The sequence below is a fragment of the Vulpes lagopus genome, chromosome 24 (assembly GCF_018345385.1).
Source record: "Vulpes lagopus strain Blue_001 chromosome 24, ASM1834538v1, whole genome shotgun sequence".
NCBI lineage: Eukaryota > Metazoa > Chordata > Mammalia > Carnivora > Canidae > Vulpes > Vulpes lagopus.
The window spans coordinates 39,057,994-39,202,172 of NC_054847.1; the positions used below are offsets into that span (position 1 = coordinate 39,057,994).

The 144,179-nt window shown below is 38.0% G+C and overlaps 1 long non-coding RNA gene across 2 annotated transcripts; it reads left to right on the top strand.

The window, feature by feature from the left end:
* Positions 1-10,208: 10,208 nt before the first annotated feature.
* On the top strand, positions 10,209-106,587 carry LOC121482014. 2 transcript variants are annotated; one of them, XR_005985486.1, is made up of 7 exons: positions 10,209-10,407; positions 19,273-19,358; positions 58,785-58,941; positions 60,828-60,937; positions 96,357-96,462; positions 98,782-98,923; positions 103,311-106,587. It is a non-coding gene; the product is annotated as an uncharacterized LOC121482014 (long non-coding RNA). The 2 variants fall into 2 exon arrangements; XR_005985487.1 differs by lacking the exon at positions 58,785-58,941.
* The last annotated feature ends 37,592 nt before the right edge of the window (positions 106,588-144,179 follow it).

Genomic DNA, 144,179 nt, shown 5'->3' on the forward strand with positions numbered 1-144,179 from the left:
TGAACCATTTTAAGGCTTCAGGTTTTTTTAGAGCAGGTCTAGTTTAGTCTATACTCTTGGACAAGTTTAAGCCCATTTTTAAGGTATGTTCCTTCTTGAGTCTCTACTAAAGTGTATATTCAGTGACATATTTCACCTCTAACCAATAGGAAGTAAAATTATTCCTGGCTCTATGTGAGCTCTGATAATTTTTTAATCTTACAACTCCCTGGTAATTGTTTTTCTACTCAGAAGTTTTCTCATTCAAATCTGTGGAGTTTTATCCTGTATGTACATAGCCAAAGACTTAAGAAGACCCTTATTCAAATTTCTGGAGCCCTTTTTCTGTGTAGAATTTTTTTCTCTGATATCCTATCCTACATATTTTAGCCACATCTGCCACCCTGAACTATAATCTCTATCACTTCTCAGCAATTCTTCCAATTGTGATCTTAAAATCTCTTAAAAAAATCCTCTTAAAAATCTTCAGTGGCTCCATCTTGGTAACAGAGTAATTAAACACTTTTTAGTATTGGTATTAACGCAACTTTATGCTCTTCTCTTTTGCTTTTATCTATCATTTTATCTACCATTATTCCCATTATTTCCTTTCCTTTTCCTTCTTGTCTAATCTTTTCTACCATATTTTCTTTCCTCTGCATATTAAAATTCTTCCTATTTTTGTGGTCAAGACAAAATTTATGTCTTTGGTAATGTTCTCAATTTCATTTCTTAAAGTATCTCTCCCGTCTCTGAAGTTGGAGAGGAAATTGTTCATACTTCTCATGGCACATAATTTTGTTTTTAATTATTGAAGTATAACTACATACAATAGTATATTAGTTTCAGGTGTACAATATTTGATTTGACAATTCTATACATTACTCAGTGTTCATGATAAGTATAATCACAATCTGTCACCATATGCTATTACAGTATTATTGATTATATTCCTATTTTCCCCATGCTATACTTCTTATCGCTGTGACTTATGTATTTTTTAACTGGAAGTTTGTGCTTTTCAATATTGGCTATGTATTTCATCCATCCCCCCCCCCACCTCCTCTCCATCAACCATATGTCCATTCTCTGTATTTGAAAGGCTGTTTTTTTTTTTGTTTGTTTGTTCATTTGTTTCGTTTCTTAGATTTCACGTATAAATGAAGTCATATAATATTTGTCTCTCTGTCTGACTTATTTTCACTTAGCATAATACCATCTAAGTCTTTCCACATTGTTGCAAATTGCAAGATCTCATCTTTTTTTTATGGATGGGTAACATTACATCATATAAACAATGACAAAAAACATATATTACATCTTTTTTATTCATCTATTGATGGACACTTGGGTTACTTCCATATGGATCCTGGCTATTTTTAAGAATGCTGCAATAAACATAGAAGTACATAAATCTTTTTAAAAATTCAATTGACCAACATATAGTAAATCATTTGTTTCAGATGTAGAGTTCAATAACTCATCAGTTGCATTTAGCATCCAGTGCTCATCACATCACATGCCCTCCTTAATGCCCATCACCCAATTACCCCCTTCCCCAACCCAATTCCTCTGCAGCAGCCCTCAGTTTGTTGCTTATAGTTAAGAGTCTTTTGTGGTTTGTCTCCCTCTCTGATGACTTCCCATTCAGTTTTCCCTCCCTTCCCCTATGATCCTCTGTGCTGTTTCTAATACTCCATATATGCATAACTTTTTTTTTTTTATATGCATAACTTTTTGAATCAGTATTTTTGTTTTCTTTGAGTAAATACCCTGTAGTGAAATTACTGTAGCATATGTTTGTTTCTATTTTTAATCTTTTGAAGAACTTCCATACTGTTTTCTACAGTGGTTGCACCAATTTACAATCCCACCAGCAGTGCACAAGAATTCCTTTTCTATACATCCTCACCAACATTTATGTCTTGTCTTTTTGAAAGTAGTCATTCTGACTGATGACAAGTGATATCTTATTATGCTTTTGATTTATATTTGTGATTAGTGATGATGAGCATTGTTTCACATGTCTGTTGTTCATTCAAATGTCTTCTTTGGAAACTATCCATTCAAATCATTTGCCTATTTTTAAACCAGCTTATTTGAGGTTTTCCTGGTGTTGAGTTGTGTAAGTTCTTTATGTATTTTGGATACCTACCCTTTAATGGATACATCATTTGCAAATATCTTCTCCCATTCACTAGATTTCCTTTTTTGCTTTGTTAATGGTTTCTTTTGCTGTACAAAAGTTTTTTATTTTGGTGAAGTACAGTAGTTTATTTTTGCTTTTATTTCCCTTCCTTGAGGAGACATATCCTTAAATATGTTGCTAAGGCTGAAGTCTGAGCCATTACTTCTTATGTTTTCTTTTAGGAGTTTTATGGCTTCAGGTCTCATGCTTAGGTCTTTAATCCATATTAAGTTTATTTTTGTGTATGTTGTAAGAATGTGGTCCAGTGGGATCCCTGGGTGGCGCAGCGGTTTGGCGCCTGCCTTTGGCCCAGGGCGCGATCCTGGAGACCCGGGATCGAATCCCACGTCGGGCTCCCGGTGCATGGAGCCTGCTTCTCCCGCTGCCTGTGTCTCTGCCTCTCTCTCTCTCTCTCTCTGTGTGACTATCATAAATAAATAATTAAAAAAAAAAAAGAATGTGGTCCAGTTTAATTCTTTTGCTCATAGCTCTCCTGTTTTTCTGACACAATTTATTGGAAAGATTGTCATTTCCCCAGTGTATATTCTTGCCTCCTTCGTCATAGATTAATTGACCACATAGGCAGAGGTTTATTTCTGGGTTCTTTATCCTGTTCCAATGATTTATGTGTCTATTTTTGTGTCAGTACCATACTGCTTTGATTACTATAGCTTTGTAGTATATCTAGAAATTTGGGATTATAATACATCCGGCTTTGTTCTTCGTTCTCAAGATTGCTTTGGCTATTTTATGTCTTTTGTGGTTCCATAAAAATTGTAGGATTATTTGTTCTAGTTCTGTAAAAAATGCTATTGGCATTTTATTAGGGGTTGCATTGAATCTGTAGGTTGCTGTGGGCAGTAGAGACATTTTAACAATATTAGTTCTTCCAATCCATTAGCATGGTATATTTTTCCATTTGTTTGTGTTCTCTTCAATTTCTTTCATCAATGTCTATGGTTCTGAGTATAGGTCTTTCACTTCTTGGTTAAATTTATTCCTAGGTATTTTATTCTTTTTAGTGACATTATAAATTATTAATTCCTCTTTCTATTACTTAGTTCTTAATGTATAGGAAGAACAAATTTCTATATATTAAATTTGCATTCTGAAACTCTGAATTCACTTATTAGTTCTAATAGATTTTTGGTGAAGTCTTCAGTGTTTTCTCTTTTCATGGTGCTTTTTACTCTGTGCACCTTTTTTATAATTCTTTTTGAACAAGTATTATAGACATCAAGTATTGATGATATATACTTTGATTTTTTCCTACATTTAATCTCCTATAACAAGTGATGGTGGTGAATTTTATTGATGTGGTACCTAATAAGGTGTTTTTGAAGAAATTATTGCCTCTACAAGCATCTTCACATTTAAAAATTATCTTTCTTCAGGTTTGCTGCCTTGACTCCAGAAGAAGAGGTGAATGTAAAAAAAAAAAAAAAAGAGGTAATGTTGATCACTTAACTGGGGGATAAGATTTAAAAGCAACTCTTCTGTATCATAGTCTGTATCAAATCATTATTACCCCTTGATATCACATATAATATCATTAATTTGATATTTTAAAGACAAATAATATTTTCTATTGATATTTAGTGTCTCTCTTTTTCTTACTTTTATTTATGCTCAAATTTTGTTTTTAGATGTTTGTATTTCTTTTTTACTAGATTGTGAATGCCACACAAATAAGTTTTTTTTTATCAGTTCTTTAATGGAGCTTTGTATACACAATTAGGGGTAATACACTGTAACTGTAAAAACTCTATTTTCTGAGACACATATGCACACACACTTGTTTGTTTTACTGAGCATGGGCCATCACATATTAATGACATCTTCAATCAATCAATATATGTCTTTAGATAGTGCTCAATAGGTGTGATTACATACAAAAATTGAATATGAAAATACTGCTATTTTTTTTTAAAGATGTTATTTATTTATTCATGAGAGACACACAGAGAGAGAGAGGCAGAGACACAGGCAGAGGGAGAGGCAGGATCCACACAGGGAGTCCGATGTGGGACTCGATCCCTGGACTCCAGGATCACGCCCTGGGCTGAAAGCAGGTACTAAACCACTGAGCCACCAAGGGACCCCCAATACTGCTATTTTATTGAATATTACTTGCTTAATGTTAGAATATAGTGTTAGAATATTAGCTCTAATATGTGTAGTCTGTAACTGGTAGTCAGAGATACTTTAGTTTCAGCGTCTCAAATTATGAGGATTCAATTATTTTCTCTAGAAAATACTTGTTTCTCTCAACCTTATTATCTAAACACTCTCTGCATACTTTGCTTAAAATTACCTTTTCTTCATTTTAATTATACAACTCCAAATCACTTTTCCTCATTGGTATTTGATAATTATAAGCAAAGAAGCAAATATAAGAGCAAGAAATACGTGAGCCATGCATTCATGCATTTTCCTGTCTTTTGTTGATAGCCCTGACTTCATTGAGATGAAGTGTATTTAATTTCAATTTACTGAATGACCATATTCATAATTTGAGTTCATTTCCATTTCGGGCTGATTTCTTTTAAATTTGATTCAATATACATAATTTTTCTTTAAGCATACATGTCTACATTCCTTTGAACTTGTTTTTATCTAGGGAAGGGGGGAAGGAAATTAACATTCATTTTGTATCTCCTTTTGACACAGCCTGTTTTTGGCACTTGACACGTATTATCTCATTCAATTCTCTCCACAATCCTGGGAAGCCGGAATTATTATTCTCATTTTAAAGATGAAAAACTGATGGCTAGAAACCAACATGGCCAAGATTGTTTAATTAGGAAATGACAGAACCAGAGTTAAAACAAAGGAATCCTTTTTTTTTTTTTTTAATGATATTACATTGCTTATTTTCAGGCAAAGATTTTGCAAAAAACTCACGGAGGCTAGAAAGTTTACAATTAAAAAAAATCATATTGGCTTATCTGTGGTGTGTGTGAAGTCCGTGTGTTAAAAATGTTTATCAGAACATGACCCTTGAGCAGGCTGCACATTAGAATTTTGTGATGTCTCCCTATTTGCTGAAGTGGGAGAGGAGACTTCAAAGAGAAACATTCCAAAACCACATTGTGAAATTGTTTCTTTCTATAAGGGCTCTCAATTTTTTTTTTATTTTTAAGACAGTGATAAATTGATCTTAAGAGCCTATCGAGATTAAACTAGGTGGAAACCATCTGTGCTTTTACCATCACCCACAAGTGTGTTAGGTTCTTGGTGACAATAATGGAGAACGTGATCACATTCATTTCCACTCCTAGCAATTTGGTTTCGTCTAATATGCCACAGGTTTCCCCAGGAGTCTTGCTTAATTGAGTTGTAACTTACTCCTTTTGGAATTATTAAAACTGTAAGCATCCCAATGAGAGACTGTAAATTGTGTATTACGATGATACTTATGGTTGTTGTTATCTTAGTGACAACGCTGTCACCAGTGTGAGGCACTATAGAGGAAGCACTGCAGTCAGCTCCAGAAAATGTAAATTATGATCTCAAACTAGCTATAGAGCTAGGCCAAGTCACTTCACCAGTCCCTTGTCTTGGCTTTTTCCTCCATAAAATAAAGGTGTTGAACAACAAAATCACCAGTGAAATTTCCTTTTTAAAACTATTTTCCCCATGAGGGAAAAAGTAATAAATGAATGTGGTAAAAATACGTGTGTGTGTGTGTGTGTGTGTGTGATGGAAAAGGAAATACAGTAAAAAACATTTATCTCATTCCAGTCTCCTAGCCCTTCTCCTTAGATGCAACTGTTAGGAACAGATTTTGTGCATGCTGAAACACTTTTCTATGCCTATACAACCAGGTGTGTAGGTATATGTGTGTGATATGCAACTTTTATTTTCTTTTTAGCTTAAACAGCAATATACTACTCACTATTCAGTTGAATTTTATAAAATGGTATAGATCTTGGATATTTTTAATACCACCATATTTAGATCTACCACATTATTTTTAATGGTTGCATAATATATCTTTGTATGGATATGCTATGGTTTATTTAATTAGTTTTCTGTTGATGGACATTTGTCACAATGACAATGCTTCTATATATGATATTGCAAGTATATACAGGCAAAAAAATATGTAGAATGCATTCCTAGAAATGAAATTATTGGACCAAATTAATTTGAAAAATAGTTTCAGGATAATGCAAAACTGGTTTTTTTAATACTGTAATAACCTCTTTGGGGAGAAAAATTATACAAATTTATAAAAATTCAAGCAATAAACAAGAATAAAAAGAGGAAAGCAGAAATCATTCTACTCACAATCACTTCAAAATCACCATTAAAAAGTGGGAACATTAGGGAAATGCTATAATGGACATCTATTAATGCTCATGTGAAAAGAAAGCTAGATAGATAAAATTTCATTAAAAAGGACCATAATATATATTAATTAAAATGTAGATTACATTCAACTTTTATTTGGATCTCATAGAATAAAAAGAAACTGAGGTAAAACTGAAGGCATCTCTAAATTTTGGATAAATGTTTTATCACCAGAAGAGATATTAGTTTCTAAAAGTTGCCTTTAAATTTAAAAAGGAAGATTCCAAAAATATTGAGAATGGAATCCACTCTTACAATATTATCCCAGTCTGCTTCCCCAGAGATACCTACCTCCAGAATTTAACTTAACATTTTTTAAAATTAAGGTCTATAAACTTTACAGTTTAGTCTACAGTCACCATTATCTCAGGGTTTTTAAAAATATTTTTATATTTAATGGATCCAGGACATTATATTTTTAAAATCCCATGGCTTTTTAAATTTGAGTTCTTGATTTTGCTTTATTTTTTGGTTACCTGGATTTAATTGACATCATTATTTTTTCAAGAAGGAGTCAGATTACTATTTTTCTAGGTACTTGAGAACATTATTCAGCTGTTTTTATAGAAAAGGGATCAATTTAGCCAAGTATAATGTTATTGGGCCCTTTTTCCTTCAGAATTTTCTAGACCCTATTGTCTTTTAAAATAAAGATTTGCAGTGGAAATTGTCTGATTCCTCCTTTATTTCCCACTTTGAACGTGAAATTTGCAGTGGAAATTGTCTGATTCCTCCTTTATTTCCCACTTTGCTTTTACTATATAGACACCTGAAGACTTATTTTTTCACTCTGAAACAAAAATTTAAGTTAGATATGTTTTGATATGATTTTTCTTCTGTGAGAATTTCTTGGAATATGGTGTCCCTTTCTGATCTGCACATTTACTTCTTCCTTCATTCAAGGACTTTTTAAAGTATTGCGTTCTAGAATACTTTTCTCTTTCATTTGTAAACATTTTCTAATTTGACATTAATCATTTTAAAAAAGATTTATGATTTATTTTAGAGATAGGGCAAACATGTACCAGTCAAGGGGCAGAGGGAGAGAGAATCTCCGGGGGACTCCACTGCGTGTGGAGCCTTACCCAGGGCTCGATCTCACAACCCTGAGATCATGACCTGAGCAAAATTCAAGAGTGTGGCACATAATCAACTGAGCCACTCAGGTGCCCTGACATTAATCATTTTATGTTCAGTAATTTTTCTTGGTCCTTCATATCTTTTCTTCTCTCTAATGTCCATTTCCCATGCAATTTGATTTTCAAGGTATGTGGATTATTCTCTTGCTGTTTTGATCATTTCTGTTAAATCTGCAATGTTATTTTTGATTCTCTATTTTCTCAACTCTATTAAGCTCCCTCTACTTTTTATTTTGTAGGTTTCATTATCTCCCCTCACCCCCCACCCAACTCTTAATGAATTAATTCATGTCGTTATTAAGTTCTCTTCTTCATTTCATTGTGTTTTATTCCACGTTGAGTTTTAAATGTCTTTATTAAATTTAAATGCCCCATTCACTCCACTCACTAGAAATGGTGCCTGTTTTTTTCCATTACTGAAATTTTGCACGGCCTGGGAGGAGCCTCTGCTATCATTAGTTTTGGTTCCTACCTTTTCTCCAGGCTGTTTATTCACCTGCTCAATATGCTTCTCTCTGAGTTAGGGGAATATTCATGAGATTAAAACAAAATTTTTCTCATCTTGCATTTTTCTCCACTTGTATTTCTGGGCAGTAAAAGCTATGGTGGCAAGTAATGAAGAGCAGCATCCATATCTTTTATTTATTTCATTGACCACAACATTTTAAAGATTACACTATGAAGTTGTTACTCCTTTCCTTGGCTATTCACTGCTGATACATATTTTTTTCAACCTTACTTTGAGAGTTTTTAATTGCACATTTGTTAGGTATTAATATTAATGAGATACGTTTTTAATTGCCTTTTACAGAGAAGCACTCTCCATTATAAATATTCTCCAAAATGGTAGCACCAATGTATGCTCCACCCAAAGAGACCTTGTAAACCCAAACTACTAAACTTGTTAATCTTTCCCAGTTAGGTAGGTAACAATGTTATTTTATTGTTTTAAGGTATAGCTCTTATGAACACGTTTGGGTGGAAACATTTTCTTATTGATTTGTAAGAGTTCTTTGTTATGTGAAATAGCTTTTGCAAGCATTTTCTCCAGTTTGTCATGCTTTCTTTTGGCTTTGATTATGATATTTTTTGATACTAATTTCTAATTTTCATGGAGCCAAATGTTTTATTTTCCTTATATTTCTGACTTTTGTGACTTGCTCAGAGACTTTCCTCAGTACCAGGTAAGATATATCTATATCTTATATCTATCTATATCTATCTATATATTTATTTATTTCCTGGAGCTGGAAAAATAGATTCTTGATCACCCACCACCACCCCCTGTAAACATACACACATGTTAGCCTCAGTCAATGAGTGAGGGACCTAACATGTGTTTTAAAAAGCTTTCCCTGGCTAAGACTCACTGGGCCTTGGTCATCTCCATCATGCCTTTCAAACATGACATGCTGTGACTATAAGTGACACTTCACAGATAGGAAAGTAACAAAAGTTCTGTGAGGGGGAAAAGGCACTAGAGGCATTAATTTTTTTTTTTTTAATTTTTTTTTTTTAAGTCACGTTTCCACATCAGGACTTCACAACATATAGAGGTTTATAAAGTACAATTTATTTCCACTATTTAGAGAAAAATGGTAAAACCTAATTCTATCCCTTGTTGGAGGACTTTGTTGAGATCAAAAATGGGATAGGATAGTCTTTTAACCAGAAAACTAAATATGTCCTCATGATATTAAAAAAAATATTTGGCGAAGAGCATGAAACAAGAATGGGTTATTGCTAGATTGGAAGCCAAGCAGATCAAAGGGACTAGAAAGGGAAGAAGGGGGGAAAATGAATATTTAGTAGAGCCTTATTGTCACTGTTATCTCAGAAACACATTTTATCAAAGAAAAAAAAAAAAACCTCGGCTAAATTATTACAGGCATGTGCCATCCCATCTTCTGAAGTGGTTCTATTAGAATATCCTATTGTTATCGAGGATGTTTCGTAGACAGGATATCTTTTCTGTTCAACATGATAAGGTGGAGAACATGTAGCCAAGTGAAATTATCCAAGTGGCAGGACATTCGCATATAAAATAATTTATGGTTCACCATAAATGTTGTGAAATCTGGGACTTGTACAATGCTGAGTTATGAATTCAGCCCTTGTTAATGTTTCCTTTGCAATATGTGGTGGGAAACAGCTATTAAAAATACTAGCGTCACTATTTATTCAGATTCCACATCACCAGAATAAATTGCCTGAGAGGAAACATCTTGTTCGTAATGATTTGGAATACAGAGCTTAAAGTTTCATGCGCTGAGTGTTTAGCTTTATAATAAGGAAGCATTCATAATATATGTGTGATATTTGTTAGTGCTAAAGATATAGCTAAATGTTTCATGAAAGAGCTATTGTGCACTTGATTTTACAATAAACAGTTAAAACTCCTGGAGTAGATTCGATGCAAGTGGAATGTTTGCTTAGATTTAGCAAAGAGAAATACTGTAAATAATTCATGGGGTGTAATCTGACTCCGTATTTTCCCTGGCCTATGAGGTCTATGGACCTACTATTTTTCCATGTAGCTCTGTTCTTTTCTACAGGTAGCCGCTTTTCAAAGATTGTTTGCAATTCAATTCTGGGGTCCACTGGAAAAGAAATTCAGAAGATAAATTTGTAGCAATGTATGTGATGGATCAGAGGAAATCTCGTGGCTTCTTCCCTACATAGTCTCAAAGGCCTTCAGAGAGACCACCTGCCACCTCCTTTGAGAAGGAATGATAAAGGAGAGAGGTAGGCTGAATTCAGTTGGTACCCATTCGTTCCCATCCTGTAGCGGCCAGGGTCGCTGCCTCTGCCTTCTCCCTCCAGCAAACCAAATGGAATTAGGGGAGAAGTTTAAAGCAAGCCCAAAGTAAGTGCAAGAATCTGGTGATTCAGGACCATTACGCAATGGGTGGGAGGAGATGGACATTAGGACCTTGAACTTTGAGGCCTTCCCTAGGTGTTGTGTAGGGCTCTTATTCTGGCAATTATGTTTAGGCTAAATCAGGTTCCACAGAATATCAGGGGCAGTTTGAAGGCGAAGTGGAGAAAAATGTTTAATGGAGAAGGTTCAAGCATCTTTCTCGGTGCTATGGAGGGCTTCCTTTGAAAACAATTTGTGGCTAATTTCCTTGCCCACTTTACCTTAAGTTGAAGAGGATCTAAATATGCATTTCCATTTTTAGTGATTATCAAACTATAGTGAAGCTCTTGGTTATTTCCTTTCTTTGATTTGCTATTGATATTTCTTTAGAATGCAGCGAAGCAAATATTATTTTTAAATTGGCTGGAGAGAACCCATTTGTGAAGTACAATTTGAGTCTGCGGATGTTTTACCTTTCAAGTTGGAGTTGTGCTGAAATAGGCTTCGGAGAGGTGATTACCAAGCCTTATTCTTCTTCCCTCCACCCCACTTCCCCCCCACCCCGATCCGCCACAAACCACTCGGAAGGAAAAAATAGTCCCCAAGGCTGCAAGAAGGAAACAGCCTCAACTGAAGGATAAATCTCCTTAAATCAGAGGAGACACAACTGTGTGTAGAAAGATATCTATATCAAGAGTACTAAAGCTTTAAAATAATGAGGGAGTGATGCATAAATCCTTTTTTTATCTGCCTTCATGTGTCTGAGGTGGAGAAAGGAGTTCTGAAATCATGTTTCCTCAATGAGCACCCTATAGATAGGATGCCGTTATCGAAAGCTCTGGGAGCCAGGAGATGTGAATTCTGGTCTTGGCTCCAGCACCAATTAGCTAGTGAAATTGGCCCCTTTCCCCTTCGATTTCCTTATGCATAAGCTGATGGAGCTGGTGAGAAGTGATTCTAAAATCCTTTCCAGCTTTAATCTCTGCTTGTTCAAGCTGAGTGTTTCCTGAGTTGTGACCTGAGACCTACCAGAAATGGGCCAGAGTTGAACTTCCAGGTTCCAGTGGAAGAAAATTTGCTCCTTGTAATGTGAACTAAGGAAATGTTCTCTTCGCCCAGATAGGAACTTGCTGAGAAGGAAGGAAGGATTCTGAGGATGGAAATCTAGCAGTGGGGGTGGGAGGGAGAGGAGGGGGTATGTGGTGGGGTGGGGCCCTTATCTAAAAACAAAGCCTGGAAGAGGAATAGTTATAAACCATGGGTCCTCCATTGTTAACTAATATGACATTTTTGATGCCAGCATGACTCCCTGGTAAGCCAAAGGACTTCGGGAAGCACAGGGACTCTTTGGGGTGTTTTGTTAGATGTGCCAGGGCCTGGGCTATTTCAGCTACTACCAAAGACTCTGTAAAGAAGTCAATATATGCATCATGATTTTTAAAAAAGATTTTATTTATTCATGAGAGACACAGAGAGAGAGAGAGAGAGAGGCAGAGACACAGGCAGAGGGAGAATCAGGCTCCCTGCAGGGAGCCCCATGTGGGACTCCATCCCGGGACCCCAGGATCACGCCCTGAGCCAAAGGCAGACACTCAACCGCTGAGCCACCGAGGCGCCCCTATGCATCATATTATTGTGTGATACTATAGCATGCATGCCACACCACAATGTATCATACCAGAAGGGTCCCGGAGACCACAGAGGGGTCCCTTGATGCTCACCCTGTGATATGCAATATGCCCTGGAGAAGTGGCCTTCAAATGTGGCGAGCTGTAGATCACTTCAACTTGGCTGAGCCTCCCTTGTACCCTTCTTTTTTCTTCTAAACGGTCGACGACAAATACATAGAACTCCCTCTCACACTCCTGGCTCCCTACTATCAGAGCAAAATCAGCTAAACCAACTGATCAAACAAAGACCAAATTTATTTAAGTGGGAAGAAAAGGATGTTTTAAATGAGAGAACAAAGAAAAAAATGCAACAGATACATCATTTTGCGCCAGGAACAAAAATACAGGCATGGATGTATTTCAAACACTAAGATTTTAAGAGTCCACCGTTATCTTGAGGACTCTTGGGAATAGACTGTAAGAATTTTTCCTTAAAGCAAGTTATTTGTCCAGACAAGGTCATCTGCAGCTTTTTTTTTTTTCTTTCTTCTTCTTTTTCCTTCTTCTTTCCTCCTAGTAGCCAGGAACTTGGTTTTTGAACCAGTTCAGAGGCTCACACACCTCTTTTTGAGTCACTACTTTCTAAGACAACACTCGAATTTTCCTTGGAGAATGTTCATTCAGCACTGACTAGGATGGAACGTATTTTGCTTCTAAGACCTGACAGTTTCATAGCCAAAGGTGGGTTCAGAGGCAGTTCATCAAAGTTCAGATCATGATAAGGAATCCGGCCTGAAATGGGAGACTGGACTTGCCATAAAGGGAGGTATTATTTTGGGGAAGGTTGGCATGTTTATGATTCTTGAGGCTATGTGAGCTCAGTTTTTCCCCTTAAACATCTGCCACAGGTGCTAGGGAAACACTGCTTGTATTTTTGTATGAACATGGTGTAAATAATGTCCACTTTCAATAAACCTTTAAAACCAAAACAGCTGCCATTTGGGGCTTAAAAACAACTTGTGACTTCCCGTAAGTCTGAGTGACCTTATCACTATTATCCATTTAAACACGTTACCCTTCCCCCACCCTCACCTTTGGTCTATAGCCTTGTAAAGTTCATAGCCCTTGACTCTGTTTTTCACAAATACATGGCAGTGGCTTTAAGAAATAAATAAACACTTGTCCTAGATTCTTAGAGGAGGTGCTAGAGTTGGAACATATACCATTACCCTGGTAAAAACAGCCTCCGTTTTAAGATTTAAAAAAAAAAAAAAAAAATCTTAAAAAAATCTTTTTAAAACTCTGGTACTCAGAGGGCCTCTTAAAAATGTGTGTGGCTGTCTTTCTTATCTGTGTTGTTTGTTATATATTGCAGGCCACAGCAGCTAGCACTTTATCTTCTAAATTCTTCTATGATTCCTGAAGATCTGACCTAGAGCAAGAAAGAAATCTATAAAGCCTATACATGTGATAAATATTAAGTTTGGGTTTTCAGGCATTATATATTTTCTTTCTCAGCCACACAGAATTTTCTTCTTTAAACTGCAGTAGTTTCAAAGTCTGAGAAGGGATTTTCCTTTCATGTAACAGCAGGCTCCTCTCACGTCCTGGGAGCAGATTGGTAGCATCCAAGAGACCATGGGATGATGCTACGCTCACTTTTAATACAATACGGTTTATCTCTTTAAAGATTTTATTTCTAAAGATAAGCCATGAAATGATGGGGCAAAAATAATCCAGAATACTTTTGCATGTTGTGTGATGTTTTTGTGTAGGAGGATTCTCAATAGCTGCTGGGTTACGCAGTTGTGAGAGAGCTTGCTTGCTTGGATCACTAGTTTGCCTGGTCAAGATCTGTGGCCCAGGTGATTGGGCTCAGTCGTTCTCAACTGGGACAGTTTTAGTCTCGGAAGGGCCTTTGGCAATGTAGTTTGGTTATTATAACTTGAGGAGAGGGCGTTACTGGCATCTAGTGGGTAGAGGCTGGGTTACTGCTAAATGTCCTACAATGCACACACAGGTCAGCTCTTCACAACACAGGATTTTCTCGTTAAAATGTCAGTAGTGCTGAGTTTGAGAAATTCTGGGGAGAAACATGACCGTGGAGTGAACACAGGATTGAGGGCCAAGAGTTCAAGAGGGCCTACGAGGTTAACTTGAAGCTTGTAATCTTCCAATGCCAGTTCCTGGCCTGTCATTATGCAGGAAAGAGAATCCTTCTTCAAGGCACCAGAGTAGAATTTTGGGGAGTGGGAGACTTGGCACCTAACCCCAGAGAGCAGCCCGGACCTCCATGGCATTTCTCCCACTCTGCCATCAAGCTCCAAGAGGCAGAACCTGACCTGTGAGAGATATTTCTATAATACGCTGGGCATTCCCATTGCCCAGCAGCCTTGTTCTTCTTTTTGCCCTTTGTTTCCTCCATCACTCTCCTCTTCTCCCCCTCCTCTCCTTCCTCTCCCCCTCCTCCTCCTTTTTCTTCTTCTTTTCTGTTACTTGTAAGAACATTTGTTTATAGTACAAGGAGATACAAGCTAATGGCAGCTATTTATAGAATATGGAAGGTGTCTAAAGTACTCTTTTCTCCCCCCTTTCCAATTACTTTGCTGATGTAACATTGCATCAGCTGTAGCTTCTGTAGAAACTGAAGATTTACAGGTGGGATCCACTCTTCCCCCCAAATAGTGGGGGAACTCAAAAAGCTTTTTTCATTTAACAAATATGTGGTGGGTACTTTTCGAGCCTAGATTGACCTTGTAATTTAAAAATTTTAAAGTTTTTTGAATTAAGTTTTCATTTTAATTACGGGATAGTTAATGTCGTACAGTGTTATATTACTTTCAGGTGTATAATGTAGTGATTCAACAATTTATACATTACTCAGTGCTCATCGTGATAAGCATATTCTCTCATTACAAGACTTGGTAGTTTTTAAATTGACTGCATCATATTCTGTTGAGTAAATGGACCATCATTTATTCAACCGTTCTCCTCTGTCAACATTTCTGTTGTTTCTAGTGTTTTGCTGTTACCAACAGTGCAGCAGTAAACATCTGTGTATATGTTGTTTCAAGTTTTAGTACTCTTATTTATTTATTAATAATACTCTTATTTCTGTTGGATTCCATATGATATGGCTAGGACTAAGATTATATGTTTTTTGGAAAGATTTATTTATTTATATTAGAGAGAGAGAGCATGAGCAGGGGGTGGGACAGAGAAAGAAAGAGAAAGAGAATCCTGAAGCAGACTCCCCACTGAGCATGAAGCCTGACCCAGGGTTCGATCCCAGGACCACCAGATCATGACCTGAGGTGAAATCAAGAGTCTGACACTTCACTGAGTGTGCCACCCATATTCCCCAGATTATACATTTTTAATTCTAGAGGGTACTACTATATTTCTTTAGAAGTTGTAATGATACAGCATCGATAGGATACAAGTGTCCATCTCCCCACAATTTGGCCAGTGGGTAGTTGTTAGTAATTTTTTTTAGTGCATCTAATATGCTAACATCATACACATGCTAATGTATCCCTAATATCATGAAATAGTCCACTATAGCTTCTTGTATTATATATGCGTATCTATATCTATATTTATATATATGTTCATGTATGTATATTACATACATATTATCCCTTTAATCTAGACTTCATTTTTATGTATGATGTGAATGATGTGTATGATGTGAAATAAACACCTAATTCTATTTTCTTCAAAGGAAAACCAATGACCACGAACTATTTATTGTACAGCCTATCAGGTTTGCATAGACTTGAGATACGATCTTCAACACACACATTGCCATAATACCAGTATTTGTTTCTGAACATTCAGTTGTGGTACGCTGATTATTCTCACCTCTCCTAATACCACACTGTTTGACTCTTGTAGCCACATAAGAAATTTTGATGTCTAGTAAGACAAGTTGCTTTTATTTTGTAAAATACACATCATGCAAAATTGACCATTTTGACTATTTTTAATTATAGTTCAGGGGCATTAGGTACATTCACATTATTGTGCAGCCTTCACCACCATCCATCTCCAGGACTTTCTGTCTCCCCCAGCTGAAACTCTGTACCCATTAAACGCTAATTCCCCATCCCTCCCTCCCTGCAGCCTTTAATAGCCATTCTACTCTCTGTCTCTATGAATTTGACAACCCTAGGAGACCTCATGGAAGTGGAATCATGCAACATTTGTCCTTCTGTGACTGGCTTATTTCACTGAGCATTATGTCTTCAAGGTTTGCACTGTCTTAGACAATTATCCATCTCATATACATGGTCTAGCAAATTTACATAAACACTACATAGCATTCTCTTAAGGTTTTAACATTTATTATACCTATAGCTGAGACATCTTCTCATTTCCAGAGTTACTTTGTTTTCATTTTTTTTCCTGATCATATTTGCCATACTTACTCTTTAATTAATAATCCTTTGCATTTATTGAACAAATAAACGATTTTTTTCTATTTTCTATCTCAATCTCTATATACATATCTGGTTTTTCATCCTTCCTCCATCCTTCCTCCCTCCCTTCTTCCTTTTCCCCACCCCTGTCCTGGTTCTTTCTTTCTTCCTTTCAGTGGGAGCCTTATTTGTTTTTTTTTTTTTTTTTTAAGATTTTATTTATTCATGAGAGACACAGAAAGAGAGAGAGAGGCAGAGACACAGGCAGAGGGAGAAGCAGACTCCATGCAGGGAGCCCGATGTGGGACTCGATCCTGGGTCTCCAGGATCACGCCCTGGGCCAAAGGCAGGCGCTAAACCGCTGAGCCACCAAGGGATCCCCCTGTTCTTTACTTAGTTTTTGAAATGTGTGCTTAGTTCACTTATTTTCAATTCTTTCTTGCTTTCTGTGAAATTCCAAGTGTGCCCCAATTTTGATGTGTAGTGTTCTGAGTATTGTTATTTTATAAGTAATTTGCAATATAAATTATGAATTTCTTTTTAATTCAAGACTAATTAGAAAAAGCTTTTAAATTTCCAGTGGATAGATTTTAATTTGGCCATTTTGGTTGTTAATGTTTTAGTTTTATTGCATCATAGCTGTGGAATATGGTTTGCGTGCTTTCTACGATTAAAAAAAATCTTTTGAGAATTTTTTTGTGGTCGAATATATCATCAGTGTTATAAGTGTTCCACGGGTATTTGAAAAGGATGTTTATTTTGCTTCTTTTTGCTTAACAAAGTTCTCCATATATTTATTAAATCAAGCATGTTAATTGTGCTATTAAATGTTCTTAGGTTCTGTTTTCTCCTACCAATTTTTGAGAGAGGAATATGGAAATTTACCATTATGATATTAAAAGTGTTTTCTGGATTTCAAACATTTTTTTAAAAAATGTGGTTTGATACTTGAATATTTGATGGAATGAGTTTGTATCCACTTTGTGTATTATACTGCATTTGTCTTATTTAATGCTTTTTACCTTAATTAACTCTAATGTTACCACTCTTGCTTTATATTATTAATGTTTGCCTACTATATCTTTGTCCATTCCTTTATATTTTATCTTTCAGGAATATTTTGTTCTAGGCATATCTCTTGGAAACAGAAATACCTGGATTTTTGCTTAAAGAAAAACCTATTTTGAAATTCTCTGTCTTTGAATTGGGAAATTTATCTGTTGCTGTTTACTAGGAAAATGGAAACATTTGGTCTAACTCTGACAACTCTGTTTGGTTTTCTATTTTTATGTAAATTGGTTTTTACCTTATCCTGGAGTGATTGAGTTTTATTTTCTGACAATATTTTGTTCACCCATTTGAAAGATATACATACTACTACTTCCATTTATCTATGGCCTAAGCTTATTTTTTAATAACACATTTGAATATGTAACCTATTATCAATTGCTAACATTAGTTAGTGTCTCTTGCTTCCTACTTAAACAAGTCAAGACCAAAACTTAACCTCTCTTCGTCTTTCCTCCTCTACTTCCTCCTCTGATGGAAATTTCATTTCAACCTTGTGTCTGACTTTTTAAAATATCTTGCCTCTATTTTATAAGGATTTATTTCTCAATAATTGAATTAAGCTTAAAAGCACCATTATGAATCATTATTTTGATCTAATTTTAAGTTGTGTGCTATCTTTAACTTCTCATTGTTTCTTCAGTCACTTGTCTTTCTCTTCTTTGCATCTGTTTTTAATTTTTCTGATACAAACTCTCGAATAAGTTTTTTTTTTTTTTAAGGGTGATACCTATTCTGAGTCCTTGAATATCTGTTATTGGCTTTGTTGAGTTATTCGCTTAGTAATTGACACCTTCAATTTTTTTCCTCTAAACTTTGAAGGTATTTTCCCACTATATTTAGGATTCCAATTTTGATTATTTTTCAAGAGAAGCAATGGAAGGCAGTTCAGTGACTTGTTCAGTTGGCTGACTACTCTGTTTTAGGCACATATTAAGCTACAGAAATTTGCAGAAGGTAACACTGATCTATAAATAAATGTCTGTGGGATGAGGAGGAATGAGTAACTGAGAGTGCTCAGGGTGGTCTCCTTTGTAGAGGAAACATTGAAACTAGACAGTGGAATTTAGTACAGAAATTTACTACAGAATCTATAATTTTGTCTACTCCAATTTCTGGTTCTTATATTACAATATTAGATAGGCTTCAATTAGGTAAATCTAGTCTAGCTTAGAATTGCATAGACTTGGGAGGCCTGGGTGGCTCAACGGTTGAGCGTCTGCTTTCAGCTCAGGGCGTGATTCCGGGGTCCTAGGTTCGAGTCCCACACCTGGCTGTCTGCGAGGAGCCTGCTTCTCCCTCTGCTTATGTCTCTGCCTCTCTGTGTGTCTCTCATGAATACATAAATAAAATTAAAAAAAAAAAAAAAGAATTGCATAGACTTAGAAATAAACATATCTTCCCCCAAATATCAATTAATCTTGTTCTACTGACATATATAGCACTCTACCCCTTTTCCGATTTCCTAGGCCAGAGTTTGGTGAACTAAGGTGTGCCATCAGCTTTTGTAAATAAAGTCTTATTGAAACAGCTATGCTCATTCATGTACGTGTTGTCTGTGGCTTCACGGATAGACAGCAGAGTTGAGTGGCTGCAACACAGACTGCATGGTTCACAAAGTCTAAAGTATTTACTTTCTGATGGTTTACAGAAAACATTGCTGACTCCTGCTCTAGGATGTTCATAAACACAGATGATGACCTGGGCTCGCACCAGCGTTCCTGCAAGCCAATGAAGGTAGGTTACAAGAGCGAATCTCGACATCCTCAGGGTGGCCGATGACTCTATTGATGCAAATTTGGCAACTCAGTTGGCCTCCGTTTTACACTGAAGATGCAGAAGCTTATCTCTCAATATGTGCTGTTAATAATAACTTGCCCTTTAAATTATTTCCTTTCTTCATTGTTGTTTTTCTCTCATGTTCTAGGAGTTGTGCAATTCAGCATTGCGATTTTCATTTCTTTGCGTGATGTGAGGGAAGCTGGCATATTTGCTAATGTGCTGTTGTGTGGGCTCGGGCTGTTGATTGCTTTTGGCCTAGGTGCTGTGCCGAGCTCCAAGGTTTGGCTTTGTGAACGCTGCCTGGCAAAACGGAAACATTTTGTGAAATTTCACAAATGTCACATGCACCCGCACACACACACATTTTAAATTGCAAAATTCTCCCCCTTGGCACACAATTTTACCCAGGTTTTTGTTGCTCATAATAAATCTTTAACTATCTCCAGTCCTATAGGAGCCCTTTAGTGGGTTGACTTGCTTTTGCTTTGATAAAATTTGCACTTAAAAGTCCTTGGTTTCCAGAGTGTTCGTATTGTTTCCCCTTTCTCAAAAATTTAATATGATCTTTTCTTCCAAAAGTAAAGCAGCTTTATTTCAAGCCCAACTGTTCTCTCAGACAAAGATCCCTGATTTAATTCCCAAGGAAAATCATTTTTCAGCATGGGACCCGGTAGAAACTGACCTCACAGCATCATTGTCCTGGACTCAGAATGAGACACGAGGAGTTGATTCAGAGAAAAACTGGGCAAATTACATTCTTTTTGTGCATAAATTAATGCATTTAAGAAACCATAGCAAGAGTGCCTAATCCCAATGAAAACACTTGTTGGCGTACTGAAGTGTTTTTCTGTTATGGGTAGCTAAGAACACTTTAAAAACAAGTCTGTCACACGGATGAGGGAACAGGTATTATTGTCACTGGGTCACAGATGACCTTACACTGTGGAGAGGTCAGCTTTTGCTCAAGGTCATTCCAGATGTCAGTAGGGGCCGGGCAGGCTGTAATTTTGTGGTTGGTGTATCTGTTCTAACTAAGCATTCTGCCAATTTTAAGATATGCCTCTGATTTAAGAAAATTCTTGCAGTTTGACTCCCCAGATTTGCATCTCTGTCTAGGCCTCAAGCTCTATAGTTTCCTGACATTCTAGTTACTGAGACATTACTTCTGACAACAGCCCCCGACCCTCATTCCTTTAGCTTCACCCCAGGGTCCTTGCACCTGGGAGCTGCCATCCCAGCAGCCTTGATGAGATGGTTTGGCTGCCCTCTGCAGTAACCATGTCCTTCTTGGTTTGGATGAACAGGGTAACAATAATCGGGCGGCCCTCTGGATCCGGAACATGCAAGTGTAACCAGGCCAGATCAAATAGCCACACTATTTGAAACACATCGTGTTTACTGGGGAGCAGACTGCAGTTGAGAAACTCTAAAGAGAAAATTAGTGTCTTTATTTTGTCAGTTACAGATCTGGTCCCAACTGTTTGGGGAAGAAAGGAACTAAATGTTCCATTCGATCATGTAAACAGTACCTTTAGATAATGCTCAGTGTTCTGGGATAATTGCTCAGGACCTCTTGTGGAAATGTTAGAGTTAAAAGTGTGTGCTCCTGGGTGAGGGTGTCTGTGTTTAAACCATGATTTTGCCACCGAGTAGCTTTGGGACCTTGGACAAATTACCTAACTACTCTGTGTTCCTGTTTCCTCATGTGTAACCTGGAAAAAGAAATCTGCCTTTGTGCAGTTCAATTCAATAGTGACTAGCCACATATGCACATTTAAATTTAAGGCAATTACAGTGAAATGAGGGTAACAATTCATTTCTTCAGGTGTACTAGCCATATCGCAAGGATTCACTAGTCCCATGTGGCTAGTGGCTACCATACTGGAGATCATAGAACAGTTCTCTCATGAAGTCTGTTCAACAGCATTGGTCTACACCACAGGGTTATAATGAGGAGTAAATGAGTTAATGCTGCTAAAGTGCTTAGAACAACACCTGGCATGTAGAAAGGGTTCAATATATTTATCATCATCATCATCATCATCATCATCATCATCATTGTTTCTGTACCTCTATTCCTTTTCAAGTCTTCTTCAAAATGGTGGTTGGGTCTACTGGGAAAGGGTAGGGTTACTACACTTCTTGGTTACTAGTTTTTGCATAGATGTCTTATTTCCTGTACAATCTTGCAAATTTCCATGTGACAAGATTTTTATTTTTAAAGAGAGATGCAATCATAGAATAGCTATGAGTAAGGGCTGTAGAGCCAACTGGCCTGTTTGGAATCCCAGTACTGCCATTTAGTAGGTGTGTTACCCTAGGCAAATTATTCCCTCCTTCTGTGTCACAGTTTCTACATAAGTAAAATGAGGATAAAATATAATAGAATCCCTTAAGGATTGTCACAGAGAATTAAATGAGTTAGCATAGATACTTAGAATGGGACCTGGCATTGAAAGTTCTCAAAAAATGTTACTTCTCACTTATATTATTATTTCTGCCTTGTTCTCATCTCCTCTTCAAAATGGTACTGGAGTCTACTCCGGAAGTATTCAGCTCACTCAGTTCGAGTTCTCTAGTTCTTCTGGTCTTTGGGGTGATGTCCCTTTGCCCCTTTGCTGGCTTTTGGGAGTGAGACTTGTGGTTGATTTGATCTGTGGTTCAGTGAGTCTATAGCCCTTCCTGGCTGATGTAGCCATTCCTTGTCTCTCACTGGTGCTATAGACCCATTGCATTTCTGTCATACCTTCCATTCGGTTACTGATTGGGTGGTCACTCCCAGCAAGATCTCTCTCCATCTCATGATGGCTGGTCCCTGGACATTCCACTGTTTTCCACCCTATCTGGGAGAGCTTCAGGAACTTCTGGGCTCCATCATGTTGGATTCACAGGTTGACTTCAAGGTGACTATAGTATGGGTAGGTCTGAAACCAGGTCTATCCTCCATACCTTCTTCAGTCTATCTAGCATATCATCTCCTCGCGCTGTGATTTTTTAAAAAAGATTTATTTATTCATTCATGAGACACACACACACACACACACACACACAATCACAGAGAGAGAGAGAGACAGAGAAGCAGACTCCACGCAGGGAGCCCAATGTGGGATTTGATCCCGGGACTCCAGGATCATGCCCTGGGCGAAAGACAGACTCTAAACCACTGAGCTACCCAGGGATTCCCCTGCCCTGTGATTTAAGATAGAAATTACCCCTATCCCACCTGGCAATTAGTTTCAGCCCATGTGGATCCTCTTAGAGGATGAGGTCATCTAAGGCAGGTCCCTGGAGAAATGAGATTTCTCATGAGACATTCTTTAAGATTTACATTCCAAAGTACCTTGAAGAGCTCATCATCTCCACCCTGGGCCTGGAGATTCCATGATAATGAGTCCACTACCCATCATTTAGTCATGACTTGAGGAAGGAACCTAGCTTTGGGCATGTGTATCCAGACATAGCAAATGACCTTATGCCTATGGATTCCAGCCTTAACTGGTAACCGGAATTCTGAATTAGTATGTTAGAAATTAGCATTTCAGGAAAGGAGGGCAAGAGATAAATGCATCGAACATTGTGGAAGTCGAGTTAGTAGGTTTGCCCACTGACTAGATGTGGGAGGCAAGATTCAAATCCAACTTCTGGGTATTGAACTTGGTGTTTCAGAAAACCATAAGTTGACAGGCTGTCCTCCCAGTTGGATCTGCCCCTAAAGCATGGAACCCAAATATTAGCTATGTAGCATACCTTGCTGACGACGTAAGTGCAATAGATTTGTTTTCATAGGTTTTGAGAAGGCAAGTCCAAGGGCAATCATACTTTAAAAGTGAGGCTGACATTTATAAGACTGTATATGATTTGTAAATATAACTCGGTTGAAAAATATAATATTCAGGCAGGTAATAATTTGGACATCTCATCTCTAGTATCAGTAATTGAGGTTTTCAAATAATTGAAATTAAAAAATGGATTCATTCCAGGAATGGCTTGACGATGTGGTTAAGGTCCTGCTTCATCAGTTTAGAGTCCAGCAGGTATCTCAGAACAGGCAAGTTGCCTTTCTCTTTCTTAAATGAGAATTTGCATGGTATTTATGATCTTGGGCACTGCCATGAAAGAGTAATATGTCCCCAGGTGCACATGAATATTATTTGATGATGATGAGCACTTGATGAATAACTTTCAGAGTGTTGTTTATAATTACTCTGGTAATAGTAATTATAGATCCAAAAGTAAAAAATCCTGACTATTAGATTTAAGAATAAAAGGTTAAATCTCATATAAAAGTGATCATTTTTAGTGGTTGTGGAGAAAATGTTGAAATGACTAAAGGAACATATGGGGAACTACCAGCAGACCAATTCATGTGTTGCAGCTATTTAACTGAATTACAAATGCAAAATGCATTCTTTTCCCAGTTTCATTCCATTTAAACCCAAATGGCTATGTGAAATGGTGTCATACACCTGGTGAAAAGCTTTGCTTTTTAAAAATCTTATCGCTTCACCAAAGCGCCTGGTGTTGAACCAACAACAACATTCTTTCTGTATTTTTAAAACAAGTTTAACCATTTTCCAGACTATCCATTTCTCTCTGCATGAAAAAAATGAAGCATCACAAGAAATTTAATTTAACCCCCTTTTCTCCCTAATGGTTTCATTGACATCGGTGATGGTGCTAGTTACTGTTAGGAAAGTAAATGAAGGGAGATTTTTTTTTCACCTTAAATCTAGGAAAGAATATTTTGTTGTGGTGGTTATAAGTGGAAGATTGTGTTATAAAACAGTAAGAAGCGCTCTTCCAAACTGCTATGAGAATGCGACGAACAATGGAGGAATAAAACCCACAAAGTAAAAACTTTGAATTGTGCTTGAGAGCGCAACCGAAGGAACACAGAAATAACATTTAGTTGAGGCAGAAAAAACTGAGCTCTCTTATAAAAACACATTAAAATAATATTTGATCTATTTGGGAACACAGGCTATATTTACTTGTGATGAATTATATAAATTGGACATTGCAAACTGTTGGCCCTTGAGCCACATCTGGCATGTAGGTGTTTTTATTTGGTCTATCTACTATTCAAAAAAAATTTCATTGACTACTGCCATTGAAAAATTGGGAGAATTCACATAAAAATATCCAGGCTTTTAGTTCTTTTTTTTTTTTTAAAGAAGAATCTAAGGCATTAGGCTGCAAGCCGTTAACTGGAGGGAACTGAGACCAACTGCCTCCTGGAGGTCTTCTCCCATTTACCCAGTTTGCACCACTCCCTATTGCCTCCCTATTGCTTGATCTGTTTCTCTAACTTTTGTTACCTGGGCAGTCTTGTTGGTCTTCTGAGCTTGCGTTGGTGCTAGGAATATATAAGTTCTCCCACCATAACGTGATTGTTCATTCCTGTAAAATGCCGGGCCATGGCTATGAGGTTAATACAAGCACAGGGGCTGGCTGACAGCCCACTGCAGTGAGTTTTAGGTGGTTTGAGCGTGTGATCCTGCATGTCCTGCTGTGCCTTCATGTATTTGGTGGCTGTTGCCCGCTCTGAACTCGAGTATCAGTGGGATTGACTCCTGCTTTCTGTGACCGGCCAGGACTTTCAAGACAGAGGCAACAAATCCAGAAATATTTTTGTCAGTTGGTGCCTGTTCATTGGCCTGATCTGGAGGATGAGGTCTGGAAAATGCTAGTCCCTCTTCCACTTCTTTTTTAGAAGCTTGCTCCTTGTTGAACATGAGGACTCAATGAAAGGTAGGGCCAGTCACCATTGGTTTGATTCCAAGTCATCATAGATTTGATTCCAAATTGCCTTAGTTAGAGGCTGCAGCATTCCAAGATTGTAAATACAAGAAGTCCTAGTCCATATAAACTATGATGGAATGGGTTAACAAACTGCCACACACGTTTAAGCATCAGCGAAGATGTTTTAGGATATAAAAACATTAATTTTCCCACATGACTTTTAAAGTAAGATAAGAATCTACCGAATAATGATTCTGGCCTTTAGGGTAATTATGATTTAGTTGAGGAGCTGGGACATATGTATTAATGAGCAGTAATACTACAAGGCAGCACGTATGTGCCAAATCAATGTGATAGACAGTAAGTGGTGTGGGAATTCCGAGGAATGAGTGAGTGTTGTGGGCCTCATAACTTAGGGAGAACTCACTAAAGAACTAGGTTGGCCTTGAGGTGTATTAAAAGACAATTCTAATGACAGGTTGGGGTCCAAATAATCATTTAGAATAATCATTCAAGGGGTTGGTTCTAGACCAAAAGAGTCCTTGAAAGGTAGAGAAACAATCAAGCTTTTTTCAATGAAGCTCAAAACTATTTAAACTTATTTAAACATTTGCTCTCCAAGCAAATGAAGTTCATGTTAAAAAAAAAAAAGAAAAGAAAGAAAAAGGAGAACCAAACCAGTCAATCATCCAGCCAGCATTTAATTACCCTTCCCCCCCCCCAAAAAAAAATTAAAAAAAAAAAAAACTTAACCTTCCAGCCAGTTCTCTGCTTGGAGAATGGGAGGTCTTCAGCACGGGAATGTAGGGGCCTCCCCGTCTTTTACAGACGCGGAAACTGGAGTCCTCAGAAGGTGTGTTGCCTGAGGTTCCGGAGTGCAGGCTGGGAAGCCCTGGAGTTGGTGCACAGCGGGGGTGGGGGTGGGGGGGAGACAATTTATCTCCGTGATGGATGGGAATTTGGCCTCTTGTAGCCTGTGAGCTGCACTTAGGCAACTTTGGAGCAGGGAGTGAACAGTCCTGATTGTGAGGCCCTCACCTGGGGCTATGTCTCCCCTCCGGGATCTGAGACAGCTTAGAAAGCCAGACTCAGGTGACTGAAGACATCAAAATTTATACAGATACAAAGCTACGCAGACCTCTTCTTGATTTTCTGTAAGTAGATTTTTCTCATTATGAGTTATCTTCAGCGATTCATATTTTAAGTTCTTTTTGATAGAATTAATCAATCCAATAATATCATTTGATGGCTCTATTCACAATTTACTTGTGGACCCCATGCAGCCCCCAGGTGGCCTTTTAAGCAAAAGCACTTAATTACTTCCTACCACCTAAGGGAATGTGAAATTACAAATACCGCTAGCTTACTAAAGCACATGTTTGGTTCATAATTTGTTCTTCTGCTCATTTCCATCATGCGATGGAATAATTTAGAGTAGAGAAACATGGACAGCGAGGGGACATTTTAACCACATCACTTGAGTGAACTTTTAAATAAGATTTATTAACTTTGGAAAATGATGAAATGCATCGTGGAGTTCAATTTAATGTGACTCCATTATTTATTTAAAGAATCACAAATTTCCAGAATGTAAGACAGTCCAATAGTAGATAAACATTACTGTGGCATTGCTCTCTATTTATATTATCTGTATCTCTAGCCAATAACATGCAGAACTAAGAGATGGCCAATTAATATTATGAATTAACTGGTATGTAATTGGAGAGTTTATTTGTGTACTTTAAAATTTTAAGTATGATTCTTTCAAGTACAGCTTATGACTAGTTTGTTATGGGAACCTGAGGGCATAAAAAGTTCAGATTTATTTTAAAAAAAAGTGATTTTTGAATGGAGGGAATTCCAAAAGCTGAGGAACTTTAAAAAAAATAAAGTCAGAAATACTGCATTTTCATGACCTTTTCCTTTATGAGTAACTCATAAAATTTGATTCAAACTTTCCAAAATAAATTTTTCTTTGGCTTGAGTCTAAAGCATAATAATTTTCAGTTCAAAAGGAGCTGTTGGTGGACATTTTTTTTTTTTTTTTGACAACATGAGAAAGGAAAGAAATTACAGCCCCAAATAGAGTAGTAGCTATTGGCTTAATTAGGGAGCAGGGACTGTGGTGCCATAATTACCGGAAATGATGCACCCACATCATCCATGTTTTTAGCTGGTAAACCTACTTTCTTTTCTGAGAAAAACAGGGATGTGTGATCTGAACTGAAAAACTGCCCCTGATGTCAGTCAGCGTGCCATACGTCTATCATGTGTCTATGCAAGGAAAGTAACATGGGTGAGGAAAATAAGATAGGTGTCTTAAATCATGAGATGAGGGTCCCAGCAGGAAAGCTGGAAAGGAATGGAGAGTCTGGGAAAGGTGGAGGAAGGTAGATGAAGGAGGATAAGAACTTGAGATCCATGGCCCCTTTGTTGACACTTCCCACAGCAATTCTTCAAAAGCGGTGCAGAACTCCTGAGCTTTCACAGATGGGTGAGAATATGGGGGGAAGACAGAAGAAGAGAGTTTTCTGGAAGCTCTGTGAGGAAGGGGTGGGGGGACAAAGATTAGGAAATGTCATAAGCATTCTGTTCATGTGTGTCACGTAGTGGGGTCTCCTCTCCCCAGCCCAATGGTCTGGGACTAACGTCAGTCTCAATCGTAACAACAGACAGTGGGGAGCTCTTCTGCAAAAGATCACCTGGCACAGAACAGGAGGCGCTGATGACTGGATGCCAGCCCAAGGAAACAGAAATACTGGAGAGCCGCACCAGGACCCACTGGGGCTCGTGGCTCCTGGCCGCCTCTCTGTGAACTGCCGTGGGAGCAGGAAGTGTGCTGGGAGATGAGAAGACTGGGCTGCACCAGACACCTGTCCTACCAGCAGGAGCTGGCCATAGGCGGTGGGGTCACCATTCTTGGTGCAGTCCAGGGCAGAGCAGGATCAGGACCTAATGTCCAGGTGGAGGTGGGGCTCGGGTTTCCTCCTGGGGGTGGAACACACACAGAAGACCCCTTGGAGGAAAGCCAAAACACCTCATTATCTCCTCAATTTTATATTATACCCTTTCCTCCAAACAGTGCCCTGACAATGAACAACTGGGAAGGTGGTTTGGTTCTTACTGACCACACAGTATGTGTTGTAACAGGCTTGTCACAGTCCATCACATGGCTGTCTTACTGTGCTTCGCTTCCATCAATTAACACACAGTCTACGGAATGCCTGCCCACTGTGGGCCGTCTGCGAGACGTTGATAGTGGACAAATAACACTTAGTCCTTGGCCTGGAGAAGGTCCCTGCCTAGGGTGAGCAACGAATAATTTTGATACAAAGTATTACCTAGAAGTGTAGAGACCTGCCTGAAGAGCCCTCGAGTCAGAGGAGAGGACCTTAGCCCAGCCAGGCCAGTAAAGAGGCAAGGAGGCAGTGACTCATGAGATTGGCAAGTGGGGAGAAGAGGGAGGCAGGTCCAGCTGTTGCTAACACCAAATCACTTACCTCTTCCTTTCACCAAGGCCAACATATTCGCCTCCTTCTTCCCATGCCCCTGATTTGACTCAGTCTTGGAGGTGGCCCCAGCAATGTCATTACTGCCTGTCCCAAATTCACTGGAGATGACCCACTCCCATCAGACTTGTTATCACTGAAGCCAGAAACCACAGATCTCTTACCCTCTCCTTCTCCTTCGCTCACACCAGCTGGTGAGCAATTCGTCACCCAGTCCTGACTCTACCTACAAGCGTCTTTGGAATTGCTTCACTCACTCTACCCGGTCTATGTTATCTCCACTGTTCCCCATGCTCTCTCTTCTTCCCTGACTTACCGTACTGACTGCTGACCCACTCTCACCCCTGTCAACCACTGCTGTGGAGGTCTTTCTAGATCAGAGATCTTATGTTATTGTACTGCTCAAAATCCATCAATGGTTTCCCCTTGCAAACCAAATAAAATCCTAACTCTTCAGCATGATCTTTTTTTTTAAATTTTTTTTATTATTATTTATTTATGATAGTCATACAGAGAGAGAGAGAGAGGCAGAGACATAGGCAGAGGGAGAAGCAGGCTCCATACACCAGGAACCCGATGTGGGATTCGATCCCGGGTCTCCAGGATCGCGCCCTGGGCCAAAGGCAGGCGCCAAACCGCTGCACCACCCAGGGATCCCATCTTCAGCATGATCTAAAAAAAAGTCCTTTATAAAGCAATTATACAGATACCATCAAAGTAGATGTATAGATGTCAAATAAGCTCATGAAAAAATGCTGAGTGTTATTAGTCACTGAGAAATGCAAATGAAAATGACAGGGAGATACTACTCTACAACTAGTTGAATGGCAAAAATTAAGAAGACTTTGGCAAGGATGTGGAGGAAATGGAGCCGTACATACACAGCTGGAGGGAATGTAAAATGGTACAACCACTTTGGCAAAAGTTTTGGTAGTTTCTTATAAAGTTGGACATACATTTGCTGTATAATGGGGCCATTCCATTTCTTGTATTGCCTAAAAGAAATAAAAGCAGGTGTCTAGAGAAATTCATACACAAATGTACATAGCAACTTTGTTCAGAATAATGAGAAACTGGAAACAATCCAAGTGATCATTGATAGTGAATGGGTAAACAAATTGTGTATTCATATGATGGAATACAGCCATAAAAAAGAGTAAACTAGGGATACATACAACAATATAGTTACACCGAAGGAAAGAAACCATCAAAAAAGATATAGGATTGAGTCTGTATAAAGTATGCAGTTGACCCTTGAACACCAAGGATTTGAACTGCATGGGTTTATACTTGGATCTTTTTCAGTAAATACAGTTACGGTAAATATATTTTCTCTTCCTCTTGATTTTCTTAACAACATTTTCCTTTCTCTAGCTTATTTTATTGTAAGAATACAGTATCTGATAGATAATGCATAAAACACGCAACAATATGTGTTAATGAACTTCACGTTGTCAGTAAGACTTCGGACCAACAGCAGGCTAGTAGTAAGGTTTTCAGAGAGTTAAGAGTTACATATGGATTTTCAACTGTGTGGGGTGTCGGTGCTCTTGACATCCTCATTGTTCAAGGGTCAACGAGGCAAAAGTTCTCGCATTGCACACCCTAAATATGCACAATCCACGGTATGTCAATGATACCTCAGGAAAGCTGTTCTTTAAAAAATAACCTTTACTGATCTTACATTTGCATTATGAGTTCTAGGTCCCACCACTTCCTTTTAGGCACCATGCTACGTGCACCTAGACACCCAAATTCTTGTGGTTATTTGAACACTGCAAACTTTCTTACACTCCCAAACCTTTGTAAGTGCTGCCTGAATGCCCTTCCTCCTTCCCTGCTTAGTGATTACAAGGCAGACACTGCTTTGCAGTAGCAACCATCTCCAGGCTGAGCTAGTTGTCCTTCCTTCTTACTCCCATAGCTTTATTATAGCACATTTAATATTGGCTTTTGGCTGTTTATTTTCTTATTTGTTTCATATTAGTTTAGGTTCTTTCTTGAGGTTAAGGGTTTTTGTCTTGATATCTTTTGGGGGGTATCTTTTTTTTTAAATAAACTTTTAAAATTTTGGAATAATTTTAGAATGACAGAAACATTGCAGACATAGTACAGAGAGTTCCCATATGCCCTTCACTCAGTCTCCCTTATTAAAGTTAAGGTTTCACATTACTTTGTTAAAATTGAGTAACCAACACTGGTATGTTACCATTAACCAAATACCAGATCATGTTCGATGCCACAAGTTTCTCCCTGCGAGCCCCTGTGTTCCCGGATCGGATGAACATATCACATTACATTTTCTCATCATGTCTCCTTGGTCTCAGATCTTTTCAACCCCAGAGTCTAGCCCCTAAAAATAAAATAATAATAATAAAAAAAAGATAGCAAAACTTACATTGCCTACTGTGTGTCAGCCATTGTTAATGCCCTTTTATGTATCATCTTATTTTGAACCCTCGTAATGATCCAGGAGTAATTGCTATTCTTATCACTGGTTTAGCAGATGGAGACATTGATGCTGAAAAAGCGGAAGACGTTAGCTAGCTTAGCTCTTACCACCATTCTGTAGGTAACTAAGAAATATTTGTGAGGTAAGTGGATTAATTCATAACCACCTTTCTCCATTGGTTGAATTGTTAGGACAGAGGAAAATGCAGAATTTGCACAGTATCAGATCCCCTTAAGTAAATAAGATGCATTAAATTATGGGAGGACATTATGGGAAAGGATAAAACTTGGCCCTGCCTTGACGGGAAGTGGAATCTCTGCTTGAGTCACTCACCATGCTACCCGCAACAGCCAGTCAGGCCAGTGGGGCATTTGCCCTGCCCACGAGGAACAAAGACCTGTGAAAAAGACAATGAGTTTACCAAACTATAAATGCAAAGTCCAAAGCACAGATATTTATGATAAGGAAATGATATGCAATGCTACACTATTTTACAGGGCTCATGGAAAACACCCAAATCTTTAAAGCCTGGAAGTCAGCTGGAATGTCACTGGGAAAATGAAAACAAACTCAACATGTGCCCAATGTGCTTTAAACAATAAAATAGTAAAGTACGGGGGAAAATTAAATTAAATTAAAAAATAAACAATAAAATAGGCAAGGCCACTTCAGTGATTTCTCTCTGGACACCCTTATGGATCATTTACAATAGAATGTTTTGCTGTCCCTCCCTCTGTGGCACTTCAATGTGTTCTCAATCCGAGGACGTCATTGTGAAAATCTTTTCGATTTGGGTGGGTGGTGATTCAAGTCAGTTCACTGCCCACTTTCCAGGGCATGCTCGGAAATCCTTTACCATCGTCCTGGTCCTTCTCTTTCTGGGGATTGAGGGTGAGGCACGCTACAAGTTGAGTTTAGATAAACACTTTTGTTTAATTAATAAAAGTGTTTGGGGCTTGAAGAAAGACCTAATAGTTCACAAAAAGTCATTTTTACGAAGTTTCCCCCAGAAGGTTCTCGTTGTAATAACAATCAAAACCTTTACCACGTTTTCAAAATCTGGAACATAGTTTAGCCAGGGAACTTGAGGGATTGTGCTACTGCTTGATTTTTGAGGCTACAACCACATGAGGGTAAAGTGGGAGCAATGATATAGCACAGGTTTGGGGTTCTCTGCTAAGAGCCCTCTTGTATTCTTGGAGAAGGTGCATCCCATTGCAATAGCTCTGGATTTCGCAGGACACCTAGTCATATAAAGCAAGGCAATTACCTCTGTTCCTTTCGTATTGTCAAGTTACTGTCTCTGGAGGATATGGAATTACCAGCCCCTTCCTGACTACCTCTCAGGAGGAGAGTGGTTGCCAGAGGCGATAAGACAAGGAAGTGGAATACAAACATCTCTCTTTCCAGTATTTAGAAAGTCAGACAGTAATCTGCTGTGTATAAACTAGAGATAAACCAATTTTCAGTTTTTTCCACTTTGATCTCTTTGCTTAGAGTCCATTTCATCCCTTGGATTCTTTACCTTAGATCAGGGATTGGTAAACTTCTGCAATGTTCAGAGAGTAAATATTTTAGGTTTTGCAGGGTGTTGCAGGGTGTAAGGTTTCTGACACAACTACCCATTTTTGCTGTTGGGTTTTCACTGTATTAACAATAAAAACAAGACAATGGCCAAAGACAATGTGTAAATGAATGAGCATGATTGTTTCCCAATAAAACTTTATTTACAAGAACAGGAGTCGATCCAGGGGTCATAGTTTGCCAGTGCCTGCATTAGATGACAGATTGTAAGAGCAAACAAGAATTGTAACGTTTTCTTTATAGCTTATTCCTTTTCTTTGCCATTGGTATTTTTATAGCTAGTATGTCCTGATGATGTTTATTGAAGGTATGCATTGTATTGGTAAAAATATTATAACTTGGAAAGGATGCAGCATTTGGATAGAATTTTATTTCTACAAAATAAGACTCAGTAGTGTCAGAGCTTAACCTTACACATCAAAGCTGATGCTTGTTTGAAAAAGCCCAGTGAAATTTAATGCAAAATTTCCTCCTTGGGTAATTTTAAATATATTTAGGAGCTTCCACATACATTATGTTTTACTTTGTCAATTTTCCCAGGGCTCAGCTAGCTAATGATAATATCCTTCCTCTATCCAGATGATGGTAATAATAATAGATTATTGTTTTAGCTATCCCTTTGATCCTTCTGTCCCATTCATGGTTATCTCTTTAGCATAATCTTTAAAACCACATTTTTTCCGGATCATCAGGTGTGGCCCAAACCTTTCCTGAAAATTCAAACGAAGGTTTATGAAAGTCCAAATACCAGTCTATCAGATAACCTAGATTAATAGTAACAAGAAAGAGAAATCTTTTTAAGATAGTCTCCATTTGGTGAACTCTGACAGTGAGTTAGGTTCTTATATCTCCGATGTGGAGCACTCTCCTGAGCTCATGTACCCACCCAACAGTGGATGCCTCCACTGGGGGGTCTAATAGATTACCCCCCCCCCCATAGTAGTTTTAATGCTAACACTCTGCAAGCTCATCTTTCAATCCAAATTTATCTGAATAAGTAGTTCTACCATCAAGTCAGATGTTCAAGCTCCAACCGTAGGAAGTACCCTTGGCTGGTTTTTTCTCCTCACTCCCCATATCAAAACCATTCCTAGGTCCTGCAGGCTGTATGGGCAGAGTGTGCTCCAAACCTGACTTTTCTTTCCATCTCTGCTGCTACTCCACCCATCCAAACCCAATAGCCCCTGACCTGGATTATTTTACCCCATTCCATCCTTGTCTTCCTGCTTCCTCTTAAAAGCTCACTTGAAATCCATCCCCTCAGATTGGGTTCCACCTACCTTAAAGACTTCAAAAATTCCTATCTGTCAATAAGTTCTCTCAATTTTCTTTCCAACTCATGGAGTAAAATCTGTCTACCTTTGTGCACTAGTAGCAATGCTTATAGACCATCGTCCATTTTGGCCCAAGCCAAAGGGTGGATTGGGGGAAGGGTAGGTATGTCACCAGGTGACTTTATCCAAATGTGAACTTCAGACAGTCTAATACTGCATCTGTCTCAAGACCTTTGCATTTGCTGGCCTTTACTTCATATATTTGAGTGTCTGCCTCTTTCTCAACATGCAAGTCTCTGGACAAATGTTTCCCCTTCCAAGAGGCCTTCCCCTGCCATCCTAGCCAAAGCCGTGTGCCTAACACATGTCATTCTCTGTTCATTACCCTATTTATCTTCTTGGTAAAACTTACCAGTTCCTATAATTACTCACTTATTTGAATATGTTATCATCTGTCTTATCCTGATACACAGAAACACTCCCGGGGCAGAGAACTTGTCTATCTTTTCATTGCCACAAGCCCAACACTTTCAAGTTCCTGGTACATAGAGGGTGCTCAAAATATACTTATTGACTACCACTGGACTCGGTACTTCTCATATATGATCTCCTTTAGGCCTCAGGACAATCCTTGAGGCAGCTGCTTTTATTGATATCTTCTAAGTGGGCAAACTGAAGTTAAGGCAATAAGTGACTCATGTGGACAAGGCTATTAAGTGGAAAAGGAGTCTGCTTCCACCTTCCACCATACCTCATGTACCACAAGTTTCATGCCTTTGCACACACTGCCCCATTGCCCTAGAATATTTTTCCTAGTCCTTTCCTACCATCTCCACATCTTCACTTATACCTGTTCTCCACGGAGTAGGTCAACTGGTTACTTTCCTTTGAGTCTTTCCTGATGCCTGCCAGGTAAAACTGTGCTCTCCCTCTGTTGTGTGAGCTTCTTATACCAGCCAGGTTTGACCTTGTATGAGGGTTATTTGGTGCCCATGTTGCCTCCTCTTCTAGATTGAACAGCTCTCAGCTATGGAGACTATCTCTGCTTATATTGCTCAGTAAATATAGACTGACATTCATTAATCCACCAAGTATTTATTGACGGACAATCTACCGTGTTCCCATTTTTGTAAGCACAAAAGGCTAGAGCATAAAACAAAAAATAACATTTCTGCCTTCCTGGACCTTATGTTCTTATAGTGAAGACAGACAATGAACAAGATGAATGATACGTACTACATGTACTGTAGACAGTTGGAAGTGCCAAGGAGAAAAAAACCCAGCAAGGTAAGAGGACATGCAGCTTATTGACATTTGAAGGGTGACAATTGAAGTCCAGGAGAGGATGGCCAGAGGATGCAGGCCTCATAGAACAGGTGACTTTTGAGTCCAGGGTTGCAGAAAGTGAGATATCCGGGAGTTACCTGAGGGTGAAGGATATAGGCAAGAAGAGCTGGAGAGTCCAGTTGACTAGAATAGAGCTAACGTGCACCACAGTTGTAGGAAGTGAGGTCAGGGAAGCATCGGGAACCATGCAGGGAAGATAAGTAAGGATTTAGGTTAGTCTCAGTGAGGTGGGAAGCTATTGAGGGGTGGGAAGCCATTGAATTGATTTGAACCCACAACTTAAATGTCACTTCTACTGAATCTAAAATAGTTTGCACTCAGCCCTAATGACAATCAGAATGCTCTTAAAAAACAACAACAACAAACTCTGTGTGCAATTGCACACAATCTGATATTTTTCTTGTTCATTTGTTTGACTGTTTTTGACCCCCTCTTAGGCAAGTAGGCTCTGGGAAGGCAAGATGCTGTATCTGTTTACTGCTATGTCCTTAGTACCTTGTAATGGCATTTGGCACAGAGCAGGTCCCCATATCTCTTTGGTGAATGAATGAAGTAAGTATAAATGGGCTCTAGCAGAGGTTGTAGCAAGCAGTGGGATCTGACTGAATTTGAAAGGGCTGGGGAGCAAAGACAAGTTGAATATACTTCAGTGTTAGCTCTTGTTGCATCCCAGGTCCTATGCTCTGGAATCATCCTTCTAGAATTAATGTTAAATGCATGCCTCTTTTATTTACAATAAGTTACTGACCATTAACTGAAACCATTCTTGATTCTTTGATGCTGCAGTGCTTCTGCAAGTTGATGAATTTATGCACATTCATGGCTCTATGGAGAGATGATTTAAGTCATGTAACTTCCCCTTTTTTTTTAAAAAAAGATTTTATTTATTCATGAGAGACACACAGAGAGAGGCAGAGACATAGACAGAAGGAAATCAGGCTCCCTGCAGGGGGCCTGATGTGGGACTCCATCCCAGGACCCCGGGATCACGACCTGAGCCAAAGGCAGAAACTCAGCTACTGAGCCATGGCTCCTAAGTCATGTAACTTCTTATTTCAGTCCTCCCTTCATTTCTTTCCTAGTAAAAGCAATCACAATTTTGTTTTCTTGCAATATTACATGAAAATACTGTTTTCACGATGGCAGAGTCACAGGCTAGATACTGTCCTCATGACCTTGCCTCATATATGGGGTGGGGGTGAAGTTAACAAGAGATTGAAAGGGAACAGAACAGGATATGAGCCCTAGGAACATGTTTCTTCAGACTTGAAATGCTATGGGAATTCAGGGAAGAGAGGTCAAATATTGGAGGAAGAAATCCACAGAGAATGAAGTTAGGAGATGGGGAATATTACTGTGGCCTGATTCTTGAAAAACCTTGGATTGTATCATGTATGTGGATAGTGGCTCACTGAGCCTTCTGTGTTTCTCTGAACGGCTTGCCTCTGTGCTGGGGAAGGGTAATTAGACTTTGGGTGTGCAGATATTTTAGCTTTTTTGCCACTTAAGTCCACTTTTAATATTCCTCTCGCATGTTGAAGGAATTTCATAGTAGCTTCCCAACTTTTGCTCTTGTTCACTAACAACATTTATCAATTACCCTTTACTTATCTCTTTATTTTTGTCACTTTTCAGCCCATGTGGTAGCAGTCTTGATGGGTCAGTGAAGAAGTATGCTGACATGCGGTGGTGGCCGCTGTCAACAGAAAAGAGCTTTTGGGTCTTCAGATGTCAGCTCTCCCAGTGAGTGAGCATAGTGGTCAACCCTGTAGCAGAGCTGATGGGAAAGGTGCAGCAGGGCCAGCAGGCACCTCCAGCAGGCCCCTGATGCTCTGTTTATGTAACAATCAAAAGGATAATGTTTTGCTAGCTGGACAGGGCAGGAACACTATCATGTTGGCAGAGAACCAAAAGATTAAAAGGTGAAGATACCCTCGCTGTGAAAAGAAACAGAAATGGCTCATCGGTTTGAAGATTTCTCTAGAAGATAGCTCATTGGGTCTCATCTTTACCCAAAAGTAGTTCTCCTTGACCATGTGAGCAACTACCAAGTGATGTGAAGAAGCAAAGGTGCATTAGAACAGGATTCCAGCCAGCCTTTGCCCCTAGCCCTATTCTTACTGCTCTTTGTATATTTTTTTTGTTTTAAAGAACCAGTAGGCCCGGGAAAAAATTAACTATCGTGTGGGTTGATGAAAATTAGCAATTTTAACAACTTAGATGGTGGTCTTAGTAATTGTAACATAAAGAGGACCATTTAGTACAGATGTCAGGGGCTACTGGGAAGGTGCTAGTGCCCGGATCTTTGGAATCAGGGAGCTCGAGTGGCACATTGGGCCAAAACCCCACCTTATTTTGCTGTTAATCATTTTCTGGCATTCTTCCACCAACGACTTTCTTTAGAAAATGAGAAGTGAATTGGACTCAGAAGCATAAATGACAGCCGATTGTCATTGCTTTTCACAGCCCATGTAACATTCTCAGAGTCTATATATTTTAAGTGTAGAGATTTATCATGATTGAGCCCAGACCCATTTTAGACATTCAGTTTGTTCACTTTTCTTTCTAATGCCCTGATTTCCTGTGGGTTCATTATTAAAATGTTTATTATGTCTAGTTATGTCCTCATATTCTAAATGCTGCAGTTATAATGATAAAATGAAATAATAGACATGGGCAGGAATTCGTGCCATCCCTCTTCTATGATACCTTCACTCTCTACCCCAGCAAATATTCATTGTAGGACATTTGGAAATTCAAAGCATCATAAAGAAGAAAAGAACCATTAGCCATTGCCCCTTTACCTAATAAAAAGCACTGGTGACATTTTGAGGGGTATATAATATAGTTTTATATTCTTTGGATGGTTTTTAGTTCACCTAGATAATAAGTTGTTTTCTATTCTAATTTATCTTAAGTTGTATATATATCTTATTTCCCCTGTTAGAATCAAGGTCTTTGAGAGAAAGATCAATTTCCTACAACTAACATTGTACTTTATTTAAGTTAATTTATAAAGTGGTTGAGTTTGCTAATTACTAATGAACATCCACTCACCCCTTCCTCCACAATAAAGAACATTGTCAGACAGCAAAGGAGCCCAGTTAAAAAAAAAAAAAAAAAAAAAAAAGGTAAGAAAAGAAAAAAAGAAAAAAGAAAGCACGTATTTCCCAGTCTTCCTTGCAGATAGGGAGGCAATTAAAAAGTTAAGCACAGGGGCTCCTGGGTGGCTCAGTTGGTTGGGTGACCGTCTTTTGATTTTGGCTCAGGTTGTGGGTTGTGGGATCAAGTCCTGCGTTGGACTCCACGCCGAGTGGGGAGTCTGCTTGAGATTCTCTCTTTTCCTCTTCCTCTGCCATTCCCTGCATGTGTGGGCTCTCTCTCTCAAATAAATAAATAAATCTTAAAAAAATAATTAAGTGCAAGTTGTTGGGGAGCTTCTGGGAAAGTTCTTTAAAAAGGGTTAACTCAGGTGGCAGGCATCTGTTTTTCGTTTCCTCTTTTTTTTTTTTTTTTTCTCATCGTGCCTGAGATTTGAATGTATTGGCTGGAACTCCAGCAGCTATTTTGGGACCATGAGAGAAAGGCCAAGAAAATTGGAAGGTCTTTGGCCCTGATATTCTGAACTATTTGCTGAACCAACAACAAAATTGTTGATCCAGACTTTTAGTTACATGACAAAAATATGTCCTTGTGTGTTCAAGCCACTGTATTATAACCTGTGGCCAGCAACGGAACTCCATTCCAAACTCACATCATCAATACCACTTTATTTTTAAAAAGGATTTGAGGAGATCATCAACTCCTCTTTATAGATCATTGTATTATCAAAAGCAACAAGCACTGTGTATCTTCCCAATGGTAGGTAGTCTATAAATGTGTGTTGAATGAGCTCTAAAGAGGTTAAATTCAACATCAGTGAAAGCATCATCTTCCTCCAGTGCTTTACGCGTATCTTTTTCTTGAATTCAAGTGATCACTTGTATTTTTTTCCATGTAGAAATTTTAATAGTTCAAATCTACAGAAGGCATTCACTGTGGGAAACGTCCAGCTAAGCTCTTTATTTCGGGATAGGCTTCCTTTTGTAGCTTTTGCTATCTTATTTCTTGCATTTTCATGTTCATTACGTGCCTACACCATAAAAATAATACTTCACAATTTTTCAGCGTGTTTAACTTATCAGGAGCTCATTGACTCCTTTGTTTTCATTTTACCCACACCCTGGCAAGGGATAGAAATAGTCTAAATGACTTAGGTTCTAAAAATAAGATTGAAATAAGAATGAAATCTCTTGCCTTCCATTACTAGCTCATCTCTTTTCTCAAGAGATGTCAAAGGTTTCATCTCCTGTGCCAGCTCTGCTTGGTTGGTATAACACAGTTTGGCTTTCTGGAGCGCTGTGTTAAGTAGGATTCTGAAGCCATATTAGGATTCCACGGGCAAAAGAACAGGAATTGGTTTAGCAATGCAGGTCATAGATGTTAGGAATGAACAGGGAGTTGTCTGTGGCAACCTGCGTACCTTTTATTTGCCATCTTACATCTACAATAAGACAGATTTACCAACATTAACCCCCCAACACACAAAACAGCCAAAAGGCATCCCATTCTTTAGTAGGATTTGCTCAATCCCAGTCTTTCTCTGCCAACCTTTTTCTGCTCATTTAGATTTATTCAGTATAATTTATGTATTCATGTAATGTATATACATGTACATATATATATATATATACACACACACACATATTACTGTCTATTTTTCTGTGTCCCAATTTAGATGAGGTTCTCTAGTGTAAATCATGCATTTATTCTAAGTCTGTTTTTAATAGAATTACAATTACAACATGGTCACACTGTATGCCAAGGTAAAGTTTTTGATGACAGTAAGCTTCTGAAATAGTTGGATAACGATCAGTGTGCTATGGTTTATATTTTATCCAGCCTAGGAGGGAGGAGATGCTGCATGGCACCTTAGGTCCCCTTTCAAGTATTTTAGGGTATGAACGCATAGGCCAGGGGTTGACATCTTTTCCTAAAAGAGCCAGATAATAAATATTTTAGGCTCTGCAAATCTATCTGATCTCCAGCCCAACTACTCAGCCCTACTGTTGGGGTTCAGTAGTGACTGCAGAGGCTGTGCACAGTACGTCAATAAGTGAGCGTGGCTGTATTCAGTAACAAAAGGTGGAGGAGAGCAGATTTGACAGTTAAGTGTCATCGGCTGACTCCTGGCATAGGGAACAGATCACCGTGGAGGGAACCGAACACCTGGGATGGTTTTCTGCAGGGGGCTGTGTGAGCTTCAGTTTATCTCTGCATGTCATAGAATTATCTGTGACATGATGATGAGGAGGAGGATGATGATGACGATGATGGTGACTGGGATGATGGCTATCTTATGGGACCCTTGGTTATGGGTTTATCTGCATGGTACCATACCTGGCTGAGAAGTGGACGCCTCAGTTGATTATTTGGATGTTTTCTCAGCAGCAGGGGTCTTACTCCCTTCTAATTTCAGGGGCAGGCGGCTGGAGCCGGTGAGACAGCAGACCTGGAGGAGATGAGGGCTAAGGGAGAGCAAACAAACATCCTGTTTGAGAAGTAGGCTGCTGTTCATCTCCAGGCCCCTGCTTTTGTGTGGGAATGGGGTCTTCTTGGCGCCAGGTCTTCTGAGTTTTCAAAATCTAGAAACCCACATTTTAAATAAAAATTTCCAATTTTTAAGCTTTTGCAAACTATTTAAAATATAAGCAGACTGTAGGAGTTGAAGACACTCCAACTGAATCAAGTCAAAAAGGTTGATGATTATCAACCCACACGAAGGCTTATGACAGAAGGACTATCTATTAACTACATGGAAAGGACACTCACTGGTGGTGCTTTGGGGTCACTGAGAACAAACAGGAGGAATCCTGGTACATTTTCAGGACAGGGGTTTAAGTAAGGTTTGAGGAAGAACATCCCAACAGCATGTTGTTAAACAGAAACAGGTGGCTGAAGTTGATTGAGAAGTCTTTTCCCTGGAGAACTTTAGGAACAGGGTCATCAACATTCATCCAAACATACAGTCTCTCTTGGGGACAGGGACTTGGATTGAAGCCAGGGGCCTGAGTACCATAATGAAAAAATTTTAATTTCTCAGTTTTTTTTTTCCTTTGGCCTAGGAGTCATCATGTTTAAAATGTTTTTAAAAAGTTTGTGTTTAGAAAGGTCTCTTCTTCCATAGTTCAAACTACATAGATGAGAGTGCATGTAAGGAATGCATTTTTTTAATTTTAGCACTTTCTATAAATGGGTTTTCCAAACCCTATGCTGAAGTTGTTACCACGACGGGGAACATGGAGATAATTTTTCATTCTTTCATGCTATGCTGAATGTCAGCAGTAGAAGTTCCTAAAAATAATCATACCTTGTATTTATATAGCACCTTTCCCGAAGGTTCTCAAACTGCTTTGTAAGACATCATGTAATTAATCCCTATAAAGCATTCGGAAGACAGTTGTATAATACTCAGTTAATATTTGTCTTGCGTATAAAGGTTATGCATTTTATATTTATACTGTGTGCTGTGAACTCTATATCAGGCATAGAGTTTGCTGCCCAAAACCACTTTCTGATTATTGTATTGCATGGTCTGACAAGCAGGAGAGATGAGGAACATAAGCTGTAGGTTGCAGGGAGGTGAGTGTGAGGGAGTCAAAGGGAACTCACACCAGGGCTGCTGCGAGTTTGTGAAAGTTTAATTCATTTCTAGGGTTCCTGGGGAGCCGTTGCAGGAATATGAGAAGGGGACCTAGAAACAGGATTCTAACACCCCTGAAAAACAACTTACCTGGCTTATTTGAATGCATGGAGGTAAATGAGGGAGAGAGGATCCGGAATGAGGTAGGCGATACTGTCAATTTATTACTGTTTCTGAGCCAAGTCTCCCCTTTCTCAGCCTTCTCCCCACTGTGCACACAACTTCTCCTTAAGATGCATTTATCTTCATCTTTCTCAACTCCTATCTTCTGCACTTTTAGAAAAGATTATCCCAGGAATCAATTTGCAGCCAGTCATAAACACCGTAGTATAAAATAAGCCAAATACTTTGACGCTTTAAACCTCATCTCTAATTTTGCAATGAAAAAATTCAATAAGTGAATAAAAATGTCCAAGCTCGTAGAATAGCACCAGGCCCATAGTAAATGTTTATGTGAGTCATTATTATTTTTATTTGTAAAAATATCAGGCACAGTTGAGCAGGAGTGACCGTAGACTGGATTTTTGCAAACACTTGTGCATCCTCACAATCAGGCCTCATGGGTAGCCTTCAACCATATCTGTGCATAAAACTGGTCCTGGCAATGAATACAACAAGGAAACGGTCACCTTAGCCCCAGCAGGTGGCTGGAGAATTGACAGGAAAGAGGATGGGGGTGGGGAGCAAATCTAAGAAGCCTAGATGGGAGTCCGGGCAGGGGTGGGGTTGTGTGTGGTGATAAATTGAAGAGAGAAAAAAAGAGTAGGGAAACCCTGGAGAAGACCCCCGAGTCCCAGCTTGGAGGGATGGGCATTCAACTACCGAGGGGCATAATATGCAGGTTTGGAAAGGGAAAATGTTTACGTAGGCTCCAGCTTGTGCCCAGCCCAGCAGGCTGCCTGCAGGTTTACAGCTGAACATTACCATCATGGCACTCTCTTCTCCAGACTGGCCAAGAGGAAGGAACGGCCAGGGACATTCCCGCCAGCCCAGAGGTTCTGGTGCCGCCCTTGAGTGTTTTCGAATTGGCAAGAGTGGTCTGATGATTTTTCCGCTGGCCAAGTCAATCTTCCATGCTCATGGACCCAGAATTTAGCATTTGCATTGGTTCCAGAACTCCTTTCATTGGCTCCGATAAGCCCTTTGAAACAAGCTGAAAACTTAGCCACAAATCCACTTTCAAGTGTGAACTAGGCCTTGAGTAGAAGTCCTCAACCCTATGCCAGAAGTATATTGTCTGTTTTTAGTTGATTCTCCTTCAGGCACCTGACCTAGTCTTGGCTCACCCTGAAAAGAAGACATTCTTGAGCAAAGGCCCAAGGCTATGGAATTCTGGCCCCCGGCACTAAAGCACAAGCTTTAAATGAGGCGCTCAGAACAACCTCCGATGCATTGATTCGGCCATGTGGTAGCCACCCATGATTCAAGGCCACCCAAGAATAAAATGGGCAAGTTTGTTCCATGAATATTAGCTGCAAGAAAAACACTGCTTTTCAAAATAAATCAATTCTTTTTTAGACAAAAAGAAAGCCACTTTGAACATTTCATTGAAAACCAAATGCTTCAAAGATGTTTAAAAATATTAAGATTAGCCTATGAGGTGTTGGATACTGATAATTAACATCTATTATACCAACATTAGTGTCTCTCCAAAATGGAGGAAGGGAAGTTGAATGATTATCCTAAAACCACAGAAATTCTATCATTTTTTTTCCTGAAAATGTGTCTTTTCTTGCTCAGTAATGGAAAAGAGACACCCTGTCCTATGTGGAATTGTTTTAAGTTTTAATGATTTGGCTGTCTTCTGCCTCCATTAGAATGATCATTGTTTGGGGCGCCTGAGTGGCTCAATCAGTAAAGCATCTGACTCTCGATCTCAGTTCAAGTCTTGATCTCAGGGTCTTGAGATCAAGCCCCATACTGGGCTCCACATTGGGCATCGAACCTACTTAAAAAAAAATAATGGTAATTATTTGAAGGGTATAAGTGACAGAACCGAGTTCTAACTAGCTTGAGCTGAAAAGGGAATTTATTGGTTCAACTGAGAAGTCTAAGAAATGGGCATTGCTGAGGTGGTCCGGATGGTAGGTACACATGGGTTTCAAGGCTCAGGCTGTCTTACTCTCTGAAATCTTTTTTTTCTGTGTTGGATTTTTCTCAGGTGTTTTCTCTCTTTGACAAGGATTTCTTCCAGCCTGAGGTGTCCTTCACTCTTACTGGTTAGTTATTAGGCTCAATCTAGTTCAGTGGCTGGGAAATGGAGAGGAATGCTCAGGCCGGGATGCAGTGTGGATGTCCAGGGACAAGTGGGGGGGAGGAGATATGAATTAAGAAGTTCCAATCTGAAAGGAGAGAAAATGAGTGGGAAATATCAGAAAGGGAGACAAAACATGAGAGACTCCTAACTCTGGGAAAAGAACTAGGGGTGGTAGAAAGGGAGGTGGGCGGGGGGGTGGGGGTGACTGGGTGATGGGCACTGAGGGGGCCACTTGATGGGATGAGCACTGGGTGTTATTCTATACGTTGGCAAATTGAACTCCAATAAAAAATAAATTTATATATAAAAAAAAGAAGTTCCAATCTGAGCCCTTTCCATGGGCTGAGATGAAGCTTAGATTCCATGATCCATCTTCCAACCATTCTCTTATCAATACACTTAACCCTCTTGTCCCCCTCTTCCTCTTATCCCCATACTCTATAGTCACTGTCCATGTCTATGTGGATAGGGGCAAAGATCTGTGCCTAAAATACAAGAAACCACCAAGAACAAGAAAGTGGCATACCCCTGGAGGAAACAAAGATTCTGTTTCCACAAGGAGGGGGTGGGTTGCTGGGCATTCTAGAACAAAATATGTCTATCCAGCAAGGGCAGAAGCTTACTTGTGCATTGCTGTATCCTTTCCAGCACCTCCCCATGTGGGTAGTAGCCCGATCTTAGCATGCTGAATACGAGTCCTGGATAAACTTATCTTCATCAATTGCTTTGGTGCTCTAGCAAGCTTAGGTTTAACCTGTGTAAAGTGGGAAAATCCGGTGGCTTTTTCTCGAGGGCCCCCATCCCAATGCCTTATCCCATTTCTACACACATTTTGACTTGAACGAGGAGTATGATAGGAGGTGGGCATCCTTGAACATGATTTCAATATTTTGACAAATGTTTTAACTTTAGAGACCATAGAAGAAACTACATCCTCTACTTTTTACCTAGCAAGAGCTTTTATTTTTATTTATGTGTATGTTTTGTTGGGTGCATGGCTGTTCAAAATCAAGATGATATTTTCCGGTCTTCTTGGCAGCTGTGATCATGTAAGTTCTAATCTCTGGGATATGAGTGGAATTTAGGGGGGCACCTCTGGGCATACCCATAGGGAAGGGGCAAGGTCTCCCTTTTCTCTACTGCAAGAGTTGGAACGTAGACACGAGATGCCCCATCTTGAGTGATGCAGATGAGGGCAAAGCCTTAAAGATGGTGAGACAACAAGAAAGAAGGCTTTGTGTAGCTATGGCAGCTGCTGGTTCTGACAACCTCCCCAGGCAGAGCCACCTCTTTTTAGGAATAGAGAGAGAAATAAATGTGAAAGAAAAATAATCTTTTATCTTGCTCAAGCTACTGTTATTTCGGTTTTCTATCACATGCGCTAAGCGTCTCTCCTAACTAAAACAGTGAACAAAAAGCTTTTATAGGAACATTTGGATCAAGCGATCCAGAAGGTGCAACAGTGAAAAATGGGCGAAAGTCTAAGAGAACTTACATTATCTTAAATAATTACCGTCTTGACATTCAGGGGGGAAAAACACATAGCTCAAAAAAAAAAAAAAATAGAAAGTGATAAAAATAATTAATTGAACAGCCTGAGAGCATGGCATTTACAATGCATTATGGAAATCAGGGACTTATGAAGTTTTTGAGCTGGAAGGAATGGAAAAGTTCACCTGGGCCCATCACCTGGCCCAATGATCTCATTTTAGAGCTGATTTTCTCAGTCTTGGCACTATTGATCTTTTGGGCAGATAATTCTTTGTGGTAGGGGCTGGCCTGTGAATTGTACAGTGATTAACAGCAACCCTGGCCTCTATACACTGGATGCCAGTAGTGATGCCTTCCCATCCCCAACTAGTCATGACAATCAAAAATGTCTCGAGACATTGCCAAATGTCCCTGGCAGTGTGGGAGTGGAAGAGGCAAATTTGCTCCCAATTGGGATCACTGTTTTAAAGATCAAGAAGTTGAGATTTAGCCAGCCAGAGAGTCAGTTATCTTCTGGATGCTGCTCTATTAGCAAGTTTGAAAGATGCAAGTCGCTTATTATACTGATGTAGAATTTGGGGAAGTATGAAAAGGAAAATAATTTAAAATAAGTAAAAGTGAAATGACAGCAATAGCTGATATTTATGAAAGCCTTAGGCATCTTCTTACTTAATCTTTACCACGACTCCAGGACTCCTTCATTTAAAGTTGAGGAAACTATGCATGATAGAGGCCAAGTAAACTTACACAAGATCACACGTCTAAAAAGCAATAGAATTAGCATCTGGACCTGGCTTCAAACCCACCGGCTTCCTCACTGCTTTAATGTAGAAGGTGGACAAGAAGTGAAGAGTGTTGTCATGTTGGATCAGGTTGTCAAGCCAATAAAATTAGCTGAATATACATGTTTGAATAAATTCACATTTTCCTTAATCAACTTATGCTATTTCCTGCACTCAGTGAAGAGTTACTGAATGCCAATAATTATTTGTGTAGCATTGAAGGATAAAAAAAATGAAAAGATTGAAAAAAGCTACCTGCCATGTTTATGGCCAGACCCTGGAATAAATTTTACACGTATTAATTCTTTGATTCATTACAATAAACACTAGGACATTGGCTTTGTTATTATGACCATTTTATAAACAAGGAAATGGAGGCATCAGATGTTTAAGTAAATTGTTCCAGGTCACACAAGCTAGCAAACAGGAGAACAAGATTTCAAATCCAGACAGTTTGACTCTTCTATTAATTTCCAAGGACATAAGAAAGAACCGCAAAGGCAGCGGCTTAAGAAATCTATCATCTCATTGTTCTGGAGGCCAGAGTCAGAAGTCAAGTTGTCCTCAGAGACATGCTCCCTCTGAAACCCTTTCTTGCCTCTTCCCAGTTTCTGGTAGCTCCTGGCAGTCCTTGGTATTCCTTGCCTTGTAGCTACTTAACTCCAGCCTCTGCGTTCATTGTCCTTGGGCCTTCATCCTGTGTGTCTCTGTCTTTCCAAGCCTGTCTTATTGTAAGAACACCAGTTGTATTAGGCTAGCAGACCAACCCTATTCCAGTATGGTCTCATCTTAACCAAGTACATTTGCAATGACCTATTTCCAAATCAGGTCATATTCCAGGGTACCAGGGGTTAGGGCTTCAAACATATCTTTTTTGGGAGACACAATTCAAACCTTATACCCAATGGCAACTCTTAAATAGTATGTCATAGTGCCTCCTGGTGAGTAAGATATAATCCTTGTTGCTGGGAGCTCATGGGAGCACAGGACACACATCATGTGCACAAATAATAGCAACCATACAAATGCTAGAATTGTTTGGTCAGTGTCACAAAAGAGGCAAAAGCAATGAGTCACAGAGGCTCAGAGTAGTGCTGAGATTTAAACGAGGCTATGGGAGGGAAAAGCATTAGGTAGGCCTTTGCCAAGGGGCATCATGAGATAGTAAGGAGAGGCATAAGGACAGGCAGGGCCACATATAAAAAATATATGGAGCTAGGAAAACTCAGAGCTTGTTCCTTAGAATAGGGTGCTACCCAACAGGACATAGAGTCTACAAGCAGTGATAGAGGGGATCATAAAATCAAAGCTTTTCAAGAGCAGAACTTTATGAGATCCACAAGACTAGCTCTCTTCTTTAAGAAAGATGGCAATATTGCACCACTGGGATCAACCTGAAGCCGAGAGAGGTTAAGTGGCTTGCCTTGTTTGCATAGCTGGTTAGCGACAGAGAATGGTGAATTGGGATGCACGTTTTCTACCTTCTATTGCAATTGCCCATTTTTTCTATATTATAAGCTAGAAAAATTTATCGGAGAGGTATCATGAGGGGTTGAATGCCAGGCTGAGTCCAAAACTGAGTTACAGAGTGAAAAGTTTTCAATGTCATCTTCAAAGATTTGTGGGTAGACTAGATACTCAATGAGAAATGGGGCCAGAGAAGAGGGTGGAGGCTCAGAGTGATTCAAGAATGGAGAGCAAGGGGGCTTGAACTGGTATTGGGCAGTGAATGAAGGGAGAAGTAGAAAAAAGAGAATCTTCAGACATAAAAAAGAAATTCTTGAGTGTTTGATGTGGGGGAGAGGAGGCCAAGATGACTTTGAGGTTTAGGGCCCCAGAGATAATGTGCCATAGATAGCACTGGGAAACTCAGGGCGCTATATAGGGTGACTAGCCATCCTGGCTTGCCTGGCTTGGAGAGGGTTTCCTAGAAGGCAGGATTTTCATTAATAAAACCAGGAGCATCCCAGCCAAAAGTCTTGGGGTGAGTTGATGACTGTAAAGGAGAAACATTTTGCTTTTGTTTTTATAAAAATAAGGTACATTTTATTTAAATATACTACTAAATTACTAAATTTAAATTGCTCTAAACCTGGTTTTAAGGCTACTTAATGCTAGATTTCGACATAAAACCTAAAAGCAGGACAATTCTTCAAATATGTCCTTCAGCTCCCAAATTCCATAAATCTACAAATACAGCCAAGATTACTTAAACTGATCATATCTACAGTGTTGAGGAATCGTGAATTCAACGATGAAAGAGTTCATTTCAGAGATCAGCGAATTGGAAGGCCCCCGCCTTGTGCATTTCACAATTAGAAGTTTCTGTAAAATCAGCGTTCCCTTTGCTTGGGTGTAAAAAGAATCGGCAAGGTTTGACAACACTTTTCTCCTTTTGTTGTGAGCAGTCCTTGATCTCTGGGTTGTTCACATCAATTCTGCCCTGAGGGTATCCACTAATAATGCCCTCAGTATTTGTCTGCTAAATGACATGAGTCACCAGATCCTTGTTCACACAGGGACTGCAAAGGTATGTTGGAAGAGCTCCTGATTTCCCAGGCTCTTCCTGAATCTTATTTTAGATAGTAAGAAGTAATTTTTCAGTGCAGTGCACATGAAATTAAGCATGCAACTGCTATTATTAATGGGATTTGTGCATCTCATTTCCCCCCCTACACAGTAACATATACACATGTGGGAGGCTGAAGCTCTGCTACAGTTGTTCTATCAGAATTATAAAATCTGTAATCTGTCCCTGGAGATAAATGCGCAATTCATTTTCTCATGGAAGGAAAACCGAGCCTTGGTCCCTGACATCTCAAAGGGCTTGCTCGAAAGATTCTCTTACTGGCTTTAAGTATTTGAGTTATAAGCTTAATTTTTAAAAATATCCATTTCATTAGAATGTGCTGAAAAATACACACGGCCCTTTCTTTTGTAATGTGGTGGATTCAGCGTTGACCAGATCCTGTGCACCGCCTCGGCACAGGAAGAATGAATACCCTCTGTTTATTTATGAATTGCCAGGGTTTCCTGACAAGAAAAGCTCTTCCATGTTGCTTTGGTTATGTGCCTCTACGATGGAGGGAGATACCTGTTCTCCTCAGGGTGTAACAGTTTTGGTCTTTGATGCCTGCATTTTGACTAGAAAATTTTGGCTTTTTTTTTTCTTTTTTTTTTTAAATCTTAAACCGGGGCTGGGAACCATTAGTACCCAGTAAATATTTCTGGTGACCTCATCTGTTCTCACCTTATCTTGGTTGGTCCAGTTTTGGGCAGTTTACAGTTTTAGTAGGAAATCTGGATCGGTTCATAGTGGACAAATGACATGGAAGAGAGAAGAGAAGAGTCGAGAAATGGCAGCTCCCAAGAGCAAGAAGCCAGGGAAATGATGTGGTGTAAAAGCCCATCATTGACCAGGCATGATGGCACCACCTGTGATTTAGAAGGGTGGGGCTTACTTTTATCCCATTGAGCCCTTTGCAGGTTTCTCTTGGCAGCATTATTGATCGTGGCTGGAAGCCTCCAGGTGAAAGCCATTACTTCAACTACGAACCCCAGTAACTCTTCCAGCTCCATCATCTGGGCAGGCCTAGCCACCAGATCTTTCTGCTGGGAGCCGGTCCGCCATCCAGAAGGCCAACGCTGCAATTAACATTGCTCACAGCAAAGTTCTTTTGTTTTGTTTTCTGTGAGTTCCAAATTGACAGTAAGTATAACAGATACCAGCTCAGGAAATAGAAAAAAGATGTAGAACCGAAATAAATATATATGTATAAATAAAAATATATTTATATATATTTTAATATGTTATATATTATATATTATATATTTAATATATATCTTAATGTATATTATATATAATGTATTATATTATAATGTGTGTGTGTGTATATATATATATATATATTTTTTTTTTTTTTTCTTTTCCTAACCCAGACGGGCTATAAAAACTTGTAAGGTGTTTGGCTGTCACTATTTTGCCTCATGAAAACAATCTTTTCTACTTAGTTTCCCCTTTGTTAAGAACTGAAACTTTGAAATATGCTCGGCCACGGAGTAAAAACCACTGAACGAGTCTCTCCAGCTGCTGTGGATGATTTTGCAGCCGTTCAATTAAGTCTCTTCCAGCCTTGAAAAGCTGCCTAATTTGGGGTTGGGTTTTATGTGCCACCCCATTTTGTATTTTCAATGTCACTTTTTAACAGGCATGAGGATCATGACACAGAGATGCTACCCGGGTGCTCTGGGTCCGCCAGTACTGCGTACGCGTAGACCCCGGGTCCTCGGTGGCATCAGTCCCAGCTGCCCCTCTGCCAGGGAGGAGCGCCCAGGAGCCAAAGCTAAGAGGCAGCTAACCCACCTGTCACCCAGCTCCTGTGACTCTTCCAGCGTGTTTAGGACACCACGGTCATCTTGAAAGCCCTTACTACAGAAAACCATTTGTTTCTTATAAATGCCTATCTAGATGTAGGAGAAAGTAGCATCTATTTTTAAAAATTACTGAGCAGAATATCCTGTGTAGCCCTACCAGGCGGGCAACAGCTGCGGGAAAATAGAATATTGAAAATAAGTTAGCAAAACAACAGCCCCTTGGGGACTTTCGCTCCGCCTTAAGATGGTGAAACAAAGCACCTTAAAAGGCTTAGTTTTGTACACACAGAACTTATTTAATTCCCAAGGACACCGTTCTCAACATCAAGAGTATGTGCATGTGTGGATTTTTTTTTTTCTATGAGAACTTTCTTTATTGAAGGTTTGTGCAAGCGTTCAGCAGAAATTATGCAGCATCTTTCCTCAAAGAGAGCTGCATTAATGTGCCAATGCCCTTTATTTAATGCACTTTAAAATTCTGACGCGCCTTTTAAAAAGTATGAGTTGTGTTGGGGAAGTCTAATCACCGTTCTGCATGAACGGAAATGTGCTATTTTTGTAAGGGTAGTGCTGGAGTCGTTTTAGCATAAGGGTGTCTCTATAGTACAGATGTCCGAAGACATTGGTTCGTTCGGGTGCCCAAATCAACCAGCTAGAAATGTTACTTCTGCCAAAATTAGTCAGAGGAACTTCAACTAATCATCATTTAAGCAATTTGGGACTGAAAACTCTTAAGTCTGTAGGGAATATTTAGAATTAATTCTGCAAAAACTCAGCTTTGAGGGCAAACTTTCTTTGCACTCTGGAGCGTGCAGCCACCCCGCAAGATTATGCTGTGTGCCTGTAATGACTTCATACAGATTTTTTAGACGTCTCTTGGGATACTATCGTTTTGGTTTGCTGATCTAATCCATTTCCCTTTCTTCCCGATCCTGCACTCACCCTTCTCTCTCTGGACGCCTCTCTTTGGATCTCTTCCCATTTCAATCAGTGTGTCCTTTTTAAGAGTGTTTCATTAAGGTTGAAGTTCCAAGGACATCACTTTTCCTCTTTGAATAAAATGTGCCTTCTTTTTTTGAATGCAAACTGCCTGTGCCCTGACTGTACAATCAAAACAACGGGAAATACACCCAGTGCACTCAGGCAAAATTGGTGTGTGAGTCTCTTGGAAATATCTAGTAACAGGTGCAGTTAGATAGGCTGGCAAAGCATTCTGGTTTCATAACAATTACTAATAAGAAAATAAACGCTAGGTATGCATTATTAAAATATTTTTGGGATTTTTTTTTCCACGAGAAACAACAACAAACCCAAAGCTAGCCAGTAACCAATTCTATAGATTTAAACCCTTGATATAAACATTTGACTCTGTCTCTCTTTTTTCAACACTCTTTTATTTTAAAAAATTTGCATAGATGTTTCTTCCTGTAGGAGGAAAATATATATAATTTTCGCCCAGATCTTTGAAATCTGTGTTATCTATCAAGTCAGTAGGAGATTCTTCTCTCTGTGGCTTTTGACGATTGCACAGTCACATTGGTTACGTGCACTCCATGTTAATTGTAGTAAACCAGTAGGCACGCATATGTTGTCCCCTTGTTAGTAAATGGAAACATTTGCCAGTAATCTGGAGGTTTTTGGTGTCTACGAATAAGGGTTCTAGACAGCCTTAGAACTGGCTCAAATGCACTTTGGTAGGGAAGGCTGCTTTGCAACCCTTGGAGACTTCAAATGCATCGTAGGAAATTCCAGTGTTTCATTTGCCATCATGCAGACAGAAGCCTACATCCACACATGAAAATTTGATGACTTAATGTTATTTGTGATCCTTGTGCTCTTTTGTATAGAACCTTAAAAAAAAAAAGAAATTTCCTTTTGTAATCAAGAGAGGAGCATACTTACTGTCAGACTCTCATAACTTTTTTCTTAGACTTTGGAATCTACAGCTGAATTTGGCGTGCAAGTTTTGCTGTATCCAAAGCCAAAATGTCAGATTTTGTTCTTGTTTTTTTTTTTAAAAAAAAAAAAACAACAACAAAAGGAGGGATGGCTGTATTATGGAGATGTTTAATAAATTGAAATGAATAGATTTTTTTTTGGCAGATGGAGTATAACTACTTGAAATATATAGCAGGAGAGTGGGGTGGGGAGGAGAAAACAGAGAAAAGCGTGAAAGTAGGGGGCAAGGAGAAAATCTATATATTTCAGCAAAAATGTTTGGGAGCCTGAAATTCTAATGAGTGTATTGAGTTAACTGCACAGAAATGTGAAGATGTATTTGCTGGAATGGAGTTCTAATTTGACACACTCTACAGGATTTCTAGAGATTAAGGTTGAGGAAACTTGAGAACGACATGGGTCCAGATATCATCAATGCACTAAAACAGGAAATGCCCACAGGTGAGAGAAACAATCAATTCTGGTTCTACTCTGAGAGAGAGAAAGAGAGAGAGATTGAAAATAAAAAAGACCAAACAATTGCTTCAATTCTTCCCGTTCATAAAAGCTCTCATCACTCCCTGCTTTACTGCTAAATGTTTGTCTTCGATTTAAATTCTGAGGAGCTCGGGCCTTGGTGAGTCCATCACAGTAAGTAGAGATTGACACACAAACCCCCTTTAGGCCAGTCACCTGTTAAGTTTGGGATAAAACAGAAGTCGAAAAATGATTTTCTCCTCAAACTGTGTTAGTAGCTCCAAAGTATCGAGGACTAAAACTATCATGAAGTCTGTGTGTATCTGCCTGTGAATCCTTTTTTGATGAGAGAGAGAGAGAGAGAGAACCCAAGAAAACAGAGGTCCAGGAGAGACAGAGAAGAAAGTTGTCAACACGAATGAATGGAGGAAAGATTTTTCTAAGGAGACTATATATATATATATATATATATATATATATATATATTCACATATTAAAGAATGCATGTGAAACTATATAAATGGAATATAAGTATTTCCAGCCACAGAATTAAAAACACAACACATATTGCGTATGCATGTATATGTACGTGTATTTCTGTAGTTGTCAGTAGTTTTTTGGAAAGAAAAGGGGAACAAGTGTTACTTTACCAGTTTTATCATCGTATTCACAACCACCAGCCCTGGAGTCTCCTGATTAAACCAATTAGCCTTGTTTAGCTGTTCATTACCCACATTGCTCGACCTGCCGCTATGCTTAATAGGGTTAATCATAATGAAATGAAATCTTATGATTTTATTAATTTCTTATATAGTATGTCTTCCAGAATTCTTACCAATGCTTGGACATCAGGGAATACTGCTCCTTTGCTCAATTTTGCTCCCTCTGCTGGCTGTCTCTGAGGGAATGATAAAACTACTGTCTTATACCTAGACAAGGACTATTATTATTTGGGAAAACACACACACACACACACACACACACACACACACACACACACACACATTTATCCTTAGGGAAGCGGTGCCATTGCATTGAGAGCCCTGTTCTCCTCTGGCACTGACAACAGAAGCTCCACCAGGATATTTTCTACCCAGAATGCCATGGTCACTGAAGGAATAAGAGCCCAGGGAGGTGGTGGGAGGGGTAGTAGGGGATGCCTACTATACATCTAAGTTGTGGCATATCTAAGGCTTAGCTAAGCATCAGCTCCCACCTCATGAGCATATTTCATCCTCTCTGCTTGCTGATACCATTAGTTCCTGAAGGGGAGTGGGCGAGCTTATCCTGCAGTACACAAATAAATGTGTTACTTGGGTTCCACGGGAGTCATGGGTCATGAGATAAGGTCTTGAAATTAGTGAAAGAGCATGTCCCCTCATTAGAATCTCTAGATTTATGCAAATGTAAGTATTTATATGAAATACGTAAAGTTAAAAGGAATGAGTTAATTTTTCAAAATGAATTAGAAAATTTGAAAAAAAAAAAAAACATTAGAGAGAACCCTGGAAGCATAATATATAAATTTTCATTTAAAAAGGCATTTGGTTTAGGACTAAAACGAATTCAACAGATACTTAAGTTTCTAAGCCTATTTTATCTACAAATCTAGATGTTAGGGGAAAAAAATAAAGCAACTGGGGAGATATTTTAATAAATGGATAGATTAGGTTAACCTAACATAAAACGTGTTTTTGTCTTGAAGTTAGGAAAAACTGCTTTTCTCTCTGAGGTACACAAAATGATTTCTTGCCCTTTGTGAGAAGATTAAGGGAGCTAAATCTTAGCTTTAGATTTGGAATCATTAAGGAGATTTAAAAAAAAGAAGGAAGGACAGAGAGCATGGACAAGAAGCATGTTATCTACTATATAAATTAATTTAAAATCTTTAATAAAGTTTCTCAGCGTGACTAGAAAATTTCCCTTTCCCCTCCCCTCTTACTCAGTGACTTTCTTCGGAAAAAAAAAAAAAAGCCACGACCAAAAAAGATAAAGAGAATAAAAGAAATGAGTCTATAAAAATCTGAATAAATGGGAATTTATATGTTATTTAATGCCAATCTGCTGCATTTTTTATGTTTGTTATGTGTACCCACATCCGTGCCTGGCATTGGCATTTTATGAGTTGTTTTGGTATCAAAATATACTCTCTTGCCTTTCAAATTCATGCAGACCTTACTTGTCCTTCAAAAAGGAAAACATCCTGTTTTGGTTAATGGGCTTAAAAAAAAAACAACAAAAGTAAATTGTGATAGCAATTAGGTTTCTCAGTGAGCATGCTCAGTAGGTCTCTCGTGGTTGCTAGGCAACCAGCTGAAGGTGTGTGGCGAGAGAGGGCCCCAAATGTAAAAACACGAGCACCTTTGGCATAGGTTTCACCCAGCCCAGCAGCCCGCTTCGTGTATAGGATTAGTTGTGGGATGTCCTTGGATGACTTTCACGAGTTCCCTTTCTGCAGTTTTGGGGAGAGGGCTGGAGGTCAGGATAGGGGACCCCGCAGGCTCGGTTCAAGAGCCATAGTGCACGCTTCCAGAAAGTGTTGGAGCTGCATTGCAGGGTCAGGAGTGTGTGTGCGCCTTGGTCTTGGTGGGCCGCGCAGGTGCCCCGGGCCCCGCAGGTGCCTCAAGCTGCGCAGGTGCCCCGAACCCCGCAGGTGCCCTGAGCCGCACAGGTGCCCCTGGCCGCGCAGGTGCCCCGCACACCGCAGGTGCCTCGAGCTGCACAGGTGCCTCGGGCCGCGCAGGTGCCCCGGGCCACGCAGGTGCTTTGGACAGCGCAGGTGCCCCTGGCTGCACAGATGCCACGGCCCCCCGCATGTGCCTCCAGCTGCGCAGGTGCCTCGAACTGCGCAGATGCCCCGGGCCGCGCAGGTGCTCCGGGCCGCGCAGGTGCCCCGGACCCCACAGGGTCCACGGGCCGCGCAGGTGCCCCTGGCCATGCAGGGTCCCCGAGCCGCGCGGGTGCCCTGGGCCGCACAGGTGCCTCGAGCAGCGCAGGTGCCTCGAACTGCGCAGATGCCCCGGGCCGTGCAGGTGCCCCGGATCCCGCAGGTGCCCCCGGGGCCGCGCAGGTGCCCCAGGCCGCGCAGGTGCCTCGGGCCCATTCGCGTCCCGCCGACCTCCGCTAGGGCCTGCTACCTCGGACACGGCAGCCTTTGCACCGAACCCGTGTCCACAGGCTCGAGTCCTAGGGCAGAACGTTCCCGGTGAAAGCACATCGTTCAAGTAAAGGTCACAGCCCATATTGAAAGCCCGTTGGCCGCCGGGCTTCCGCTGAAGCAGCACTTCCAGCAGTTGGGAGGCGGTGCGGCGAAGCAGAGAGGACCCAACTCCTAGAAACCACACAAAATGCTTCGTCTTTGGTGAGCGCAGTGCCATCTCCATCAGCACCTCTAAGCAGCAAGCCGACCAAACACCTGGTTCGGTCCACAGTGACAGCTCACTGTCTCTCCAGTGGTAACAATTTAGAGGCACGATGCTAAACAAGATATATACATGATGTCAAATATTGGCTGCACACATCTAAGCCAATCACTTCTAAATAAATTAACCATGGCACAGCCTAATACGATCCACCTGCTTTCTTCCTTGCGTTGTTCCAGACCCTACCTGAACCCCCCTTTGATTAAATGTCAAAAGCTTGCCTTGTGCCTACAGATTTCACTGAAGGCGGATAACAGAAAGGTTCCTCCTGTGACTCCATAAAACTGAAATAAATTCCACTGGCATCTTGTAAATTTTTATTTTCTACAATGACTGCAGGCCCCATCTGCGGCCCAGCTGTTATTAGAACGGAAAGCGTTGGCCCTTCTGCATTACAAAACAGCATAGAACAGTAATTGCCAGTGGAAGAGATTAAGTGTAGACACTAAAAATGTTTACTCGCAATGAATATGCATAACGATGGGTAGGAAACAGCACTAGAAGATTAAAAAGAGAGAAGGGTTTGTTTACAAGGCTGGGGAAAAAAAAAAGAGTGGAATGTCAGTTGGCCCCGAGCCTGAAATAGGAACGAAAAACCTTTGGGCAAGGCATTAGGGAGAAAAACAGATGGTTTGTGAACCTTTTATTAGATAGAAAAATCATTAATCAAGCCCAGGCTGGAAATGGCAGGGTTTTTGGTAGTTCATATTTTAGTTTATTTTTTCTTAAAGTGACAGTATGCTTTTCTTTTTTTTTTTTTTTTTGTCTTTTTGGGACAGTCATCTATGGATCATATGTCAATAGGCACTGCTTTTGTACAACATTCCACATTAAAGCCAGCTTCACTTTAGGTTAGTGTAAGCACTGATTTGTTATACAGAGAAAATTCCTCCAAAGGGTTTCACATTTCAGCACCTGTTTTGCCTGTGTAGCAATTAAAAAAAAAATTGCGGCATGGAATATTTTTTTGTTCATTCACATCCTATTCCTTTGCTTTTGAAACTTGGGAAGAAAATGGAGAAGAGGAAACTTTTGCACGTAAGGCCTTGCTGACTAGGTTGATTCATAACAATTTAAGCAAAATATGTGGTAACAATAATCACAAATTGATTCATCTCCTGAGAGGGAAATTCTTTGGAGAAAGCTCTCAAGAGCCTGGAGGGTCCCATTTGAAACTGTATCTCCCATAAAACTGATCTGTGCCCTTTGGGCTTGAGAAGCTTGTATTTTGCACTAAAAATAAATAATAGTAGTGAGAAATCTCAGGGAAAGGCATGTCCTAGAGATTAACAAAATCCTGGAATTAATGGTGCAAAGCTCATCATCTGCTGCTAGCCAGTCATCAAACCCTAGGAAATGCCCTATGCCAGGGACATTATTGTTTAAATGAAATGCATATAACATGAAAACACCCTCATGTGTTTGAAACACACGATGCGTGTGTGTTCATCTACACATCCATGCACGTACACCTGTAGACACACATATTATGTCAGCTTTAGGAGTAGGATGGCAGGGGAGGAAAATATCAGAATAAAAGTGCCTACAGCCAGACCCAGAATTAACCTTCATGCCACGGTCCTGGAGTTTTGCTGTGGTGCCATGTACTTGGATAGGGGGCTCATTTTGACTTTGGGAGGCTCCTCTTAAACTTCACCGTGACGCGTTCCTGTTCCGGCTCCGTGTGTTTGGTGTTGGATGGGGATTGACTTCATCAGGGTTGTCACTCCTAGAGCCAAGCACTGTTGACGCAGGGCTTCCAGAAGTATGCAGTGGGGCAATTTCTGGGTAAGGAATTAGAAGGTACTTAGAAAGTATCTCATTCATGTTTTCACTCTTTGGTGGAAATTGTTTTGTTTTTTTTTTTTTAATGATTTTATTCACTAGCAAATACCAGCGATTCATAAGGAAAGTTTTTTTTTTTTTTTTTTTGGCAAAAAAAAAAAAATGCTCATGGAGAACTCATTGATTTCCTATCCTTATTTCCCAGGAGACAAATTGTGCAAGTCAAGGGCAGAAAACACCTGCTACGTCATCTGATTTTTCCTCTGATCAATATACCTATCATCCACGTTAGGGAAATGAGACCCATTGAAATGGTCGCATTAAAATCAGAAGCGAATGAGGAGAAGGGTGTCTAACTACAGGTCTGTCTTCTGATGTCATTACTACCTCCCTCTGATGCCCATTCCCCTGAAAATCTGAGCCGCAGCCTTTCCCTTTCCTTATCCCCTAGTCTCCTTCATTGACTTATTTATCTTCATGTGGTTTGTTTGGAGTTAATGTCATTGTCAATAAAGAATGCCAAAAAGGAGCGAGATCAGCAGTGACCTTCTGCACAGATTCCAAAACCCTGCCAACCTACCTCCGTGTCCTGGGCTGACTCATTCTAGAAACAGAAGTTCAAAGACATGGTTGCCATGCTCCTTTAAAACACTTTTACAGCACAGTTAACGTTTTCTGTTTTCTGACATTCTTTTTCTAAAGAGATGCTTTAAGCAAAAAAGGTTTCCTGCCACAAAAATGACATTAATATTTCGTAAATCAAGAACTAAGATAATGTTTTGGCTGCTGCAGAGACGTTTACCTTATGTCGTTTATCTAAATGCTTTTCGATTATAACATGACACAATTTTTGGACTGTCTTTAACCGGAAAAAACAATTCCAAGAACTTTCTTATTTCAGAGCCTGAAATTCTTTAGTATATTTCTCACCAGAATTCACTGTGGAGTATACAGCCTTTCAGCTCATTGAAAAAGGCTTCCCAAATAATAAATCTTTTCCAGTGATTATTCATGTGCACTAAGTCAAATAATTTACTGAAAGTCAGGAAGAAACCTTCAAATGAAAACCATATAAATATGTTTGTAAACTTTTGAGTTAATTGCAACATCAACAGTTCTGTTCCCCCCAAATCAAATGCTTTCTATATTGACCTATAAAGAACTGATCTCTTTAAAGAACAGATTTTTTTGTATCAAAAAGAGCAAAAAACAGAACAAAACAACAACAACCACTCAACACTTTATAGGTAATAAAGCTTTGTTGAATGAGCATCTGCTGAAGGAAGTATTAAAATCACAAAAGTGATTATGAGTTTTGAAGCTTTTTACCTATTTGAAAAATATGGGGAGGAATGAGGTATTGGAGTCTGTGCTGTAGGGTAAGAATATGATTTTCTGGTATTACATTCATTCTACATTTTTTTTCTTGCAAATTTGCTTGTAACAAGGATTTTATCTCTGCCCTTTATTATCCTACTTTATCTATGGCTAATGCATTTCCTTTTCCTTTTAAAACCTTAAGGGTTTTACCAGTTGATTTCCACACATTCGGATTTTAGAAAGAAAAACACATTTATGGAGTAGCTATTTCAAAACATTGAGGAGAATAACAGTTACCAAAAAAAAAAAAAAACATTAAAATTCTGCCATAAACCATTCAACAGCAAACGGAAGACTACAATTAGGGCCAACCTGCTTCCCTGGGGAATAGTGAAGAACAATTTTTTTTTCCCGACTGTGTACACCATAGAAAACTGCCCACATAGTTCCTGAGTTCTGAACTACTAACTCTGAAATGAACTTCCTGTGGGAGATGAGCCCCCTGAAGATTTCGAGGGGCTGATGAAATCTTAGCTGGCTGTAGCTAAGAGAATGAGGGAGAGGATCAGGTTCTGGAAAGAGAATGTGCAAGGGCTATATAAGAAAGGGTAGCTAGGACTGCTATGTTATGGCACACCATTAATAACAATGATCAAAAGGAGGAGGATGTCTTAACAGCTGCATTAAATTACTATGGAAATTGGCATTTTGAAATGAATTCAGGGTGAGACACTAACAAAAGAGTACCTACATATAGTTCGGGTCACATTGTAAGGCCAAAGAATAATTCTCAAAGGTAGAGTGGTTGTGGTCAAGCAGAGATTCAATATCTTTCTTTCTTTCTTTCTTTCTTTCTTCTTTCTTTCTTTCTTTCTTTCTTTCTTTCTTTCTTTCTTCTTTCTTTCTTTTTTATTTTTCCTACATTTAGAGCATGCATGGAAAGATCGGGCTTCACCAAAACACCCGAGTCCAGTAAGATGCTTCAACAAGATTGCGTTCTCTGGAAGATGTGGGAAATATTCAATATCATAAAAATAGGTAAATATCCTTAAAAGATCTGGGTTAAAGACTGCAACAGTCTATATTTCCAGCTTAATAACCAGATAGTATTTAACTCCAGCTTTGGAATGAAATTTTTTTTTTCATGGAAGTGGAAGATTTTGAGACCATTTGACTTTGAAATGAACATTTTGTATTAATAAAAAAAATAAAGCACAGACGAGAGCTAGTGCATCCTTTAATGGAAAAATGGAAAAGATAAAAAAAATTTTTTTTGAATTGCATAGCATTAGAATCTGATTTTCAAGATGTGTTCTATGTATTTTTTATTGACATTTATTCATGCACGAGTCTTTTTCATGTGGATTTTAAAAATCATGATTAAGTGATTTTACTGAAGTCATAAAACTGATGTTTTTATACATTGTCAAAGTATCTGATGCAAAAGTATAAAAAAAAGCTGGATAATGATGTGGAGATTTGTCTCTGCAAACCAGATATCCAAAGACTGGCTTGTGCCTTGTTGCATGAAAGCTTCTGTCCCTGCTATGGAGCTGACCTGGATTTCTCTAATTACCACTACAAAGCTACGAAAGGTTTCTTTCTCAGAACTTTTGAGAAGGAGGCACCAATGCTTCATAATTGAACTGGGACTGCAAGAAGAAAAAAAATCCCCCATGAAACACTTAAAACTTATACCTTAGGCAAGGGGAGCATTATAAGAACAAGTTAAACTTTTCTTTTGAATTCAGTGGGAGTACTTTGGGGTTTCTCTTGGTCCTTAATACATACTTGAAATGGGCGTCCATTGACAGAAAGTAATATTTTTAATTCGGATGACCTTGATTTGGTGATTATTGTAGGAGAAGAAGCCTTATCCAGTTCTCTTTTGGCAACAGTTACATCCATTATATCCATTTTGGGTATACTCATGTCTTACGACTTTGTTGAGTGCTCTCTCCCAGTCATTGCTAGAGGTTTGGAAATATGCTTTCTGGACTATTAAAGGGAAAATCTTCGCAGGAACGTCCATCCTGACAGCCTCAGTTGCCATCAGAGTCTTTGTGACTGCTGGCTGTCACTATATGATCTGTGGGGTGAGAAAATAGCCACCAGCACAACACACTTGAGAAGCCATCCTTACATTGCTAGCTATGTTCTCTGCTCATGATTGTCCCCCGATTCCTGCACGATTTTAACAGACAAGCCAGTAAGGACCTACAGAGCTGCAGTTGGCTTAATAACTCTGCATTTTCATGGGTCAGTAAATTTAAATTAGCAAGTGTGTGTGAACAATGCCTTGATAAAAACTTAGCCTTCGTTTTGATGATAAAAACTTAGCCTTTTAGTCCTGGTTACCTATTGAAAATTATCTATGGATTTACTTAGAAAATATTCAGATGTAGGGGCATCAGACCAACGGAATGAAAAAATGGGGGTGATGCCCCATACTGCTGCATTTAAGTAAAGCTCTATGGGTTGTTCCAATGCACAGCTAGGTTTGAGAAGTACTACCCTATAAGGTCTCATGAACCAGAATGGATCCACAACCTTCAAATAAGGAAGGGCTATATTTTCGTGTTCTCACTCAACAATTGACTGTGGAACACTCATTCGGATAAATGGTATACCGTTAGTCTGAAAGAATTAATACGCTTCTAGGAGTGCTCAGTTTATACAATAAGAATAACTTAAAGACCCAATAATTTTAAACTCTTGAAACAAGGGCATAGTTGTCAGAGGATAGACGAATATTTAACAGATACAGTGGGAATATCCAAAATGACTTTGCAATATGTCCAGACGGCTTTGCCCTGTTGACTCCACTTGCTGTTTGTGCCCCAGTCTGAAGACTTAGCAGGTGCTTTCTACACCTCACCTTCCTCCTCATCAATGGCGCTTCCATCCCTGAGCAGTCATTTGACTCCAGAGAGCTGCTGGGGCTGTGGAATGCAGCCCTTTAAAAATACTGTATGCACCTCCAGGTCAAAATGTCTTTCATTCACATTCTGCGAGAGGCTACATTTTCATTCCAAGAATGACTTTTGATTTTTTTTTTAAACGATGTTTTCAGAATGGAAAAAATGTGGAAAGATATGGTCTTCTGGGGGAGTAGATCATCCCTGGGAATGACTTGGAATGAGTTTTCCTGATGAGTTATGAGAGCATGAACACATATCCTGTTTTCCTTCTCAATTCAGACAGGTCTGCACATAGATGCCTGTTTGCTCCAACTCATTCATTCTGTTTGCACTCCTCTTTTTAAGACATCTGAAAGGAAACACTGGCTCAAAGGTTCCATCCCAGGTGTGATGAGGATTTCTGGAAGGACAGTTCTTGTCGAACATTATTATTGTCTGCATTTCATGTTCCCTTTCTAAGGAATTCCAAAACGAGTGATCCACTCTCCACATCCCAGATGTTGTTGTAAACCAGAATTTTGGAACATTTGAATGAAAATGCAATCCCCTAAAGTTCAACTGAGTCCCAGCTCTCAAACCAAACACTGACAAAAATGTATTTGTGCAACGGTTCACATGACTCCTTCAGTGCACTGCGTTCTGGGCTGCGTGACTCAGTCCCAAATGAACTGACACACCATACTGTAAATTTTATAACAACCAAACACCAGGATGCTAGAAACGAGGCCTTGGTTCATGTGTTTTGAGAGGCGAAAGTTCTGGAAATATCCTTTAATGTTGATTTTTATAAGACCTTTAAGCAATGTTGTTTTAAAAAACACCAAAAAAAAAAAAAAACCCTAAGACATTCAAGTCTGTTAAAAAGTTTCCTACATAGCATGGGCAATCATTTCAGTAGGACTAATAATTTGAAGAACATGTCTTAGGGGATGGGTATCAGTCCTTATTATCTTGTCCAGATTTAAGCAGATCATTTTGGGAAGTGTAAATATCCGTGATTTGAAAGCATTCAAGAGACGGGCCATTTTTTAATTAGTAAAAAATCCTTTTGCAGGGTTACATGCAATCTTCAGTGTTAGAATTTAATGCGTGCAAATCTCAGTTTTCCATTCCTCCTTCTGCCCGCCATTCACCTGTGTTTGTCTAATGGAAACCAGTTACTACAGCTCTTGTTACACATCTGTTTCATGCATGTGTGATTACAAGCCGTTTTAGCAACTAGTAAAACTACAGGTGTCTGGGTTTTAATGTAACCATTTTAAAAGAGCAGTTCATGGGCCTCTGATTATTATTTTTTATAGCTGGCAATGTTCCTACCATAGACTGCCAGCTCAGGAGTTAAACGTAAGTCTGTTGTTCTCTCATCTGGTGGGATCTCTGAAACCATTTGTAAATTAATTTTTTAAACTTTGGATCCACACTGCTGAATTACAGCTATCATTGTATTCTTCACAGACAGCCTCTACTGCTATTTCCACATGTCTCCAGGAACAAATAATTAACTGGATTTTGAATGCTGGATGTTAAAGTACTAAGTATGTGTATCTATTTGGCTTGTTCACTTCCATACCAGAATAAAGACCACAATTACCATCACATCACTTTGATAAATAATGTTGACACATGGTTTCATAGCAGCTGTAGAATGTCCATCAGTGCCCTTAGAATCAGAAGTTCAGTTCTGTGTAAATGAAAAATTTGATTTGGAGATTTCTTCATTTTACCTCTCATCATCTAAGTGCAGCTGGAAGATGTAAGAGTTCCAAGAACTATTGTAACAACTACTGAAATCCATTATTTACAAATCAAATACTCAAAGAACACATTCATCTGCTCTTAGAAGAGAAAGATCGGTGAGTATGAATCACAAGAGGATAAAACTGATTTATAGATTAATCTAATTCGATACAATGAGGATTTAAAATGTGTAAAAATCCTGCCCAATGCCACCAGACTCAGCACACAGTATAGGAGGCACAAGTCAAAATCAATTACAAATTTGACTTTGCTGCACAGTAATAGAGACACGTCGCACTGCTATATTTAAAGCTCTGGTGACATTTCTATTACAAATATAAGCATCATTTTCCAGGGATTTATTGCTCAGCCATAACAATTTTTAGACAGGATCATTTATGAAATTCTAGGACTTGGCTTCCAAACCAGATATTTTTATTTACTTCTTTTAAATTAATAAACAGAGCTTAAATGTTCTGGCTGAATGGAAACAAATTAATAGTGATAATTGTGAAAGTTCCCTTTATTAAATAAAGTTTAGCCATTTTACAGAAGCATTAGAGACTGTAGTTAATTTCTTGGTAATATATTTTCATTTGCCCTTTATCCATAACAGCATGATGATGTTTCTATGGCAGAGATGGAACCTAGGATTGATGACACCCCAAACATTTTAATCCTCCGTATGCTAATTAGTTACTCAAATTAGAGAGAAATTTCCTTCTCCCTTACCATAGCTTTAAAACACAAAATAAACGAAGACAAACTTTCTAGAATATGTGGGAATTTGACTCTGGCATTATTCCGAATAATCTTTTAAACATGTCAAATCCCTGAATAAAATCCTCAGCAGCGACTCTTGTCTTCCAGATAAAGTCGTAATTTTTAAGGTGCTCCAACCTCTGTTCCCAGCCCCCCTTTCCTCCCGCAGCTTTCCGTGCTTCTCTTTATGACTCCTCATCTACAGCTAAGCTAACTCCCAGCAGCTTCCCAGGCACATCTGACTTACCAGCACTGCTCCTCAGTTTCAAATCCTCCCATGCTCCCAGCCCCTATTCACCTACCACCACCTCCAAAAATAGTTTCCTGATCCTCTTTGCATAAGTAACCTCTTACCCATGAACATGGAGAACATTTGTTTTTTTACAGTAGCTATTTATGTCTGTGTTATCCGCATCCTATCCGCCAAAGAGGTGCTCAATGAAAGTTCGTCGAGCGCATAAACGAATGAATGAATAAATGTCTGCTATTGAAGACATCGCTTTTTGGACTTATGGTTTCTTTTAGGGTCAGCCAGTAGATAACAGAGTATGACATAGAAATAAGTTAATATCGGTCTGTAATATAGAGGCTCACACTACATCCCAAATCTTAGCCTATCCCAAAGTAAATAATATTTTGGCAAAAAAGTATAATGGAAGCAAATTTGACCTGCTTTCGCAGGTCAGACTCTTCTTATTCATCAAGGCTAGGAATACTAACCTGGCCATATGCTGTAACTGAAATGCCATCTTTATCTGCCCCCTGCCCTTCTTGCCTCAGATGAGGCTGGCGTCATCTCTTGACAGCACCATATTTTCCTAATAGTCTCTTTAATTCCAACTTTAGCCATCCTTCAGGTCTAACAGAGTGAACCTCCTAATATGCAGGTGAGGGGGTGCCAGTCCCCTGCTTAAAAATCTTGGATGACTCAAAGTAAACTTCTCATGGCCTACACATGAGGATCAGATCCCTTCTGCTGCCATTCTGTACTTCCACTCCGCTGCTTTCGGGGTGGGGTGCCTTCCCCACTCCATAGCCCCCACTTCCCATGTGTGCCCTATGTTCTATCAACAAACTTCACCTCGCCTGGAAAATGCTGTTATGCCTCCCCTTTGCCTCATCCTCTGCTGCATCTCCCGGGGCCCTTTCATTCAGAACCTACCACATTTCTTTTCTCTCTGTTCAAAACACCTCTCTTTCAGTGTGCCCAGCCTTATGGCAAGGACTCGCACTTTCCACTCTACCAGAGTGTATTCTTGAATACGAAAACCGTGTCACCATCATGTTTCTGTCTCCTTGCATCAATAATCTGGTCTCTTCATGGCTCTTCACACAGTTCTTCATTGCCTTGTGATGTATTCACTCATACCTTTTAGTTGTATAATACACTTTAATGAGAATCGTATTCCTAGGATAAAGAAATAGCTTCAGAAAATTCTGATTCGCAATCATAAGGTAATAATGTGTTTAACTAATGAAGATGGAATGGTTGGCAGACTTGAGTGAATCACCTCTGTGTCAATTCTTTCCCACATAAAATCTATTGATGAATGAGGGAAACAAGAAAGTTTGATATTTAGCCTCTAAGTTTTTTTGGAATCTAGGGCAGTTTGGAATCGAATGGTCTCTGTATGGGTAAGTATAATAATGCCTTTAGTGTTGGTACTTTTATTTAGGTTTGGAAACTCAGGTGGAGTATAATACCTACGGAGTAAGTGATGACCTCATTCTCCATGGCAATAATCTACCTTTCAGAAAAGGTCAAACAAGCTCCTTTATTTTTTTTTATTAACCTCTTTATTTTGAAACAAGCTCCTTTTGTAGAGAACAAAAGTAGGCTTGAATTTAACTTTGCTGGTTGTCTGGACTGTAAAAATGAAAGTATAAGCCAAGCCACCAAATGAAAAGAAACAGGGGGTCTCTTTCATTTGGAAGAGAAATTGTAAAACACTGCTCACACCAGGCATTTATTCATTTTTATATTTAATGCATTTTAAGAGTTGCTATTGTAACTCTAATATTTTAAATACGTGTGTGTGTGTGTGTGTGTGTGTGTGTGTGTGTGTGTGTGACTAAGGCTAGGATTCTGAATGTATGATGGATAGCTCATTCTCAAGATGCAAAAGCCCAAGCACTTTTATGTATAAAGTCCTTTTCTATTGGTAAAGTTTTATAATTCCCTAAGGAGATATTTTAGCACATGCCTAATGTTAGATTTCTACAAAGGGCAAGTGAACATTCCTTAGATGGGATGGAACTCTCTAATGACATCGGAGGTGAGGATGGGGGATTACTTTAGCCTGATAATCCCAGAAATTCTGCATTATGGCATTTGGCGACAGAGAACTGTGCTCGATTTATCTTACAGATAGGAATACAATGTCCACAGAATGAAAATAACTTCTCTAGACAGGAGCCAATCTGGACCAAGAGTTGTAATTTTCTCAATGCCCAATTTTTATCACAAATCATTCTTCTCACCATGATAAATTTGGGGGGTTTCCTCCTTAGTAAACACTGTGATCTATCCCTTTAATTGATTTTATTCCCTTTTGAGCTTGGCAGCAAGTTGGAGGTAAGCACAGCTGCCTGACTGCTGAGCATGCTTCCAGATGCTTTCAGATTGAGACAGAAGCTCTTTTATCCTGTAAACTCCAGCTGAATCAGGAGGCCAGAGGTCAGGACTACCTGTACACATTTTCTTTAACATCTCCAGCCAGCTTTGCTGACAGAATTGTATGGCTCCACATGTCCTAATTCAAGAGGGACTTATTTATCCAGGGATTACTGGTGAATTACAGCATGTTGGAAGTATCACAAAGCTCTGTAAATGAGTCAACTAGACTTAATGGCAAAGAAGGTTTTACTTTGCATATTCTTTATGACAGTGTTGTCCAACAGAACTTTCTGTAATGATGGAGATGCCCCGTATTGGTACTATTCAACATGGTAGCCATATTAACACGGGGCTGTTAAGCGCTTGACATGTAGCTAGTGTGACTGAGGAAATGAATTTTCAATTTTATTTAATTTAAATTTAAATAGGCCCATGTGATTAGCAGCTACCACAGTGGACAGAGCAGCTCTAGAATAAATATGTGCTTGAAATGTGACAGAGACAAGAGTTTTATAAATGGTTGTTAGTTATTAAGAATAACTAATGTTTCTTATATTTAACTGACATATATCCTCATTGATACATCAGTGTAATGGGATGATTAATAATGGTCTGTGTAATAATATGGGTGAATCATTCATTGAAACTATAGTGCTGCAGTCAAATAATGAACCAGTTTGCATCATTTCTATTATTTTAGAGTCAGAGCATGTTTTAGAAAACAAAAGGCAAAGGACATTGATTTGAATTGGGCTCTACCATTTAGATTTGAATCTGGCTCTAACTTTGGGCAATTAAAAATATTTATTGGAGTTTAAGTTCTTTTCTTTTTTTTAATTGCCAGCTTGCTTTTTCTTTTTCTCTTCCTTTTTGTATCAATTAGCTATTACCTCGTTAATGTTGCATAAAAACCACTCCAAAATTCAGTGACTAAATAAAACAATTGCTACTTCTTGTTCATGCACCTGTGTTTTGTCAAACTGCAGATATTTTGTAGATCTAGGCGAGGCTCAAATTGTGTTGTCACCAAGCTGCAAGTTAGTCCAGGTCCACTCCACGTGCCTATCATGCTCGCAGTCCCCAGGGGCTGGTTTGAGCACGCTATTTTCATGGTGATAGTAGAAGTGCAGAAGATAAGCCAAAGTGCACAATCTCTGATAATTTCAAGTCTGCTGATATCTTATTGGTGAAATAAAGTCGTATGACCAACCTTAATATCAGTGGAGCAGGATATTATACTCCTCCCATAGAGGTGCAAGGAGAGAATGGGTATTTGCCAAACAATCATTTAATTGTCTGGCCGCACTCTCTAAAACCTCACCTTCCCCAAGTAATTGGCATCTACCACTTGATAAGCTCAGTGTTCATTTGTAAAATAAGAATAATAGTAATGATGCCTGCTTCACCGGATTATTTTAGGAGTGCTTAAAATCTTAGACGAAAAGATGTTTAAAAACTAAACTATACCAAGTGATCATTATTATTTTAAGGAATATTGTCCCCTTTCATAGTTGTCACCTTATAAACAGAACAAACCTTAAAAAGTACATTTCTTTATCCTTCTTTATCTTTCTTTATCCTACTCTGGATAATGAAACTTAAACCTATAACCTTCCAATACTGAATCAAATAATTTACCCACTGGTGTATAAAGGAAGCAAGTCAGTTTACCTGCTCGAGTGAATATTGTTACTGACTCTTCAGGATTTATTCCATACCTTCTAAGTAAGAAGCAGCAGTGCGGTCAGAAAAGCTGACCCCCGCTTAAAGAATGGACCAAAAAAAAAAAAAAAAAGAATGGGCAAGGTTTGGTCTAAGGATAATCCCATCCTTTTTGTTAGTCCTGTTTGGAAATGAATATGTAATGTAGTTTTATCCAATGAGACCCAGTTAGAGGTTTTTGGAGGTTTCCAAGGATGTTTTTCTACTCTTGAGTTATGGGAAACCATTTTTTCTCCCTCTAAATGTGAGTGAAGAAGCAATTTGTCTTTGTTGCTGTTAGTAGGTATCCTGCAATTCTGGGTCAGAAAAAGGCTGAGCTAAGAGAATCACAGAGAAGTAAAACTGCAGTCCTAATAGGACCTTGCCCAAAGCATACTCTACCTGTGAACTTTGAATTATGTGATTTATTAATTGTGCTAATCATTTAAGCCTCTTTGAATCAGCATTGTATGTCGTGGTTCTCTTTTAATTATTCATGCTACTTCATTATTTCCTTTGCCATTCATTCATTCATTTGTTCATCTAATATAATCGTATGAAGGTCAATTGAGTGCAGAGGTCATTCTGGATATTAGGAAAGATGTAAAATAAACTTAAGAAACAAATTTTTAGCAACTTTGGTAAAATCACCAAGTGGATTTATGTTTTAGCAAAATCCTCTATTTCAAACACTTGGCAGCCAAAGATGGGATTTTTTTTTTTTTGAAGGGAAAACCAAAATGATATAGCTAGGTACAAAAATGAGTAAACATATCTGCGGATCACAAATAAAACAGAGATATAAAGTGTGATCAGGGATGGAGGTACGGACCTGCCAGCTTCCATCTCTGGCAACAGGCAGCAGCAGCCTGGAGCCTACTGCATTAAGACGGAGGATAGATCTAGCCAAGCTTACAGCTCAAAGCCAGGAACTGAGGTAGGCCCACCACTTTCTGAAATGAGATTGACAAAAGTTATTGCTGACTCACCGCCTGAAGTCATAGCTTTATAGGACTCCATGGGCCCAGGCAGACAAGCAGACAAAAACACTGTCTCAGTGCAAAGAACTGAGCCAACCCCTCTGATGATCAGATTTGTGGTGTCTCTGAAGTCATGATGGAGCATGAGAAAGAATACACTTCTGTATCACCTGGATGTTTACTAGGTGTCAGTCTCAGCAGTAGACTGGGAAGCCAGAACCCAGGAAGATAGATAAAAAGAGAAAAGGAGATAGAATGGAGGGAGAATAGAAAAATCCTGTGTTAAAATAAATATCCAAACCACGAGAAGAAATCTAATGCCAAACAAAATAACCAATGAAATCACCAAACAGAAGAGGAATTGATTTAATGGTATAGTCAGAAAAAGACTAAAATGAGAATTTTAGAATGTTTAGAGATAAATAAAAAGATTATATTCATTAAAAGGAAAAAAGATTATGAAACAAAGGCAGAATTGAACAGGGATAGAGGAAGACATTAAAAAAAAACAAGGATAAATAAAAATAAGGGCACCTAGGGAGAAGCTCAGTTGATTAAGTATCTGTATCTGCCTTTGATTCAGGTCAGGAGCCTCGTGTCAGGCTCCCTGCTCAGTCAGAGCCTCCTTTTGCTTCTGCCTGACAGTCCCTCTGCTTGTGCTCTCTTTATCTGTGTCAAATAAGTAAATAGAATATTTTTAAAAACCAAAAAAATAAAAATATGGCTATTTAAATAAAAGTGAGGCTGAATAAATGTAGTAACATCTATAAGTGGACAGTTGGTATTTTAGATGTAAATACTAAGTAATAGCCCATGTCTCAGCACCAAAGCTTCAAGAAATAAATGTACTATGTCTTTCTTTCTCTATTGCAGAGAATAGAAAAGAAAGAAAAACCATAACCTTGGGAAAAATATTAAAAGGAGAATAAAAGGAAGAAATATAGATTAATCATACTTGTAAACATAGTGACATGCATCCTATATAAAATAATATCAACTTATATCTACTAGCATATTTTTTAAAAACATGAATAAGTAGAGTTTGCTTTATTGGAATGTAAGACTAATTTAACATCAGAAAATAAACTAATGTATTTTGCATTAGCTGATGAACAGAGAAAAAGGATGTGATTATCTCAATAGATGCAGATAAAAGTGGTAAAACTCTGTGTTTAAAAAACAAGAACAATATACAAAACTCAGAGTAAGAAATAAAAGGAAGTTTTCCAAATCTGAAAAGTGAACAATGAAAAACTTTGAGCAACTTCATATATCTGTGAACTATTAATTAGAAGCCTTCCATTTTGGTTAAGAAAAAGGGAACAATGAATGCCCACTATTAATACTCTTCATTACTCTTTACTGGCAGTCCTAGGCAGTAAAATAAGACAAGAAAAAGAAATATAAGTAAGTATAACTACACACATTGGAAAGGAATGTGTTCTTATTTTAGGTAATATAATTGTTCTACATAGCAAAATCAAGAAACTCTATAGACAAATCAGTGGAATTAACAGGAGATTTTAAAAAGGTTGTTGGATAAAACATCAATATACAAAAACTGAGTAGTGTTTCTTTCCACATGAAATAACTAATTAAAATATAATTAAACATGACATGTTCCAAATAGTAACGAATACTGTAAAGTACCTAGAAATAAATTTTAACTGAAATGAGCAAGATCTGTATGGAGAATCTTACAAACGTTCTTGAAAGACTCACAAAAATAATCAGATTAGAAAGATAAACCAATATCCTGGATGAGAAAAATTAAGATTGTGAAGATATTAATCCCTATCTCCACAACTGATCTATGAATTCAATGCTATTTCAATAAAAAAATCTCAACACATGATTCTTAAACTACTAAGACACAAAGAACCAAGAAAAAATAGTGTAATTCCAAAAAGTAATAAAATAGCAGAACTAGCTATACTAGTTCAATAAATATGGCTATACTCATTGGTTTTCCATGGTATTCGATGCTTAAAGAAGGCAATGCTTAAAAACAAATTCTAGAGTGATTAAATATCCCAAAGTTAAGGATACCTAATACCTTCAGAAAAAAAAAAGGAATATATCTTTGCAAGGGCAGATATCTTCCTTAAACAAGATGCAAAAAAGCATAAATAAATCATAAAGGAAAAGATTTATAATAATATTAAAGTGTCAAATTATCATGAGTAAAAAAAAAAACTCCAGAAGATAGTTAAAAATAACAAATAAACAACCAGACACTGGGAGAAGATATTTGCAACTCAATAGCTAACAGGTACTATCCAAGATACATAATGAGGTCCTATAAATCACTAAAAAAGAAATAATCTAATATAAAAATAAGCAAAGGATATGAAAAATCAATTCACAGAGTAAGTAACCCAAAAAGTTAATATCTACATGAAAATATGCTAATCTCACTAGGAGTGATTGGTATTTCAGTTAAAACCAATGAGATAAGTAAGAAACAATTTGACAAGTACGTGAATTCATAGGACTTATCAAAACCACTTTTGAGAGATATTTGCCAATTCCTAGTCAAGGTAAAGGGAATTTTTACATATGTATATCACGGAAACTCTCATACTTTGGCACAAGAATGCCAATGCAACATCGTATGTCACTGTGGTTTGCCACAGGGAGAATGGGTTTTAAAATCTGATGTATTTCTGCAAAAGAAGTCTTTGTGGCTCTTAAAGTGACTGTGCTAAAGTATCACATTTAACAATTAAATTTCGAGAAATTTTAAACAACACAAGAAACAAGTGTAGAATAATAGATACAGTATGATACCACTTATATGAAGTTTGACATCATGAAAAGAAGTGTTGTAGATTGTTATTGAACATTTATGTGTGGGAATGATTAACACTAGATGGAGGATATTCAGGTTATTTGGATTCAAATTAGTGGTCACCTCTGGGAAAGGGAATAGGAAAGTGAGATAGAGAAACAATGATTAGACAGGCTTCAATATTTTATTTTTTATTATTTTATTTTATTTTATTTTATTTTAAATATTTTATTTATTTATTCATGAGACACACACACACACACACACACACACACACACACACACACAGAGGCAGAGACACAGCCAGAGGGAGAAGCAGGCTCCATGCGGAGAGCCCGACGTGGGACACGATCCCAGGTCTCCAGGATCACACCCTGGGCTGAAGGCGGCGCTAAGTCACTGAGCCACCAGGGCTGCCCTGACAGGTTTTAATATTTTAAAGATTATTTACATTATTTATTGAAAAGATCAGAAACAAGTGTATAAAAGTGTTAAGATTCAACAAAGCTGAGGAAGAGAAGGGATACACGGAGTTCCATCTTCTCTGTTATTTGTTATCTCTGATATATTTCATGAGGAGGATGAAGGAGAGGGGATGAGTAAGATTTTCAGGTGATGAATATGGATTTGTGAATGAAGAAAACATTGGAGTGCAAACAGTATTACAGACAATGAGGCTTCTGATAGAGCTGTTGCTCGGTTTCACGAGGTGTGTTTTTCCATGTCTTCCTGTCTATCACCTTTACCCACTTCCAGCTCAATATGCACTTCTAGATTCAGACAAGTGGGGAAAGAGAAAGCCAGTATTTCCAGGCACACTCTTTTTAGTGGGCAAGTGTGTGTGACTGGAATTCACTTGTCAAGATTACAGAAACAAAAGGTATTTTCAGATCGTAATTGTCTGGGGCTTTAGGAGGTCATGGAGTTCTGGACTCAGTGGGTCCACAGAGGTGGTTAATAGGGTTGGGGAAATATATTTATATATATATATATTTTCAGAAGGTGAACAGAAATTGAACAGTTGCCCAAATTACAACTACCAAGGCTAAGTTATATTTCCTTTTTTACCTTTGCATGGAAAAATTGGTGACGTGGTTTTACCAGCTACCTCTCCCTGTTAAGGGGCTTTCATGGACTCTAATAACATATAAGAATGTTTGAGCATCTTAGGGGGAAAAATAAGAGAATAGTCCAGAAGCTTTGTGGGAAAGATTGGGAAATAGAGGTTTATATCAATGTCTCTGGAAAAAAAGAGATACAGGGAGAATTCATGGTTTACTCAGGCTCATTCAGTCAGATAATGGCAGGGCCAGGGCTTAAGCCTGGTTCTCCCCATGGATCTGCTCAAGTGTTCTTCCCATTGGCGACAATCCTCTGTCCAGTGTTAAGCCAGGCTACTCAGCGTTGGGTCAGGCTCTAGTTCAAATGCTTTGCGGCAAGCTGAGCCAACTCTGGATGCGTAGGCAATGTGTTGTGGTAGCAAGAACAGTGGACTTTAAGTCATCTCTCTGTTTTGAGTCCTGGAAAGTCTACTTACTGGCTTATACCTTTGTCTTCTTCTTCCATAGAATAGAGTTGCACCAAAAAAGCATCTGTCTATGCAGGGATTATTTCTTGGCACCATCCTTTCTTGTCCAGATGTCATTCATGTCACTTGTTCTAGCCATTGAATGAGAGCAGAAGTTCTATATACCATTTCTGAGCCAAGGAGTTTAAATGCATGAATGCTTATTCCACTTCCTCTTTCCCCATCTGCTTACTGGGTGCAGAAGATTTGAAGTCTAGAGGAAGGTGAAGTCCCAGATGCAGAAAGCCTGGATCACAGTATCACTTCATGGATGACTCTCCACCAATCTAGAACACCTGTATGTGGCTGTAAGCTAACACACAAAAATAAGATCTATTGTATTAGATTGCCAAATTTTTGGTATTTCTTTATTGCAGCTGCTAGCATTATCCTAACTAGTGCCAGTTCTATGATCTTTCATGTGTCATTCATTTTTCTGTGCATCAGTTTCCTTATCTGAAAAGAGAATAACAGTCCCCAGATTCATACAGGATTATTGTGGATCTCTGATGAGATGTAAGAAGAGGTGCTTTATAAACTGTAAGATGGCATTATTACTATCTCTGAAGCGAATTGAGGGCAGCCACTTAGAGCTCCACGATTTAAATATCCTCCTAGCAATTATAGGGAGCAGAATAGGAATCATTCTGCAGCTGCCAACCAAATAGAATCAACTTTAGCATTTAACCATGCCACTATTTCTTTGTAATTCCTTAAGCTTCATGCTTGCTCCCGATTAGTGACACCTTTTCAATCAATCACTCAATCAATCAGTAAAACAAACAAATAATCCATGGTTGTTCAGTACCTGCCACGCTCAGGGTATGCAGCTAAGCTGTTCCTGATTTTTATGCATTTAGTTCCAGTGATTAATATCAACCTTGATGTCTGTTTCCCCATTCATGGAGAAAAGGATGAAAGGCATAGAAAAATAAAATAAAATTGTTCATAATCCAACTTCAGTGATAATCACACATAGGTGAATATTTTTCAAGATGTAAAATTTTAATTCAATAATGGAGAACATAGTCCACATACAGCTTTGTAAATAGGACTTTTTTACTCAAAATATCATGGACTTTTTTTTTTACAGTCAGTAAATACACAACTACATAATCATTTTAGGATTTTACTGTTTGGATATTTGATAATTTATTCAACCAACTCTCTATTGATAAACGTTTAAGTCATGTAGTATTTTTTGATACTATAAGTGACACTGTGACATTATTTTCTTTGTATAATGTACAGATCTTTGGCATATTTTTTGACTAATCCCTCAGGGGAAAAAAATCCTAACATTGCATTTCTGCATCAAAGTACATGCATGTTTTTAAGGTTTTTTTTATTCAGGTGCCCAAATACTCCAGAAACAGGTTTATCTTTCTAGTTTCCAATAATGCTAAGTATTTACATTTCTATTTAGAATTCCCTCTGTATGAAAAAGTGAAAAGGCAATTAGCACCCTGTGCAGTATTTGTTTTGGCCTTGACATCCTAGAGCATAGATTTGGGATATGCTCCTCTCGATGCTCCTTTTTTCAGGGTTTGAGCCCCTGTGTTGCCCCTTTCCTGCTGCTGAGCATCTACACAACCCATGCTTGCAGACTCTACTCCATACTCCATACAAAATTGCTCTTTGCCTCTTATCCTCTGTATCTTTTTTCTCCATCAAAGCTCTAATGCTCATAGTGAAGGATTATCTCATCTAATATTTAGGGGGGGGCATTCTTTTAATTTAGATAATTCACACTACCTGAATGTCATTTTAAGTGGCTTCATGGGTTAGCTGTCTCAACAGGCTTTACCTAAAGGATCATTTTAGTGAAAGGCTTCTCTTCTCAGTTCCAGCCACCAAGTTCTAGCTACATAACAAGGCCTTACTTATAAGTATTTTGGAATTTATATTCATGCCATTGATTGTCTTCCAAACTATCAATAAAAAAAAGTCCTAGCAGTTCCTTTCTGAGTGGCTGGTTGTGTTCTGTAGGATAGAACAGGCCTAATCAATAAATAATGCATTAATCACTTGGAACAATTTTCATGATGTGGAGGTTATATAATCAAGGTGATCATTGTTAATATTGATCTCCCATTGCATATGCGATAGTTATTTCTTTCCCCATGAAACAAAGAAAATGCAATCTAGCACTCATGAATTTTATAATTCAAATGAAACAACACAGATAATAGATACAGAAAGTGGTATAGGAAATAAGTATATTCACAATATACATGAAACATCTCAACTTTCATATTTCACTGACGGGACTGCATATTGACCCTTTCTTGGTGTGAAAATGGACCAACTCAAAATGAGTAACAAGTAAAAATTAATTAAATATTTCTTGCATTTGTTTTCATTAGTCTCTAGGTAAATATAATTAAAGAATATTAGAGGGGATTGTGGACTTATTTATATCCTGACCATAAATATGACCCTAAATAGGATGTGGGCATTTTTCAGAAAAACTGATATGACTTGGCAGAAACATTTACAAGTCTCTGTTCTCTCTCCCCCACCACCACTTTATTGAGATATAGGTGACATATAACATTATGTAAGTTTAAGGTGTACAATGTTAGGATTTGGTACATGTATACATATTGCAAAACGATTGCTACAGTAAGATTACTTAACACTTCTGTTACTTAACATAATTACTCTGGGTGTGTATGTGTGCACCTGGGTTGAGAACATTTAAGGTCTACTCTCTTAGCAACTTTCAATATACAATTTGGTACATATAATATATAGAGAATATATATACCATACTATATATGTATTATGCCATATATATATATATATATATATAGTAACTATAGTAACTATATGGTACAGTAGATCTCCAGAACTATATGGTACAGTAGATCTCCATATAGTAACTATATGGTACAGTAGATCTCCGTTTTTTTTGTACCCTTTGATCACCACCTCCCATTTCACTTCACCCTACATTCTGTAGCAACCGCCAATCTACTTTTTGTTTCTATGAGTTCAGCTTTTTAAGATTCCACATATAAATGAAATCATGTGGTAGGTCCATTTTGCTGTCTGACTTAATAGCAAAAGGCTCTCTAGTTTCCTTCATGCTGCTTCAAATGGTAGGATTTGCTTCTTTTTCACAGCTGAATAATACTCTATTTCATGCATGCATGCACATGCGTGAGCGCGCGCGCACACACACACACACACACACACAGACACTGCATTTTCTTTATCCATTCATTCACTGAAGGATGCTTAGGTGGTTTCTTTGGTTCTATGTTTTTGGTATTGTAAATAATGTTGTGGTGAACTTCAGAGTACAGATATCTCCTTGAGACAGTGATTTCATGTCCTTCATGTGTATACCCAGAAGTGGGATTGCTGGGCCCATATGACAGTTCTATTTTTAATTTTGGGGGGAACCTCTATACTGTTATCCATAGTGGCTGCACCACTTTGCATTCCCAAAAATAGCACAAGGGATCCCTTTTCTCCACATCCTCACGAGCACTTGTTATCTCTTGTCATTTTGGTAATAGCATCCTAACAGGTGTGAAGTGAGCTCTCACTATTTTATTTGCATTTTCCTGGTGATTGATGAGTGATATTGAACACCTTTTCATGGACCTGTCTTTTGTATATTTTCTTTGGAAAATGTCTATTCAGGTCCTTTGCCCATTTTCTTAATCGATTATTTTTCTTTGGGGATTTTTGTTGTTTGGTTTTACTATTGAGTTGCATCTGTTACTCATATATTTGGGATGTTAACCCCTTATCAAATGTGTGGTTTTCTCATTCTCTCTCATTGTGTTTTATTTTGTTGATTGTTTCTTTTGCTCTAAAGAAGTGTTCTAGTTTGATTTAGTCCTACTTGTTGATTTTTGTTGTTGCTGCTTGTGTTTTTGGTGCCCTATCAAATAATCATTGCCAAAATCCATGTCAAGAAGCTTTCCTCTCTATATTTTCTTCTAAGAGTTTTATGGTTTCATGTCTGACATATATGTCTTTAGTCCATTTGAGTTAATTTTAATGAGTAAAATAAGAAAGGGATCCAATTTTATTCTTTTGCATATGAATATCCAGTTTTGCCAACACCATTTATTAAGGAGACTATTTTTTCCCCTTGACTTCCTTGTCAAATATTAGCTGCCTGTGTATGCATGGGTTTATTTCTCAGCTCTTGATTCTGTTCCATTGGTCTATGTGTCTGTTTTTATGCCAGTAGCATACCATTTTGATTACCATAGCTTTATAATATAGTTTGAAGTCAAGAAGTCTGATATCTCCAGCTTTGTTCATCTTTCTCAACATTGCTTTGGCAACTCGAGGTCTTCTGTGATTTCATATGATTAGCATTATTTTTTTTTATTTCTATGATAAATGTCATTGGAATTTTGACAGGGATTAAATTGGATCTCTAGAGTAGTGTGGATGTTTTAACAATATTAATTCTTCTAACCCATAGACAGTATATCTTTCCACCTCTTTGTGTCTTTCTTCCATTTCTTTCAGCAATGCCTTTAAACAGTTATGTTCTTAATTATCAAAGAATCCTTCAGGGAACTTAACCTGTTTGCAAGAGTTATAGACCTTTTACAGGATATTTATTACTAAAAATCATTACTAATTCATGGTTTTTAGTTCTATGAGTTCTGCTATTCTAGCTGGGTGAGAGATAATTGGAGTTTGGGATATTAAAATATAATTCTGTTGGCTCATTGTGGTAATACAAGTAATCATAGGAGCATACATGGCTTTCATAGATGTAATAAGAGATTTTTTTAATTATGTAGAAGATTAATAACATCAATACTATACTTTATTGAAAAAGCAAGTTAGAGATTGTGGTAGCAGCCATCAAATACTAGTAGAACAGACTTTGGTAACTACCTGGAAGTTGGGTGCTGATCTATTAAGTACCTAAAAATGTGGAAGTGACTTTGAATTTGGTAATGGGCAGAGGCTGGATGAGTTTTGGGAAGGATGATAGAAAAAGCCTAAATTGCTTTGAACAGACTGTTGGTAGAAATATGGATGTTAATGACTCTGCTATTGAAGATTCAGAGGAAAGTGAGAAGTATGGTAGAGAAAACATCTATCACCTTAGAGAATATCTAATTGTCACGAATACACAGCTTGTAGAATCCTGGAAGTTAAAGGTACTGCTGGTGAGGGCTCAGAAGGAAATGAGGAACATGTTATTGGAGACTGGAGGAAAGGAAATGTTTATAATACAGTAGTAGAAATCTTAGGAAAATGTGTCCTGCAGTTACGTGGAAAGCAGAACTTGTCAATGATTAATTTAGATATTTAACTGAGAAGATTTCCAAGCAAAGTGTTGATGGTGCAGTCTGGTTTCTCTTGTTGCTGAGAAGAAGATGTGGGGGGATAAACAGAGGGAAGAGACTGATATCCAAGAAGGAACCATGACTAGATGACTTAAATGTTCACCCTATCCAGATTGCAAAAGATACTAACAGTAATAGATTCACGCTGCCAGGAAACTGTGCATTGGAGAAGAAACTGAGGTGTGATGGGAAGACCTTTGGCTAAAATCTCAGAAAGATTAAAAGGTCAGAGTATTCATTCACACAAAAGGCTCTTTGAAAAGATTAAGTATGTGACTCCTACATCCCCTCAGCCAGCTCAGCAGAAGCCAAAATAGAGATGGGATTATCAAGATAGAGTCGTGGAGAAGCTTCTGTGTATGAGTGACATAAACAGGAGACCACAAAATTTTTGATAATTTTATATTACCAGAAACACTGTCAGTTTGTACTGAGAGGGGCAGAGAGAATACAAAATGAAAGAAAGCTATTGAGCCCCTAAAATTCTACAGGCAGGAAATGGGTTGATAAAACTATTTGGCTACGAATATGTGCTACTTTTCATGAAAACTCAAGGCTTCCACCTGGTCCCCCTACCTCAGTCAGATTAATTTTGATCACTTGGGATATGACACTCCTTAGCTTAAAATTGAAAATGGATACCCTCAACCAGAAGAATAATGCCTCAGCCTGGCACCCAAGGTTCTCTACAATCTAGCCGCCACTTGCATAAACAGCTTCTGATTCAGAAAAAATAGTTTTCGAAATTCTTCCATGAATATTGCTTATCACAGCTTCCAGACATATTCTTATGCCGTTTACCGCACTGGGAATAAACTTCCCAATCCTCTGTTTCTCCTCTCTAAGTCTACACCCAATAAATCCTTTCTTGAGATAGTAATAGCTCTTTTTGAAATTTTAACATTCTTGTCACTCTAAGGAGATTAAATCCCTGAGGCTGTGTATAATATCTTACTTACTTTTTTAATAGTACTTGATTGAGGTGTAATTTATATACTGTAAAATGTTTAATGCATCTCAGTAATTTTTCACTTATAGCCATCTCCCAGATCCAGATAAAGAACACTTCAGTCAGCTCCAAAGTTCCCTTGTGTCTTGACAGGCAACCATTATTTTGCTTTCTATCCCATATATTTGATTTGTTCTTAAATTTCATGGGAATAAAATCAGACCATATATATTCTTTAGCGTCTGCCTTCTTTTGCTTAATATAATATTTTTTAGATTCATCTATTTAGATTTGATGAGTGTATCAATAGCTCCTTTATTACCAGCTTACTACTCAGTAAAAAAGGAGAAAGAACTACTGATACATCCAATAACATGGAATGAGCCACTGACACAATCAGTAACATAGATGTTCACGGATATCCACTCTTCTGTTGATGGACATCTGTGATGTTTCTGGTTTTGGGCTATTATAAATAAAGAACCTTCTTTTTCAAGCGTCTTCTGGACCTAGGCACTTATCCACCTTGGGCACATTCGTAAGATGGAATGTATGTGTACGTTTAACTCTAGAAACTGCCAAGCAGTTTTTAAAGTGGTTGTACATTTTACAGTCTCACTGAGAATATATGAGAATTCCCATTGATCCACATGCATACCAGCACTTGGTCTGTCTTTACAGCTTAGCATTTGAGTAGGTGCGCAGTTATATCTCTATGTGGCTTTTAATTTTCAATTCTTTGATTACTAGTGATTTGGTCTGTCTTCATGTGTATATTTATGGACTATTCAGATATCTTCTTCAGTGAAGTGACTGTTTAAGTATTTTTTTCATGAAAAAGAATTAGTCATTTATATTTTTAGCTTTAAGTATCTTTTGAGTAACAGTTTATGGGAGTTCTTTATATATTATACTCTGGATATGAGTTCTTTGTGAAATCTATGTATCTATATTTTTTTCTTCTAATCTGTGGCTTGCCTTTACTAATGTTTTCCACGTTTTTTAAAAAACTTACAACTAAAAAGAACTGTCATAGTATCTAACCCACTAAATAACTCATAACTATGCATTTTTTTCATTACCTAATAAGATACACAGGAAGTAAAACCAACAGTGATTATTCTGGTAAGGGTTGCTCCTGTAGGTTTTATTGTCTCTAGAGGCTGCTTATGAAACTGTATTCTACATTTTCTATTAGCCATTTATTTTCTGGATTATCTTAATTCTAGCAAATGATCACCGTGAAAGTCCCTTGCCTCTTTGTTTTTGGTTGATTGGTTGTTTGAATCATTAGGGCATCACTCAGGCCTAATGAGGACAAGGTTATCTCAGCTGGCTCTGGGGCATTTCAGAAATCCTGTTTTCAGAATTTTTTCCTCTTTCCTTTAAAAAAAATCTTGAAAATGGATGCTAGTAAATTGAGCAGATTTCCCTTCCAACATCTGAGAGTTTGAGAGACACAGTCTGGTGAGGGTGGCAGTAACACTAGTAGCAGTAGCGTTGGGTCCATTGGGAAGCCCTTAATTCCATGAATATCAAGTGGTTAAATGATACACTAGTGACTTCTGAAACATAGCGATAATTCGCCTGGATGTTTGTTTTGTAGTTAGCAGAAATAGCATGATCTCATTTCACATAAATAACCCTGGGGAATGTTTGTACCTGTGACTGAATGGAGAGCTGTTAGAGGTGGGAATGTGACCCCATCAGGAAGAGTGCAGTTATTTCAGACAATTGATGCTGTTACTATGAACATCTGATTTTCCTCTCTGGTTATGTTATTTTGGAGTCAGAGGACAATGACAGCTACAGACACAAATGTCCCAAAGGAGGAAGAGGAAGAGGAAGAGGAGGAGACCGTGGGAGATAATGGAAGTGCCGAATGCTGATGATAGCCAACACTTAGAAGGATGTTGAATGAATTAAGAACTTGAATCCATTAAAGTTATCTAGTTGACACTTTTGGTAACTTAGAAATCTATTCTCCATTAAGCTTTCAGTCACCAAATTATTGGACATGAGTTTGGCCTAAGTTAAGTGGCTTGATGAATTCACTTTAACTTAACAAATATTTGAGTGCCAGGTAGATATCTTTGAGTATCTTGGATTAGTGTGGTTCACGAGGCATATATATTTCTTGCCCTTGGAACTTGGTCTGTTGGAGAAGACAAGTAGTGTGAACCACAATGAGTACTGGAAAGGGCATTCAAGAGCACTGTGGCAGCTTGAGTACTAAGGTACCAATCTTAGAATGGGGGTACGAGGAAGACCTATCTAAGGCAAAATCATTAAATGGAACAAGACTATAAATAGCACTTAGCCTGGTGAAGGTGGTAGAGAGGCGTGGAGGATAGAAGAGCAGATTGAAGAAAGAACTAGTAGGGAGTGGAGAATGGGGGCTGCTGAGAGAAAGTTCAACTTACAGTATATTCTTATTAAGATTTGACTCAATGGTATATTTTAGCATTCATGAAAAGCTATTATATAAGCAATCTAGCTATGTGTGACAAAGAACTTTCACTCAAAGTTCACAGTCCCTTATTATATTTTGTTAAATTGATGCCTCCTCACAGAAATTTCCTATTGGGTATTGAAGGGCCAGGCCACACTTAGGCCTCCCTCTGCACTTCTCTCTCACCTGATCTCCCATGCAGGTTCCGTTGTTTACTTATTAGTCTGGTGCGTGTGCTTTTTTCCCTAATTGTCAGGATTCCATTACATTTTTCAGGATAAAGAAACTTTAAGACAAATCCCTTTGTAATTATTTTGGAAGTTTATAAAAAAGAAAAATTGAAGAAGGTGTCTGCATTATTGCTAACTTTTTTCAGTGCTCTTAGAGCTTCTTCCTCCCGATGTAGGTAAACGAGAAATACAAAGTCACAGAAATCATGTAAGGTGATGATTGCCATAGATGATTCATTGTAATTTTGCACCTTAAGCATACATTTTATTTTATTTTATTATTTTGTATTTTTAAAGATTTTATTTATTTATTCATGAGAGATACACAGAGGCAGAGACGTATAGGGAGAAGCAGGACTCTGTGGGGGTTGCAGGGGAACCCGAGGCAGGACTCAATCCCAGGACCATGAGATCCAACCTGAGCCAAAGGCAGACACTCAACCACTTAGCCACCCTGGTGCCCCTGTATTTTATTTTATTTTAAATGACATTGTCATAATTAATTTCTTTATATTTTTTTCTAGTCAATAAAATCAACTTTAACTTAAACCTCTTGCTGTATTCATTCCTGAGATGATCTCCATGTGTCTCCCTGCATTTGTAGCAAAGCCATGCACTATGCAACAAGTCCTCCTAGAGTGCCCTGGGTTAACCTTCATTTCTCTGCAGTGACAAATGACTTTCATCCTTGAAAGCACTTTATATTTTTTTAAATAGCAGACTTGAAACCAGAGAACTTGTAAGGCTAAACGGAGAATGAGAAGGCTCTGTAAAGGAGGAGGGAATAAAAGATGACGTTCAAGTAGTTATTTATTTTTTGAAAGACTGTTTCACAGACTCTTTGGATGCTCAAAAAATGTTTGTATGTAAGTCTTTCCTGCATACACTTACCAAAAACATAACAGATATGTTAAAAAGAGATTGCATGTAAGAACCCAGGAATCTATTACTGTGTATGGACAAGAGAAAACTTAGAATAAGGGAGAGAGTGTATTGAATTTTGCTTTTCTCCTGCAATGTCTCTGTTATTATGAATATATTTACTTCTGGAACATTTATTAGACATTGTTTTGCTACAGCTAGAGATAAAAAACAATATGCCACTATTTAGGTCCATTAAAAAAAAATCTATTTGTAAGTGAAGAACGGAGGTATTAGATAGCGCCCCCCCCCCCCGCCCCAGTATTAGAATACACATTACTTTATGAATTACCACATCTAATAAAAACTGACTTTTTGGTAATTCTTGGCCTGCAACTAGCCTTCTCCATTTCAGCTGCTGTGTAATGCGGGCAGGTGAGGGTAATGTATTTTCATGGCACTTTCGGTCTGGTAACTACAATTCCTTGAGGTTACTGTGCTTAAAAAGTATATGAAGGTGAAGAAGAAGAGAGAAAAGGCAGGGCCCCTGGAGAAGAGCAGGAAGATTGTGTGGTAGACCAAGGAAGATGTCAAGGAAGGTTCTGTGGGCCTGGAGGGAGGTATCTTGGGCCAGGAAATAGGAAGAGGGACCTTCCTCAGGCATGATAGGAATGTTTGAAAAAGAGGAAGGAATCGTCTTCTCTGTGGCATAGTATGACAGTGGGGGCTTAGGTTGGACATAGCTGCTGTTGTCCTGAAAGCATTTTTTATCCTAGGTATGCAAGTAGCAAGCACTGTCATAGAAACTCAGGGAGGTAAATTTGCTAAGAGTAGATCTCAAGTGTTCTCACCACACACATTCACACGCTAACTGAATATGTTAATCCTCTTGTGCTAATCACTTTACAGTGTATGCATATATCAAAACATCACATTGTACACCTTAAATGTATAAGAATTTTATTTTTCAGTCATTCCTCAATAAAGCTGGAAGAAAAAAGAAGACCTAGACACAGACAGGGATAGACTAATACAAAAGTATTCTATTGAATATTCAAGTACCTATAAGGAAAGATTTGTTTCAAAGAAACCAATTATGCAATTAATAGCAGAGCATATGCCTACTGTTCCTTTTCGCTCTGCCCCTTGAATGGAGATCAAATAAATGTGCATCACTGTAATATCTTTTTCTCAGACTCTGTTTAGTTCCGATTCTATTGGTGAAAATGAGTCAGCCTTCTACAGTCATTACAACAAATGGCCATTCCAGGTAAGAGGGCTCCCTGAGAAGCTTCAGGATCTCTGATTTGAGGCCTTTCAAGTCTTCATTCAGTTGCTTCGCTCAGCCTTCTTTGAGGCTTTCACCAGAGTTTAAAACAAAGCACGACAAACAGCTGTTGTCTTCCAGATGAAATCTTCCCACTGATTCTGAATATGTTCTCTTTCCATCTCAGGGCAAACCAAGAGGGTATTAAGAAACCTATAAGGTCTTGTAAAAAGAGAGTTTTCCCTTTTGAAAAATGTTACATTCTATGATAGGATAGATGGTGCTGTGTTAGGGTTTGGTTTTGAATGGCCAGACTGGAAAATATTAATCCATTTTATCTTCCATAACACTTCAATGTCCTGAAGTTTGACTTTTGAGGGAGATGTGGAAAAATAATAGTCCATTAAATAATCTTCTATTACCAGAGCTTTAATATATAAATGATCAACAATGTATAAATATTACCAATTATATATGTATATATGTGATTATATATGTACATGTGTATATAATACTGACTATATATGTATATCTCCAGTGATATATGTATTACTGACTGTATATATATATTACCAATTGGGGATATTATTTTGTTAGAAAATGAACTTCCTTTTGTCCTTTTTTAAAAAAGCTCTACCTAGCTCAAATCCAAATCTTTAAGTGGCTTACATTTGGGTGTCTACTGATAGACTTCATTTCATTGGGACTTTTCAGTATATACTCATTCTTTGTCGCTTGAGAAGTTTTATAACTTGGTTTTCCTGTAATTCCTGTAAAACCAGAAATAAAGCTCTGAAAGTTGGAGAATAAATTGAATCAATAGCCTACATCTCTGGTGATGTACTCCAAGGAATACTTTTTTCTTTTTCTTTTTTTTTTTTTTATTGGAAGGCATGAGTTTTCTAAAAACAGTTTCTGTGTCTGCATATGTATCTCTGCATGTGACATATGGCACTTGTGAATATATAGGGTTACCTTATTACCGTGGGTTACCAGTGGCAACATGTGCACTGAGCTAAATCCTTCTTGGAGTTTAATATTCTGTCTGTAAGTCATGTGCTGGGAGATCAGAAGATAATAAAATGGGCTAGTCTGACACAGATAATATGATATTTTCAATGATCATGTTATATGTATATATATATTGCAACCGGTGGAAAAAATAGCAAAAGGTCAAGAATGCACCATATATTATGTTGATTGAAAAAGGAAAAATAAATTAGTGGACTCAGCATCTCCCTGTGACCTAGTATTGGACATGCCTTTGGGGTCTCTCTGGGCGACAGTCCACTGAGAAAAGTATTTCTGGGTTTCTGTAGATGGAAACATGGCAGATGGTAAAGAATAAAGGCTGTGAGTGGACAAGAATGGGTCTCTTCTCAGTCATGAAAATGACTGAGTTTAATTTAGGAAAAGTACCTAACTGGGTTGATTGTCCCCCTTATTAAGTAAAGTTTTGCCATTTTTCATTCTCATAAGTATTTGTGTGGAATATACCCATTGTATACCCTCTTGACCCGGGGAATAGAACCCTTCTGAATGAAGTACAGGGCTAAGGACAAGATCATAGAAAAATAGAATTTTTTTTTCTCCTGGCAATTCGTATGCACATAGCTATCCATTATTCATGAGCTGCCTCTTCAGTTTTGAATGATCAGTGTCTTTGCTGTTCTTTATTTTGCCTTCTGTTTCCACCATGTTGGCATTTCACTGCTCATTAATAATTGTGGGAAGAAAAGAGGGAATACATTAATTGATGATTGCATCAATCAATACATGCCTTCCCACTGGTATAGAATTCCTGGTGGCATTTTTTAAAAGGTAGATACGGATGGCTAACCTACCAGTGTGAGCTGGGGGGCGGGGGGTGAGTTTTTGATTATTCTTACCCATCAGCAGAGAATATGATGGTCATCGGGCTTTCACGAGGCATAGTAAATACCCCAAGTGAAAATTTACAGGAATAGAAATCCTATGTCTTTGAGGCTTCTGTTTTGAAAAGAGACATGAGAAATACTTTTAGTAGAGGAGAGACAGGATTGAGAGTTTTCACATACATGTTTTATGTTGAGCTTTAGTATCAGGTAATGGAGGTGGATAATTGCAGTGAAGTGGCAGGATGGATTTAGACGAGACACCCCCTCCCCAAAATATTTGTCGTCAACTGTTCTATTGTATTCCCAGGAGCCTTCTTAGACAAACACAGAGGCCTATCATGTGGACAAATATAACTGTCATTTGGCTCGGACTCCCCGCCTCACCTTGTGCATTTTAAATGGATGATTTGGGGTCAACTGGCTAACCTGATTTAAGAACATTTGCATATATTCTTTGAGTGGCATGTGCTTTTGCCCTTGCAAAGGAGCAAGGATCAGTACAAAGCCTACTATGTGTCATACCATATGCTAGAAACATAATGATGTAAAATATATCTAGAAGAGCATATTATCAAGTTATAGTGAAATACATGCAATACTGAGAAAGCTAAGTAACAAGCAAGCCACGCACCAAGGAAAAAGTCCAGATGTTACACGGAATGTAATTAGTGGAATTCAAAAAGAAGGGTGAAGTCACTGAGGCCTGGAGTGTTCGTGAAGGGCTTTAGAGAAGAGAGAAAATTTGAGTGAGGTCTGAAAAGAATGGGAAAGAGGAGGGAGCATTTCAGGCAAGGAGAACAGCAGACCCAGTGGTCCAGATGTGGGAAGAGATGTGGCATTTTGGGGATAAAGGAACCCCCTAGGCTGAGCAGGGAGCTAGCAGGAGTGATGGGGAGAGGTAAGAGGGTGGAAGGTCTTGAAAGCCAAGCTAAGATGTTGGGCTTTGTCCAACAGACAGTATCTTTAAAAGCAATTGCAACTGATTCTGATAGTATAGTCTTTTTTTTTTTTTTTCCTTTCAAAATCAGCAAAAGATATCCTTTAGGTCAAAGAATGTGGTAGTGATTCCTGAGAGATGAGTCAATTGCCTGCTTGTGACTGTACTGGAACTAGAACTTAAATCAGATCTGCGGAGCAGCATCTCTGGGTCTATCAGGCCTGAGGATGTAGAGCCAGGAGTCACACTGTGGTCTGCTGCTTCCAGAGCTCGAGCCTAACCACCACATGGTACCCAAGTTTGAGTGGAAGGCACTATCCAGCAGGGATTACCTTATAGGGCAAATGACATTTCATCTTCTTCATTATTATTAATAACCACAGTGATTGTCTTGCTACCTTCCTTGTGGGCTTTATAGTCTTCAACACGTTTTCAAGTACGTTCTATCTCTTGATGCTGACTCCAACTCTGTTAAGTAGGCAAGAATTTTAAATTATAAAGTTATTTCTGGGCTCCCAATTATCTGTGCAATTAATCCTGGTTACATATGCAGTACTCTCATTTGTATTGTCGTAAAAATTATAATGAACAGTTTGCCCTTCTTTTTTTCCAAAATAGTTTAAAATTCAGGACAGGTTGTTGAAATTCTCTCCAAAAGAGTGGGCTTATTTTAGCATTGCGGGTTTTTTTTTTTTTTCTCAGATTAAGAACCTCCGTTCCGCATCAAAATAAAAGCTTGGATGCCACGAAGAATCATTTAGAACAAGGCACTACATCTTTAACACTCCTTAATTACAACTGGATAAGGTGACTCACTTGGAAATCCTTGGAGAATAGGCAGGTGATCTGCTACATGTGTTTATTTATCTAAAACAATTTAGCAATTTACAACCGTATCAGCTCTGGTTTGCCTGTCATGGGGCATTTTCCAGGACTCTTTGATTTGGTCTACATCAGATTTTCTTTTCACATCAACTTATCCTTCAAGCAGTATACTTTTGTTGTTGTTCCTGAGCCAAAACTTGCCCATACCCCGTGAGTAAATTAATGATAATGCTGTAAAATACATGTTTAAAATTCCAGTCTGCTGCGGACTAACTTCATTGGTATGAAACTCAGACCCTCTCTTATTAAACACTGTTAAATATTCTCTTCATTTTCAAGACAAATATGAACAGAAACACAACCAAACATGTACTGTATTAAAATCATTGATTCACAATATTTAAATTTTCAGCTAGCCTCCAATTAGCAGGCTTTCCAATATTTGAACAGAAGACCATTTTAATGTAATTACAAACACATTTTAGGCATCTAAATTTTTTGCATAATTAGTTCCCTATTAAACTATTTATGTAGCCCTTTTTCCATCAGAAACAGAGAAAGCAGAACAATTTTATTCCTTACTGTTACAATAATTAACTATGCAAGTAGAACAGCATATTAATAGAGTATAATTTGTTTACATTTAAAAGAAAATTGTGTTAGATTAGCATAGCAAAAGACTATTTCCATATCCAGGCAGTAATATGCAGGCCTAATAGCAATTTACAGTGTAGTTAAAGAATATTATTAATAAAGTAATACAGTGTAATTCTGTTTGCCCCACCATATTTCACAATGTCCTTAATTACAGCTAATTCCATCGAGACTAATTTGGGTGTTATTAAGCAGTAGACATAGGAATCTTAAATACAACCTTCGCTAATAATGAATTTAGAAGTTACCAGAGAACTAGTTCTTGTAAAACATAGGTACAAGATGAGTATTTGGATTTTCTCCCTGGGGTGAAACCTATAAACATACACAAATGTAACTGATATCTGAAAACAAGCTTTTCTGGATCCAGTCTTCTGTTAACCTCTCAATGCGAGTTTTTTTCAATAAATAAATACAGTTAAGGTGAGATGGGATAGTGCATGACAATTAAGTAACAACTTTGGTGATTCTTTTGGTGAAAATTTTTACTTATTCATAGCTTGATTTTTTTTTTATCTGAAGCAATGATGGGTTTATGGGTATGTTGGTGTTTTTCCCTTCAGGAAAATTAGTAACAATACTTTCTACTTATTAAATACCTGTGTCTCACCAGATACTGTGTCTGATGCTAGATGTAGATTGCCATCAGTTCTCGAATTAACCCTGAAAAGTAGGTAATAATTTATCCATTTTCCAGATGAGGAAACCGAGTCTCAGAGAGTTTAAGGGATTCACTAAAAGCTACACAATTAGGAAAAGAGTTAATGAAGATTCTGAGCAAGACAGTATAGCTTCAAATCGCAGACTTTACAGATGTCATGCTGTTTCTTTTTTAGGCTATACACCTTTGGTCTATTCAAAAGTGAGTTGGAAAAAAATTTGCTAGACTTATTTTCCTAGTTTTGAATTAAGCAAAGATATGGAAATAAATAATAAGTCTTTCTGTGACAACTGTATAAAAATCATCAGATGAAAGTGTGATAATGTTCAGATTTTTCCTGTGATATATTTATTTATTAGGACTTTATTTTCTTTTTTTAAAGAAAATGCGGGATGATGGATGTGGGTAAAATTGCTCTGGTCAAAATTCCAAACGGTATGCATTCCGGTCCGGCTTTTGCCTCTTTTTGGCTGACTCCAGATTCAGAATTGGTCTTTGAAAAGTAGAGCCCTGTCACTCATGTTATTTGAAAAGTCTTTGGTGTTTAAAAGGCACAGAACAATAAAGATTTAATTTTCAGTTTAGTAGGATATGTTCTTGAGATTTAGTTCTTTGCTCAGACCTTGTTTGTTTCCTCTCTCACCTGGTATTCCAGTACATTCTGTAAACTAGAATGGGGCTATCACATCATGCACCCTTTAAGGCAATATTAAAATTGGTTTGGATTTCTTTATAGGACATAGCAAATTAAAGAGCAAGGGAACTATAAGCTAGATGGTGATAAGCAACTGTCCTGGGATGAGGCCACTGGGACCTTAGCTCAGAAGACCAAGGCCCTGGCTCTGCGTCTTACTAGCTGCATGGAACTGAACAAGTCAGTCTTCTAGGGCTGTGCCATCCAATAGAATGTTCTGCAATGCTGGAAATGTTCCAAACCTCTGCTACCTACACATGGCTATTGAGCACTTGAAGTGTGGCTAGTGAGACCAAGAAACAATTTCACATTTTATTTGATTTTAACACATTTAAATGTCAATAGCCACATGTGGTTAATACCTAACTTATGAGAGAGTGCAGTCACCATGCTCATAAAATGATGGTAAAAACAAATATTTCTGATATTTCAGTGTATAGCTGTGGACTTAAGTAAGATGACATATACATAATGTGATTCATAAACTCTCAGGCCCCCCTCAAAAAGAAGTCATTAATAATAACCATGACAACAAAGAAAACACTAATGATACCAGTAACTGTTGTTGTTGGACATAACTCACCTAGTAGAAAATCTCAAGTTACTGAGCTTGGACTTTATCACTGCCTTCTACTTTTCTCTTTTCCGTGGGTGTGTTGATCTGTGACTCCACACTTCCTAGGGGAAGATGGCAATCATTGCAAGCTTAATTATATATACTATGGGGGACCAAAGTAGATAAAAAGCAGGGAGTCCAGAGAATTAGATTCTAATTGCCATTCTGCCATTGACTGACGGTATAATCTTGGCTTCTGGTAAAACTCCAGGAACCAATTTTCTATAAGCTTTGACCAAGGAAGTTCTCTTAATGGCTTATGGGCTCATAAAATGTTAGTGAGAAAAGGGATGTAAGAGATCATTTTGACCAGTCCTCTTCTTTTTCTAGATGAAGACACTGAAGCCGAGAGCTGGTAAGTGACTTGTCCAAGATGGCTTGACTAGCTGTTGGCAGAACCAAGCCTAGATGACACGTCTTTGTTCCCACTGCACTCCATGCTGCCACTGTATGATAACTCAAGGGAGGGGAGAGTTACCGTTTAATGCCATTGAAGATAGATAGCAAATTGGCGATCACATATCCCCACAGGACTTAATCACAATTCTATAAAAGCCATATAAACCCTACTGTAATTAGCTTAGCACCATGAGGTAGATTCGTTCACAGAGCACACATTCCATTAACTAACTGTGCAACTCAGCTTCCACATTTGTAAAACAAGTGGGGTTGGAAGAGTCGATCTCCAAGGTCCCATCCTGCTCTGAAAGTCTGTAATTCTAAGACTCAAGCATTGATTTTTTTTAAAATTGTAAATGAATTCCTACTTATGATAGCGGTTCCTACAAATATTTCAAGTGCAATGATTTCATGTATCTGTGAGTCCTCTTCTCTCTATAGATAATGATTAGCTATACATATATGAATCTGCAGGATCCTCGTGGATACTCCATAGTTCTGGAAGGGCCTGGAATCCCCTGATTAGTATTGCTGGTCTATGGAGGCCTTTTCTCGTGGGACTAAGATAGACTCAATCAATATTTTATGTATGAGTATAATATGGCACATTTTTCTCTTTTTTATCAGGTGGGTTTTTAGGGCTCTCTGTCATCATTTTATAATCTTAATTAAAAAATTTTAAATAACTACTATATGTAAAATACAATATTCAGAGTTACAATAGGGTTTGCAATGGAAGGATCCCATCCCCAGGCACTGCTTTTAACAATAAGATCAGCAAGCATAGCATTTGTCCAGGTCTGAGGGGTTTTCTGGGACATGCGACTTTCAGTGCCCAAAGTGGAAAGATCCTGGGAAGACCAGAACAAGTTCATCACCCTAGTAAGTTCCTTGATACACCCAGTTTCTGATGCCGTACCACCAACCTTTGCAGTTACCATTGATATAGAATTCCAGTGGGTATAAGACAATATGCATTTAGCATTTTTCTCTGGATGACATTTTGAAGTAAATAAAACTGATCACTCAAAAGGTGAACTTCTGAAGGTCTTTGGATATTTCTTATTCTCTAATTTTTAGAGACAAAAGGGTGGGGCTGAAAACCCAACTTATTCAAGGAAAACAGAATGAAAGTGCAAGCCTCCTTTGTGCAACTAGTGACCTCTGAGACATTGGGAAGATTTTATTCACAAGCAGAATAAATTATTACTTGTTGAGGAAACCAGCCTCCTAGAAAAAAAAAAAAGTCACTTGAGTCATTTAATATCCATTTGTGAAAAAACTTGAAGAGAGACTAAAACTGCCTTCTGCATCCAGTCGTGGTAAGGAATGGAATGAAGTCAAGATCTGGAGTTGACAGAGCGAAAATCAAGATGATCTAATAGTTCCTTTACAATTTTAATTTTTATGGATTTATGTTTGGGAGTAATGGTAATGCTTTCCATTTCTGAAGGGTGAGCTGTTCATTCCAGAATATGAATTATGTACATTCATTAAGATTTTCCCCTAAAATGAGTTTTTCCATCCACTTTTTTTGAATGCATATTTTATGAATGTATAAGCTGTTGTGGAACATGATGTCTTTCAAACTCTACCTCTTTTTTTTTAATTGAAACTATATAAAATTTTGTTTCTCCTTCTTGTCGAATTTTATATTTCCATCTTATTCAAATGAGTGTGTATTTATGGAGTAGCTATTATGTCGAAGGCACTACTCCGAGTCCCGGAGGGAATACCAAAAATGAATGAGAAGTTCTGCCCTCAAGGAGCTTAAACTTAGGTATGAAAGATAAGCACCCACATAGCTATAAGAGCAAGCAACATAAAATAACTGCCTTAAAGAATGTTTAATAGAGAAGAGATGTTACACTTAACTGATGAAAAGGAAACTTTTTAACATGGAAATACTATTTGAAATGAATCTCAATGAGTAATGAATTTGAGTGCAATTATAAAGCATTAAACTTCAGATTTAGGGAACTGTCATCACTATCATTGGACTGGAGTGTCTGTGGAAGAGGGAGGCTCCAAAATAAATTCGAGCCGTAGAGCACAGACCCATGAAAACAATAACGGAGAGTGAGCAATCTCATTCCTTTGGCAATGGGGAGTAAGTGCAGATTTCAGAGCAGGGGCATGATACACTCAAATGTGCATTTTTAAGAGGTCACTCTGGCACTGTTTTATAGATGAATTGAAATAAAAATAGAAAAAGGATAGGAGACAGGGAGACAAGATGAGATGTGACAAGAGCCTTAAGAAGGGTAGTTAAGAACAAAAAGGAGGGAATGCACTTAGGAATGTTGTTAAAAATCTTCATGGCTTGGAAGTTATGATTAACAAAAAGTCAAAGGTGAGTCTGAGCTTGAGCCTTGATAAGGGGGAGTCAGTTGGTGGCAGAAAGCAGAGGTGGGGAAGCAAAGAGTTGAATCCCCTTGAAAGTCATTTCCACTTATATTGCTTAATTTTGATATTTCCCTTTACATACTTTCTACCTAATGTTATTTCATCATTAATTTTTTTAAGTTTAAAAAAAAATTCCTAAGAGCCCATTGAAGATAGGATTTTATTGCGACTCCCTTAGCATTTTGCTATACAGACACCTGGCAATACAAAAAGCTAAGCAGAGAGTCAACATTTATATTGTGCTAAATTGTACCAATTCGTGGGCTTGTACTCAGGCCATCTTTGTTTTACTCCATGCAAAATATCAGATTGCTTCTCAGAACGTCAATGGGGTTGTCAGGGGAGGGATAGCAATCACACGCTTTAATATTACAAAATTATCATTATACTCCATACTTTGTTCCATGGGAAGAATAGTTATCCAAGTGGTGCTTTGGATTGGGTTAACATCACCTTTATTGATACTGGGTTATCTACTGAGCTGTGAAACCTGGCAAATTAACCCTATAGTTCAAATCAAAATGTGGAGACTCTCCAAGGCTCTTGGGAGCACACATAATTTTACTTCCGTCATCTTTTAAGACTGATAGAATATTCCATCAGTTTGATAGCAAAAGTGTTGTCCTAAATAAAGGACGGGGCTCTCCCCTGACTGCAGCTAGTAGGCTGAAATCTTATCAGTCACAGGGGTGGCAGGAGACCTACCAGTTCTCATCCTGAGTTAATCAAATTAGGTATTTGTCATTCTTTCCCTCCCTAGCAGGAAATTAAGTTTCACTGAAGCATCTGGGTCACACCCTTAGTATCTAAGAATGATCTCCCTGTAAGATAACTTTACAGTATTCAGTTGCTTTGGGGCATTGCCTTTTGATTACTTTTTTTTTTTTTTTAAAGGAACATGTTTAAGGCAGCTTTAATATTTTACCCAGCTGTTCTGCTTTTAGGATCAGGATCAGTGTGGTCACGTGGTAAGCCTGGCAAAGTCTCCCCTAATGTCAGAGGAGAATCTGGAAAAAATTGTATGAATGTTTTCTCAAATGCAATCAGTTTTATTTTTTCAAGTGGGTATTGTTTTAACTGTAAAATAGTATCCAGCTCTGACAGCAGTTAAGTAGTAGTGGCAACCTAATCTCAAATGAAAACAAGATTAATCTGCCTCCAAAACGATTGCTTTCTACAAACGTGTTTTTCTCATTCACTTTTTCTCTCCTTTTCAGCGATTACTTTCCAGCTGTTGCACAGGTCTAGCACAGCCCTTGCCTGTTTTTCCTTTTCTGCTTTTGAGTATCTGGGGCTCATGTCTTCTGGTAGCATATTCCCAAAGTAAGTTCGATGCTCCTGGTATGTTCTCGGACATTCAACACATGAAGAAAAGCATTCTACAATTTCCATGTGGCACAAATTTGGAATGTTTCATTTGAAAGTTCTGCTATATCTCTACTGGGAGAAATGATTTTAGAAGAAATCACACATTGATTGAAGAACTAGCAAATCATATGACCAGCTTTTTCCAAGTTTATATTATTCATGCCACACCTGAACTCCACATGGTTTTCATGGCCATTTGATAAAAAGTTTAGAAAATTGCCCCCCAACCAAAAACCTACCAGAAGAGAGAATGTCAGTACTCCTTTCTGCCATTCGCCCATTTATTTCCTCTTTTGGGAAGCTATGAGAGTACCTACTTTTTATTTCAGAATTAAAATTCAAAATATGATGACATTTTCTTTGTGTTGTATTAACGCACATGCCCGAAACTTTTCAGGTTTTGGGTCACCCAGATTTGACAATTGTGATCAATCCTAAAAATATCTATACAGAACATTCCTCTGTTTATTTCTTAAATTGCTGACTTCCTGAAAACAGAGGCAGTCGTTATAGTAGAGGTTGCATTTAAGCAAGAGAAATTCCCAAGCTTATGGAAACCTACCACCCCAAGGATTGCTGGCAAGTCTGTACTTCCATTTTTATTTATTTATTTTTTTACACTTTGCAGTTCAGTCCAAAGTTGCCTAGTCAAATGTAATCTTTGTGCTTTCAAATAAATTCAAACAGCTTGCTACTGTTTGTCACAATTTTCATTTGGGCCCTTAGAATCTTGCTTTCTTTTTGTAAAAGCCACATTTTACATTCATAAACCATTGCGTGTTGCTCATTTAACCCTGTTCCCACGCTCCACTCCAAATGCATTACGGAGTGACCCCGCATGTCAGCACTATAGCATTGTACAGTAAATAGAGTGTTTTGCTTCATAAATCAAGCATAGAACTTATAGCCAACTTCAGCATAAAAAAAGTCACTGAAATAATATGGCCCAGCTGCAGGAGATAGACATTGTATTCATAAAGCTAGCCTTAAATTACTGACATTTAAATCCAGATTTGACAAAGCTAAGACTATTTTGGAGGATTCTGAGTAATCCTCATGAAATTCCAAATTTCTCTTTTGTTGTTTTGAAGGAGATTCATTTTTAAAAGGAAAGAGGGTTAGATTTTTGTTCCCTCTACATTATCTTTGATGGTATCAGAAAGGCACACTTGGGTGGCCAGTTCATCTAATTATGCAAGTCACTTTGCAAATCATCTATTTTTGCTGCAGGAACCTGTTGTTTTTTTGGGGTGGGGGGGCACAGCTCTCTTATACTATAGTATTTATAAGCAGGAAAATGCAAAGGTGATTTGGAAAATTCAGGTTTGGATTTCTCTCCCATATAAATCAGATTGAACACAAACGTCTCATTGAGGGTATCCAAAGATAGAAACTAATTTTATTTCAAACTGCAGTTTGTATTTCTCTGTTGGAAAAAAAGAGAAAGTCTAAAAGCCCCACAATTGGCCAGACTTCCAGCTTTTGCTGTTCTCTGTTCATCTCTCTTTATAGGTAGCAATTTTAGCATTCAAAATTTAAAAATATGCCAGAGGAATGTATATTTACAGCGTTGTCTCTGAAAGCATGCTTTGAACATAACTTGTGATGGGAACACCTTGTCAATGGAGGCTTGTCAGCATACCAGATAGTTTGGGCCACAATCTCTCTGGCCAACACCATTGGTTTAAATAAATTAAAATTATGTTATTTTTTCCATTAAATTTTACTCAAAAAAATCTGCTTTTTAAAAAAAGCACAAAACTAAATGCTTATAACAAATGTAATTATAATAGTATGAGAATTAATGAGAGATGGGAAAAAGTAATGTCTGTATTTTATCTTTCATGCAAGTAGATTAAAAGCCATTACCACTATGTTAAAAGCATTTATCTGCTCACTGTAAAATGAGTTAGACTAGATTTTTAAAACTTTTAATGTCCTTGCTACAGGTAATTTCTTTGTTCACCTAAGATAGAAGAGTCTAACTGAATTATGTTCTGGCATAAATTGCCTTCTGGAATTCAACTACTTCTTTTGGGAAGTAGCAGTATCTTCAAATTAACCTCAGTTAACACGAATGGACTAAAAAAATTGTTCAAAAATTTATGTAGTTCAAAAATTGTCAGATTTGTTGAAATGAATAATGTGTTTGGATTTTTGGAAGACCTTTACAAATTTTGAACCTCCTGCAGTTCCATTTGGTGTAAAGAATTATACTATAAACAAGGGGCTCCATCTGTACTTTTGAAATAACTATTCAGTTTTCCATTTCAGTGCTCAGACAAATTGACACGACAAACTGAAAAGCAGAAGTTAGTGTTCAAAGAAGTTCAAGAGTAAACATTTAGTCAATTCGTCTGTCGAATGGAGAGAGATTCAGTGTACTGGAGTCCAGGATTCTGAAGACAGCTTCTAGGTTGGTGGTGAAGACTCTCTGTACTCTCTTTCCCCAAGCCTCAGGTCACATGCAGAATATGAATCTTCTCATAGGGTCCTCACTATTTCTGGGTGTTTTGTACACATTTTGCTACATTTATCAATGAGGAGGAGGTTTACATTAAAATTTCATTTACTAACTTTAGTGTTTTTCCTGGTCCTTTTCACTGATGACTTAGGCAAGTATTTGGTTTTTCTATTTGGCCAAGGGTATAGGAAATCGCATCTTTAGGAAGAGGAATAAAATGATCATAGCTGTTGAAAACTTGATATGGCTCAGTAAGGCTAGTTTTAGAATGCTGTTTTAATCAAATTATCTATCAATTCATCTCGGTGGGAAATTACAGATCACCAATATACAAGGATTTGTGATAGGTGCTCTGTGATCTATTCTTGGCAGGAACTGTCCTATTTAAGCTAAAATTTAAGGTGAACATAATTGGGGGAGGGGAGGCAATAAATCCTTACCCACCAAGAACATTTGGCACATGTCATTCTCCGGATCTCAAATTCTTTTTCCTCCAGGACCTTCTATCTGGATTTTGTTGTTCAAGGATCCAAGGATTCATGGCCTGGTCCCAGTCACTCTCATTATGCCTGGGGTAATGCGTGCCCTGGTCAGATGCGGCTTCTCCATATCGTCTGCGTGGAACTTTATACATCCCTGCACAAGCCCACTCCCAAACTGCTTGCCTTTTCTTTTCCTTTGCTGTTCTTTACATAGGATTTCTCATTTTTGGCCTAATGTGGTGTTCTGCTACACGGTGAGGCTGTGCTCCCCTGACCTCCTACCGCGGACAAGGTCTCTAACATACATTTGGAACACGTTATGCCGGCATTGTGGGCTATCTTGTAATCTATATTTTTCTTCCCAATGAGATCATGTATTCTCTGAGAAATTGGTGATGCCTCTTTGTACTTTCTGGCCTTAGTACTTAGTAGGCTTCCAATGGCAGCTGGCTGATTTAGTGATGAAGCATTGTATGGAAGTCTGTGAAATTAGAGTGAGTTGATATGGTGTATTCCCATGGCAGTTAATCTGTGCAGACTTGTGTTGGATCAAAGGCCTCATCAGGCTTAGATAAGATAAGACCCCTTTAGCTACCAAAGGATGCAGCATTAATTTTTCAGATGAAAAGACAACTAAATGTAAACCTCTCTGAAGTATGGAATGCAATGGAAAGCAACTCAAATTCTGATAAAGGTTATTTATTACAGATATGCCATTTAATTTCTCAAGTCCTCCCTTTCATGGGGGAACATCATGGTGATGATAGCATATGCTTTTCAGGCCATCTAGAAAGTCATCATTTTGGAAATCCCTCTAACAGTTGGATGATCATCACTCAATGTTCTAAAACAGATAGCAAGGAAACTTAGGATGAGGCTAAGGGAAGGAAATGAACGTTCATTGAATCCAACTTTTTTGGCATTTAATTCTCTATGACAACCTTACAAGGTGGATAGAATCATGTTCAGTGTTTGCATGGGAAACCAGAAAATTCAGAGGTGTTGAATTAATTGTCCAGGATCACAGAGACAACTCAGGCCTCTCTGTTTTACATGTCTCTTTCACCACTGTCTCAATAAGGAAGGTTTGGCTCTTATGATAATGAGTCAACATCTTAATAAAACCCCTCCTTTAGTTTTGGTTGGAACATTTCCAGCACTTTTTTCATGTGTAGTGCTGTGTCATTTCTACGGATTTGGGAATTTGGAGTGATTCTGCTTTAAGCAAATCTGGTTTGATTCTTCTAGTAGGATGAACTCCTAAGGCAAGAGGCCTTAATGTCTTTTCCAGTTATATTTTGCTTCTTGCTCAGGATATGCTGCTTCTCTGTTCTGAGGAAGTAGAGAAGTTTCCTGGTTCTGTTTGAGGGACCCTAGAGGCATATAATGCCAAGACAGGCATCCTTGAAAGGGTCAGGGTGATCACTAATAAAGAACTTGCATGTAGAATTTCAATGGACAAAACTGGGCCAGAGATACTTTTGTGTTTTTTTTTAGATTTATTTATTTATTTATTCATGAGAGACACACACACACAGAGAGAGGCAGAGACACAGGCAGAGGGAGAAGCAGGCTCCATGCAGGGAGCCTGATGTGGGACTTGATCCCAGGTCTCCAGGATTGCACCCTGGGCTGAAGGTGATGCTAAACCCCTGAGCCACCTGGGCTACCCTGTTTTGTCCTTTAAGTTGGACTTACCAGGGGCTATCCATCAGACCTCTTATGGATAACTGTATTCCTTCAGTTTGGCTGGTGGTCACCCTCATGGCTTTTGGTTGTTTTAATAATGTTTTGCTTCCATAGGTCTCCAGACAGTTGATTCTTCTCCACTTCTCTCTCTTTTCTCCTTTCTATGATTGTTACAAAGCAAATTCTAAGTTACTTTTCACTTTTCATTTGTTACTCCTGCTTCTGTTCAGTCAGCTCTGACAGATTTGCTGTCTTAGTCTCTAAAGCTGGCTGCCACAACTCCTCCCCTCCCTCTGCACATGTGCCCACCTTCTCAGTTCAAGGTAAAGCCTACTTCCCTTCCTCTTAAATCTGGCCTTGTGACTGGCTGTGGCCAACAGAATGTGGAAGAAGTGATACAGTGGTAACTCTAAGTCTAGCCTTTAAAGGTCTGGAAGTTTCCACCTTCTCTCTAGGAAGCCAGTCCCAGGTAAAAAGTTCAACTACTCTGAGACTGCCATGTTGTAAGAAAGCCCAGGCTAGCCACAGGGATATACTCTGTGGGAAGAGAGAAGTTACACTCAGCCGGCCCCCAGCTGTTTCAGCCTATTATAGCTGAGGCACAAGATGAGTGAATGAAGGAGTCATCTTGGATCTGCCTGTTGGAGCAAACACCATGTAGAGCAAAACAACCGCTCAGCTTAGCCTAGCCAAGATCACAAAATTATGAGATACAATTATTAGTGCTGTTTTAATACACTAGGTTTTGGGGTGTTGTACAGCAATAAATAATTAAAATATTGGAATACTTGCTTAAAGCTTATATCCACAATCCACTGTGATATTCTAGAGCTGTGTGATACAATATGGTATTAGCCAAATGTGGTTGCTTAAATTGAATTAAAGTTAAACAAAGGTAAAAATGCAGTGTCTCAATTTTATGAGCCACATCTGAGATGCTCACAGCCACTGCTTTGGACAGTACATATAGGACATTTCCAACATCACAGAAAGTTCTGTTGGATCTCAGTTATCTTCATGTTTTCTGGAGTCTTATGTTACCTGTTTGTCAAGAGATGTCAATCCCAGCAAATTGCCTCAGTGGGGTACAAGGTTTTTGTAAAGCAGTAAAGTGTAATAGAGAGAGTTGTCCTGGCACAGGTATACATAATTGGGACATGTGGGGCCCTGTCTAATGTCAGGCCAAGATGCTCTACCCTCATTCTCTAGACAATGGGGCACCATTGAAAGTTTTGAGATGAGAGAAATGACCAGAAAGTTATTTGGAAAGATGACTCTCATGTAAAATGAATTCAGCTGGGTTTCACACCAAAAGAGCACTCTCTCAATCTTATTAGTTATTTGTTTCTCCAGAAATAACTTATTTTCAATTGTTTTCTATTTCTTCATTTATAATTTTAACTTACCTTCCTAGGGTTAGGGCAGGAGTAGAATCAAACCCATTTTTTTGCTGATGGAATAATTTAGCCTAGATTATGGTAATTCATTGCACCATGACCTAAACGAACTGGCATGAAACACAACAGAAGTTGTCATGTAGTTGAAAATATTATGAACTTCTAAAATATGACTGATAACAGTACATTATTTACATTCTTAACTATGTCAAAAGAAATACACATCTTCTAAAGATCCCTTAGCTCTGTTTTTCATTGTTTTTAACAAGAGGTAAAATTCCCCATCTGAGTTGAAATTAAATAAAAAATAGCAGGTTACATATATACCAAAGTACATCATAAGATAGTTATATTGAATATATACAGTTGTAAATACAAGAAGTTATTTTTTAAATTAATTAATTAATTTATTCATGAGAAACACAAAGAGAGAGAGGCAAAGACATAGGCAGAGGGAGAACAGGCTCCTTGTGGGGAGCCTGATGCAGGACTCGATCCCGGGACCCCAGAACCATGACCTTAGCCGAAGGCAGATGCTCAAACATTGAGCCACCCAGGTGGCCAACCATAGGAAGTTATATTTGATTAATTTTCCTGTAAAATGATGACATGAATATGGGTAGCAAAACAAAAATCGGATTATCTCCATGAAACTCCACAGAATTCTAATAGTGTAAATAGTAGACTTAGTTCAATCTATCTATTTACTATTTACAGATATTTATTTATTTATTTATTTATTTATTTATTTATTTATTTATTTATTGACAGGAAGGGGCAGAGGAAGAGAATCGTCAAGCAGAGTCTCCGCTGAGTGCAGAACCCAATGCTGGGCTTGATTTCAAGACCCATGAGATCATGACCTAAACCAAAACCAAGAGTTGGACACTCAACTGACTGAGCCACCCAGGTACCCCTCTTTTCACTATTTAATGATAATAGTATAATAAGGAATCTGGAAATCTTTAAGAGTCTTCACTTGGGAGTTTGCTGATCCAGATCCTGGCTATGGCTTGGCTATCGATGAGTTTTGTAGCCTTGGACAGGTTGATCGCCTATTGGATACATCTATAGAAGGAGTCTGATTCTACCCCTCTTTGTGAGTTCTCTTGGCTTGGGCCACTGATCAAAAGGTTCTTTTGACTCAAGATGTTACTAAAGTACAAAAAGTACACCATGACTCTAATCCTGTAAGGTCCTGATTTCTTTCTCCTCAAACAGGACCAAAAAAATGAGAATTTAGTGTGAAGATCCACCTTGTGCTAAAATCTGCCTCACTGTGTTTTATTTTGGGTGGTTAAAATGAAAGAAAAATAAGGAATCTGTCTTAAAACAAGTTTTCCTGTCTTCGGCCCCTTGCCCTGATTTTAAAGTGCTGGAGGCTAGGTAGTTCTGTTTTGTTTTGTTTTATTTTGCGGATTATCACAAGTACCCATGATTGCAGGTACTATATTTATGTAGAGTATCTGCAGAGAATTCTCTCCCACATAGATAAATTTTTGTTCTCCAAAACCTTTGTAGAAGTAACTGTATGGATATTTATCCCTTCTCCCATTCTGGCCTTGCAGCTTCTCCTTATGTGCACTTATCATTGCTCTCTTCATCCCTTCCTCTACTCTCAGTGCATAAAACACCCATGAATTATGTATCTGTTCTGTTCATGGTACTGCTCTAGGGCTATGAGAAATTAAAAGGTAACCCAGAAGTATCTCTCTCAAAGGGCCTTGGCTGAAGAGTAGAGATTATCTTGTCTTAGAAAGAAAGGAGTCCAAGAATAGCCCTTTAGAGACTGTCCTTCAGCTCAATAGACGAATGCAGGATGAACAGGATGGTAACAAGAGACAGATTAATTCTCTGCCTGACCCTTCTTAACTCCTTGTACCTTGTCCTTATTTCCATAGGCATTAGCGTCCTTTTGGATTTTACCACTTTTCCCTTTATCCTGTTTCATCTATGGTGACTAGAGAAACAGTCATCCTTCGTTGTTCCTTGATGAAAGTGTATGTTTGACTATGAGTGCAATGCATGATGTAAGAAATATCTTTGCTGAAGGTGGGATGCACATAGATTTATGAACATGACTAACTATGACACGTTAGAATATTTTCTTTGTGGTATCTAGTAAATCACAGTGATCTCAAATCTTCAGTGAAGAGCTCAGTAAGTCTGATTGATACAGAAGCTTGAATGTGGGAATCTCTTTTCTAGGAAATCAAATTAAACATTAACATTATTAATAGATAAAATTTACTGAGCACTTACTACATGCCCGCTATGGCACCAAGAGCATCACAGGTATTAATGTACTTAAACCTCTCTGCGAATCTGGGAGGAAGATGTCATTATAATGCACATATTTCAAATGGGGAAATTGTTACTTGGCAACACAACTAAAAAGATGCTGAGCCAGGACTCAAACCTAGGCAATGTGGCCTTAGACTTTCTCTCCTACCTATCCTGTTTCCTTGGCCCATGAGTATAAAACACACAAATAAAACCCAACAAAATTTGAAAAACAACTTCTCTGTCATCTCCTGCTCTCCACCCACAAAGAGCAATATTAAGACTCAGGTTCATCAAGGAATAAACCAAATAACTATGTCTGTGACCAAAAGCATAGCTAAGCTGGGCAGCATAGAATGTTTTAATCCTGCCTAAATGCTGATAGGACAAATCTGTTAGAGATATGAGACCTTGTGTCTGATGGAGGCTCAGTCACCTACAGGCTCTGACCACCTCTGAGCTAGTGGACCACATGGGTGCTTTTGTTTCTCCTTTCTTCATCAATCCCCGTGGCTCTCTGTTCTTCATATTTTTCTGTTCACTCTTTGAAAAAGTTGTGATATTAGATAGACACTTCATTCTCCTAGATTTTCCCTATCTATTATGACTCCAATAGCATCTTGTGAGATGTACAACAGTATCTAGTGTAGTTGGATTGAGCCAAATGCTCTCAAGATCACCTTTATCTCTTATTTTATCCTTCAAAACCTCTTAGAGGCATATCTCTTTCTCAAATGAAGAAAGAATGTTGGTGCTAAACAACAATAATTAATAGATCTCCATGAAGAGTTAGAGACAAAATCCGGAAATTAAGAAAAAAAACGAGAGTGGTCAAGAAAGTACCAGGAAGGGAGACTAAGGCCAAGTGACCAGGTCACTCCATGACGCTAGACTGATGCTGGGATGGAGGATGTGGGTGGGGGCCTGGCAAGTGTTACCCTGGAAATTTACACAGAGGGACAGGTGTTCATGCTTTTATTTAGAAATATTTATTTACTACACGTTCCATGTCAAGCACTGAGAGAGCAAGGATAAAAAAGACTCAACCCTCTTTTCTGAGGATTTATATCTGATAGGGGAGAGAGATTTAAACAAGTAAGATCAACCATACTAAGTGTATACAGATTACCCCGAGGACACAGAGGGAGTATGGATTTCATGGAGTAGGCCAACAAAGCCTTCATTTCAGAGAGGGGGAGGGAGGTTTGCCTGGATGGGCACCCGGAGGACATTCCTGGGAGGGCATGACTGCAGGAAGCAGGCACACAGAGCATAGACACAGGACAGCCCGGACCTGTAGGGCGCATGTCAGCTGGAGTACAAGGTGCCTTTGGAGTGTGGAGTCACAAAGATTGGGTGGGTCAGAGCTATTTGTGAAGGACCTTGTTGTTGGGTTGTAGCCTGAGCCTCAGAGCCAAGCATCAATCCGGAAGACAGGAGGGATGGGAAGAGATGGAGACTCTGCCAGAAATGACCCCGACTCTCCTTAGTCATGTCACCTTGTGGCTTTTTTTTTTCCCTCCAGTCATTTCAGTTTTGAATTCGAATAACCACAAACCTTCATGGCACATCCTGTGTGTCTGACTGTACTTAGCTCCTCACAACCAGTGAGGGTTGCATTGAAACCAACTGTATGGTTAGAAGCTGGGGAGGATTCACAGGAGATAGTATTTTCTAAACTCAAGGACCTGGAAATCTATACAGGAAGATAAGAAAACATGCAAGAAATAACTGGATAATAGTATAAGAGAGTAGAGGGTTAATTGCTAGGACACCCTGGAAGTAGCAGCTTAACACCGGGGTCCTCTGTGGATCACTGGGCTCAACCTCTGTGGGTTCTCTGGGGCTCAAAGCAAGATGAAGATTTGCTTAATAAACACACTGCAGACTCGTGAGCTAAAGACTGTTGATTCCATGCTATTATGTTTACTCCTCTCTCCTCTGTAAGCCAGAGGGTTCAAGGACGGATGACGTCTAGAGCTGATAGGGAATAAACAGTTAACAGTCCCACCCTGGGCCAGCTCTGAACCTTCTGAGGCAGCCAGTAAATTGAACGCAGCAGCGAGAAAACAGAGCCACTTCTGCTCACCCACGGAAACAGTCAAGCTGCCACAATTTGCTCAAGGTGCAAGTAACAGATCAGCCTTTCGGAGGACCCTGCACACGCTGCACATTGCGGCAGTCTCACCTCGGTCGCAGAGCCTCTGCCTCACAGCTGGCTGAAGGAATTAGCTTGCACACCAGAATATTAATGTCAGCATCTTTTATCACATGGGCTGAGGATTTGCAACCATTGGAAAACACCCCCAACTCTGCTTGTGAATATCTGTGATTTAGAGGAAGGAACAAAGTTATCATTAAAAAAAAAAATCTGCCTATCATCAAACACATTGATGACAGGCCCTGTGTAAATATATATACTTATATATATATATACATATATTTATATATATATATATGTATGCATGTTAAAATATTTGGAATGCCTCATTTATAAGCCATCATGACAAGGTAAAAGCAAAACCAAACGAGAAAAACCTTCAGAAGTTGCTTTAGAAAGAGACTGAAAGGAACGCTTCCCTACTTCTACCCACCGTCCTCCCAAACCCACCTTGCAATAACTGCATAATCTAGACAGAGAATTCTCATAAAATGCCTTTGGATCATGTGCTACTTATTGGTGTATCTCCTGACACCCCCATTTGTGCCTATCTCCTGGTCGCCACCTTCCCCCAGGCTTCCTGCTTGGGCTTTCACCCGGTTCTAACACACTGGGCAAGATCAACCAAATCCCAACATCAAATTCCTCTTCATGCTTGGCAGATCCTGTCATGGGCTGCCTCCAAATCAGTAAGATTGCTTTGTCAATCGATCAATTGTTGTATCAAGAATCAATCAAATGTGCTCTCTGCCCTCATGCAGGGACCGTTCTAAGCAGCAGGATGTTCCCATCAGACACTCAATGGCAATAAAGTTGCATTCCAAAGAAACCCATCGCAACACAACTTTTAATCCATTTTTTTTTTAAAAAAAGATCCCGAAATGAAATTCCGATACAACTCGTATCATATGAATAATTTTTTAAAATCAAGATCTTAACCTAGGTAAATCATTCTCTTCAATGTTTCAAAAATGCAGTATTTGGTACTTATCATATGTACCTTTTAATTGCATCTGGCTCTAACACTACTAAACCTGCCCTTTGGCTTTTCAGGAATCCTGACTTGCTCTTTCCTTCCTCACTACCCTTGTTCTTGATTTCTTAAAAACTCCTAGTGTTGTGCTCACAGATGCATATTTTTTTAAAAGATGGATTAATGAATTCTAGAAGCTACCAGCAGTTACACAATTGTAATCTAGCAGTGATATAGTAAACAGCATAAAATCTAAGGTTCAATGCTGGAATAGCCACTTAGTAGCTGAATGACCTTAGGAAGTGTACTTAAATTTTCTTGGCTTTAGTTTCCTCATCTGTAAAATGGGATAATGACCATTATCTCAAAATAGGTCATGGGAATCAACTGAAATAACAGATGTAAATTATTCTACAGTCTCTTTCACAAAGTGAGTCTCCAGGAAATACCAGTCCCTGCCACTTGGATTTTAGGAAATAATGGTTGATATGGATTAGATTAAGGACCTACTCTGGCCAAAGTTTCATATTTGTTCATAACATTTTTCTGAATTAAGGCAAGAATGTGGAATGATAAGAGACCAGCCCACACATACATCTATTAATCTGGCATATATTTCATCAATTAATATATTTTAGAGCAAAGTTTCTTGTCTGAGGATGATTCTTTTGTGAAAGAAGACAGAGTGAATGATTGAAGCATATTATCGTTTGGTTGAAAATAATACTTTCACCTCACTCAAAACTGCAGGTCCAAGCAGCAGTACAGTAAATCACCAGCTTCAAACCCTGTAAATTCCAGGCAGGTAGAGTCATTCGGGGACAATGGATGCTTTGAAAGTCTAGATGAAGAGGAGACATCTACCGCTATTTCCAGGGTCAATAACAATATTTCTAAGAGCCTGCCATAAGCTCTCATTTACAAAGTCTCATCAATTTGGGACTTTATCCTTGGCATGAAAGTGGACTCTTGTCCTCTCTGTTAGCATACTAAGCAAATCAACAGCAGGCCCACATGAAAAGGTGGTGTATTTACCAACTTAACAAAACACCCGAGTTTTAAGCAAGGCGAGTTGTATATATTTTCATAAGATGACATATTTGTAATGCTAGCACAAGCAGACATTCTTCAGACGGAATCTCAATTTCCTTTCATTATTGCCTTAATCCCTTCTGGGAAGCACATGGTTAAGCACATTCCAGTTACCACAGGATTTTAAAATTTAAGAGCAAGAAAGCAAACAAGTAGACAAGCACATAAAGAAATAGTCTATAGGTCAGCCTTTCTTCTTCCCCGTGCAGCGTATCTCCCATCCAATCATCTAAATTATTTGGGATTCAGTCAAGTATGGACAACAAAGTTTAATGAGTCCTCCTGTGAATTTGTGAAGTACATAGTATTTTACTGTATTGAATCCCAGGGCTTCTGTGGTCCTCTAATTCAGCCAATAATCAGCCAAAAAAGAAATTACTGATACTAGCACTGTAGTTTCTTAAAAACATATTGAATCTTAACCATGTAATTGACAAAACATCACTAGAGGTGTAAAACTAATGAGCCACAGTGTTTCTAAGAATAGACTTAAAATCATAAAGAGTACCTTATCATTTGGTATATATTTTATGAACAAATGCCTACAACCAGAGGCAAATGACCTCTCTGCTTCCTTGCTGTTCTTAATAAAATTTCTGTAATGGTCCCCATTACAAAGATTTTAGGCTGTAGGCTTTAGGGACAAATTTTACACCAACCAAGGGCTTTGTCATATTATGTTACTTGCCTTTTCATTTGCTCCATTGAATTTTTAAAAGAAATTAACCTCCTCTTCCTTTATCCATGTATGCTTGTCTTCCCATTGGAGTCTTAACTCTTCAGAAGACAACAGTGTCTACACTCTTGTTGACCTTCATCTAGAACAATGAAATATTCTGCAAAAACCAAGCGGTCCAAAAAATGGATTCTGTTTCCTGTCTTCTCCACCTACAATGGGAAGATCTTTGTTTTCACTTTTCATTTCTGGAGCCGAATGGAATGTCATCCTGACGTGGTTCTATCTCTATAAGTATAGGAAAAAGGTATTTCTGAAAGTGGTGGAGGGTGCTGCTTCCTCCTGTCCCCACCTGGCCTCCAGTACCACCTACCCAAAAGGACACATGTGACATCCCAGCATCCTTGAGGAAAAGTCAAAATGTATAAAGACCAGATATGTGATAGAATACAAAACATGGTGATATACAGAAAGAGCTACACAAACTGAGAAATTTAAATCACAGTCTGTTCCATGAAAGTGCAAGAATTGCAAATTTTTCTTCAAGATGGGAACTACAAATAGAGAAAAACTCTTTAGACCATCTTGTGGCGAGTCCACCACTACTACATTAGACCATGTTTCCTTGCCCACTCACTCCCAGCCATTTTAACCATGCTCTGTCTCTGTTTGGGTAGATATTATTATAGTGAATTAAAGAATTTTTAAAAATCTGCTAGTAAAAAGAGTCTGTCCTTTCCATTTCTTGATTGAGAACTTGTGGAAAGATTATTTCAATGAGAAGTGACCACACGGTAGCAAGAATTGAAAAAAAAATTTTTTTCTTTTAATGATTGGGTCTTATTGAATTCACCAACTGGAATCAAATATGAGGGAAGCTTTCTTGCTTTCTTTATCATTTATTATACACAGTTCATAGAATTGTAGAGCTCGAAGTGAACTTGAGAAGTCTAGTAGAGCCCTGTGGCCTCAGGGAAAACACTCTGAAACACTGTCCAGCAGGATTGTTGATGGACTCCATGTGGACTAAAATGGCAAGAAGTCAATACTCTCAGCCCGGGCCATCTCATGGGTATCTGTTCTTTTCTCCCTTATCTGTGTATATTCCAAACTATTTTAGAGGGAAATTCATTTCATTTGGCATGAATTGCTCTTTTCAAAACTTTTTTGGATGTTTCAATACAACTTTGTCTTCCAGATAAAAGAGATTCATCATTTTAGAAATTACAGGACCTATTTAGATGTCTTCCTACTAACTTTCTCTTAAATATGTATGCTATCCTGTGTTTGTACTTGTCTAGTTCATAGTTTTTTGTTTTTATTGGTGCTTCAATAAGTTATTTAAAAAGATATTGATTTCCAAAATATTAGCTCTGTTCCTTAGAAAAACGTTAACAAAAGTAATGCAATCACATTGAGGAAGGCATGGCAAATGGAGAAAAATATGTATGTAATCGGCAAGAATCTCACCATGTCTTTGCTATTACTTCAATGTGTTTCTTTCCAGTCTTTTCACTGATAATAAATGTTGATTGCCCATAGTTATTATAGAATTTTTTCTTTTCTTTCTTTCTTTCTTTCTTTCTTTCTTTTTTTTTTTTTTTTTAAGATTTTGAGAGAGATAGAGGGAGAAAAAGAGAGCATGATCGGTGGGGAGAAGCAAAGCAGGCTCCTCGCTGAGCAGGGAGCTGGATGTGAGGCTCAATCCCAGTAGGCCGCCAGGATCATGACTTGAGTGGAAGGCAGATGCTTAACCTACTGAGCCACTCAGGCATCCCTACATTTTTTTCTTGCTCTTTTTCAGTCAATATTATAGGAAGAGCATTTCCTAGTTTTTATATAGTTTTTCTAATCATCACTTTTGCTATTATATTTCATTAAATGGATCTGTTACTCTTCTACGTTAGGACATTTTGGGGGTTGTTCCATTTTTGATTATGAGTAATGCAGCCATGAATATTTTCATTTGCATACTTGAGATTATTTTCTTATTTTCTGAAGAGGCTCAAATGTATAAAAACTTGAGACTTTTGGTATGCGTTGTCAAACTTCTTTGCAAGAGTGGTGCTATTTCAGCATATGTTTGAAAGTGTCCATTTCTTCTGATCCTCACCATCAATGGGAAACACACACTTCTAAAAATATGAATTTAACAGATCAAAACAACGCATCATTTAAAAAATAGATTTCTTTTATTTCTAGTGCAAAGGAATATTTTTCTTTATGTTCCTTTTCCTTTGTACATTAACTCTTCCCTTTATTTGTCCATTTATCTGTTGACTACCTGTATTAGGCTTTTAAAAATATTTGCTTCCACCTTTTTCAAACCACCAACAATGTACATACTCATTTTTTTAAATAAATTGAATGTATCTGTTTTCTCCATCTTTTCTTCTGCCATTTTCCCCAGTTTTTGTTCTACGTAATTGAAAATACTTACTCTGGTTGTCAAGACAGCACATTTTTCTTGTCTCTTTTTTGGGGAGCTGTTCCTCTTTCATGATTTCATTTTGTTGATTTGTTCTCACATACTGACTTTGGTTTTTGGCATTATTCTTCACAATCTTGGCCTGCCATAGACTATCTGCAGTTCTCATTCACAGGACAGCACCTGCTCGAGTGTAGGATCACCTCCTAATTATTTTACCATGTGCTGCCAATCTAACGTGACCCATCAGCCCAGTTACTGACCCCAGGCACTAGTGGAAAGGCCTACACGACTGTGGTGAATAAAAAATCTTGTCATTTAGCAAGTTTTCCCTTCATGCCATGACACATCACACTGACCAGGGAGATGAGAATGTAATAGGACGAGCACAATGATGGCGGATGTGATTTTGTTTTTTTGGCCACAGACTTTTCATTCCCAAGGTATAACACTCATGTCCGTTAGCTAAGCTCAGGAAAGAAATAATGAGAAACAGGTGACGGCCTTGAAAGCATCATGGAATCAGTTCCCTGAGCAATTGACTGCTCTCCAAAATGATGCCCTGAGCATGTGCAAGGGAAATTTAAAAGACTATAAATGCAGCAAACCGATCCAAGTCATGTCCAGAGTGAAAGATGTATCACGTTGGGACGTAGAATAGCCATTAGGGTGGGCAACAGAACAGGATCTGTGATTTCAAGAACTACAAACCATATCGATGTGAGAGCCTGACAACCTCTTAAGACAGGATTATATTACTCTTCTCTCTCCTGTGGTCCCTCTCCTCAGTCTCCTAAGAGACGGTCACTGTTATCTTTTATTTGCCTTAAATGTGTAAGAGGCAACAGGGTTGAGGAGAGCGTGTGGGCTTTGTGACCAAACAGGTCTCTCTGCATATTCATGGGCAAATGATTTAATCTCTTCACGACTTAGTGTTCTCAGTGGTAAAATAAAACCAAGAGACATCTACCTGATCAGGTTGTTGTGAGCTTTAGAGGTAATATCTTAAAATATCACACTCAGATCTTTGCAAATGGTGGGCTCCAATAAATGGTGGTTTTATTAATGTACAGGGTTAGCTCTTGAGATGTGACCTTGCTATGCATCATAAATTACCATGTGGAGAACTGAGCTTGGATTCAAGTGTGTACAAACTGTTAATTCATACTGCAGTGTTTGAGATGAGAGTGGAAAATACATACATAGTTCCCATATCTGTGCTTTCGTTAGGGAAAAATATTTTCTTTTATGTACATTTTGCCTTATATTTTTGCAGGATATTCTATGTTGCCTATATTGGAAAGGAGAAAGGAATGCTGCTGATTTAGCTATTTGGGGGGTCAAGAAGGCTAGTGATGTGTTCATTAACTGTTGAACCTCCTTGGAAATCACGGCAGTGCTTTCAATAATTATTTTTATCCCACCTAAAAAGTGATACATGGTACTGCTTAGTTACAGGAAACATCTACTTATATATCTACAAACTAGATCTGCCCAAAAGATCAAAATTTTACTTATTAAATTAGAAGGTAGATGTGGAAAAGTATTTAAATCTATGATCAGATTGCCCTTCTTACTACTTGGACTACTTTCTTAGATAAATAGAATGCACTGGGAAGATGGTAAGATAGAAAATACATGAATCAATTATTTCAGCTTGATAAGGTAGGCCCCCATAAAAAAGGAATCTTCGTGAGTCCCTTGCCATCACCTCTAACGAGGTGAAGCACTGACAAGAAATCCTCGTCAACCATGGCTGAAAATGGGTTGGCAATCATAAATTAAAATTAAGGAACTTAAATATGATATAAAATCATTTAATCTTGATGATTGATGCTGGTTCTCAGAGGCAATTATTTACTAACACTTGTGTTTATTGCCCTTTTGGCTTTTTTAATTACAGTAAACCCCAAATTCAATTATACACTCTAGTATATATTTCAAGCAATAGTATTGTAAATAAAAAGGGAACCAATTAATAATGTGCTTAGTCTAGCAAAGCTAAATCAAGGATAATACAAAACATAGGACAACTTGATCCAGGTTTGAAAGCTGTGGAAAACATCCCATCTGGTTAAGTTGGAAAATCTGAAGGTTGGAAGTGATGATTCCTTTTTTCTTTTTTTAAAAATAGAAGTGCTCTTTAATATGTGACTTCTGGCAGGTAATATAAATTGTAACTTTCTAAGTTTAGAGGCAATTAAAAATATATATCTGGAAGCTTCTTATCAATAATCAGGGCTGTGATTTTGAGGCCAAAACTATAGCTTTGTGGGTTTATCTCTGTACTGTCTCCACTGGCATCTGCTTTTGGAATGATATAGGCCAATCCAGCTGTGTTTTGGGTTCCTTAAACATCTCACACTATTCCTCAAATGTTTGGGGTTTGACAAAACCCCAAATGCATTTGGCCAAGCACGTTTTTCCTTGATTTTTAAACACATGTGGGTTTTATGGGAAATTTAATCCATGTGTTTTTGATTCCTTTACACTTAACTCATCAAAATGTTGTTGTGTAAGGTCTCTTTGATGTCCAAGAAGCTTTTGGAGTTCTTTTTTTTTCCTTTATGGGACACTTTAATCCTTTTTTCTTAGAAACAGGAAGTTACATGATGCCAAGAAAAAATAAACTCCCACACTAGGATGGTGATATTTGATTGAACGTTTTAAAACCTTAGGGTTCAACTTGGCTCAGAATTTGACTGAAATAATTCTCCTGGTCATTAACTTCTCATTAAATGTGTTGCTTCTTGGTGGTTTTTGAATGAATAAAATGCTTTATTTTTCTTCAGGAGAAAATATAAAAGGGGTAAAAAAAATCACAAAAGGTTTTTAAATTAATAGTGACATCTTGAGTTGGCATTTTAACCCAGATAGATAGATAGATAGATAGATAGATAGATAGATAAAAAGCTCTGTAAACGGAGGATAAATTATGTCCTTCTCCACATGCCACAAAGGAATCTGGAGAAAAGGTGTCTGATTGGAGGTTACAGTGAGAGGGAAAACCCAATCAAGGCATTTTGGGAAACATGTGCACGAATTTTATTAGCATTTTATGTTTGAATGTGTCATGAAGAAATTAGGAAGATATCACGTATCCACGTATAAAGGAGAGGGTTACATGATGAGGTGGGTGTTGATGGAGGAAGGCAGCATAGTCGATTTTATAGTCTGGGAAACAAGAAAAATGACAGTACCCTCCCAGAATTGCTATGAAGTTTAAATTAGTTAATACATAGAAGGTACTGGACTGGGTCCCTGTAAGAGCTCATCAGGTATAGCTAATTTGATTGTTTACTTCTGGGTTTGAAGCCCAGCTTTGGCCATTACTGCAAACCTGAGCAAGAGCCTCTCTTCCTCAACCTTACATAGAGAACTTTTAAAAGAAGAGAGAGGATCTGTCAGAGGTCCTGTAAACACTGTGTCATGTAAGCATAGTATCCAGGGATCTTCTACACACTAATCCATGAAATATCATCTGTTCTACAGATGAGCAAGTAACTTGCCCAACATCACAAAGCTGTGAGTAATAGAGTAAGAATTTGAACTCAGTTTCTCTAAGTAGTTCATGTTCTTTCCACTGCTTTTAAAGAAGAGAGTGAATCTTAAAAATAAAAACAAGGAACAAGACAGAAACTCTGATGGCTTTATCAAGATTGTCAGGTGCCAATGTCTTCATCAAAGAACTGGTATTTCTTTCTTTGTGAATTTTCCATCTACGACATGAAAGTCTTTCTGGAATCATGAAATTAAAGCATGTTAAAGCAAAGTAAAGGGTTGTATTAATGAAAGATGATACTCTGAGGCTATGATCTCCACTTTCCCAGTTCTGAGCCCAGGCAAATGAGTTCAGGAAGCCCACTAACTTTTCTTTCTGTCCTCTCCTCCAGAAACCCTGCATTTGAGGTTAGATGGCAGATGGTAACACTGGAGGCAGAATGGATAGGCAGACCTTGCCATTGGAGAGATGCTACTCTCTTCCTAGACATCATTAGCTTCACTCCATTCCATCAACAGCAGCAGAATTAACCTCCCAGTCTGAAATGGCAAAAGTTTTATCTCACAGTGCCTGGAGATGATCACTTCTCATATCATCAGTGCCTCCGTTACATTGATCCAGGAGACTGGAATGGTAGTGGCAGTGGATAAATGCCTTAAAATATTGTATGTATCATCAGCTACTTGATAGGTAAACTAAACAGAGCAGGAAATACCAGAATTTTATATTTCAAGAGTAATGGCTAATTTGAGATCAATCAGATATGAAATTAATAATGTCAGTTAGTAAGAGTTTTTCTCACAAACTACAAGATTATGTTTTGCCCTCTACCTTGAGAAATGTCTTTTGGACAAAGTGAGAAGCTTGTACGGTAAATGGAGGAAGGAATGTTTGTATGTTACTTTTTTGCTTATACTTGTACAAACCAGCAGATAAAATGATACTTTTATTTAAATTATAGGTTCCATGAACTATAATGTGGAAGTATAACTTACAATAAATTATGGATTAGCAGTAATAGATAGTACTTACTCAATGTATTCTTAGCCTGTTGACATTATTTACTATTTACATATTTATTTAAATAATAATAACATGTATTGAGCACTTACCCTGTACCAGACAAATTATTTAAAATATAAGTTATCTGAAAGGGTCACTCATTCTATAATTTCTCTTTCATAAATATAGTTTTTCTCTTTCACAAGAACTGGCCTTGGAAAACATTTTCTGTCCTCTAACTGGTTTTCTGACGTATCTGTGTCTGATTTGTCCTTGTGTCTCCAAAGGGCTGAGAAAATGCCCTCATGGCTTTTACTTGCTATAACCAAATCTTACTTTTATATCAAATGAAAACTTGTCTCTGTATTAAGAAAAACTAGCCATAGAGTGTTCACCATTAGGAATGTGATATCAACAGTTTTTAATAAGTCTCTGAATGGGTCAAAATACCTGGCTGGTGTAGGCCATCTGAGGGAAGGAGCATGGAAGTCTTCTGACATCTGTGCCCAGGGGAAGCCTGAGAGCACACTCAGAAATGGCTGAAGGAACTGAGACCAGTGCCCCAAGTGATGTAGCATTAGAACTTCTCATGGTACTTTCCTTCATACCTCCACCTGAGCAAACCAAGGATATAAGTAAGCCCTCTCCTGAAAGTCTTACTGTGGAAAACCAAGCTTCAGACATGGTCAAAGCAAGAAATGAGAAAGAAAACTAAGGCAACAGGGACACTAGGTCACTGTCATGCTTCATGATAGGAAGTTATTATAACTTACCGAAATTATGTAGAAGTTAATTTTTTTTCAATATACTTTTTATTTTGGAATAATTTTGGGAAAATTGCAGAGATAGTAGAGAGAATTCCTAGATACTCTTCATCCAGTTTCTCCAGTGCTAAAATATTAACTATGGTACATTTGTCAAAACTAAGCTATGAACATTGGTACAATCCTCTGTAGACTACAGAATTTACTTGTGCTTCACCAGGTTTTTCATTAATATCCTTCTTAATTTCTAGGGCCTAATATAGGAGACTATACTGCATATAATCATCTTGTTTTCTAGACTTCTCTAATCCATGATAGATTCTCTATCTTTCCTCATTTTTCATTAGCAGTTAACTTTTATTTTTTTAGCAGTCAACTTTTAAAAGAAGAGAGAGTTCTTTCTATATATTGAACTATTATATGTGTATGTGTGTGTACATGTGTACACAGAATCGTCAGGGAAGGTTCTCTGGAGGTAGCAGTTGAGCAGAGACCTAAATTTAAAATATGAGAAGACTCAAGGGATGAAAAAGTCTTAGGAAAAAGAATCCTGACTAGGAGTCTGACAGAAAAAGGCCACGAGGGAGGAAGGCAGGAAGAAGTTTAATATATTCAAGGAAGCATAGATAGCTACCAAGCCAGATCATGCCTGGCTTGGAGGCCATGATTGTTAAATGCAATACCTTTCCTGGGTGATTTCCTTTGTGTTTTTCACAACATAACACAGAACTTTCCAAAAATTTTTCTGGGTGGAATTAAGCTGTGACTACTCCTACCCAGACGCCATATTTCTGACCATCAAAACCAATCCATGCTCATTCTTCTGAGAGCAGGCACGTACCTATCCTCTGAGACCAACAATATCTATGTGAGGTCCTAGCTGAACTAGAAATTGCCAGTTTTTCTGACTATCTAGGTGCTGGTTGTTGGATCTCTCCTTCCCTCTGGAAACTATTACCCTAGCTTAATCTACCTCCACCCCCACTGCTTTATCAACTAAATCTATGCAAGATGACAAATTTGACAACATTAAAATGAAGGGGATAATTATTTTGATAGCCTGAAAGAAAGATTGTATTTCTGGTAAAAGGGGAGCAAGAAAGTAGAGATCCTCAGACTATATATTTTCTCTCCAAATTCCCTTCTTTGGAGGGATTTGTGCAATCTCTTGATTATCTGCTATTGAGCTATATAGTCCATGATCTGAGTACCTCTCCAATCACTAGGACCTTACCTTATATGTGATAGCCAAGAAAAAAGCATGGTTTGTGAGCCATCCATGTTACTTTTTCTGCAAAAAGCTGTCATATATATATAAAATTGGAGAGTTTCAAAAGCAATAAGTAAAGCTTCAACCACTTCTCTCAATAGAGCTCTTCAAATCTCTGTCATCCACAAAAATAAAGCATATAAATTGAAATTGATTTTTATAAAACCTTCATAAAAATAAATCTAAACATTTGGAAACATCTGTTGGATGGCTCAGGAATTTTATTTTTATCATTTTTGAATGAGTCCAGCTTTGAAGAGCTGCAACCAATTAAATCTGGCACTATACAAAATCAATCAGATGTATAGATATACAAAGGAAGAGACCATCATAACCTTGGTTCTCCTGTTGATCATATCCAATATCAACTTTCAACTGTGTAGCATAATAGGTACTACCAGGGGCTTTGGAGATACATAGTTGTGGTTTTTACATTCTGGATCTGCCACCTATTTGCCTTGTGACCTTGGACAAGTTACTGAAACATTTTTAACCTTCCGTTTATAGATCTTTAAAGTAGAGATAACAATATTTCTGCTATCTAGGGTAACTGTCAGGCTTAAATAAGAAAATTTACATTAAGGACCAAACAATGCCCTGCCCATTTTAAATGATCCATAGAAGTTAACAATTAGTATCATTATTATTGTTAATAAGACCAAATATTTATTACCCTTATTATGTGCAATGTAGTATTCTGTAGGGAGTCAAGAAAGAATTGAATATGGTTTCTTTTTGGAGAACCAAGACCTATTCACAAGGAAGGTTAACCACCAGTAGAAGACCCAAAAATAAAATTAAAAGGAATTTGGAAATAAAGTAAATGATTATCAAAGAAGCATACAATCAAAAGGAAGCCTCTGAAAGTGAAGATGTGCTGGATTCAAAAAGATGAAGAGGAAAGAAGAAGTATTCTATTATTATGTTTCAAGATTATGCAGTAGCAAATTATATATTAAAGATTGCATCAATGAAAATGTAGTTATTGTTAAATGAATAGTTATAGTTAATCAAAGTAAGATATGGATGTGAAAATAATATAGAGATGGTTAACAACAGTTAACTAGATTAATTAATGTCAATTAAACATACTGAATTCATTAAGGCCCTTACATAAATCAGAAGTTCCCTTTTCATGAGAAATTCTTGTAATGGGTTGGGATGATTTTGTTGGACTTTTGATTGCAGCTTTCACTCAGTGACTCTGATCTTGTCGAGCAGTTGTGATAAGGCTAGCTGCATCCAAAATGAGCATGTATCAGTATTGTAACACCTTTAGGTCTATCACCCCTACAAAACCCTTGTCACTTTAGTTTAATTGCAAATTCCCCGGAGAGCCTCCTCTAATGACCCATTTACATTAAAGCTTTTAAATTAGATTTCAATCTTAATTTCACTTGAAATGTTACCCTGGAGTAATCATTCCATTATAAATCATTTTATTTGATTTTATGGAATTGCTCAATTACAAGAGAAGTATTGAAATAAAGTGCAGCTATATTGAGAAAAGCAGAGAGACAAAAGCGGAGTCTGTTTGACTTTGGGAAAATGTTATCAGTCAGGGCAAAACTTAGTCATTTATAAGCCACACAATGTCTTATAGTACTGAACTGTGGTATATTTTGTACTGGAGATAATTGGAGGACTGTGACAGTTTGAATGGATATGAAGGCTTTAAGCTTGGGAAGGAAGCTTTAGGAGAATGCCAAGACCATTCCAGATCAAGGTAGGATGCTTCTTTCCCTTCTGGAGAAATTACTGACCCTCAGAGGCCATCTGTAATGCCTGAGTGGCATTTCAGAAATTACCTTCTTTCAATCTGTGTTCCATTTACACAACGTATGTGCTACCGAGTCTGGGTTGACAACTCCTCACCCTGTGCTGTTTTGTTTAGGCTTTCCCTCTCTACTGGGCAACATCCCTGTGTGCTCAATGTGGAAACTTTTTGGTAATGTGTTTTGAACCTATTTTGGGATGAGTCAGGAGACTTTTTATTATTGAGAAGTACACCACGTTACATTCTTTGGTTAACAGATTTAGGGAGATGGAGAAGGAAAGATAGACAGGACTTTTATATTGGTAAGCAATAAATAAGTCTCAGAACTGGAAGGGACTGTAGATACATGGCTTCACCTTCAAATTCTACAAAAGGGCCACTGAAGCTCTGAATTTAGTGCCTGGTTTCAGCTGGACCCAGTTGGAATTCTAATCATTGACAGAGCAGGAGCTACTAAGAACTGCAACATATTTCCTCTCTATAATGCCAATATTTATTTCACTCTCTAGAAATACAGATTTCTTAAAAAAAAAAAATCCAAAGGGGCTAATTTGCATTCTCTGTTAAGAAATGAGATGACGCTTATAAACACCAACTAACTATATGTCAGTCATTGAGATAGGATGCAGATTCCATCATTTGTAATATTTTTCAAATTCTCCATATGGCTTAGTACCTGGTCAATTTTATAAATGTGTTACACAAATTTTTAAAAAATGTGTATTTTCCATTTGTTGGGTGCAGAGTTCCATATATTCATCTATTTTATTCATTATGGTTGTGGATGTATTTTATTCTTCTTAGAATTCTGTCAATTTTTGCTTTAATTTTTTAGGCTTAGGTTTTAAGTGAAGGCAAACGTGATTATTGTAGCTAATCAGTGAACTGTACCTTTTATTTATTTTTTATTTTTTTAAAGTTTTATTTGAGAGAGAGAGAGAGCACATGTATACATGTGTGAGCATGGGGGAGGGGATAGAGGGAGAGAACCCTGACTCCCCATTGTGCCCAGAGTCAGTCAGAGATCATGACCTGAGTAGGAACCAAGAGTCACACACTTAACCATCTAGCCATCCAGGCTCCCCTGAACATTTTATTTTTAAGAATGTCCATGTCTTGGTGATTCTCTTCTGAGTTGTGTGAAACATCTCTTAATCATCTTTTATTTTTTAAATTTTGTGTTCTTCTATTTGAAAAATGTTTCTTTTAAACAACACAAAGCTATTTTTTGTTTGCTTTATATTTTAATTCAAACTCATAAACACAGCAATTCATCAATCTCATTTTCTTCCTGGTAACCCCCATACTTTACATACCCATTTCCTTCCCTAATCTGTGTTTAGTTTTTGTTAGACAAATATTGTCTTGAGATTTCTCTTTTTTGCTGTTTATTGTTGGGTGCCACATTTATGTCCAAACTTATTTCCCTTGTTTTGGGGACCTATTTCAGTATAGCTTCTTCTAACAGTCATGTGAGGGGTAAGCTATTTGATACTTTATAGATTTGCCTTTATTTTGACATCATGCTGGATTGATTGGTTGGGTATACAAATCATTTTCTCTTGGAAGTTTTTTTTCCCCAAAGATTTTATTTATTTATTCATGAGAGACACACACACAGAGAAGCAGAAACACGGGCAGAGGGAGAAGCAGGCTCCATGCAGGGAGCCCAACATGGAATTCGAACCCGGGAATCCGGGATCAAGCCCTGAGCCAAAGGCAGGTGCTCAACCGCTGAGCCACCCAGGCAACCCTTCTCTTGGAAGTTTGAATTGCTCCACTGTCATCTAGCTTCCAATAGTGTTCCTGAGAACTCACATTCTGTCTGACTCCTAATTCCTTGGTATCAACATTTTTATTTTTTATTTTTTATTATTTTTTATTTTTTGGATTCAACATTTTTAAAGAAGATACTAACATTGTGAAATATCTGGGAGCATTTCACTGTCTTTTTATTCTACCCCTAGGACTTTATTCATTTTATTAATAGTTTGTGTTTTAACTATTCCATTTTTAATTTTCAAGGCCCTTTCATGTTCTCTCCTCCTTTTTGAAATAGAGCATCCTGTTATTGTTTGTGTGCATTGTCTTCTTTATCATATCAAGTGTGTCAGCGATAGCTTGCTAGTGTTTTCTTTGCTCTCTAGCTTCCCTCACTGTTTTCCTCTAAGATCCTTTTTCTCCTTTGTTTTAGTTTCTGTCTTTCATGTTGCTGGCCATCTTCAAAGCTCCTGTGGTCTTTGGCTATCATTTTGTATTTAAGTGGTAGATTTTTATGGTAGTGTGATTTGAGGGTATTAGAGTAGCTTTTTTGTTGTTTTTGGGGAATAACCAACAGAAGTTTGTTCCCCCTGAGGCTTTCAGCTTCTCAAAAGAATCCTCCTGTCTCTTACCTGGTAGTTAGAGTTCTGGGAGAAGGGGCAGGGGGGTGGCCACCTTATCATTTAATTCAGTTCAGGGAGTGACTCACTGCTCTCTACTGATCTTTGGGTCTCCCAGTCTGAGGCCTTCCAAGTTCATTTCTCTCATCCCAGAAATGAATAAATCCCTAATGTCGCAATGGAGTCATTGTCTAGCTTGTGGAGGGTACTGTTACATACACAAAGTTTTGACCAATCCACTTATTTTTAGGCCTATTCTTGTTCCTTTTCTACGCATCCCATCAAATCAGGCATTTATATTTCTTGACGACTTCTTTCTATCTGACAAATGCACTTGCTTTGCCTATTATCACAGTCTTGTGTTTATATTGTCATCTTCTCCTCTGTGCTGTCCATTATCACCATCCTACCTGCTTCCTATCTTCTAGCATTTGGTGATACTTATTCTCTTTTGAATCTTCTCGTGTTCAACTTGCCTTTAAGGATTTGTATTATTTTATCCTTTTATTTTGATGAAATTTTGGGAAGGACTGACACTCAGTGCCCATACTCATTGTAATATATTTAACCAGAAGTCATTTGGCTATGTTTTAACAACATAGCCAAATGACTTTTATTGTCGCAAAGGTCTTAGAATTTCTGTGAGCTGGGGAGGATGGTGTTTGTGTGAGTGTGTGTGTGCATTGAGGGGGAAGGTAGGGTGTGTTCTTCTACATCAATCCAGTTTGGCATATTTACTCTCTATATTTATTTCTGATTAAAGCCTTCACAATAGTATTATATCTCTATTTTACAGAGAGGGAAACTGAAACTCAGGGTTAATAGGTCACTAACTCAAGAGCACAAAATCATTGTCAAATTGCAAGGCCCATATCTGGCTCCAAAGCAAATGTATAATATAAACTGTATTTATGGTGAATGACTATTTACTAAGACAAGTGTGTCTATTAATAATAAAGTAGTTTTATCTATCAATGGCCTGATTTGTGAAGTGTCACTGTCACGGTTTATAGTTTACTTAGTTACTCACCTTTCTACTGCCTATTATTTAGATCCCTACCATGGGTACTAAGATTTTGATAACAATAGATTTTGCCTCTTTGAATATTGAAACAACCATACATTTTAGAAGGCAGTTTTAAATGATGAGACAGTTAAATATGATCTAATTGGTTGACTGTGCTGGGCTCCATAATCAATCTACATAATTAACAATTAGATACATCTGATGGAGTCAAGCGGCAGTTTGACAGAGAAGCATGGTTCAGATGAGTTCACGGAACCACTTCTAGCCCATACTTCATCATGAAGACAACTAATAATCTTTGGATACTCACATTCTGCATATAGTCTTTACAGTCTCCCTTTCCTCTTTTCCCCCTCTTCTCCCCTCTTCTCCTTGCCTGTCTCCTTACCTCTTCCTCACCTTTTTATTTGACAATTCCTAAAAAATTGTGCTCACTCAATTGTGACACTATGTCTGGGTAGACAAGTGGGAACAAATAATTCAGAAACATTATATTTGGGTTGTTTTATAAGAACTTAACCGTAAACACTCTGCCTACATAGCAAATATATGTTTTCTGAGTGAATGAATAAGTGAATGAGTAATTTCATATTCATTGGTGCCTTCCATGATACACACAACATGCTCTCTAGCTTTTGTGCAATGTGAGTAATTTATGTGGTGGTTTATTTTGTTACTAATCTATCTTTTTTCAAGCAACTTCAATTCTTAAAGATTATTTATTGACCTAGGCTATAAATAAATACATTCATCAAAAACAAATGAATAAAAATACTATGTTTCTGAGTTGGTCAAGGTACTGGGTGCTATAAATACATCACCTGAGAAGATATGATTATAGAGAATGGTGGGTCCTGTGGGAAACTATCACAGGAATCAAACATGGAAATAAAGAGTAAATATATATAAAGTACTTGACATGTGCCTGTAAGAAAGTCTCCAGCAACCCAATTTTAAGGTATGTGTGTATGTATGTGTGGTGGGGCGATTTCTTCACACTGCCAAACAATTCTTCAATGCTAGCTGGGTGTGCTACACACCTCAACTCAATTCTGACACTGTCTACCTAGACATAGTGTCAGTTTTTGCTTAGAGGCTAGTCCCACAAGACTGCCCTCTACTCAGATGCAGATCTCAAATCCAGGTTGTTACCTGTGCTTCTGATTCAATGGTTATAAATCAAAGGTTCCCATAACCCTCTCCTTGTGTTTGGTTAATTTGCCAGAGTAGGATTACAGAACTCAGGAAACCCATTTACTCACTAGATGATTAGTTTATTACAAAGCATACGAAAGGATACAAACCAACAGCAGGATGAAGAGATTCATAGGGCAAGGTCCTGAATGAAAGAGCTATTGTCCTCATGGATTTTGGGGCATTGCAGGGTGACGTATGGAAGTATTCTGCTTCCCTAACCGGGGAGCTCCCTGAACCTCCTCTTTATGGGTTTTTATGGGGCTTCATTTCAGAAGCATAATTAATTGACTTTAGCCATTGGTGATTGATCCAGCCTCCAGCCCTCTCCCCTACCAGGAAATCAGGAGGTGGGATGGAAAGTTTCAAACCTCTATTCATTGTCAGTTTCCCTGGCAACAAATCTCCATCCTTAGGTACTTTCCAACAGTCACTTCATTAACATAAATCTAGTTGTGATGGAAAAGGGGCTTGTTATGAATAGCAAGATGGTCATTTCACTGTTAGGCCTCTGGAGAAATTTCAGGAACTGAGGACAAGACACCAGATATTATAATAAAAGATGCTTCCATAGCTCTTGCCACTCAGAAAATTTCATGAGCTTTAGGAACTTTGTGCCAAAAACGGAGATGAAGATCAAATCTATATTTCTATTATAAAATACAATATCTCAGCCTAATATGAGTGATTCTGCTGAATGTTTACCTGTAGGAATATGGGCTCAGGGTTACCACATCTGCTGTTCCAAAATAAACAAGAAATGTGGGGAATTTGGTCAATTCCCTCAATTTTTTAAGGTTGAAAATTTATGAGTTGGATAGGCTCCGGAAGACCAGAGAATCAGAGCTATGGTCTGAATGTTTGTCCCATGCCTCCTCTATTCATATGCTGAAATCCAAACTCCTAAGGTGACATTAGGAGGTGGAGACTGGGTAGGTCTTGCTGGCAGAGCCCTCATGATGGGATAACTGCCTTTATAAAAGGGACCAGGGATAGTTTGCTTGCTCCTTCCACCATGTGCAGACACAACAAGACACACCACACTGGTGGTCTGCAACCTGGAAGAGGGTCTTCACCAGAGCCTGACTGTGCTGGCACCCTAATCTTGAACTTCTAATCTTCAGAACTTTGAGAAATAAATTGCTGTTGTTTATAAACTGCTTAGTCTGTGACATTTTGTTACAGCAGCCTGAAGAGATTAAGATAGTCTTAGAGATTATGCAGCCAAAAACAGCACACAAAATACTGCAGAGCAAGCCTAGTGAAGAGCCTACCATGGTTACCATTGAGCATAGGTACTAAAATTCACACCATCTACGCTAGACAGGAATTTCTGACGCTGCTGTTGTCAACCCCAGGTAGGGAGTATTTCTTTCAGTGCCTGTTTCTGAAGTGAAGTTCTACTTTAATGTAACTGACTGGGAGAACCCATACTTTTGCTTCAAGGAAGCCTAGTGAAAGGAGTATCAATCAGTCTGCTCTCTGGGAGAGATAAGGACTTATAAAGCAAGAAGAAAGAAAGAAAGAAAGAAAGAAAGAAAGAAAGAAAGAAAGAAAGAAAGAAAGAAAGAAAGAAAGAAAGAAAAGAAAGAAGAGAAAACAGAAGGAAGGAAACGAGGAGAGAGAAAATAAGAAAGCAAAAGAAAAAAGAAAGCAAGAAAGAGAATGAAAGAGAGAAAGAGAGGAGTGAGGGAGGAAAGAAAAGGAAGGAAAAGAAAGAAAAAAGAGGGAGGGTAAGAAGAAAGGAAGGAAGGATGGAAGGAATGAAGGAAGGAGAAAGATAAAAAGGGAAGAAAGAATAAGAGAGTATTCAAAGGAAATGGGTGACCAAAAAGCATGACAAATTCCCCTAAAACAATCAATTCAAATTTAAAAAGAGAAATACCATACTGGCCATCAAAACATGACTTTGTGTGAATTTGCCTATTAATTACTCATGTGTGGCCTCTGGTTTAGTAGGATGTTTCATTACATGCATGAAAGTAGACTAATACTATAAACACAAGGAAAAATAATTGAGACAGCCAGCCTGCCCTTTAGAACAATGGCAGAAAATAGGCTCCCAATGGCTTGAGTCACTTCTGCCAGTGGCTTGAGGCACTTCTAACCTCCTCAGATCTGCCAGCAGTATCACATACAACATTATGACTTACCATATGCATGTTATATAGTTGTATAACTAAACTGTACTGGAAGATGAATGGAATAATGACTAAAATGTCTAAAAGATGTTGCTAATGTCTTAGAAAAGTTTTACTTGAGCAGAGAACAAAGATGGAATTAAACTCTTAGATTCAAAACATCCCTCTCATATTCAACCACGTATCCTATCTCTTTCTTCCATCTCTCCTAGACTTTGAGTTGAGCTTTGAACCCCACCCTTGCTCCATAGGAACCCTGAATATCCTTGTAGAAACCAAGTCTTTTTAAAGAGATCCTCTTTTGAAGTTATTGCCCAGTAAATATAAGTCATCTCCATATTTATAATTTCCAAACTATAAAATTAGAACTAGGAAATTAGTGTGTACCCACCTTGTACTTGTTTACACTATATTACTAAAACATCTTTGAAACTATGATTTAATTTATTCTGTTATGGTAAGTCAGGCCTCCCATCTTGTGGTTAAATTAGTCCTGTGTTTACCCAAGAGGAAATCGAGAGTATGCTATCTTTCAGAATTGAGGGCTTTTCTGTCTTTCAGACATTACTCTCATGTTTAGGAAGTAAATGGGTTTTGAAAGGGGAGCCTGATGTCATCATTATGGTGAAATTCCTTGGCCTTAAGACAAGAAACATATTAGAACCTCTGAATAACTCTAATGGTGGATTGCTTTTGAGGGTAGCTCTGAATACATCTGGATTTTTCTCTAGCCTCTGATCTTTTATTCTATTCAAAATCCAAATGAAGAGAAAGGATGATATATAAATAATTGAGAATTGTCATGGAAATGGCAATTAGTATTAATTTAGATTGAGACAATTCTTCAGCTTTCTATGCATACCTCTCCTTGGTATAATTTTTTAACCTATTAATAAATTATTAGTTAAAAGTTTTGAAGTCTGCGCCTTAATCTCAGTATCTTCCTCTTGATGGAAGGCCAAGACCATCCTGTTACACTCACGCCCTTCCCCAATAGAATTGCTGGCTATGTATAACATAGGCAACATACAAATAATAATAGCTATTACTTGAGATTTCCAAGCTCAAAATGTTACCATTCTTTGGCTATGGACTAGAGGAGAAACAGAGTGCAAGAAATGAGAATATATGAGCTATGGAGCACCCACTCAGGTTGGCCAATTTTCACAAAGTCATGGAGCTGAATCTCCCAGTGTCACATCATAGTAGAAGTCAGATCTATTGTCAGGAACACAAGACTAGAGAAAGAACTACAAGTTGATAGTTAATTGCTCCCCAATAGCTACTTTTTCTTCCTTTTAGAAGTTGAATTTTTTGGGTGCCTAGCCGGAGAAGACCTCTCTCAGGCTCTTTGCAGCTATGTGTGTTCATGAGACTAAGATCATCGGAAGTGAGTACAAGAGAGTTGTCCAGCTTCTGGGTTGAATTGATAAAAGGAATCAGCTTGTTCTCTCTTTCCTTTTGCCATGAGCAAGAAGGGGTACTTAAGAGCTAGCCCGACTTATATAGATATGGAAATCAGCCTAGACAGTAAAGCAACAAGATAGAGGTGGTCTGGGTCCCTGATGACTTCATGGACCAGAGATGCCATACCTATCTTAGATCACTTTTTCCTTATTGCTTAGTGAGATAGAAATGGATGTCTATCTTATTGATGCTTTTTTTTTTTAAAGTTGATTTGCTTATGTTTAGGGGGAGGGGCTAAGGGAGAGGGAGAGGGCGTCTTGAGCAGACTCTGCGCTGAGTTTGGAGCTTGCCTCAAGGCTCTATCTCACAACCCTGAGATCACAATCAGAGCTGAAACAAGAGTCAGACGCTTAGCTAACTGTGCCACCCTGGTGCCCCTTATTTATGCTTTTAAAGTTTTCTGTCATGTTTGAGTTAGTTATGGGAGCTTAGTCCAAAGCCTAATTAATATAGCATGGAACTTGAAAAATGTTCTTTGCTCACTTTCCACTACTTCTTCAATTACTAAAAGACTGGATACCACAGTGGAAAGACCATAATATTAAAGTTAGACACATTTGGGTTTGAATCCAAGTCCTGCAACTTTTTGAGCTGCATGATCTTAAACATGTTATTAAGTGTTATTAAGCCTCAATTTCTTAATTTTTGAAGAGGGCATTTTAATATTTATCTTACTGAGCTCCTGTGAGTTCAACAATGTCTTTAAAATTTGTGCCACATAGTAGGTATGTATTTTAACTATTATACTTGAATTATCTATTGGAATTGCCCCTAAATGTGATAATGATATAGTGGTTATATCTTATTGAAAGAGTCCTTATTTTTTAAGGACATAAACTAGAATGTTTACAGACGAAATTAAAAAATAATAAAAGGCAACTAAGGGTTTGTCACAATTGATTGCTTAGCTTCCATCCTCTGTCTCAACCAGGCTTACCTTCTAGCTTCTAGGATTAGCTTCCTGAAAGGTTGGTTTTGATTTTTTAAAAAATTGCATTATTTCTAAGTTCAGAGATATCTTCACAGATTCTAGACACATATCTATTATCAGATATGAGATTTGCAAATATTTTTCCCAGTATGTGGCTTGTCTTTTCATTCTCTTAACAGTATCATTCAAAGAGCAGGTGTTCTTAGTTTCCATAAAGTCCAATTTATCATTTTTCACTTTTTTTGTATTGTATTTTTGGTGTGTGTATGTGTGTATAAAAAATTATACTTAAGCCACAAAGATTTCTCCATATTTTCTTCTAGAAGCTTATGTTTCAGGTTTCATATTGATTTCTATGATCCATTTTGAGTTCATTTTTACCTATGATGCACATACATATATTCAATTGTTATAGCATCATTTGTTTAAAAATGATTCTTTCTCCAGTGATCTTTACACCTTTGCCAAAAATTAATTGCCAGCAAATATGTGGGTCTATTTCTGGACTCTCTTTTCTGATCCCCGGATCAACTTATGTATAATTATGCCATTTCCACCCTGTCTTGAAGACACTAAGTTTATAAATATGGCTGGAGATGAGAGGATGTAAATCCTCCAAATTTGTTCTTTTTGAAAGTCATTTTGCTTATTTTAGGCTTTTTACATTTATAATCTATATTTACATATAGATTATAGCATCAGCTTTTTCAGTTCCTGCAAAAAAAAAATCCTGCTGTCATTTTGATTTGGATTGCATTGAATTTATGTATCAACTTGGGGACAATTGGAATTTTAACAGTAGTAAGTCTTCAGATCCACAGCAGTGATATTTCCCTCCATTTGTTTAGGTTTTCTTTTATTTTAGTTCTCTCAAATCATTTGGTAGTTTTAGTGTATAAGTTTTACACGTCACTTGTCAAATTTACCCCTATGTATTTTAATTTTTTTAGGCCATTGTAAATTTTTAAAATTTCCATTTCTGACTTTTCATTGCTAGTATAGAGAAATGCAATTGACTTTGCATATATATCTTGTTGTCTGCAACTTTGCTAGATTCATGTATTATATCTAGTAGGTTTCTTATAGATTCTATAGGATTTCTGCACAATGATCACATTATCTGTGACTATGTAGTTTTATTTCTTTATTTGCAACATTAATTTCTCATTTCCTTTTCTTACATCATTGTACTGAGTAGGCCTCCAGTATACTGTCAAAGAAGTGGTAAGAGATCTTTGTCATGCTCCCCATCTTTAGGGAAAGCACTCAGTCACTCGACATTAACTATACTGAAACTGCTTAAGAATGGGATATGGGGAAATGTTGAAGAGGGTGTAGAGGAAGGGGAACCTTCTTCCACTGTTGGGGGGAAAGCAGGCTGGTACAGTCACTCTGGGAAAAAGTATGGAGGTTCCTCAAGAAGTTAAAAATAAAGCTACCCTATGACCCAGCAATTGCACTATTGGGTATTTTACCCCAAAGATACAGATGTAGTGAAATGAAGGGGCATCTGCACCCCAATGTTCATAGCAATGATGTCCACAATACCAAAATGTGGAAGGAGCCACGATGTCCTTTGGCAAATGAATGAATGAAGAAGATGTGGTCTATATATATAAGGGAATATTACTCAGCCATAAGAAAGGATGAATACCTACTATTTACATCAACATTGACAGAGCTGGAGGGTATTATGCTGAGTGAAATAAGTTAATCAGAGAAAGACAATTATCATATGGTCTCATTCTTATGCAGGATGCAGAATATAAGAAATAGTGCAAGGGACCATATGGGAAGGAAGGGAAACTGAATGGGGGAAAATCAGAGAGGAAGACAAACCATGAGAGACTCTTAACTCTGGGAAACAAATTGAAGGTTGCTGAAGGGGAGGTGGGTGGGGGGATGGGTAACTGGGTGATGGGCATTAAGAAGGGCATGCGATGTGATGAGCACTGGGTGTTATATGCAACTGATGAATTATTGAAAACTACATCTGAAATTAATGATGTACTATATGTGGGTAAATTGAATTTAAATTTTTTTAAAAATTTTAAGCCCTGGTTACAAAAAAAATAGAGTGAGATATGGAAACCAGCATTTTGACTAATCTTCCTTAGGACAGACCTCAACGACCTGAACCCTTAAATGTAAGTCAACCGTTGTTCAGCTACAAGTTTTCAATATTAAACATGTACACTGTAATGTAAAGCAAATTAAAATCACAAAGTCTTTTCATGCTCTTTCTATCCTCATCCACGGTGTATCCCTATGGGATATTCTACTGTCCCCAGTTGCAGCTGAGAGGAGTGTGGCTCTCGGAGGAAGGCCTGTTGGAGGTGGAAGTCATGGAGCCGACTCCCTCAAGATTAGAGGGAGATTGATTTCCACAGTGGCAAAGTGTAAACAAAATTCTTTGCTCCCTTGAGAGAAGCCCCCAAAAGGAAGTAATTCATGGAAAAGGTAATTACCAATTAAATAGTAAACGTGCTACTTGGCCTGTAAGAAGAATTAAAATATATTTACACTTCAAAAAGAAGCAATTAGTGATAGTTGATTCACTAAGGAAAGTGCCAGACCAGGACAGAGGAAAGTGTGTAAATAGATAAAGACGAGAGAGATTTATTATTAAATTAAAGTCCCTTAATTACTGCAAATGTTAAATATGCAGTTTTCTGACATTTAAATGATGCTTTTTACCAAAATGAAAATGAATTGTCCACCTTGGAATCCCACTTCTTAGGTAGGATGTAAATGTCAGTCCTAAATTAAAGTTAACTAGTTTCTGCTATACATTAAAAAATTTTTAATTAGAATCAATAAATCATTTAAAAAATTGAAGTCAAAGTGATCTAGTCCAAACATTCAGCCTTCTCCCTAAAAGAAGGGAAATGGTAGAGGATTCCCTGAGGTCTGGGTAGAAGGAGAGATGTCTGCCTCCAAGGCACAATGAGCCAAGAGCAGATTGGACAAGTGTCCCCTCTTCCTTGGACATCGGTGTTTTCAGGTTATTACAAGGTTATTTCCTGAATTAAAAACACATTTCTTTCTAGAATATAATATAGCTACCTTTTATGGGTCATCTACTATGTACATATATTTTTCTGATTTCAGCCTCCTAAGAGCCCTCCAAAGTAAGTTCTATGATCATTATTATACACAACGCATATTGGATTGTGACCTTCCCAGATCAAGAGGCTTAGAAAAAGCTGGGATTCAAACCCAGGTCTCTCTGCCACAATACCATACTTACACTGTTTTTTTTTTTTTTAAGGTTAAAAGACAACAATAATAATAAACTTAATAATGTTTGTAATCACAGCTATAGAGAGCATTGTTGTCATTCCAGAATGTTCCTGGCTGTGTAGTCTCCAAACTTCTATCCCAGAGATGCTGGAAACTACTTGCTATCCACAAAATATTTCTTTTCTGCTTAAATTTAACAAGATTGGTTTCTGTTGTTTGTCATTATGTATCCTGAAAGCATGGTTCAAGTCCTCTACTTTCTGCTTTAATTGTTCTATGTGTTCACTGAATTCCAGAAGGACATACAAAAACTCTCCATGGTGTTTACTGAGTACCAGGCACTGTGCTGTGCACAAGGAGATAATAAACTTCTTAACATGAGTCTTTCCAGCTGTTCTCCTTTTAAACTGGATATTAATTAAGAGATAGTGTACAGTGATCAAATCCTTTGAAAATACTGGACAAATCTTTGTTCACCAGGTTTATTTTTTCTGCAGGACTTCTCAGTGCCTTTAGGTACCAATATGCCCCGTGAATCTTAAAAAAAAAGGGGGGGGGAGTTAATATGTAGGAGTTTCATATTCACATGAAATTTATATGGTGTGGAAGGTTTTTTGAAGATTCCTTTATTGAATAATGTCTAATTAAACATATAAGGGATGCAGGGATAACAATAGGGGCTGTGAATGAAGGAAAGGGGAGGAATAATTTGATGAAGTTTGATAAAGGCAGTAGGATTTTAAATAGGCATGGGGAAAGAGCAAAAGGCAGAAGGCCATGGTGAAGGCAGATTAGTAAAGCCAGCATTTTTTAAAAATGTTGGCTTCAAATTACTGTCACATTTAATATGTAGCAAAAACTCCTCAAAAAGAAATCTTATAGAATATCCTTAAATCATAGCATATTGCCATCTCAGTATGCCTCATTTAAAAAAAAATTATTTATTTTTATGGAAAGAGAGAAAGAGCACATGATCAGGGGGAGAGACAGAGGGAGAGAGAGAATGAGAATCTCAAGCAGACTCCCTGCTGAGCACAGAGCTGGACTCCATTCAGGGCTCAATCTCATGACCCTGAGATCATGACCTGAGCCAAAACCAAGAGTCAGATGCTTAACCGACTGAGTCACCCAGTTGCCCCAGGATGCCTCCTTTTCAATACAAGATTTCAATAAAACAAAAGAGCTGCAGCTGTAAGTTATAGATGAGAGTCCCAAGGTGAAAATTTACTTCCTTCCTGAGTTTACAGCAGAAAGGTCGACAAGGTATTGGTCATCATCAGCAACAGAACAGCAAATCATGTCTTACATGTAGTGCATCCACAGTTGAAATATATCAGGGGCTGTTCTGTCTACTTCAAGAAAGAAATAAAAAGCTGGAGAAGACTGAAAAGAAAGTAATAAGAATTGTCAAGAGCAACTTTATATGAGGCATGAATGAAGAAAAAATTTAGAGGAAAAAAACCACGTTAAAAGACCAAAGATTATATGTCAGTATGTTTAAGGTACTTGTTGTATGCAGGCCTTGTGCTGAAATAAAATCCTACAGATATGGGTAATGGAACACCCGTTTTCACATTAAATCCTGGAACAGTAAACTAACTTTCTCCTCTTGTTTCTAGAAGCTTGAAGAAATTGTTTTAGGGTTTAGGGTAAACAAAAAGAAATCCTTATTTGCATAAGTCAATCTATACAGAAAAAAACTTATTTTCTTAAAGGATTTTTCAAAGTGGTATTAACAGGTCCAAAAATAAAGGGGGCCACCTGATTCATCCACAGCTTCTTTTTCAGGGATTTCAGTATGCTATAGAGCATCTCGACTCCCTACAAGAATGTGCAGTATTTTGCAAACTTCTCTGATCATTCAATGTTATTTTGAAACCATATCATGTTGTCTGAATGTTGATTCAGGGGATACGTTTTGGAAAATGTTCTTAGAGATGATAATACAGAACAGCTCAAAGGGGAATTTGTGAGGTCTTACTAGACCATTAGCCTGTGAGTCTGATAACCTAAAGGAAAGCTACTTTTTGATTTTCTGTTAGCTTCTAAATGTTCCCAATGGATTAGAAAGTAGGTATATATTTATATTCTTTTATGTATCACTGAAATCTAAGGGGAAATATACCTTTTTAAAATGTTAGCAACTCACCGAGTGTCTGTACGAACACTCTACCACTTAGTATCCTCACAACATATTAGTACAGAATGATTCAAGGATGATCAGTGATTTTCCCAAGATTACACAGCTTGTAAGTAGAGAAGCCGAAACCTAATTCCAGGACCTCTGACTGCACACGTTTTTTTTTTTTTTTTTTTCTTTCCATTGTAATCACTCTTCATAAGATTTGGGAATATATGGCTTTATCTAGCATAGAACTTGCCCTGAAATTTTATGTATTGCAATTTCTTGACATATGTAAGAGAATCCCAAATCTTCCTCTAGTCATTTTAGATATTCCTTAATAAGTCTTGCCTTAAACATAACACAGAATTCCATTCTCAGCTTTACCTCAAGGAGTCTTACAGAATTTGAACAATAAGTGATTATTACTGGAACACTTAATACATTGGTACATTCATGGGAGGAAACACAGACCTGCCTCCTTTTATTGGGTTTAACAAAACCCAAAATGACTCTCATAAAGCAAATTTTTCCCTTTTAACTTTTAAACCCATGTGCACTTTAAAGGAAATTTAATCCACATGTTTCTAAATCATTTGCACTTAATTCATCAAATGTTTGGTAAGAGCTATTTGATTTCCTAGAAGCCTTTGTTTATAGGATTTTAAAGCCCATCTTTCCTTGAACTAAGAAGTCTCGTAAGGTTCTCCACTGAATTAAGCCACAATTGACTCAAATGCAGGGTCCCTAATCTTGGATTTCCTAGGGAACATCTCCCAGATGGTCCTTTAAAGACCAGTCTTTCCTTGGCTTCCATTCTCTTGCACTAGAATACTAGTGCAACATCACAAAAGTGGAACTCAATCTCTGTCTTCAGATGGTTCTCAATTTTGCTGTGGATGCAGAAAATCTCTGTGAAATCTAGGTCTCCTTGCCTTTGTAGAATTAACCACAAAATACCTTATCCTGGAAACCAAATTTTTATTTCTTCAGCATTCTTTCTAATTTTATTTTGAAAGTTTCCTGAAAAAACTACTTGTGCCCGCAGCCAATGATCAATATCTTTTAACACCATTCTTGCTTTTGAGTCTATGATAAAATATCCCAAAAGGAGGAAAGAAATAGAAAAACCATGTAATTTTACTACTTACTAGAAAAATGACAACTGAATTTCTTGTTAGAGAATTGGGTATTTGATGTCCTTCATAATCAAGTATGTTCAGAAGATCTAGGGCAAAATACTTCAGGATGTGGCAGTAGTAATTAATAATTCTACTAAAAATGATATTAGTTTAATTTGAGTTGTGGATATAATATGTTAATAATGAGTAAGGATCCTTTATATACCATTTTTTATAAGCCCCTTTGCCCAGATTCTTTAGGCAATTCTTTTAGATTATAATAATCATTAACCAATATTGACATTAATTAATATTATCATTAATAAAAAACTAATATTAATTGCTATGTGCTATCAACTGTAGTATCTTTCTTTGTACCCATAGTTGCCCTATGAGGTAGATGGTGGTATTAGGCTTCTGCATTACTATGGCCAGGAATTCTGCTAGAGTACTTAGTGTTGGTCATTTGTACAGAAATATCTTAGTTTCCTCATTAAGGAAAAAAAAAGACTTTCAGTAAGATACTTGTCCCAAGCTTAGAAGTTATTTCTCCAAGGCAACAACTTTAAGTAATTTTAAAGAAGTATCTTTTTTTTTTTAAAGAAAAAGATTCAACTAGAGGAATTACTGGCAAATTTCTCAAAACATTTGCTGAGGTTCAGGAAAGTTTGCAATAGGACTCAGAGAACAGGCTAGAAGTTGAAAAGAAGAAAAGGTTAAGTAGTTTGAATAGATCAACAATATGTTGTCTAATTAGCTTTTAGCACACTATTGGTCATTAATTAATCCATTATTTGTGGTCAGCTCAGACCCCTCCCAATTCCCTCTCCTTTTGCCCAGCACATTCTAGTGTACTGAGGAAAATGAGATCATCCATGTTTAGCTAATTTGCCAACTTGTTCTGAATGAGGTTTGCAAGCAGAGGGGAGGACCTGAATTGCAGAGACAGCAGAGGGGGACATTTAGAGGATGTGGTGAAAGCTAGGTGGTAAGAGATGAGAAACTGATGGAAAAAACTAAATTTGCTGGGAAGACCAGAGACTGTCTAAGCAAGAATAAGATGTGAATTTTTTTTCCCCACTGTTGCATGAGGTGTTAAAACTGTTTTTTCAATACATTGTGGAGTTGGAGCTCTAGAGTGCACTCATGAGCTGAATTCTGCTTCAAACCAAGTACAGGGTAAGAACAGAAGTTGGCCAGACTGGGCCATACACACAGGAGATACAGATTCATTCATCAAGTGCTTACTCTGTACCATGTGCTAAATACTGGGGATACTATGTGAATATGATTTGTTTCCCAAGAAATGTGCAGTCATATGAGCAACACGGGCAAATAAATAGGCTGCATTTGCTAAAACAAAACAAAAACAAAACAAAAAACAAAAACAACAACAACAACAACAAAAACAATACAACATGGGAAGTTAAGAAGTATGTAAACATGCGGTGCTTGGGAACATCTGTGGAGGGTGCCATTCTCCTAGTAGCAGGTAGATCCTGGAAATGTGGACTAATGACAGGGAGTTGAGAGGGACTCTATAGCCCTACATGGGAATACTCCCTGAAAAACTAAGAAATTGGTGATGGATTTTGGAGGCTGTTGGGACTGAAGTTTTAGAAGTTTCATCTTGAAGAACTAGAGATAGATATGAAAATTGCCACCAGCCCCAAAAGAAGGTCTAGCTAATATGTGGCACAAACCTGCAGTCTTTTCTAACAATTTAAGCAGTGTTTAGCAACCACTGAGTAGATTTTCAAAATAGTGTCCCTCCCCTGTTAGTTAAAAAGTTCTTTTAAAAAAGAAAAGCATTTCCTGTGTAACAAGAAAGGGTATGTAGATGGATCTGGCCATGAGTTAGAGGTGGGAAAGGCTGGTTTGTTTTTCTGTATTTTTCTGTATTTTCCCATGGTGCTGACTGCAGGGATTTTAGGCTAAGGTTTACCCCATTAAAGAAGAGTCCTGAAAGCCCTGTCATCTCTTCCTTGATCTACAACCCAGTGAAATAAAATCATGTGATTCAACACTGCCCAGAAATGAAAATAATCTACTTTTAGTGTTTTCAAGGATCTCATCATTTTCCATCTTACTCAGTTTAAGCTACTATCACAAATTACCAGGGACTGGGGGTTGGGAGCTTAAACAACATTTATTTTTCATAGGTCTAGGTTTGGGAAGCACAGATCAGGTATCTAGAGAGGGCCCACTTCCTAGCTTGTAGATGGCTGCCTCCTCATTGTTTCCTATCATAGAGAGAACAGAGAAAAAGCAAGCTCCCTTAGGACTCTTACAAGGTCACTAATCCCATTCATGAAGCCTCCACCATCAAGACCATGTCTCATTTTAATTACCTTCCAAGGTCCCCACCTGCTAATATCATTACATGGCGTTGGGAGCAGACATAGGGCTTCAACATACGAATCTGGGGGGACACAAACATTCATTCAGTCTGTTACACTTTCTCTGACTCTGTATGTTGCTGGTAATCAGTGAGGCCACCATGAAGCCTGATGTGAAGTGTTTGGCAGATTCATATGTTTGAACTGGAAGCATAACTGTCATAATTTTATTTTAATTAAAAAAAATTTAGTCTCTTTTTTTTTTTGTTAGATGCAATTGTGTAAGGCCACTACACAGCACAACTCCATGAAAATGAGCTTTTAAAACCACCTAATACTGTGTGGAACGTGGCTCAGCCTGTCATCAACACAACATTGCCTCTGACTCCCCAAGCCTGAAAGAGAGACAAAACATTCTGTAATTGGAGATTGCTTTGAATTAGTTTTAATTTGATTAGTAATATCCCACAAGGCTACCCTAGTATATTGAGATTATGGACAATTAAAGCTGTGATCAATTAGATCTAAATTGTTAGTCCATTAGAGGCCCTAACAAGAACTCTGATTTTCAAAGTCTTTTTCCCTAATCCTCCCTAGTGCTCCTCCTGATGACAGACAAAAGCTTTTCTATTACTCCTGTATTATTCCACACATTTAGTCAAATCCACTCGTTTGCATTATTTTGGAGCATACGACCAGATATCCTAGGTATAAATAATGTTTTAAAAATCTTTGCAAATGCAGCACACTTCCTTTTTATCACCATCATAAAACCAATAAAAATAATCATCAGAATGGCTTTAGCAATCCAGAATATGCAGACCATGTGTGCAGTACAAGGACCTATCATCTCTGGATAAATTAGGTACAAATGTCCTCAGATTAGTTTGTAAAAGCTTTAGAGCAATGTCTTCAAAGGGCACTCGAACTTTAAAGATATGAAGTGAGAAATAGCAATGTAGAAAAATCCTGACTTCAAAACTACACTTTATCCTTTTTCTTTTTCTATATTTATTAATAAACCCAGAAAAAAAATATCTGCTAGTGGAATTTATAGGAACACATTTCAGTTGGCCTCTGTTCAGGCCTTATATCTTCATCCAGGTCAAAATATCCCTTTTATATTTCCCAGTGAAACCCTCCCAAGCCTTCAAGGCACAGCTCACATGCTGCCTTCTCCAAGAAGTTGTCCATATTCAACCCAGAAAGTGGATCCCTAAACTCCCATAGGTATTTATTTGTGGGGCCCCCTTACGGTTATGTTGTGATATTCTATACTCCGTATATTTGGCATAGTATCCTGAGCCCAGAGGGCACAAATAAATATTTGCTGAATTTATCAATAACTTACTAAATTCGAATTACTAAATAAGTTTAGTCTTAATGTCCTTTAAGAAGATTACATATGATCCTCTCCCTTTCTATTACTAAAAAAAGTCCCAATTTCAGTTTCACTGAAATTTATTATTATACTTGTGACCCTGATACATCTGCAAAAATATCTGGTTGTCCACTTAAAAATGTTAGTAGAGGAGATGATCCACACCCTAGAATGGCAAAGACGATCTCCAGCTGTGATTAGGAGTAGATATTCTACACAGCCTCAGTAGGACTTGACATGTCGGGGAATATACCTACAACCTCGTAATAACTTACGGAATCTTATGTTTAGGGGAAAAAGCCTATATATGTGTGAGTTTTATATGTATTTTGCATGTAATAAGAAGTAAAAGATTTCAGGCAGTGGTTTTTATTTGATTATACATTTCACGGGAGAACACCTATGTTTTCAAGGCAACTGTACTCAGGTAACGCAAACAGCAAAGGGATTGAAGGTGATGGAAGAAAGGAAGGTTGTCTGACTGTAGCTGTGATGACATCCAAAACGACAGCCCAGGTGGCTCAGCGGTTTAGCGCTGCCTTCAGCCCAGGGTATGAACCTGGAAGCCTGGGATCCAGTCCCACATCAGGCTTCCTGCATGGAGCCTGCTTCTCCCTCTGCCTCTGTCTCTCTGTGTCTCTCATGAATAAATAAAATCTTTAAAAAGAACTGACTGCTTTCTAAGTTCAAGATTATCTACATTTAATAATGAATGCTCCATAAATATTAAAATAATCATTTGAATTTCTGGAAGGAGCCACTGACAGAGGACACAAGAGTAATAGCCTCAGAGAGGGAATCATAAGATTAGGGTTTTAATTCTATCAGCATTACCCTGGAATTTTTGCTTTTTAAATTTGTAAAATAAAGTCACATCCCCTTTATTAGTTTGACATGTTTCTACAAATCTAAGGGCCTATTATTATTGCAATGCGGTGGAGGGCAGGAAGTACAAGAAGTGACCTCAGTGACCCCAAGCAAGAGAGGTCAACAGGAGGAGCAGAGGTCCACAGGGAAAGATGTCCAGGTAAAGATTAGAAAGAAAACTTGGAAAGACACTGAGATTGGCCTGCATCCCATGCCCAGCTTTGCCATATCACTTTGTTGATATTGCTTCACTTATTTTAGATTCTGCTTCCATAATTCTTGATGCCTAAAGATCAGGGAAAGAAAGAGAGTTAAAGTTAAGTTAGTGGGAAGAAATAATGAACAACTTGAGTTGGCAAGAACCTTAGTCGTTGTATAGAGGTCAGCAAACTCTTTCTTCAAAGAGCCAGATGGTAAATATTTCTGGCTTTTCAGGCCCTATGATCTCAGTTATAATTACTCAGCTCTGCCATGTTAGTGCAACAGCAGCCATAGACAATTCATAAATGAATGGGTGTGGCTGTGTTCCAATGAAACTTTATTTATGGCACCGAAATTTGAATTTATTATAATTTTCACATGTCACAACATATTCTTCTTCTTTTGATCTCTTATCAATGGCTTAGAAATGTAAAAGCTATTTTCAAATCATATAGAAGCAAGCAGCAGGGCAGATTTGCCCACAGACGGTACTTTGCCAACTCCTAGTCATCCCACCTGCTTATTTACAAATACAGAATAGAAGCCTGGGGGGGACATCACTTGCCCGGGGTCACAAGGCAAGTATCATAGCGAGTTTTCTTCTCCTGACCAGACTTGCTCCTTTCATTTCATTTTAAGAAAGGAAGAAAGGAAAACACTATTGATAGAAGATAGTGCTAGATGTTGAATTGTTGAAAACCTAAAATGTTGCGTTGCAGAACATAATGGTACAGTGTAGGATATTTCTGTGATTGTGGACATTCCAGGGACTGATTGGGCATTGATCTGATGGGGAAAATGTTCTTGTGTGTGCAAATACTGTTATCTACTCCTACTAGAAACCTCACCAAGACAGCAGCGTGGCGACCATGTAAACCTTCTAGCAGAAAAACAAAGGTTTTTTTTTTTTTAATGATGCCAAGAACATACAAAATGTGATTCTGCCCCTAAGCAAACTACTATATTTGCCCCTGAAAATAAGATTTCATGAATTACCAAATGCTCTTATGTGATTTTTTAAAAATTGTATATAAAGTCTTGTAAATATTAACTCCTAAGTGTGTTGTTAACTATCTACTCTTGGTCACAACTTTCAGATAACATTATTGTCATTTACTGCTTTAGATGGGCTATTTCTCTAATTCCTAATCTTTTTGAGAACCTACAAATAAAAGACGACATTGAAAGGCTAGCTAGTACTTTGGCAACTGCTGTCTTGCCTGATGGTGGATTAAGGATTCCTTTAATGATTCCTTCCATCTTCAAATATTCTTGATATGGCCAACCCAGGCAGAACAGAGGCTGTTCCACCAAAGTACCCTGAAGCTATGTAGCTTTTACATAGTTCTTTTACACGTGGTCATATATCTAGATGCAGTTCTCATGGCCAAGGACATATGGTGCTGTTACCACCATTCCACAGATAAGGAAATTGAAGTTCAAGTAGCTGAAGCAAAACCCATAGCTAGTTAGCACTACACTTGGGAAGGAACACACTACCATGAAGACTTTAATTCCCACACAGTGCACAAGAAGTTAATGTTGTCGCTCTTTGATGGCATTGAATTTCATTAATTTGGTGTTAATATTTCCAGTGTGAAGCATTCTAATGAAGTGTTTATTCAGTGAGAGGAGGAGTAGGGTTGATCTTCAGTGTTTTAACCACCACAGCAAAAGATTCAGAATTTCTTCTATTTAATGATTTGCAGGGCATCCTGTGCTGCTGAGATATACAGATGTCTCTGTGTAAGACATATTAAATAAAGGGAAAAAAGTTTCATTTTGGAAGTGATTATTTGCACTGCAAAACGGATTCTTAACAAAAAGCTTTTGTTCTGTTTCCTCTAATAGGTACCTAAGTGTGTTTATAATTTTATACATGAAAAGATTTGATTGATAAATTAACAAATGGATCTATTTATTGATTGTTATGAGATAAGTGATAGATTAGATAAATAGATAGATAGATAGAAGACTGAACGAAACCAAATTGAAAATGGAACCAAAGACTAAAGATTGAATGGAACCAAATGGACAGACCAAAGAGTGATAGAAGATTAGAAGATGTTAGATAGAGTTCTTTGAAGCAATACCTACCCCCTTCCTCCCCAGGCATGGAAGCCCTTAATAGATGTTGAAGCACAAAGACCAGTCTTCGCTGGAACAAGTCATAAAGGGGAAACCAAATCTCTGACCTTTGGAAGCATTCATATTTTGGTGAAATTTGCTTTTCTGATATCTCCACCTCATCTTTATTCTACTCAAGGAAACAACAAAGAACAGGTTGCTCCTAAACTTCAAATTATCCTGATAATTATGTGAAGACAACTTACCCTTAAAAAAAAAATCATATTCACTTCCTTTGTTTCTTACAAAACATGATTTTCGAACTCCTCTCTCCCTTCCATTTGTCCTCCCCTGGACAATTCTCTTCTAATTTGTCACTGTCCCTCTTACATCTAAGGAAACAGCACTGAAAACAAATTTAATAAATGTGTTCTGAAGACCCCCGAGCAGGATATGGATACTCCACTTGCATTAATGTAGCCTAAGGAAAGAGTTCTTTTGAGTTGTAAGCCTCTGCTCCTGCAAAAAGGTCACTGATTTACTTTTGACAGTTTTGAGCCAACATTATAATAGTTGGTCCACATCTGCCAGTACTGTTTTCAATGAGTGACTGTTATGAAATATTTAATTTTAAAGCATTTTCTTTTACATTTGGTATTAATTCAAAAGAAAATGGGGGTCACAATAAATCAACTCTGTGAATGTTTACATGTATATTACAATGGAGCTGTACATGTTTCCCATACGTGGATCTCTAATTCATTGAGGGGAACTAGCTCAGGGGCACTTGCCCACAGAAAGACCTTGGACTAAAGCAGATACCAGTGGATTGTTTCAATGTTGTTAACTGAAGTGGAAATTCTGGTGACGAAAGACTTCTGTTCACGTGAAATTGGTCTGTGTAAAATGTGATTTCAAGATGGCTTTTGGTGGAAACCTGCTGTTTCCATGCCACTGGCTTATTACTCACATTTTAAAATGTACTCCATGCTAGGCAAGACTTACGCATGTTCAATCACTTAAAAATTATCATGGCTGTCTTTTCATTAAAATGTTTGAATAACCACGTGAAACTGGTGAAATTAAAAACATGAACAATATCTGGGTGATAAACTCGTATACAAAATTTTGATTAAGCAAGGTAACCTGGGCTTCCATGACAAAAGACTTAAAAAAATTCATGTCAAATGATGTTTAGTTTAATTCAATAAAAGGAGAGAGAGTGTGTAT